The sequence below is a fragment of the Acinonyx jubatus genome, chromosome B4 (genome assembly GCF_027475565.1).
Source record: "Acinonyx jubatus isolate Ajub_Pintada_27869175 chromosome B4, VMU_Ajub_asm_v1.0, whole genome shotgun sequence".
Classification (NCBI taxonomy): domain Eukaryota; kingdom Metazoa; phylum Chordata; class Mammalia; order Carnivora; family Felidae; genus Acinonyx; species Acinonyx jubatus.
This window is the reverse complement of record NC_069387.1, coordinates 43,647,087-43,791,265: the sequence shown is the minus strand read 5'-3', so window position 1 is coordinate 43,791,265 and position 144,179 is coordinate 43,647,087. Positions and strand designations below refer to the sequence as shown.

At 36.5% G+C, this 144,179-nt stretch overlaps 5 protein-coding genes across 10 annotated transcripts; all 5 read left to right on the top strand.

Annotated features, from left to right (window-relative positions):
- Positions 1 to 2,559: 2,559 nt before the first annotated feature.
- Positions 2,560 to 20,904, top strand: LOC106965693 (NKG2-A/NKG2-B type II integral membrane protein-like). The gene is made up of 6 exons (XM_027055029.2): positions 2,560 to 2,836; positions 3,160 to 3,237; positions 3,700 to 3,753; positions 4,302 to 4,453; positions 19,226 to 19,329; positions 19,564 to 20,904. Exons 1-6 carry the CDS (start codon positions 2,650 to 2,652, stop codon positions 19,682 to 19,684), a joined length of 696 nt encoding a protein of 231 aa, XP_026910830.2. The 5' UTR covers positions 2,560 to 2,649; the 3' UTR covers positions 19,685 to 20,904.
- Positions 20,905 to 31,487: 10,583 nt separating this feature from the next.
- LOC106965692 (NKG2-A/NKG2-B type II integral membrane protein-like) lies at positions 31,488 to 49,174 on the top strand. Of its 2 annotated transcripts, none has more exons than XM_053225819.1 (6): positions 31,488 to 31,723; positions 32,052 to 32,129; positions 32,583 to 32,636; positions 33,141 to 33,265; positions 48,235 to 48,338; positions 48,595 to 49,174. In XM_053225819.1, exons 1-6 carry the CDS (start codon positions 31,537 to 31,539, stop codon positions 48,713 to 48,715), a joined length of 669 nt encoding a protein of 222 aa, XP_053081794.1. In that variant the 5' UTR covers positions 31,488 to 31,536; the 3' UTR covers positions 48,716 to 49,174. The 2 variants fall into 2 exon arrangements, with proteins under 2 accessions (XP_053081794.1, XP_053081793.1); XM_053225818.1 differs by having other exon boundaries at positions 33,114 to 33,265.
- Positions 49,175 to 59,674: 10,500 nt separating this feature from the next.
- LOC106965690 (NKG2-A/NKG2-B type II integral membrane protein-like) lies at positions 59,675 to 68,819 on the top strand. 2 transcript variants are annotated; one of them, XM_027055047.2, is made up of 6 exons: positions 59,675 to 59,933; positions 60,262 to 60,339; positions 60,803 to 60,856; positions 61,332 to 61,456; positions 67,944 to 68,047; positions 68,304 to 68,819. In XM_027055047.2, exons 1-6 carry the CDS (start codon positions 59,747 to 59,749, stop codon positions 68,422 to 68,424), a joined length of 669 nt encoding a protein of 222 aa, XP_026910848.2. In that variant the 5' UTR covers positions 59,675 to 59,746; the 3' UTR covers positions 68,425 to 68,819. The 2 variants fall into 2 exon arrangements, with proteins under 2 accessions (XP_026910848.2, XP_053081792.1); XM_053225817.1 differs by having other exon boundaries at positions 59,677 to 59,933; positions 61,305 to 61,456.
- An 8,674-nt stretch (positions 68,820 to 77,493) lies between these two features.
- LOC113597883 (NKG2-A/NKG2-B type II integral membrane protein-like) lies at positions 77,494 to 109,885 on the top strand. 4 transcript variants are annotated; one of them, XM_053225813.1, is made up of 6 exons: positions 77,494 to 78,096; positions 78,423 to 78,500; positions 78,952 to 79,005; positions 79,495 to 79,646; positions 86,433 to 86,536; positions 86,787 to 89,866. In XM_053225813.1, the coding sequence occupies exons 1-6, from the start codon at positions 77,910 to 77,912 to the stop codon at positions 86,905 to 86,907; spliced, it is 696 nt and encodes a 231-aa protein (XP_053081788.1). In that variant the 5' UTR covers positions 77,494 to 77,909; the 3' UTR covers positions 86,908 to 89,866. The 4 variants fall into 4 exon arrangements, with proteins under 4 accessions (XP_053081788.1, XP_053081790.1, XP_053081789.1 ...); XM_053225815.1 differs by lacking the exons at positions 78,952 to 79,005; positions 79,495 to 79,646; positions 86,433 to 86,536; positions 86,787 to 89,866 and adding exons at positions 97,540 to 97,593; positions 98,163 to 98,287; positions 107,863 to 107,966; positions 108,221 to 109,884 and having other exon boundaries at positions 77,504 to 78,096; XM_053225814.1 differs by lacking the exons at positions 78,952 to 79,005; positions 79,495 to 79,646; positions 86,433 to 86,536; positions 86,787 to 89,866 and adding exons at positions 97,540 to 97,593; positions 98,136 to 98,287; positions 107,863 to 107,966; positions 108,221 to 109,884 and having other exon boundaries at positions 77,505 to 78,096.
- A 24,447-nt stretch (positions 109,886 to 134,332) lies between these two features.
- Positions 134,333 to 143,262, top strand: LOC106965688 (uncharacterized). The gene is made up of 5 exons (XM_053199617.1): positions 134,333 to 134,716; positions 134,934 to 135,169; positions 136,220 to 136,459; positions 142,989 to 143,045; positions 143,126 to 143,262. Exons 1-5 carry the CDS (start codon positions 134,499 to 134,501, stop codon positions 143,260 to 143,262), a joined length of 888 nt encoding a protein of 295 aa, XP_053055592.1. The 5' UTR covers positions 134,333 to 134,498.
- Positions 143,263 to 144,179: the final 917 nt, after the last annotated feature.

Sequence of the window (144,179 nt, the reverse complement as noted above, 5' to 3'; positions counted from 1 at the left end):
AAGGTAGAAAATTGATGAGATAAATTCAGAAATTGATGTCTTTATGACAGTTACAATAAAATGGAAAATGTAGTCAATCTTCTCTATTAGTGTCAAATATAATTAAATATCTGTCGATAGGATGATGATTTTAGAATATTTTTGGTATAGTGGAAATGACACAATAAGGACAGAAGAAAAAGTACATAATATCAAGATGTAGCAAAATTGTCTAAAAGTAAAACTTAAACATCTAAGATATTTTACACAAGGCCTAAATCCTCAGTGTTTGTCATTCAGAGGGAAGCAAGTGAACAGCCTGGGTGGTTAAGTCTCTGACCCCAGTAGCTCGTGGAACATAAAATTTGTCAGAGGTATTTGCTGAGGGACAAACTAAATGACACACTGCCAGCTCAAAGCGTCTACATTCTGGAGGTGTGTGAGGAGATAAAGTGTCTTCAAAATAGCCCAAGAGTAAGAATTTCCTGTTCAAATTTGAAGTGACTCATTGATAAGAAATCTACTTTTTCCATTATTGCCTCACTCTGAGCTCTCACAGGGCTGGTAGGCTGTGAAGACCACAGATATTTTCTGTTTACAAGAGGAATCTGGTTCCCTCTGGATGATGCGTGACTGGCCAACAGAAGGTATGTATCACCACGGTCCTGCCTTTCTAGTAGTCACCTCAGTGAGTGGGAGATTATAAATGCTGGTGGGATGCATCTGAGACACAGCTAATATACAATGAAATCACAGAGAACATTGGTATCTGCATTCCAACAAGTCAGGGTAACAAACAAGAATGAGCATGAAATATGTTGGAGATCTTACAATATTCAAATTCTTGCCTGTGGAGAAGTCATTAAGAGCATATTCATATGCATAATTGGGTTTGTAAATCAATATAATTTCGGGTGAGATCAAATAAGCATCATGACGAAGGACACTTAATTTGGATTTGTCATCAATTGTCATCAATGATATATTACATATTATTTGATATTTACCCAGCCTTTAAAAATAGATTCTTAAAATGAATCCATTATATCATATAGGTCAAATGTAATTCCTCATACATTTACTTTAATAATAGAAAGCAGTTTGATTTTTTTATAAAATGTAAAATGAGGTACCTTCTGTAAAAATGCTAACTTACACTTAACTATAAACAATCCAAAGACTTTTTATAAAATTGAACAAAACTTGGCCAAGAAAGATATTCAATACTGAAAGACACTCCTGTCTAATGAATTATGTTACATGGTCTAAATGATATGAATCACTAATGATAAACAATTATTGTGTTAAAAATAATTAATATAACTAATATGTTTTGAGATCTTAGAACAGTCAGATTGAGTTTAAGTGCTTTATATGCATCACATTCTACATATTTTAATTCCTATTTTAGATTAGTAAATGAGATAGCTAGACACGAAATAATTAAAAATTTTTTTAACAATTTTTTATATTTGAAAGACAAAGAGAGAGCGCGAGTGGGGGAAGAGCAGAGAGACGGGGAGACACAGAATCCTAAGCAGGCTCCAGGCTCTGAGCTGTCAGCACAGAGCCCAGTGCATGGCTCCAACCCATGAACCATTAGTTCATGACCTCAGCCGAAGTTGGACGCTTAACCGACCAAGCCACCCAGGCGCCTCATCATGAAAGAATTTTTAAAGGTGATACTTTGCACTTTGAGAGCCAGGAGTAATTCCAGAGTTCACTGACTGCAGAGCTCATTGACTGAAGTGTGAAATTACATTTACGTGATTTATTAGTATAACTGTACAACTAGAGTCTACCCTCACTGCCTTTGAAATAAGATCTTTCTAGAAGTTTGTAACAATTGTGTTCCTCCATAAATGATCTACCCTTTTATTTATCATAAAGGTTTCATATCTTTGACATTAAATCAGTTGTCACTGTTTGATGTTCATTAAGTCTTCTTTTAAAAATGGTTTTTTGTTTTTTGTTTTTTGTTTTCTGTTTCCACTGTTGTTCCTGCTTTGGATAACTTATTGTGCCATGTAACATTTTGCAACATATGAAATATTTCTTCTAAAATTTAACAATTCTCAGAACTAACCAGATGTTCAAAATAAAATATCATTTTGATAGTACTGCATTACTTTTTAGAAACAATTTAAAACCACAAATAAAAGTCATTTGCAACAGGAAATTCCTACAAGCGCTAAAAATAATATTCTCCCATCTTAGAGCACTTAATTTTTAACCAATAATGGCTTTAACATTGTCAAAAAATGGTGCAACACTTTTGTTTCTAATACAGCATTTTAATTTTAACCTGGTTATTCTCATAGTGTTGAAATATGTCTGTGGAAACTGTCCTTACATTCATGAGGACATTATTATTCATGAATTCCTTTCTTTTTCACTAATTTAGTGCCTTACATGTTTTCCAATCAGTATTATTGTGCTATTATTGTAAATAAAAAAACATTTATTCTATCATGAAACACTTATTTCAAGCTCTGTGGAGGTTAGTACCAGATTTTACATTATTCCACTGCAAATGAGGAGTATCCCTCACCCTGCACCCCACCCGGTGTCACTGTACTAGCAATGTCGTCAGCACATGACACACACTCTTGATCAAGACCTTCAGGGCAGTTTCATCCACATTGTAGCTGACACTACTCAGCTGCAGACATGAGCACCCAAGGCGTGACTTATGCGGAACTCCATCATGCTAAGGGCTCAAAAAGACAGCAAGTGCAACCTAAGGGCACGAAAAGTTCCATTCCAGTAACTGAGGAGGAGATAACCTATGCAGAATTGAATCTTCAAAATGCTTCTCGGGACCTTCAAGGGAATGGCAAGAACTCTCCCTGCAAAGGTAAAAAACATTTAATACAAGCAGGTATATCTGTTTTAGGATGTGAAGGTAGGGTGCAGGTGTGTGGGGAAAGAATAGGATTTCACATAGTTTTCATTTGTGAGGACCAGAGCTGGAGGTTGGAATATGGTATTGTAATTGAACGCATTGGTATATTCTGAGAGAAGATTCCAATGATAGTGATGGGTTTGAGGTGCAGGTTATTGTATGTGATTCCATGTGCATTGTGGGTTCTCTTGTTTGTAAATCTCCTAAATGATTGTTTGCGGGCATCCTTTCTCAGTGTTTGCCTTTCTCTTCCTACTACTCACCTTCATGTCCAGAGAAGCTCATTGCCGGTATCTTGGGAATCCTCTGCCTCGTCTTGATGTCCACTGTGGTAACAATAGCTGTTATTCCCTGTAAGTACGTGTTTGAATGACTAAAAGGGAATATTTCACCTTACTGATCATTAGTTCCTCGACATAGTGTGTAAATACTTTGAATTTATTATCTCATTTTAACGCATTTTTAATGCATGATCTAAGTGTGGAATGATTATTTAGAGGTTATCTAAAGTAGAAATAACAGAATACATTTAGGGAGAATTAAACATATATTTGGATTTAATAACTCAAAGGCAAGTCATAGAAGAGACTTTATGGTGAAATACTCATTAATTCTTGAGATTGCTTAAACCAAATATTGTAAGAGATGGTGAGGTTTGGTTCTTTAATCTTTTGAAATATTTCCTCCCTCATGTTCATTACTTCATTAAATTTGTCTGGTAAAATAGCACACCCAATTTTAAAATAGGAAACTCAAATTATTATGATTTATTTCATTGAATATTATGTTTTTTGAGAATTGCTTTAATGTTCTAGCTACTGAAGGACCAGAACAGAACAAAACATCCCTGGAAACAAGGATCCACAAAGGTACAACATCCCTTGCAAAGTTCTGATATTAGTTTCGTGTCTATTTTAGTTCTATCTTCAACTAGGCAAAGAGGATAATAGATTCTTTTGGGAAAAGTGAATTAGGAAATCGCCTAATGAACTTTGAGAAATAATGATTATAGGAGAGTATTACTTCTCAGGCAACAACACTAAGAAATACTCATTTAAAATTACTATACCTGTTGTTAACAATTGCCTCACGTTCCCTCCTCCTATAACATGATAAAAGATAAATCATTCCATAAAGGTGGTTTTGTTCACTGACTCTCAGGACATGTAGAGATGGACATTTTTGTGTTTGCTTTATATGGGCACATAAATTAGGGGATGAAAGCCTGACTCTTCTCTGAGTGTGTGTGTGTGTGTGTGTGTGTGTGTGTGTGTGTGTTTGTTTTGCTTTAATTTTACCAGCTTGTGAGGGTCTATGAATATGTTATGTACACGTATGTGTATCCATATACAGTATGTAAATTTTCATTTTGTAATAGTCAAAGCTTTTTGGATAATATCTCATAATCTCTCTCCAGCGTGTCTCTGTTGTCATTGTCTGAAAGAGTGGGTTACGTATTCCAACAACTGCTATTACATTAGCACTGAGGAAAAATCATGGAACGAGAGTTTGATGTCTTGTGCTTCTAAGAATTCTAACCTGCTCTACTATGATGATGAAGAGGATGAGGTAAGTTTTCAAGATGTTTCCAGATTCTGTTAAAAGCTTGTGAGTTAATATTATGCTTGTAGAGTTCATCCATAGTTACATATGTATTTATAGTTTACATATTTTAAAGTCTAATATTCCATGGTTTGACTCTATGACACATTATTTACATTTTTATACTTTTAATGTACATTTGATAATTTCTAGGTCTTACTTTTCATAGAAACCTGTGTTTCTAGAAATGCTCTTTTTCCTGAAATAGACTTTACATTTAATTTTACAACACATCAAGGAAACTAGGCATATGATTGTGCAAATTGATTACAAAATAGAATCACACAGTTACAAATTACATCATGAGACAGAAGTTTAGAGCCTTTATCAGGCCTGCCCATTTTCATTTTATGAAATATCTCTGTTTATTTGGAGCTTTATATCAATGGAATCATTCAATGTGCATTTTTCTGTGTGTCTCCCTTCTCTCCCAGATACTATCTGTAATATGTCTATAGTTTGTGAAATATCACTGCTGTCTTATATGAATATGACATTTTAAAAACCATTCTCAGAAATTTAGTTTTTTTAATATGTGGATATTATGAATAAAATTTTATGAAAATTCTTTTCTATGTCTTCCTCAACATATCATAATCACTTATTATATATACCTACATATATATATAACTACATAACATATATAACTACATAATATATATAATATACTAAATTATCCCTATATTTTTCTATTTTATGGTGTAAAATACGTTGTACCAAATAGGCCTTTGATCCAAAGCTCAGCAGTCTCAGAAAAATGAATTAAAAGTTCTGATGGTTAGAAACAGTACCATTTTCCTGGGTTGTAAATCTCAAGGCTATTCTCTTTTGTGAGAATGAGAAGTGTTGGGTTGTGTCTCTTGCCCACTTCTCCAGGATGGTGTCTTCTTTTCACTTCTTAGAAGTCTTTGTCATATTTCAGATATGATCTCTTTTTTGAGCTTTTAAGATGCAAATACCTGCATCTGCATTTTCACTCTCATACTGGAGTCTTTAATGATCAGAATTTTTATTTATTTATTTATTCATTTATTTATTTATTTATTTTAAATATAATTTATTGACAAATTAGCTTACATCCAACACCCAATGCTCATCCCAGCAAGTGCCCTCCTCAATGCCCACCACCCATTTTCCTCTATCCCCCACCCCACTATCCACCCTTAGTTTCTTCTCTGTATTTAAGAGTGTCTTGTGGGTTGCCTCCTTCCCTCTCTGTTTGTAACTATTTTTCCCCTTCCCTTACACCACAGTCTATTCTTAAGTTTCTCAACATCCACATATGAGTGAAAACATGATATCTGTCCTTCTCTGACTGACTTATTTCACTCAGCATTGTACCTTAAGCCGTATAGTTTCTTTGGTCAATTTTCTTTTCTTTTCTTTTTCCCCACCTCCTTCTTCATTTTCCTTTCTCTCTCTCTGGAATGAATAGAATTTTAATGTTACCATGGTCCTACTTAGCATTTTGTGTGTTACAATGATTATTACGGACCTATTTGAGGAGTTAGCGAAAGTTCATGAATATAATTTCCTCTATTATATTCCTGCATTTACCTTTTTCTTTATTTACTTATGTTTTAACTTTTAATTATGGTTTATTATCCAAATAGAATTTATTTTTTGTGATGCTATATTTCTGATGCTGAGATAAAAGTGAAGGTTTTATTTTTCTACATCATTACCTCTGTGATGGAGCATCATTTATAGCAAAGTAGGTCTTTTCTTCATCAATAATTTTATATACATAAAGTTATATATGTATACATATTCTCTAATCTACTTTATATAAATAATATAGATATTATATATCTTTATATAGAGAAGTATATATTCATAGATCACGGTCTATACAGTCCATCACAACCCACAGCAGTTTGAGTACAAGGTAGAGATTTGCTTGCCTTTATGACCCCTTACCATGTCCCAATTATATTCTAAGTGTTCTATTTCTCCACTTACTTTGAGAATCACATGGAATTTATAATTTTGCTTCAACTGATAATTTTGCTTCAAATATCAAACAATTTCGAAAACACAGGAGGTGAAGGAAAGTCCATTAACCTAGTAAGAATTTTATTCTTAGTTTTCTTCTCTCTTTCTTCCTTATGATCCAAAATGCCTTCTTTTATCATTTATTCCCTTTAGGAGTTCTTTCAGAGTGGGTCTGGTGGTGATACATTTTCTTAGTTTTCCTTTATCAGACAAAGTCTTGATTAGGATGCCTATTGATATTTTTGGTGGATAGTCAATGGTTTTTTATTAGAATCACCCAGTTAGTGTCTAAAACTTTTCTGCCTTTCTAGAATGCCTTTTACCTGTCATTTTGACCAGAGAGAAAAAATATTTTGGAGACTTGGGTGTGTACCTGTTGGTGTCTGTGGTTTGCTAGGCTCTCTGACACCAGTCTATGTGAGGTAGAGGGAAATTCCGGGGAGCTCACCACCATGTCATTCCTTGGGTCTCCAGGGCTGGGATCTGTCATCTTTCTCGTTATCTTTCTGACTCTATGTTGTCTTAGGAATAATACCCAGGGATTGTAGCTGTATTGGTGGGAGGAATAGGGAAAAGTCTATCCAGTCTATCTTTCCAGAACAGAAAGTCTGGTCTGGGGTGGTTTTCATTTGAATGCTCCTAAGACTAATGGTGTTGAGCATCTTTTCCTGTACTCATTGGCCATGTCCACATGGTGTTTGGTGAAGTATCTATAGAAATATTTTGGTAATATTTTTACTTTGTTTCATTGTATTTTGAGAACTCTTTATGTACCCTGGCGGCAAGCCTTTTATTAGATGTATGATTTGTACATGTTTCTTCACAAGTTTATGACTTTCTTTTCTCTTCAAAGAGCAGACATTATCTTGATGAACTACACTTCATCAAGTTCTTCTTTTATGGATTGTGTTCTTGGTATTTTGTGTAAAATATCTCTGCCCAACTGTAGGTCATGGACTTTTTATAATACGTCTTGAAAGATTTTGTTTTCGGGGCGCCTGGGTGGCTCAGTCAGTTAAGCGTCCGACTTCAGTTCAGGTCACGATCTCGCGGTCCGGGAGTTTGAGCCCCGCGTCGGGCTCTGGGCTGATGGCTCAGAGCCCGGGGCCTGCTTCCGATTCTGTGACTCCTTCTCTCTCTGCCCCTCCCCCGTTCATGCTCCCCCGTTCAAAAATAAATAAACATTAAAAAATTTTTTTTTTCGAAAGATTTTGTTTTCAATTATGTGTGATCAATTTTGAGCATTTTAATATAGTATAAAGTATATAATTATTAATAGTATTTAATACTCCATTGTTGCCACAGCCTTTATTGAAAAGACTATACTATTCCAATGAATGTGCATTTTTTGGAAATCTGAATTTCGTATTGTGTGGGTACAAATTTTGCACTTTCTCATGTGTTTAATTAGTTTTTTTTAATGTTAGTTTCATAATTTAAATACTTTCTTGGGGGTGACTGGGTGGCTCAGTCATTTGGGCGTCCAACATTGGCTCAGGTCATGATCTCGCGGTTCATGGGTTTGAGCCCCGCATCAGGCTCTGTGCTGACTGCTAGAGCCTGGAGGTTGCATTGGATTCTGTGTCTCCCTCTCTCTGCTCCTCCTCCACTAACTCTCTCTCTCTCTCTATTTCTCTCTGTCTCTCACACTCACACACAAATAAATAAAGCTTAATTTTTTTAAAAAAAGACCTTCCTTTTTATTTTAAATGTTTATGTATTTATTTTGAGACAGTGAGAATGCAAACGGTGGGAGGGGCACAGAGCCTGCCTTGGGGCTCCATCTCAGGAACAATCCGATCATGACCTAGGCAGGAGCACAACTGACTGATCTACCCAGTTGCCCCCTAAATTGTCCTTTGGTAAACGGTGAGTTTATACAAGTTCATTTTCAGAGTTATTTTATCTATTCAGGATCTTCCTGGATGTTTCCTATTCATTTGTATCTTTCTAAAGTTTTTTTAAAATGTTTACATTTATTTATTTATTTTGTGTGAGAGGGAAGTGGACAGGAGAGGGACAGAGAGAGGGAAAGGAAGAGAGAGAAAATTCCAAGCAGGTTCCCGCTGTCAACACAGAGCCCAATGCAGGGCTGCAACTCACAAATTGAGATCATGACCTGAGCCAAAATCAAGAGTTGGATGCTCAACCAATGGAACCACCCAGGTGCCCCTTTCTAAAGGCTTTTTAAAAATGGGAATAAATATTAGTTTTTTCAGGTGCCTTCTTCATCAGAGGAATCACATTTAAATATATTTGCATTTCTTCATAATATTCTCCTCTGATAGTTTTTATTGTGGTATAATGTACATACAGATGGATCACAGCTATACATGCCAATAGACGGGCTGAGTTTTCAGTGTGACCATTGCATGGAATGAGAAAATGAATATTACCAGCATTGCAAAATGCCACTAACAAGTTCTTTTCTGCATTTTAAAAACAGTTTATATACATGGAATCATACGGTATGCATATTGTATTTTTGGCATTTTCAGGTGAAGGTAAACTTGTGTGATTCATCCCTATAGCTGCACCGGTTGTAAATTGTCCACATCTCTTTGTTGTTCTGTTGTCGGATTCTACTACAATGTATTCACTGATTCTATTGCTGACGTTCTTGGATATTTGGGTATTGATCCATTTGGGGCTTCTTTGATTTATTCTACTACACATCTTTTACAGTCAGGTTTTAGCTAAACGTATGTGTATCATTTCTTCCTTCTATAACCTTAAGTGGCCCTTCTCTTCTTGCTTCTTGAGAGGGAAGCAACTTAGACCATGCATTTATAATGTTCTTCCTTTGTAGCGTAATTGACGAAGGTCAAAATTGTCTCTACCCGACTTTAGTTTCATCCTAACAGTTATGATGTATTCTCAGTTTATTATCAACCAGTACAAGGTAATTTCTGTCATCTGGCACAAGATATTTTCAAAGATTTCATCTTTGAAAGGTAAGTTTTTCAGAAGTCTATCACTTTCCACGTGTTCCTGGATTTCTTTCCATTGTTTCTTCTCTTTGATTTCTTTGTCTTCAGAGAAAATACTTTGAATATTTCCATCCTCAAAATTTTTGATCCTTATCGATGACCTGGAACTCTTCCTATGTATGTCAGTTACGTCAAGCTAGTTCCTAGTATTTTGACAGTCTTCCTTAGTCTTCCTGATTTTGTGAATAGCTGGTCTTACTGAAGGAAAAGATTTCAGTCTTCAACTAAACTCATTGAATTGTCTATTTATCCTTCTAATTCTGTCATTTCTATTCCATGTGTTTAAGGATTCTGTTGTTAGGTGAATAATGTTATGTTTATAATTGTTTTATCTTCCTCATATTGACAGCCTTAACATTTTGAAATGTTTCTTTTAATTTCTACCAATATTTCTTGTTTTAACACTTACTTTGTCATTAGAATATTGGCTTTGTTATTGGCCATTTCTGATTACTCCTTGTAGGGTCTATTTTTTTGGTATCCTTTTATTTTCTCCAATTTTGCCTTTGAATCTACCATGTGTCCATTACAGGGAGCATATAGATGGATGCTACTCTTTTATTCAGGATGACACTTTCTATTTTATAATTGGAATATTTATTTAATTCACATGAATGCAATTACTGGGATAGTTGGATTTAAGTATACCATTCGCTATTTACTCTATATTTATGTCTTGTTTTCTTTTTCCATTTGCATGATATCGTTTGTATTAAACATATATTAGAGTTCCATTTTAATTCCTCTATTGACGTCTTAGCTATATTCTTAAGCTTTTTCCTTAGTAGGAGTGGTAGGTATTACAAATCTTTTGCTTGTTTTTATGGAGATGAAATTGATGTCTAACCTTGTATACATTTAAGGTCTACAATGTGTTCCTTTGATAAGTTTATGTATTGCCATATGACTACTGTGGCCATGTTAGGTAACACCTTTGTCATATCACATGTTTATCATTCTTTGTGTGTGTTGAGGATAGCTAAGAATTAGTCTCAGCAACTTCAAAGTTTATAAAACAGTAATGTTGTCTGTAATCACTACATTGTATATTAGACTTCCAGCAATTGTTATCTGCTAGTTATAATTTTGTATTCTTTAAGAAATTTTTTTAATGTTTATTTTTTGAGAGAGAGAGACAGACAGACAGACATGAGTGCGTGAGGGTCAGAGAGAGAGAGACACACACACAGAATGTGAAGAAAGCTCCAGGCTCTGAGTGGTCAGCACAGAACCCGACATAAGACTCAAACTCAGAAACTGTGAGATCATGACCTGAGCCAAAGTTGGGTGCTTAATTGACTAAGCCACCCAGGAGCCCCGTTAATTTGTATTCTTAAATATCTTCCGAAACCCCCCAACCCCCAACTCCTGATAAACACATTCTACTCTTTGTTTTTACCAGTTCAGTTTTTTAGATTTCCTATGTAAGGGAATACAATATTTGTCTCTCTCTGTCTTATTTTTGTCACTCAACATAATGCCTTCAAGGCCCTTCCATTTGCCCACAAATGGCAAGATTTTCTTCTGTTACCTGCTTAAATAATATTTCAGTGTTTGTGTGTGTATGTGTGTGTATATGGGTATGTACATGTATATATATCACACTTTCTTTAATTATATGTCAGTTGGCAGATACTTAGGTTCCTTTCATTTCTCGGCTATTGGGAATAATGTTGCAGCGAGCATGGGTGTGCAGATAGACCTTTGAGGAGCTGATCAGTGCCTTTATTTATTTTGAAAAATGTTTAATGTTTATTTATTTTTGAGAGGAGTGGGAGGGTCAGAGAGACAGGGAGACACAGAATCCAAAGCACATTCCAGGCTTGGAGCTTCAGCACAGAGCCCAATAGGGGACTTGAACCGACAAACAAGATTATGACCAAAGCCAAAGTCGAACACTCAACCTTAGGAGCCACCCAGGTGCCCCACTGATCAGTTCCTTTAAATACGTATGTAAAAGTGACATTGCTGAAAAACTGCCATACTATTTTCCTTTGTGGCAGCACCAGTTTACATTTCCCCCAAAGGATTTCATTTTCTTCACATCCACACCACATTAATTCTCTCTTATCTTTTGGGAAGAGCCTCTTACAGCTGTGAGGTTATATCTCATTGTGGTTTCGATTTGTATTACCCTGATCAGTGATTTTGAGCACCTTTCATGTACCTATTGGCCATTTGCATGTCTTCAGAAAAATGTATACTGAGGCCCTTGGCCCATTTTTATATTAGATTTCTTTCTTTGCTTTTATTTCATTGTTTGTGTTCTTTATATACATGTGATATTAGCCCCTTCTCTGATATTGGATTCCAGATATTTTCTTCTCTTCTGTCCATGATCTCTCAATTATTTGATTCTTTCCTTTGCTGGGCAGAAGGTCTTTCATTTAAAGCAGTCCTGCTTTTTTTATTTTAGTTTTTGTTGCCTGTGATTTTGAGGGCTTATCCCTGAGTTCATTACCTAACCATTACCTAAGTCAAGGATCTTTTCCCTTTTGTCTCTCCCAGTGATTTTATATTTTTTATATGTTTTATGTGACCAATTTTTGTCTCTTAGTTTCAGCTTAATGAATGCCCTTTAACATTTGCATAGGGCAGGTCTAATTTCTTCTGATACCTGACTTTAACCACCACAGGCCTCATTCTGCTGCTTTCTCCTGACTGCAATATGGGGCAAGTGTCGATACATTGACACACTGCCCTCTAGGATGCTGGGAAAGTCTTTATCTTTTCTTCATTTCTAAATGACAGATTTGCTGATTAAGGTATTTTTGGTTGACTGTTTTTTTCCCTTTGACCACTTTCAAAATGTCATCCCGCTTTCTTCTGTCATTCTATGGGAAGAAGATCTTGTGAGATGTTCCTTTTTGGTGTCTGGCATGGCATGCTGACCTCAGAGCCCTCAAAGCACTTTTGAAGCTGTTGCCCAAGACCAGGCACCACATGGAACTACCATAACAACTGGGTCTTGGTACATAAGTTCACTTGTTGTGGCTGTGGCACTAGGGAGGTGACATGTGTAGATATTCCATGGCAACTGTACCTGGGTCTCAGGGGCTCACTGTTGTAACGCTGACTGGCACAGGAATATAGCAGTCACACAGGCCCTGGTTGACAAGGTACAGTGGTGGCTTGGAGCCAGTGGTCAGCGTGTGGTAGCAACATATAGTGGGGAGGGTGAGTCAAAGGTTCAAGTCTGTCCCAAGTGGCAGTCATTAGAGAGCAGCAGAATGATCCATTCATGGTTTGTTAAAGCCATGTATCAGGACCCAGGGATCTGGACACAGACCTCTAGCCACATGGCCTCAAATGACAGCTTAAGTGGTCATGTGGAAACTGAAAGTGTCTTGGGATGCAGCAGTATAGTAGCAGCAATGAAGCGTCTGAGCCCTACAGTGGGACCGAAGAGATGGGGCTCAAGGCAGTGGTGACTTGGCCTACCAATGCTGGGTCAGAGCCTTGAGCTACCGTAGGCAGAGAAAAGTCTTCACGTGTTAGCTATGGCAGTTCAGAGTCAAGGCCTGGGAGGTTTTGGTGTTGGAGCATCCTTTACAATGAAGACACAGGGTCATAAAATGGAACATGGTGAGTGGGGCTCAGGGCAGCAACATATGCACCACTAGTGCAGCTAAGGCCCATATTAAGACGTTGGGGTCAGGAAACAGCCCCAGTAGTGTGAGACAAAGCCCCAACTAGGACAGGAGTGGGCAAAAATCAGAGGCAGCTCTAGTCTCCTACAGACGAGGAGCTATGGCAACCAATCCCTAAGAGAAGAGCCCCTCAAGGCAACCCTCACTGTTGCAACAGCTCCAGCCCCTGAGAATAGGTGTAGAGGGGGCATTCTGGGCTGGTGCATGAAGTGGGATCAGCATTGGTGAGGCACCTCTGCTGCAAAAGCTGAACACATGCACATAGTTGAAGCTTGCTGGGTTCTCCTGCTCCCCTTCTCTCCATGAGGTGACTTCCCCAGAGGGCATTCCTCCAGGAGCCAAGTGGCTCTCAGCTGGAGGGTTGGGTGATGCAGGCAAAATGATTCCTTTACTTTCCACGGGACCATCCTGGTTTTTTGATCAGCACCTGATTTTTGCGACTTCTTTGTTGTCTAGAGTTTTCCCTGAGCCGTGTTTAGCTTGAAGTTGTTGGTTTATTGTTCCGATTGATTTTGTGGGCAGATGAGCATTATGGCCTCCTCGGTCTCCTTCTTGCTGATGGCCCTCTTTATATGTGTATCATTAACTGATTGTCATCTACGTCACATTAATCCTGACTAATTTCCAACAAAATATATTAAATTAACACTAACATAGCTCCGTTCCCACCACGTGTTACGGGTATGCTTCAACTTTCCAAAAAGTTTCATGACATTACTTTGCTTTTGTGAAAAAACTACATTAGTACCTGTTTTTGCTGAAGAGGAGAAATCTGAAGGGGACTTTTGTTTTTAGGAGAAAAGGCGAAAAGTGGAAATTGTGCTCAGTACTGGTTTTACTGTTAGTGTCAGCTCACACCCCAAGCGGCAAGATTCGTCCTGTCAAGTTCATTTCTCAGAAACTATATACTCTGTATATCAGTATCAAGCAGAAGTTTGAACTGTATTTTTGAGTGTCTGTGCTTCATCTCAATTTATTTTGTGCATCCACTCACAAGATGTGTTTTGAGGTGTCAGAAAAGCCTAAGGGAGGGTATCTTTTGTGATTTGGGTTTTTGGGCGCTGGTTATTTTTTGCATCGGGGAAAGCTCAACAATCTTCCCATGTGAATTAATGATACTTGCTTTTTCAATTTATACCACCTCGGCTTAGGAAAGGTTTCATAAGGAACAACCTACTTTCAGAGAGAATGAGAAACATGTACTTCTAACAGTGCTGTCCTGAAGAAAGCTAGCCCTGGTTTCTGAACACAAATGGTTCACATCTTTACCTTCTCTGCTTTCATGATTTCATATTGGGTCCCTGAAATGAAGCATTTGTGGAGACTCCACCACAAAAAGGAACAAATGCTAAAAACTATAAGGTTTATGCTATAGATCCTACCATACAGTGACTGCTATAATTATGGCCTCAAATATCTTATCTTTTAAAGCTACTCAGAAAGGAAAATACACACAGAGATTGTAAATTTTACCGACATATGTATCATTCCTGCTGATCTCTATTCTTTCTTGTGGATATGCATTACCATCTAGAGTCATTTACTTGCAGCTTGAAGGACATTGTTGAAAAGCAGGTGTCCTAAGTAGAAACCCTGTTTGGTTTTGTGTTTGATGTGGGGTCTTTGTGTATCTTCTTCTGTGAAAGACTGTTTTGCTGAATTTATAATTCTTGTTTGACGGGTGCTGTTTTTTTTTTTTTTCCTGTGTGTGTGCAGGGAGTGGGTTTGCTTTGTTTTTTTGTGGTTTTTTTTTTTCAGTATTTTTCTGGTGAAAACTCCTCTTTTAATCACATTCCTATTTTCCTAAATATAATGAGTTGTTTTTCCCTTGCTTTTTGTCAAGATCACTTCTTTCTGTTTGTTTGCCTTTCATTTTATTTTTCAGCTGTTGCAAAATAAAAGCCCACATAACATAAAATCTACCGCATTATCCATGTTCAAAAAATCGACTACTTTCTTAGAGCGGTTTTAGGTTCGTAGCAAAACTCAGACATAGCACCGATATATGCTATATTCCCCTACTGTCTTTGTGTCAATGCACAAGCGGTTCATGGACTCTCTCATTTGCAAAAGCCCTCAGTGGGGTGGTCTAGGTTTACTCTTGATGTTGTGCATTTTAGGAGTTTGGAGACGTATAGAATGACATGTATCAACCATTATGGAGTTATACAGAAGAGTTTCACTTCCTTTAAAATCCTCTGTGCTCCCCCTATCCATCCTTCCTTCCCCCTAAACCCTGTCAACCACTGATGTATTTACTGTCTGTATAATTTTGCTTTTTCGAAATTGTCATATAGTGGGAATCTTACACTATCTCGCATCTTACACTTGCCTTAACTAGATGATGCACCTTACCAATTTAAGCACACAGGTTAGGAGTGCTATCACATTGTTGCCCAAAAGGTATCTAGAACTTTCTGCTTGTAAAACTGGAACTCAACTCACTGAACAATAATTCCCCTTTTCCTCTTTCCCCTCAACCCTGAGCAATCACTATTCTACTTGTTCTGTCTATCACTTTTACTACTTTGGATACTTCATAGAAGTGGAATCATACAGTTTTATTTTTACTTCGTATGTATGACTGGCTTATTCCACTTAGCATAATGTCCTGGAGTCTCATCCATATTGTAGTAGGTGGTAGGATTTCCTTCCTTTTTCTGGCTGAATAATATTACAGTGTTATGTGTATACTACGCTTTCTTTCTCCATTCATCCATCAGTGGACATTTGGGCTGCTTCTATCACGTGGCTGTTATGAATAATGCTGCACTGAGCATGGGTGTGCACCTATCATCAAGATCTTGCTTTCAATTCTTTTAGTTTCCTCCATGTGGGATTGCTGATCCATGTGGTAATTGCATTTTTAATTTCTTGAAGAAGCTCCATACACTTCTTCATAACAGTTGACCGATTTACATTCCCAACAACAGTGTGTGAGTCTCCTCCTTTTCAACCTCCACACTGAAACATTTTTTAAAAATATGTATTTATTTATTTGAGAGAGGGAGAGACAGAGAGAGAGAGAGAGAGAGAGAGAGAGAGTACAGGAGGTGTAGAGGGAGGGAGGGAGAGAGCAACTGAAGCCAGCTTTGTGCCATCAACACAGAGCCCAATGTGGGGCTCAAATCCAAAAACTATGAGACAATGACGTGAGCCAAAACCAAGAGTCAGATGGTAACCAGCTGAGACACCCAGTCGTCCCGACACATTTTTTTTTATAGCATCCATCCTAATGAGTATGAGGAGACAACTCATGGTGATTTGATTTGCATTTCTTTGATCATTAGTGATATTGAGCATCTTTCCATATGATTTTTCACCATTTGTATGTTTCCTTGGAAATATGCCTATTTAATTTCTTTTCCCATTTTTGCTTTGTGTTTTCAGTGTTTGTTGTCGTTAGTGACTTGTAGATTCCTTATATATTTTAATTGTGTTTTGGTGTTTGATGTTGTTGCTACTAAATTGTAGGCTATATATTTTAGATATGATTCCCTTCTTTGATATATGATTTGCAAGTGTTTTTTCCACTCTGTCTTTTCATTGTTGATCATTCCCTTTAATGCACAGTAATGTTTTAGGTTGATATCGCCCATTTGTCTACAATGGACTTTTCCTTTGTGCTCTGTGGTTTTGGTGGCATAGCCAAGAAATCGTTGCCAAATACAATGTTGTTTATATTCCCCCATTTTTTCTCTGAGGAAGTTTATAGGTTTACAACTTATATTTATGTCTTTAGTCCATTTTGAGTTAATTTTAGTGTGTGGTGTAAATGTAAACATCCAGCCTCATTCTTCTGCATGTGAGTAGTCAGTTTCCAAACACCCTTTTTGAATGATTCTGTCTTTCCCTACTGAATGGTCCTGGTACCTTTATCAAAACTGATTAGACTGATTATACATGGTTTGTGTCTGGATATTTTTAAGGGATTGTTTCCATGGGGGGTTTAGGGTCTGTCTCTTTCTGTTCCTTCATCTTGCTGCTTGTATCCCGTTCCAGTCGGAACTAGTGTGCCGGGCAGGGGTATGGATTCTGTGGTAGATAATGCGGCATAAGGCTGATGGAGATGGAAGACGTGTCACCCATCCCTGATTTTCACACTGACTTAAGTGACTTCACAATCCACTCTCTTCCCTCAAGTGTATTTCTTCGTCTGTATTTGCCAGTGTTCTTAGGTCATTTCATTATGATGTCATGAGACATGGATTTGTACGTGTTCATTCTGTTAGCAGTTTGCTAAGTTTCTGGTGTCTATAAATATTTTAAATGATATTAGTAAGTTGTTCATTCATTGCACTTTATGATCGTTGTCCTGTTTTTTTCTGCCTCTGCTGTTCTCATATACTACTTAGACCTATGCTGGCTTTCATGATACTGTTTTGAAAGTCTCTGAATTCTGTAAATTCTTCTCTTTTTTCTGTCTCATCCAAAGATATAAATAAATTTTGTTACTCCTCCAATTTCATCAGTTCTTTTCTATCGCATCCCAGATTTTCTGTAGAGGAAATTCAGTGAATTTTCCATTTCAAGTATATATTTGTTCACTCAGATTCTCTGTGGTTTCTTCATATACTTTTATTTCTCTGTTGATCTTTCCTACTTGCTATATTTCTGCCATCACATGTTCATGCAATTATTTCAACTAAGTTTTCTGTGTAGTTTACATATATTTATAAATATGACTTTTAAATACTTTTTTTTGTAGTATGTACAATATATATGACTTTTAAATACTTTTTTTTTGTAATATGTACAACTTATCCCAGTAGAAGTTTCTATTGACCTATGCTTTCCCTTTGTTGGAAGACATTTTCCAATTTCTCATCATATTTTTTAACTTTTAGATAGACACTTTTTAAAATATCATTTAAGAAACACGCATTATTTAATTTTTCTTAGATTTATTATTTTTAATTTTTTTCTTATGTTTTATTTATTTTTGAGACAGAGTGTGTGTGTGTGTGTGTGTGTGAGCAGGGGAAGGACAGAAAGAGAGGGAGACACAGAATCTGAATCAGGCTCCAGGCTCTGAGCTGTCAGCACAGAGCCCCACACGGGGCTTAAACTCACCAACTGGGAGATCATGACCCAAGCCGAAGCTGGACGCTTCACCAACAAGCCACCCAACACCCCTAGATTTACTATTTTTTTGTGTGCAAAAACTTTATGGCAGAATCTTCTCCACTAAAGTCCCCCTGCTGATAGTTTTGTTTAATTTTTCCCAATTCTTATTGCTTACTTTATGACCATGTGACTTTGTAGCTTTGATGTTAATTACTAGTTTTTTTTTTTTTTTAAAGGATGTGTTCAAACACTGCAGGTCAGTAGGCTTCCACCTTCCACAATGTGAGGTCTGCACACGTGTGCCTGAGTGTGGGAGGGGACTGTTCATAACTTTACTACCAATTCTCTGACCTCCTGTGCTCTTACATTCTCCTGGGTTCTTAGTCTCCTCTCCATCTGCGCATATTTTCTCCATCAGCTAAGAGTGTTAGAGAGCCAATGTCAACTCTTCCATTATATTCTCACATCCAGTATCTTTGCATTGTATTTATGGGGCTCACAGTGCTTGACACAAACACCGCAAGCTCTGACCAGGACAAGAATGGGTTTTCTTCATCATTACCGAGCAAAATCAGCACTTGGAGCTGAAACATCAATGGGTACCTGTCCCCATCCTCAGTGCTGATCAGGTCTCCCAGCACCCTTGCTCTTTGCAGCTTCTCCCAGTTGTAACAGCTTCAGTCTTCTTATCACTGAGCCAGGGGTGGGCAGGTGGGGAGGCACGGAAGCATCCTAGGCGAGAAGATGACAAATGTGCTTCTGACTTGAATCTCCAGGATTTTTTCCAATGTACATATTTCATAAGTTATTAACCTGTGATCCATTTTCTAAACTCTGAAATTGTTTTCACGGTCAGTTTGTCCTCTTCACTTAGTCCTACTAAGATAATTTTATACTTTAGTGTCCAGTGCATAACGTTATATTATAATTTGAAAGCTTCTATAAAGGAAGAAAAGATGAACTTTTATTTGCTTTTACAGAATTAATTGAGTATAAGAACTTGTATTTGACTTCTAATGAAATTTATTTTCTCATAGTTTTTGTCGAAATTACTCTCTTATACTATATGGATTAGAGGCTCCCAGAAAAGCCATCATAGTTCATCTGTGCAGCCAAAAGCCTTAACATTTTCTTCCAAAGTGTAAGTTTCTTGACAACTTTGTATTTTATGCCTTACAAGGATTAATCTTTGAAAGAAACAGAGCAATATGTGTAGAATCAGATAAACAGAGTTGTTGATGTTTTTCCATAGAAGAATAGTATGGGAAATATTCGGATTGAGGTATATAACTATTAGTCAAGTTAATGGTTTATTCAACAAAATACCCCGGTATATATTGTTAAGATTAATGAGGTATAATTCTTTCTATTTCAGGTTGTCAGTATCTTCAAAGAGTGACAAGAATTGTCCATATTTCTATTTTTATTTTAAAAAATTTGGTTTTGCACCCTGCTTTGGAATAAGACTGTATGTTTGTAAGCACCAGGCATTTTAGTTGCTTCATTTTGGCATAATGCTATTTCATCATTTATAAAGAATACATCTCTCATTACTTCAAAAACCACCCAATCCTTTTCTCTGCATATTTTTAAGAGATGGTTTTTAGTATAATTTTAGGTTCACAACAAGATTAAGAGGCAGGTACAGAGATTTCCTATATTGTCCCTGTCTGCACATATCCATGGACTCTCCCATTATCACCATCACTCACTAGAAGGTTTCATTTCTTACCAAGGATGAGTCTGCATTGGGACACCTGGGTGGCACAGTCAGTTAAGCGTCCGACTTCGTCTCAGGTCATGAACTCACAGTTTGTAGGTTTGAGCCCCGCATCAGGTTCTGTGCTGACAGCTCGGAACCTGGAGCCTGCTGCAGATTCTGTGTTTCCCTCTCTCTCTGCCCCCTCCTCCAATCAGGCTCTGTCTCTCTCTCTCTGTCTCCAAAATAAATAAAAATAAAAAAAAATGTTAAAGGATGAATCCACATCAATGCATATATATCACCCAAAGTCCAAAGTGTACCTGAGACTTCACCATTGGTGTCACAGAACTGTTTCTCCAATTTAATTATATTAATGTAAAAAAATATACTCAGGTATATATTACTCATTTCTTAAGCTTTTGCTGTTTAGTAAAACAAATTATATATAAGTTAGATATCATAATATTATTGTAAAATTCTGAATGAAGTGAGTAATTCCACTTACATTTCCTACTTAATTGATTTCTCCTAGCCCTTAAAAGTCCTCAAATGAGGATTGAGCAACCCAGGGTGACAAAGGTATGAGTCAGAATTAAGGCAGGAGACAGAAACAAGGGGAAGTTGAGGTAAACAATTACTATCTGCTTGGAAGGGAAAGTCTACGAAGAGGAAAGCCTACTAAAATAAAGAAAATTACAAAGAATATCATAGAATTAAAGGACGGATCACTGAAGCCAGGTCTACTCTCTGAAGATGGGATTCAGATGCCATTGAAGACGATGTGGCTACACACAGCTTCACGGCTGACATGCTCACTGAAATGGCCTGGGACAGAGGAGCTCCATACTCCACGGCCTGAACCTGGTGAGGAAGGATCTCAGGCTGTGACTGGCAAACAGGAACAACTCCCTGTTAGAGCATCAAGAGAAAAGACCAGAAGACAGGAAACTGACAGATTGGCTCTAAGAACCTGCTGGAGGACGAATACACAGGACTTCTTGCAAGCGTGCACCTGGCAACAAAGCCATAGTGGCCAAAGGAGAGAAAATATCATGAAACCAGGAAGAAGAGCCCTTTCTGCTGCACTGTCTCTCCATTGTCTCTTACCGACAAAAGTCAATTTTATGCGAGATGACCAGAGAGAAAATGGATAGGATCTTACACCGTTATCTGAGAAAAGGGCACTGAGGGTGGATTTGGAGCTGAGAGTACTAAATGAATGGCCCCTCGGGATTATCATAGAACAACCACAGAGTTGGTGTATAAGAGCCATTCAGATCGGCCCCACTTCCTCCGAGAATGGAACCAAAGTGTACTCTCCCAATCTGTCTTGGTGCCACACGATCAAAGGTTACACTCATTTCAAGGTAGAAATTGGTTTCTAATTGGATAATAACCAGTGTCTTATATGTTGTTTTCTTCACCTGGGTTCAGATATTTTGGAAGATATTTAGTTTTTTTAATGTTTTTATGCACACACTTCTCACAGTCTTTACAACAATGCAAAAAAAAAATAAAATGCTAAATAATGGAGAAAACAAAAAATTAAAATTGACAGATATTTGCATGGGTCCAACAGCTAGTTATTGCCAGAATTCAAGATAAACTTGAGTAAGTTGATAATGACTCAGAGATATTTCCAGCCCAAATCAATTACAAGAAGGAGAGAGTTTAAACTCGATAATTACTTGCAAAAGAAATTCATATTTCATATATACTTTTGTTTGTGGAGATAGACATATTCTTTATTTTCTCTGTACATAATCCTTATGCTCTTCTAGAAAAATTATATGAACATTCAATATGAATAATTGTTAATGGTAGCTGTAACTAATTACTAAAGTCGTGTTTCATACAACCCAAGATTACAATGACATTGAAAATTAAGCATTTATTTTTCTTTCACCTGTTTGTGGTTGGGCTATGATAGGGTTGATTGAGGCTGGGCGTGCATGCACTTGACTGCAGACTACATACAGATTCAGCTCAGATCTCTTTATAGATTTCATTCTTAGAGGACCAAGCTACATGGCATATGATCTTTTATACCAGAGGTAACAGCTAGCAGAAATGGATTTCTTATTGCCCGGTCTCTGAATTCATAAGATATCACATTCCCACTCACATTATATTGTGAAAACAAGTGATCACATCCTTACATTATATTTTGAAAACAAGTCACATGGGCCAACTTCTCATGGTTGTCTGTAGAGTATACTCTTTTCAAAGTGGTCAGAGGGAAAAAATGTAGATTCACTGAAAATAACCTAATCTAACATTGTAGCCATAGGGATTTTTTTTTATTACATTTCATGAGATAGATAAGCTTGTAAAAGAAAATTACTGGGAAATAGATTTAAAATTTAGTACTCTCTTCCCTTCCCATCTGGATTTTTTGCTTCTGTGCCCAAAATCCTTGTAAAGCAGTTTTGTACAGTGCCAAACATGGGGGTTTAGATGCTTTCACCATGGTCCTGGATCAAATAAGGTATAAGCAGAATGAAATAAAGTCTAAGGACATTGGCAGTGAAACTGGTCACTTTATGTAATTTCTAAGTGCACACTCTTAGCCCTGGGGCTCAGTTACAGAACTGCTCTGGCTCAGGTTCCTCTGAAGGAAAATATGATAAAAAGAGGATCTTATTCATAGTTACTTGAAGATTATTTGAACAGTACTTCTTGGCCCATAAGTATTCACTCTCTCTCAGGTATTTCGGCTTAAGATCTTGATGCTTTTGTGCCATCACCTGTGTTGTGATAATCTGAATTATAACACTTTCATAGGCTGTTCTGAGGAACAAATAATAATAAATAATATAATGCCTACAGATCCTTAAAATAAAGCCCAAGCACATGAAGGTCTTGCTGTCTGTGATCTCTTCATATTTTGCTTTTCCCAATGTTCAATAAAGGCCATTTTCCAATAAAACCAAAGCCATATAATTGTCTTCTTCTTTCCAGCCAGTGAAAGAGCCAGGCATCAGAAATGTAATTTGACAACGATTTTGATCATATACATTAAAGAAATTTGCACTTAAAAAAGGTGAGAAATTCAATACGCATCATGTATGTGCACTAGAGTAATTTTTTTTCCGTATATATGTTTCCTGTTCTGAAATCAAGTTGGAATTACTGTTGTTTCCCTTATTAGTCAAGAACCCCAGTCTCCTCACAAAGTGTGTTATCTGGGCATATGCAAAGACTGTCTCTTTTGGAATTGAAGAATTTGAAAGGGATTGTTAAACTGTGACATGATAACCTGTTTGATTCCTAGATTCAGGGATCCTTCAGGGTCCAAGGGGAAGAAGGGACCGAAATGTCCTTTCCCTTCCAATGTTGGAGTATCCCATCCACACATATGCATCTATTACCACTAAGAATGGAGAAATTTAAGAGATGCTGCTAAATACATTCTAATGTAGAACACCTCCCATTTTCTTCCAAAGCATGTTTTACATGTCTAAATACATACATAAAACAGTGCCTAAATTATTACCTGTACCCCTAAGAAACCATGGGAATTATTGTTGAGCTTGGGTTATGGGATCCACAAAAACTACTGGCGATATATAAATATGGAACATTATTAAGGAGCTGCTAATCAAGAATAGATTGAGAATAGAAAGAGTCACAGAGAAGTCAGGGATTTAGGATCAAATTGGTAATTTTCTCTGTGTCTACTTTTGTGAGAATAGCCATAGGTATCAAACATAATGGACTCGTTATTTTGGATTCCAGAATTAAATTACCCATTTAGTAATAAATTCAGAGGAAGATGTTGCCCTTTTATTTATTTTATTTTTTTTAATTTTTTTTTCAACGTTTTTATTTATTTTTGGGACAGAGAGAGACAGAGCATGAACGGGAGAGGGGCAGAGAGAGAGGGAGACACAGAATCGGAAACAGGCTCCAGGTTCTGAGCCATCAGCCCAGAGCCTGACGCGGGGCTCGAACTCACAGACCGCGAGATCGTGACCTGGCTGAAGTCAGATGCTTAACCGACTGCGCCACCCAGGCGCCCCAGATGGTGCCCTTTTAAAAGCGACTTTTGTTGGAAGAGAGCAGACAATGTATTCTTTGCAGGCAGCCATTGCCAAGGAGAATGCAGGAAGGACTGAGCTGTGTATCCGTAATCTCTTGTACCAAAGGTACTACTAATCTGAAAATTCTGTTTTCTGGTAATTAATGCATGTAGTTGGAGAGAAAACTCGAGGGACACCTGGGTGGCTCAGTCGGTTTAGTGTCTGACACTTGATTTTGGCTCAGTTCACTATCCCATGGATCATGATATCGAGTAGCTCGTCAGGCTCTGCGCTGACAGCACAGGGCCTGCTTGGGATTCTCTCTCTCTTCCTTTCTCTCTCTCCCTCGCCCTCTGCCTCTCCCCCCACCAGCATAAATATATTCATTTTAAAAAAATGATCCTTGAAAACAAATTCACTTTGCCATCATATTTCAAACATATTTTCACTTTTTTTGACTTCCAATTCATCCATCTCTCTTAGGTCACTTGGTTTGCCATTATTAGAAATAGTTAAACATATACCTTTATATCAAAAAGGACATTCTAACTACCCATATTATTTTGAGTAATTTTGAGTGTGTTGTCTTTTATACTGCTAGGCATAGACCCTCATTAGTGATAAATGCCAAAAATGGGTACCCACATTGCTACATGTAGCAAAGAACATTATCAATTATGTAATGAAAAGCATAAGTGTGTACAAATACAGGAATAATAGATATAAGACATTAACTTCAGAAGACATTAGTGAATTTTACATTCTTTGGCATCATTAATGAATGTTTTGTTCGAATCCTACCTATACATAGAAAGAAACAGTGAAGCAAAATGAGGAGATAGAAGACTATGTTCCAAATTCCAGAATAAGATAAAATCTCAGAAAAAGATTGAAATAACATGGAGATAAGCAACGTACCTGATAACCAGTTCAAAGGAAGAATCATAAACATGTTCACCAAACCCAAGAAAAGGGTAGATGAACACAGTGAGAACTTCAACAAAGAAATGGAAAATAGAAAAAAGAACCAATCAGACTTGAAGAGTACAATGATGGAAGTTTAAAAATACACTAGAATGAATCTATAACAGATTAGGTGATGCAGAAAAGATCATCTACCTGGAAGACAAGGTAGTAGAAATCATGCAAACAGAACAACAACAAAGAATTAATTATATTTTATTTTATTTTTATTTACTTTTATTGTTTAGAGAGAAAAAGAATGCATGAATAGGCAGAGGGACAGGTCAGAGAGAGAGAGAGAGAGAGAGAGAGAAAGAGAATCTGAAGCAGGTTCCATGCTCAGTGCAGAGCCAGATGTGGGGCTCGATCCCTTGACACTGGGATCATGACCTGAGCTCAAATCACGAGTTAGAGTCTCAACTGACTGAGCTACCCCAGTGCCTCAATTCTACAAAACTTTTAAAGTGAGTTAATACATCTTCATCTTAAATTAGTCAAAACTGATGACAGTGGAAAGTTTCCAAATCCATTCCATATGGACAGCATTACCCTGAAATCAAAACCTAACAAGGACAAAACACACACACACACACACACACACACACACACACACACCACATTATATGCCAATATCCCTGATCAACATGCAACAATCCTCACCTAAATATTAACAAACTGAATTCCACAATACAAGAAAAGGATCTTACACCATGATACATGGGCTTATTCCACTTATGCAAGGATGGTTCAAGACCTGCAAACCCATCAACTTGACACACCACATTAACTGACTGAAAATCAAACTCATATGATAATCTCAATAGATGGAGAGAAAGCACTTGACAAAAATCAACATTCATTTATAATAAATACTTCCCAGAATGTGTGTGGAGAAGGAATGTCCCACCATATAATAAAGTTCATATTTTACAAACCTACAACTAACATCATTTGCAACAGTGAAAAGCCAAAAGCTTTTCCTTTCACATCAGGATCAAGATGAGAAAGTCCACTCTTACAGCATTTATTCAACTTTTATTAGACACTGGAGGTCCTAGACACAGAAATCTGAGAAGAATAAATAAAAGACACCCATGCTGATATGGAAAGTACTAAGAAGTCACTATTTGCAGATGACATAATTCTCTAGAAAAAAAAATATACTGAGAGACTATGCCGAAGAAACATATTAAAACTAATAAATGAAATCAGTTAAATTGCAGGATACAAAATAAAGAGAAATCTGTTGCACTTCTATACAGTAGTAATAAACTATGAGAAAGTGAAATTAAAACAATCACATTTATAATTGCATTTATAAGAATCAATTACCAAAGAATATTTTAACCAAGGAGGTGAAATTCTTAAACGCTGAAAGTTTAAGCTATTGTTAGAAGAAATTTGAGGATGACACAAAGAAATAAATAAGATGATATATACTGTGCTTATGGAATGGAAGATATGATATTGTGAAAACACCCATATTATGCAAAATGATGTACAGATTCAATGTAATCATTATGAAAATACTAATAGCATTTTCATAGAACTAGAATAAATACCTCAAAGTTTGTACGGAACTACAAGAAACTCTGAATACCCAAAGCAATCATCAGAAAGAGGAACAAAACTGGAAGAAACATTCTCTTACATTTCAAAGACTACTACAAAGCTCTAGCAATCCAAGCAGTATGGGACAACATAGACACATAGATCAAAGGAATGGGGTAAAAAGCCCAGAAATAAATGTGTGTCTATGTAATCAATTAAATGTGACAAGAAGGCAAGAAGGGACACAAGGGAAAAGAGAGTCTTCAGTAAATAGTGTTTATAAAACTGGAAAAATATGTGTTAAAGAATCAAACTTGACTACTTGCTTATACCAAACCCAAAAGAAACCGAAAATGAATTAAAGATGTAGGGGTAAGACCAGAAACAATAACTCATAAAGAAAGCATAGGCAATAAACTCATGGAGATAGTTCTCATCATTATTCTTTTGGTTCTGTTTTCATAGAGAATGGCAGCAAAATAAAAAATAAACAATATGACAAACCACAAGGCATTTGCCCAGCCAAGGAAACTGTCAACAAAACAAAAAGGCAACCTACTGAATGGGAGATGATATTTGCAAATGATATATTGGACAAGGGGTTAATATCCAAAATATATGAAGAATTCCTACATCTTAACACAAAAGGAATATAAACACGTGATTAAAAAATGGACCAAGGACCTGAATAGATATTTCCTAAAAGAAGACATGCACATCACCAACAGACATGTGAAAAGATGCTCAGTATCACTTATCATCAGGAAAATTAAATCAAAACCATAATGAGATAGCACCTCACACATGTCTGAATCAAAAACACATGAAATAACAAATATTGGTGTGAATGTGGAGAAAGGGAATCGTACAGACTGTTGGTGGGATTTTAAATTGATATAGTCACAATGGGTAACAATATGGAGGTTCCTCAAAAACTTTTCTCATTTTTTGACACCATTGATGGACCAAAAGGGTTTTCTGCTAAATGAAATGAAGCAGACAGAGAAAAGCAAATACCATATGATTTACCTAATGATGTCTAATCGAAAACAAAGAAACAGACAAATAAACAGACAAAATAAATAGACTCATATACAGAGAGACCAAAGCTGTTGATTTCTGTAGGGGGGTGGGGACAAGGGATGGTTGAAAGAAAGTAAGTGGCACAAACTTTCAGCTGTAAAATAAATAATTCACAGGGATGTAAATTGTTGTAGACTCTGGGTCTAAAGTTCTCTCTTTTCTAACAAGAGAGGGGGACACAGGATGGAAAATGAGAGATGGCTAATGTCCAGGAAAACACAAGAGCTCCGAATAAGGGTCCTTGCCCCATTTTTATTACAGTCAGAAGGCTTACAAACATGGTGACGGATGTGCACAAAGAGACAATGAATCTGAGAACATTAACTTGTGGACGTGAGGGAAAGGGGTGCTTGAAGATATTTGGGGTTAGGGGTTTGGGTTAAAACAAAACAAAATCTGGGCGCCTGGCAGTCGGGAGGAAGGTTGTTTACAGCGGACATGAGGCATCACCTCTGTATATCTTAGCTAGTCTAGGGGATGAGGCAGGAGGGGAAATACCCTCAGAGTTAACAAGGCACCTTTTTTTTTTTGTTAATCATCTCTGCTCTGGGCTGCTTCACCTGGAGCACTGCGATCTATAGCCCAACTTACCTGTTTACCTAACTTGGCCCTTTCTTCTTGTGAAAGCATCTTTCTGCTCTAGTACTAAATTGGGGGTGTTTCCACCCTGAATATCTAATCTTGTTTATTTCATATACCTACGTTCTATATTGGTGCCTTTGCCCCTCCCTCTCTATTCCGGGGGCTCTGCACCCCCTCTCTATTCTGGGTTGCCTTTGCACCTCCCTATTCATGGTTGTCTTGTCTTGTTTACCCAAACTCACGTGAGAGCCTCCTTTGGCTTTGTATTTCTTTATGCCTTGTTAACCCATTGGTGTAAGCCCAGGGGATTCCTAAGCTTATTTCCCACAGTAAATCACAACATAGAGAATATAGTCAATACTCTTATATTAATTTTGTATGGTGATGGGTGATCATGCTGATTTATCACGATGATGATAGCATAATGTGTATAAATGATGAATGATTATGTCTACACCTGAACTTAATGTAATATCCCATGCTAACTACACAGCATGAAAAATAAATACATGAAAATGAAAATAGTATTGTCAACCCATTTTACAAAGAACAAAACAAAACAGAACTACAGACCAAAAGAAACATACAGGTAAATATGCCCACAATTATTAGCATATCAAATCCAACAATGGCAAAAAGCAAAAGAATTCCATTGATGCAAAGTAGGTAATTTAGATATAAAGTTTTATTGCTTGGATGTTCATGTTATTTAATTGTCTTTTAAAAGTATTTTCTCTGCCCTGCCCCAGTATTTTGAGTTAAGTGAAATTGTTAAACATTCATTAATTTTTCCCCTACATAGTAAGACTTTTTTTATTTATAACAAATATTCCTATTTAAATACAGATACCTAGTTACCATTGGAGAATGAATAAGTAAATAGCATGAATAATTATTTAATATTCAAATCTCTGGCATGGTGCTGCTGCTCAATATTATTTTATGTTCTATCCTTCCCACAGGCATTTATTTTTTCCAGCAGAAGCTTCAATATCTTATTTACATATAATATAAATAGAATGTAGATATATTAAAAACAAAGGTAGAAAAATTGAGCAGATAAATCCAGAAATTGATGTCTTTATGGCAGTTAAAAAAAATTGAAAATGTAGTCATTCTTCACTATTAGTGTCAAATATAATTAAATGCCTGTGGATAGGTTGATGATTTTAGAATATTTTCAATATAATAGAAATGACACATCAAGGGCATAAGAAAAAGAAGCACATAATATATAGATGTAGCAACCTTGCCTAAAAATAACACTTAAACATCAAAGATATTTTACACAAGGCCTACCTAAATGCTCAGTGTTTGTCATGCAGGTGGAAACAAGGGAACAACCTGGGGGTCAAGTCTCTGACCCCAATGTCTTGTGGAACATAAAATTTGTCAGAGGCCTTTGCTGAGGCACAAACTAAATGACACACTGCAAGCTCAAAGCTTCTGGAGGTGTGTGAGGAGATAAAGTGTCTTCAAAATAGCCCAAGGGTAAGAATTTCCTGTTCAAATTTGAAGTGACACATTGATGTGAAATCTACTTTTTCCACTATTGCCTCACTCGGAGGTCCCACAGGGCCAGCAGTCTGTGAAGGCCACAGATGTTTCTGTTTACAAGAGGAACCTGGTTCCCTCTGGACGATGCGTGACTGGCCAGCAGAAGGTATGTGTCACCACGGTCCTGCCTTTCTAGTAGTCACCTCACTGAGTGGGAGATTATAAATGCTGGTGGGATGCACCTGAGGCACAGCTAATATACAATGAAATCACAGAGAACATTGGTATCTGTATTCCAACAATTCAGGGTAACAAACAAGAATGAGCATGAAATATATCAGAGATCTGAAAATATTCAAATTCTTACCTGTAGAGAAGTCGTGAAGAGCATATGCATATGCAAAATTGGGTTTGCATGTCAAGAGAATTTCGGGTGCGGTCACATAAGCATCATGACAAAGGACACTTAATTTGGATTTGTCATCAATTGTCATCAAGGATGTGTTACACATTATTCAATGTTTACCCAGCCTTCAAAAATAGATTCTTAAAATGAATCCGTTATATCTTTATGATATATCTTTATGACCTTTATGGTCAAATGTAATGCCTCACACATTCACTTCGATAAAAGAAAGCAGTTTGATTTTTCATAAAATGCAAGTGAGGTACTCTCTGTAAATGTTAATTTAAACTTAACTGTAAAGAATCCAAAGAATTTTTATAAAATTGAACAAAACTTGGCCAAGAAAGTTACTCAATACTGAAAGATACTCCTGTGTGATGAATTATCTTCCATGGTCTAACGATGTGAATCAGTAATGATGAATGGTTATGGTGTTAAAAAAATAAAATAACTAATATATTATTGAGACCCTACAACAGAGAGATTGAGTTTAACTGCTTTATATGCATTATATTTTACATATTTTATTTCCTATTTTAGATTAGTAAACCAGATAGCTAGACAGGAAATAATTTTTAAAGGTGGTACTTTGTACTTGGAGAGACAGGAGTAATTCCAGAGTTCACTGACTGCACAGCTCCTTGACTGAAGTCTGAAAACACATTTCTGTGATTTATTAGCATAACTATACACCTAGAGCTGCCATCACTGCCTTTGAAAACATGAAACTTTCTAGAAGCTTGTGACAAATGTGTGCTTTCATAAATGATCTACCCTTTTATTTATCATTTTATGATTTCATATCTTTGCCACTAAATCAGTTGTCACTTTCTGATGTTAAGTCCGCTTTTAAAAAATGCTTTGTTTCTTTCTGTTTTCACCATTGTTCCTGCTTTGGGTAATTTTAGTGTGTCATGTAACATTTTGCAACATATAAAGTATTTCTTCTAAAATTTAACGATTCTCACGACTCCATAGATGTTCAAAATAAAATATTGCTTTGATAGCAATATTTTAGTAAAGATATCTAAATCAAAGGCATTTGCAACAGGAAATTCCAATATATGCTAAAAATAATATTCTCCCGTCTAGAGCATTTAATTTTTAACCAATAATGGCTTTAACATTGTCAAAAAATTAGTGCAACACTTTTGTTTCTCATACAACATTTTAATTTTAACCTGAATATTCTAATACTGTTGAAATATGTCTGTGGAAACTCCTTACATTCACGAGGACAGTATTATTCATGAATTCCTTTCTTCACTAATTTAGTGCCTTACATGTTTTCCAATCAGTATTATTACGCTATTATTGGAAAAAAAAAACATTTATGCTATCATGAAACACTTATTTCAAGCTCTGTGGAAGTTAGTACCAGATTTTACATTATTCAACTGCAAATGAGGAGTATCCCTCACCCTGCACCCCACACGGTGTCACTGTACTAGCAATGTCGTCAGCACGTGACACACACACTCTTGATCAAGACCTTTAGGGCAGTTTCATCCACATTGTAGCTGACACTACTCAGCTGCAGACATGAACAACCAAGGCGTGACTTATGCGGAACTCCATCATGCTAAGGGCTCAAAAAGACAGCAAGTGCAACCTAAGGGCACGAAAAGTTCCATTCCAGTAACTGAGGAGGAGATAACCTATGCAGAATTGAATCTTCAAAATGCTTCTCAGGACCTTCAAGGGAATGGCAAGAACTCTCCCCGCAAAGGTAAAAAACATTTAATGCAGACAAGTATGTCTGTTTTAGGATTTGAAGTTGGGGTGTAGGGGTGTAGGGAAAGAGTAGGAAGTGATCTCACATAGTTTTCATTTGTGAGGACCAGAGCTGGAGGTTGGAATATGGTATTGTAATTGAACGCATTGGTATATTCTGAGAGAAGATTCCAATGATAGTGATGGGTTTGAGGTGCAGGTTATTGTATGTGATTCCCTGTGCATTGTCAGTTCTCTTGCTTATATATCTCGTAAATGATTGTTTGCGGGCATCCTTTCTCACTGTTTGCATTTCTCTTCCAACTATTCACCTTCATGTCCAGAGAAGCTCATTGCCGGTATCTTGGGAATCCTCTGCCTCGTCTTGATGTCCACTGTGGTAATAATAGCTGTTATTCCCTGTAAGTACGTGTTTGAATGACTAAAAGGGAATTTTTCACTTTACTGATTATTAGTGTTTCGACATATTGTATAGCACTTTGAATTTATTATCTCATTTTAATGCATGTGTGCTCTAAGTGTGGAATGATCATTTAGAGGTTATCTAAAGTAGAAATAAGAGAATAAATACAGGGAGAATTAAACATATATTTGTATTTAATAACTCAAAGGCAACTCATACAAGAGACTTTATGGTGAAATATGCATTAATTCTTGAGATTGCTTACACCAAATATTGTAAGAGATGGTGAGGTTTCGTTCTTTAAGCTTTTGAATTGTTTCCCCCCCATGTTCATTAATTTATTAAATTTGTCTGGTAAAATAGCACACCCAATTTTAAACTAAGAAACTCAACTTATTATGATTTATTTTATTTAGTATTATGTTTTTTGAGAATTGCTTTAATGTTCTAGCTACTGAAGGACCAGAGCAGAACAAAACATCCCTGGAAACAATGATCCAGAAAGGTACAATATCCCTTGCAAAATTCTACTAGTAGTTTAGTGTCTTTCTATCTCTGTCTTAAGGTAGGTAATAATGATTATAGGAGAGTATTACTTCTTAGACAACAATATGAAGAAATACTCATTTAAAATCACCATAGCCATTGTTACCAATTGCTTCACATTTCCTCCTCCTATAACATGATAAAAGATAAATCATTCCATAAAGCTGATTTTGTTCAGTGACTCTCAGGACATGTATTGATGGACATTTTTCTGGTTGCTTTATATGGGCACATAAATTAGGGGATGAAAGCCTGACTCTTCTGAGTGTGTGTGTGTGTGTGTGTGTGTGTGTGTGTGTGTGTGTTGTTTTAATTTTACCAGCTTGTGAGGGTCTATGAATGTTATGTACACATATGTGTATCCATATACACTATGTAAAGTTTCATTTTGTAATATTCAAAGCTTTTTGGATAATATCTCACAATCTCTCTCCAGCGTGTCTCTGTTGTCATTATCCGAAAGAGTGGTTTACATATTCCAACAATTGCTATTACATTAGCACTGAGGGAAAATCGTGGAATGAGAGTTTGACGACCTGTGCTTCTAAGAACTCTAACCTGCTCTACTATGATGATGAAGAGGACAAGGTAAGTTTTCAGATGTTTCCAGATTCTATTAAAAGCTTGTCAGTTAATGGGGCACCTGGGTGGCTCAGTCTATTAAACATCTGACTTCTACTCAGGTCATGATCTCAAGGTTGGTGAGTTTGAGTCCCAGATCAAGCTCTGTCAGGCTGACAGCTCAGAGCCTGAAGCCTGTTTCAGATTCTGAGTTCCCTGTTCCCTCTGCTTCTCCTCTGCTCATGCTCTCTCTTTGTCTCTCAGAAATAAATAAACATTAAAAAAAATTTTTAAAAGCTTGTCAGTTAATATTATGCTTCCAGAATTCATCAATAGTTTTATATGTATTTGTAGTTTATTTCTTTTAAAGTCTTTAATATCCCATGGTTTGACTTTCTGACACATTATTTATACTTTTATACCTTGAATGTACATTTGATAATTTCCAGTTCTTGCTTTTCATAGAAACCTGTTCTTCTGGAAATGCTCTTTTGTCTGAAATTAACTTTACTATCTCATTTTACAACACATCAAGGAAACTAGGCATATGATTGTGCACATTGATTACAATAGACTTAGAATCACACAATTCTAAATTACATCATGAGACAGAAGTTTAGAGCCTTTATGAGGCCTGCCCATTTTCATTTTATGAAATATCTCTGCTTCTTTTGGGGCTGTATATCAATGGAATCATTCAGGGTGCATTTTTATGTGTGTCTCCCTTCTCTCCCAGGTGCTACTTATAATCCATCTATATTAACACATTTGTCTATAGTTTGAGAATTTTCACTGCTCTCCTATGAATATGACATGTTAAAAACCATTCTCAGAAATTTAGTTCCTTTTCCGCATGTGGGTATTATGAATTATTATGTTAGGAAAAGTCTTTTCTTTGTCTTCCTCCACCTATCATATTTATAATCATTTATTACACATAGCGACATATTACATAGTATATTTATGTTATATAAATGTTATGGGTTTCATAATAAAATAAAAGTGTATAAATATACCATAATTGTATTTACATATGTTCATACTACACTACCCTGTAACCATTAGCATGAACTTGTACAGTCATGGATATGTGTATATTTCAATATATTGAATTATCTCTACATTTTTCTATTTTATTGTGTAAATGTACATTATAGCAAATCAGCCTTTGATCCCAAACTCCATAAAATTAATTAGTAAGTTCTGATGGTTATAAACAATACCATTTACCGGGGTTGTAAAGCTTAAGGCGATTCTGTTTTGTGGGATAAGAAATGCTGGGTTGTGTCTCTTGCCCATTTCTCCAGGGCAGTGTCTTCTTTTCTCTTCTTAAAAGTCGCTGTCATATTTTAGATACGAGCTCTTTTTTGAGATTTTAAGATGCAAATACTTGTGACATGCATTTTTGCTCTCATATTGGAGTCTTTTAATGATCAGAATTTTAATGTTCCCATGGTCCTACTTAGCGTTTTGTGTCTTACAATGATTATTAGGGATCTATTTCAGAAGTTAGCCAAAGTTCATGAATATGATTTCCTATATTACTTTCCTTGATTTACCTTTTTCTGTATTTCTTTATGGTTTTAAGGATGCTTTATGGTTTTAATTATGGTTTATGATCCAATTAGAAATTATTTTTAGTGATGCTATATTTCTGATGCTGTGAGATAAAAGTGAAGGTTATATTTTTCTAAATTATGATCTTATTGACAGAGCATCATATAGCAAAGTAGGTCTTTTCTTCATAAACAACTTCATATACCTAAAGTTGTATATAGGTACACATATGATCTAATCTCCTTTATATAAAGAATATAGATATTATATATCTTTATACAGATAATTGTATATGCATAGATCACAGTCTATACAGCCCATCACAACTCACGGCATTTTGAGTAAAACACAGAGACTTATTTGCCTCTATGGACCCTTACCGTGTCCTATTTATACTGTAAGTGCCCTAAGTATTTCTCTACTTACGTTGAGAATCACATGGATGTTACAATTTTGCTTCACTGATAATTTTGCTTCAAATATCAAACAAGTTAGAAAACCCAGTGAAGGAAAGTCCATTAGACCTAATGAGAGTTTTATTCTTTCTTTTGTTCTCATTTTCTTCCTGATGATTCAAGAGGCCTTCTTTTACCAATTTTTCTCTTTAGGAGTTCTGTCAGAGCAGGTCTGGTGGTGATACATTTTCTCAGTTTTCCTTTATCAGAGAATGTCTTGATTTCCCCCTGCATGCCTGTTGATTTTTTTGGTGGATAGTCAATGCCTTTTATTTTTTTATTTTTTAATAAAAAAAAACAGTGTTTTTTTTTTATTAGAATCACGCAGTTCATGTCTAAAATTTTCTGTCTTCCTAGCACACCTTTTTTTCTGTTATTTTGACCAGAGAGAAAAAATATTTTGGAGACTTCGGTGTGTACCTGTTGATGTCTGTGGTTTGCTAGGCTCTCTGACACCAGTCTATGTGAGGTAGAGGGAAATTCCAGGGAGCTCACCACCACGTCATTCCTCGGGTCTCCAGGGCTGGGATCTGTCAGCTTTCTCATTAGCTTTCTGAATCTTATGTCATCTTATGTGTAATGCTCAGGGATTGTAGCTGTATTGGCGGCAGGAGTAGGGAAAAGTCTATCCATTCCATCTTTCCAAAATAGAAAGTCTGGTCTGCAGTGGCTTTCATTTGAATGCTCCTAAGATTAACAGTGTTGGACCTATTTTTCTGTACTCACTTGCCATCTATACATGGTGTTTGGTGACATATCTATTGAAATATTTTGCTAATAGTTTTACTTTTTTTTCATTGTATTTTGAGAATTCTTTATGTACCCTGGCGGCAAGTCTTTTATTAGATGTATGGTTTCTAAATGTTTCTTCACAAGTTTATGACTGTCTTTTCTCTTCCAAGAACAGATATTATCTTGACGAACTACGCTTCAGCAATATCTTCTTCTACGGATCATAGTTTTGGTGCTCTATCAAATCTCTGGCCAACTGTAGGTCATGCGTTTTTAATAAAACATTTGAACTTTTTTATGTGTGATGAATTTTGAGCACTTTAGTGTAGTATAAAGTATATAATCATTAATCATATTTGATACTCCATTGTTTCCAGAACATTTGTTGGAAAGACTACACTTTCTCCACTGAATGACTTTGCATTTTTGTGCAATTGTACATTTCGTATTGTGTGGGTACAAATGTTGCCCTTTCTCATCTGTTTAATTAATGTTCTTATGTATTTTTATGTCTGTTTTGTATTTTAAAAATCGTCCTTTTTATTTTAAATGTTTCTTAATTTATTCTGAGAGAGTGAGAATGCCAGCAGAGGGAGCGGCACGGAGAGAGGGAGAGGCAGAGAATCCCAAGCAGGGACCATGGTGTCAGCACAGAGCCTGACTTAGGGTTCCATCTCAGGAACCATGAGCAGTAATCAAGACTCAGAGGCACAAATGACTGATCTACCCTGGTGCCCACAAAATTGTCCTTTCTTAAACTGTGAATTTATTCAAGTTCATTTTCAGAGTTATGCTACCTATTCAGGATCGCTGCATGGATGTTTCCTATTCATTTATATCTTTCTAAAGGTTTTATTTAATGTTTATTTTTTATTTATTTATTTTGTGTGACAGAGAACGTGCATGGGAGAGGGACAGAGAGAGAGAGACAGAGACAGAGAGAGAGAGAGAGAGAGAGAGAGAGAGAGAGATGGAGACAGAATAACTTCCCAGCAGGTTCTGCTCTGTCAGTGCAGAACCCAATGCGGAGCTAAAACTCACAAACCCTGATATCATGACCTGAGCCCAAATCAAGAGTTGGACACTCAACCAATGAACCGCCCAGGCACCCCTTTAGAAAGGCTTTTTTAAAAATAAAAATAAATATTAGTTTCATCATTTACCTTCTGTATCACGGAAATCACATCAATTGATCTTCATGCTAATGTGATAAATTCAGATTATTTATGGCATTTCAAATGTAATACAACATGGCACTACTTCAATAAATCTACTTATGATTGTCCTGATATGTAATTTCCTTCTTTTTTGAGTATTCCCATCAAAATGTATATGACACATATTTTATTAGCCTCCTTTTCTGACCCTACAATGATTTCTTTTTGCTTTTTAAACTGGCATTACATTTTTCTTTATTCATAAACATCTAAATACTTTCTGAGTGTGAAAAATTTTCTGAATTACAGAAAAAATTGTTAGAAATTTTATATTTTTTAAAATATTTTAACGTTTATTTATTTTTGAGACAGAGAGAGACAGAGCATGAACGGGGGAGGGGCAGAGAGAGAGGGAGACACAGAATCCTAAACAGGCTCCAGGCTCTGAGCTGTCAGCACAGAGCCCGACGCAGGGCTCGAACTCACGCACCCGCGAGATCGCGACCTCAGCCGAAGTCGGACGCTTAACAGCCTGAGCCACCCAGGCGCCCCCTGTAGTAGAAATTTTAAGACACTTCTGATATTTTTATATCTATTTCTTTTGGTTCACACGTTGTATTTGGTAGGGTTTTTTCCAATGTTCCGTCTAGTTTTAAATATATTCGCATTTCTTCATAATATCGTCCTCTGATACTTTTACTGTGGTACAAGGCACATACAGATGGGTCACATGGTACACGTGCCAACAGGTGGCCGAGTTTTCAGTGTCACCACTGCGTGGAATGAGAAAATGAATATTACCAACACTGCGAAATGCCCCTACCAACTTCTTGTCTGCCTTTTAAAAACAGTTTATAGAAATAGAATCATAGAGTATGCATATTTTATGTTTAGCATTTTCAGGCGAAGCCAAACTTGTGTGGTTCATCCATATGTAGCTGCATGAAGTTGTCAATGGTCCACATCTCTTTGCTGTTCTGTTGTCGGATTGTCCTACGTTGCATTCGCCCATTCTATTGCGGATGCTCTTGGATATTTGGGTGTTGGTCATTTGGGGCTGCTTTGAGTTATTCTACTATACATCTTTCACGATCAGCTTTTAGCTAAATGTGTGTGTGTCATTTCTTCCTTCTGTAACCTTACCTGGCTCCTCTCTTATAGCTGCTTGAGAGGGAAGCAATTGAGATTGTGCATTGATAACATTCTTCCTTTGTGTGTGATTGACAAAAGTACCCATTGTCTGTAAACACTACTTTAGCTTCATCCTAAAAGCTTTGATGTATTTTCAGTTTATTATCATCCAGTACAAGGTGATTTCTCTCATCCAGTACAAGATACTTTCCAAGATTTCATCTTTGAACTGTACATGTTTCAGAAGTCTCTCACTTTCCACATGTTAGGAAATTTCCCAGATTTCTTTCCATTGTTTCTTCTCATTTGTTTCCTTGTCTTCAGAGGAAATACTTTGAATATTTCCATGCTTCCATCCTTAAACTTTTTGATCCCTATGGATGACCTAGAACACTTTCTATATATGTCAGTTAAGTCAAGCTGGTTCCACTATTTTGACAGTCTTCCCTAGTCCTCCTGCTTTTGTGACAAGCTGGTCTTACTTACTGAAGGAAGAGATTTCAGTCTTCAGCTATACTCATTGAATTGTTTACTTACCCTTCTAATTCTGTCAGTTTCTATTTCCTGTGTTTAAGGGTTCTGTTCTTAGGTAAATAATGTATGTTTTTAATTGTTTGATCTACCACTTATATTGACAGGCTTAACATTTGGAAATGTTTCTTGTACTTTCTATTATTATTTCTTGTTTTAACAGCTGCTTTGATATTAGAACAGCCATTTCTGCTCACATCTTCGCTCACTGGTAGTAGGGTCTACTTTTTGTTATCCCTTTATTTTCACCTCTTTGTGTCTGAATCTACAGTGTGTCTGTTACAGACAGTATATAGATGGATATTACTCTCTTATTCAGGATGACACTTTCTATCTTATAATTGGAATATTTATTTAATTCACATGAGTATAATTACTGGGATATTTGGATTTAGGAATCGCATTTGCTATTTATTCTATACTTATGTCTTGTTTTCCTCTTCCACTTTACCTCACATCTTTTGTATTGAACATATGCTACATTAGTGTTCCATTTTACTTCCTCTACTGTTGTCTTTAGTATATTCTTAAGTTATTTCCTTAGCAATAGTTGTAGGTATTACAAACCTATCTTTTGTTTGTTTTTCTGGAGATGATGTTGGCATCTCACATTGCATACATTTAATGCTGACAATCTGTTCATTTGATAAAGTTATGTATTGCCATATGATTACTATGGCTATGTTAGATAACACCGTTTCATGTCACATATGTATCATTTTTTGTATGTGTTGAGAGAAGCTAAGAATTAGTCTTAGCAACTTTGATGTTTATAATACAGCAATGTTGGGGCGCCTGGGTGGCACAGTCGGTTAAGCGTCCGACTTCAGCCAGGTCACGATCTCGCGGTCCGTGAGTTCGAGCCCCGCGTCGGGCTCTGGGCTGATGGTTCAGAGCCTGGAGCCTGTTTCCGATTCTGTGTCTCCCTCTCTCTCTGCCCCTCCCCCGTTCATGCTCTGTCTCTCTCTGTCCCAAAAATAAATAAACATTGAAAAAAAAAAGTACCTTTATAATACAGCAATGTTGTCTGTAATCATATGTTGTACATTACACCTCTAAAAATTATCTATTAGCTATAAATTTGTATTCTTTTTTAAAAAAAATTCAATGTTTATTTATTTTTTGAGAAAGAGTGAGAGAGATAGACATGAGCGGTGGAAGTTCAGAGAGAGAGGGAGGCACAGAATCTGAAGCAGGCTCTAGGCTCTAAGCTCTCAGCACAGAACCCCACGTGGGGCTCAAACTCAGAAACCATGAGATCGTGACCTGAACTGAAGTCGGATGCTTAACCAACTAAACCACCCAGGAATTCCGTAAATTTGTATTCTTAAACATCTTCACAAACCCCCAACCCACAGTCCCTGATAAACGCATTCTAATCTTTGTTTTTACCAGTTCAGTCCATTAGATTTCATGCGAAAGACAATGCGATATTTGTCTATTTCTGTGTGATTTTCGTCCCTTACCATAATGCCTTCAAGGTCCATCCATTTGTAACAAATGGCAAGATTTCCTTCTTTCACCTGGTTAGATAATATTTCACTGTGAGTGTCTGTGTGTGTCTGTGCGTTTGTACATGTATATATATCACACTCTTTGACTTTATGACGGTTGCCAGATACTCAGGCTCCTTCCATTTCTTGGCTATTGCGAATAATGTTGCAATGAGCAAGGGTGGGCAGCTATACCTTTGAGATGCTGATCAGTTACTTTGTTTATTTTGAAAAAAATTTTAATGTTTAATATTTTTGAGGGGAAGAGGGAAGAGAGATAGGGAGACACAGAATCTAAAGGAATTTATAGGCTCTGAGCTTTCAGCACAGAGCCCAATGTGGGGCTCATCCATATGAGCAAGGAGATCATGACCTGAGCTGACGTTGAACACTCTCCCGAGTGAGCCACCCAGGTGCCCCATTGATCACTTCCTGTAAACACATATGTAAGAGTGACGTACTATTTCCATTGGGGCAGAACCAATTTACATTTCCTCCAAAGGACTGGAGGAATTGCAATCCCAAAGGATTGCATTTCCATGATTCTTGATATTGAACAACTTTCATGTACTTATTGGCCATTTGTATGTCTTCAAAAACATGTATACTGAGGCACTTAGCCCATTTTTTACATTGGATTTCTCTCTTTGTTTTTATTCTGTTGTATGAGTTCTTTATATATATTGGATATTAGTCCTTTAACTGATATTGGTTTACAGATATTTTCTTCTCTTCTCTCCATGATCTCTCAACTATTTGATTCTTTCCTTTGCTGGGCAGAAGGTCTCTAGTTTAATGCAGTCCCTCTTTTCTTTTTTAGATTTGCTGTGATTTTTCTGACTTATCCCTGAAATCATTACCTACACCAAAGTCAAGGGTCTTTTTCCTTTTGCTTATACCAGTGATTTTCTATTTGTTATATATTTTAATGTTCACAATTTTTGTCTTTTTGTTTCCATTGAATGAATTCCTTTCAGCATTTCTGTAGGGCACGTCTAATTCCTTCTGCCACATGGCTTTAAAAACCACCACTGGAGTCATGCTGCTGCTTTCCCCTGACTGCCATCTGTGGCAAGAGTTGAATCTTTGATACACCATCCTCTAGGATGCCAGGAAAGTCTTTATCTCTTCTTCATTTCTGAATGACAATTTGCTGTAAGGCATTCTTGGTTGATATTTTTTTTTTCTCCTTTGACCACTTTCAGAATGTCATCCCATTGTCTCCTGCTTTCTACAGGAAGAAGATCTTGTGAGATGATCCTTTTTGGGGTCTGGTATGGCAAGCTGACCTCAGATCCTTCGTAGCAGTATTGGATCTGTTGCCCAAGATCAGACACAGATGGAACTACCAAAGCAACTGGCTTTTGGTGCATAGGTTCATTTGTTGTGGCTGTGGCGCTGGGGTCTCGTTTAGAGACATGTGTAGATATTCCACGCAAACTGTACCTGTGTCTCAGGGGCTCACCATTGCGACTCTGGCTAGCAGAGGATTGTAGCAAGTACAGAGGCCCTGGATGACAAGGTTCATTGGTGACTGCGGCCATGGGCAGTGTGTGGTAGTAGCATATGCTGGGGATGGGGAGTCCTAGTTTCTACTCTGTCCCAAGTGGCAGTTCCAAGATAGCAGCAGCATGATTCAGTGGTGGCTTGTGAAAGCCATGTGTCAGGACCCAAGGATCTGGACACAGACCTCTAGATTCTTGGTCTCCAATGACACCTAAGGCTTTAGTGTGGAAGTTGAAAGCGTGTCGGGGGATGTAGCAGTATAGTAGCAGCAATGAGGATTCAGAGCCCTATAGTTGGACCGGAGAGAAGAGACTGAAGGCAGTGGTGACTTGGCCTACCAATGAAGGGTCAGAGCCTTGAGCTACCATAGGTGGAGAAAAGCCTTCAGGTGTTAGCCATGGCAGTTCAGAGTCTAGGCCTGGGAGGTTTTGGGGTTCCAAATAGCAAGAGCATCCTTTGCAATGAAGACACAGGGTCATTAAATGGAACATGGTGAGTGGAGCTCGAGGCAGCAAATATCTGCACCCATAGTGGCAGTTAATGCCCACCTTAGGAACTGGGGTCAGGTCTCAGGAAACAGCCCCAGTAATGTGACACAATGCTCTAACCTGGGACCAAGAGTGGGCAAAAATCAGACGCAGTCCTAGTCTTGTATACACGACGTGCTATGGCCACCAATCCCTAAGAGCAGAATTGGAGCTCTTGAAGGCAAGTCTCATCATAGCAACACCTCCAGCCTCTGGGAGGAGGTGTAGAGGGCACACTCTGGGCTGCTCCAACAACTGGGATTAGAATGGATGGGCCCCTTCTGTTGCAAAAGCTGCAGACATCCCCATAGTTGAAGCTTAGTGGGTTCTCCTGCTCCCCTTCTTTCCATGAGGTGACTCTCCATGAGGGGATTCCTCCAGGTGCCAAGTGGCTCTCAGCTGCAGGGTTGGGTGATGCAGGCCAAATGCTTCCTTTGCTTTCCATGGGACCATCCTGGATTTTTAATCGGCCCCAGATTTTTGGTGTTTCTTTGTTGTCTAGAGCTTTCCCTGAGACGTTTTTAGTTTGAAGGTGTTTAGTTACTGTTCTGACTGATTTTGTGGGCAGATGAGCATTATGACCTACTAGATCACCACCTTGCTCATGGCACTCTTTACATATATACAATTAACTGATTGTCATCTCTGCCCCATGAATCCTGACTAATTTCCGATAAAATATAATAATTAGCACCAACAAGCTCCTTTCCACCACCTATTGTAGGTATGCCTCAACTTTCCAAAAATTTGGATTACCTCACTTTGCTTCTCTGAAAGCACTCTGAATACCAGTTTTTGCTGAACAACAGAAATCTGAAGGGGATTTTTGTGTTTAGAACAAAAGGCGAAAAGTGAAAATTGTGTTCAGGGCTAGTTTTACTGTTTAGTGTAAGCTCACACCCCAAGCAGCAAGATTCGTCCTGTCAAGTTCATTTCTCAGAAACTATATACTCTGTATATCAGTATCAAGCATAGGTTTGAACTGTATTTTTGAGTGTCTGTGCTTCATCTCAATTTATTTTTTGTATCCACTCACAAGGCGTGTCTTGAGGTGTCAAGAGCCTAAGGAGGTTATATGTGTTATGGGTTTTTTGGGGGTGGTTGTTTTTTATATCAGGAAATGCTCAATCATTTTTCCATGTAAATCAATGTTATTTGCTTTTTCACTTTACACCATTTCAGCTTCGGAAAGCTTTCATAGGAACAATCTGCTTTCAGAGAGAACGGGAAATCCGTCCTTCTACCCACGTTGTAATGAGGCCAGCTAGCACTGGTGACTGAACACCAGTTACTCGTCAACGTACCTTCTCTGCTTTCATGGTTTCACATTAGAGACCTGAAATGAAGCATTCGTGGTGACTTTGCAACACAAATATTAGTAACTGCTAATATATATAAGGCATATGGTATACATCCGACCATACGGTGTTATAAGAATGGCCTTGATAATCTTCTTTCTCAACATAATTCAGAGAGAAAAATACACCGGTTTTGAAATTTACTGACACATCTATCGTTTCTGCTGATCTCTATTCCTCCTTATGGGTATGCATTACCATCTACATCAGTTACTTTTAGCTTGAAGAACATTTCTGAAAGGCAGGTGTACTAAGAAAAATTGTTAAGTTTTGTGTTTGATGTGGGGTCTTTATGCATCTTTTCTTTCTGAAAGACAGCTTTGCTGAATTATAATTCTTGTTTGACAGGTCTTTTAGCTTTGTTTTCTTTTGTTTTGGGTTTTTGTGTGTGTGTGCGGGGAGTTGGTTTTTTTTTGTTGTTGTTGTTGTTTTGTATTTTTAAGTATTTTCTTGCTGAAACCTATCTATTATTCATGTTGTTATTTTCCTAAATATAATGAGTTGTTTTTCTCTATCTCTTGCTATAATCACCTATTTTTGTTGGCTTGCCTTTCATGTTATTCTTAAGCTGTTGCAAAAAAAACAAAACACAACAAAACAACATTTACCACATTACTCATGTTGAAAAAATAGACTACTTTGTTAGAGAAGTTTTAGTTTCATAGCAAAACTCAGACATAGCACAGAGGTTTTCTGCATTCCCCTACTGTCTGAGTGTCAAGGCACAAGCAGTTCGTAGACTCTCTCATTTTCAAAATCCCTCCGTGGGCGGTTCACTTGCTACAACTGATAAACCTGTACTGACACCTCTTTATCACCCAAAGTCCATTGTTTACTGTCAGGTTTACTCTTGATGTTGTGCATTTTAAAAGTTTGCAAAAATATATAAGGACACGTACGGAGTTATACAGAATAGTTTCCTGTCCTTGAAAATGCTCTGTGCTCCACTTATCCATCCTTCCTTCTCCCTAAACCCTGTCAACCACTGATGTCTTTACCGTCTTCATAATTTTGTTTTTTCCAGATGGTGATACAGTGGGAATCATACAGTCTCACATCTTACATTGCATTTCGCTAGATCATGCATCTTAACCAACGTAAGCACACGTTAGGAGTGTTAACTATCACATTGTTGCCCAAAAGATATCTAGAAATGTCACCTTGTAAAACGGGAACTCAACTCACTGAACAATAATTCCCCTTCTCCTCTTTCCCCTCAACCCTGAGCAATCACTCTTCTACTTGCTCTATCACTTTTATTACTTTGCATACTTCATATAAGTGGAATCATACAGTTTTATTTTTTACTTCGTATGTATGGCTGGCTTATTTCACTTAGTATAATGTCCTGGAGTTTCATCCATACTGTAGTAGGTACTAGGATCCTTCCTTTTTACAGCTGAATAATATTACAGTGTTATGTGTATACCACGCTTTCTTTCTCCATTCATCCCTTAGTGGACATTTGGGTGGCTTCTACCCCGTGGCTCTAAGGAATAGCAGTGAACATGGGTGTATGTATATCTTTGAGATCTTGCTTTCAATTCTTTTAGATACTTTCCTACATTTGGGATTGCTGATTCATGTGGTAATTGTATTTTTATTTTCTTGAAGAAGCTCCATACACGTCTTCATAGGGGCTGACCAATTTACATTCCCAACAACCGTGTGTGAGTCTCCTCCTTTTCGACCTCCTCACTGACACATTTTTAAGAAATGTTTATTTATTTATTTTGAGAGAGAGAGAGAGAGCAAGCAGGGGAGATGCCGAAGGAGGGAGAGAGAGAGCATCTGAAACCAGATCCACGCCATCAACAAAAGCCCGATGCAGGGCTAAACCCACAAACTGTGAGATCATGACCTCAACCAAACCCAAGATTCAGACTTTACCAACTGAGCCACCCAGGTGCCCCGACACATTTGTGTGTGTGTGTGTATGTGTGTGTGTGTGTGTGTGTGTGTGTGTGTGCATGTTGCATCCATCACAATGAGTGTAAGGTGATAACTCATCGTGAATTTGATTTGCATTTCTCTACCCATTAGCTATATTGAGCATCTTTTCATATGATTTTTACCATTTGTAGATATTCTTTGGAACTTTGTGTATTTCATTTCTTTACCCATTTTTTAATTGTGTTTCTGGTGTTTGCTGTAGTCATTTCTGACTTGTAGATTCATTATGTATTTTAGATATGATTCCCTTGTTTGATATATGATTTGCAAGTGTTTTTTTTCCACTCTGTATTTTCATTGCTGATCATGCCGTTCAATGCACAGAAATGTTTCAGGTTGATATTGCCCACTTATCTACAATGGACTTTTCCTCTTGGCTCTGTGGTTTTGGTTGCATAGCCAAGAAATCATTGCCAAACACAATGCTGCTTAATATCCCCCCTTCTTTCTTTGAGGAAGTTTATAGTTTTACATCTAAATTTATGTCTTTAGTTCATTTGGAGTTAATATTAATATACAGTGTAAATGTAAACATCCAACTTCATTCTTCTGCATGTGGGTAGTCAGTTTCCAAACACCCTTTGAAAAGGTCCATTGTTTCCCTATTGAATCGTTCTGGCATCCTTATCAAACCTGATTAGACCGATTATACGGGGGTTTGTATCTGGATATTTTTAAGGGATTGTTTCCATGGGGGATTTAAGATCTGTGTCCTTCTTTTCCTTCATCTTACTGTTTGTATCCTGTTGCAGTTGGAACTATTGTGCAGGGCAGGGGTATGGATTCTGTGGTAGATAATGTGGCATAAGGCTGATGGAGGTGGAAGACGTGTCCCCCATTCCTGATTTTCACACTGACTTAAGTCACTTCACAATCCACTCTCTTCCCTCAAGAGTATTTCTTTGTCTGTATTTGCCAGTGTTCTTTGGTCATTTCATTATGATGTCATGAGACGTGGATTTGTACGTGCTCATTCTGTTAGCAGTTGCTACGTCTCTGGTGTCTATAAATATTTTAAATGATATTAGTAAGCTGTTCATTCGTCGTACCTTAAGATTGTTGTCCTGTTTTTTTTTTCTGCCTCTTTTCTTCTCACGTTCTACTTAGACCAAAACTGGCTTTCCTGACAGTTTTGAAAGTCTCTGAATTCTGTAATTCTTCTCTTTTTTCTGTCTCAACCCAAGATATAAATAAATTTTGTTACCCCTCCAATTTCATCAGTTCTTTTCTATCGCCTCCCATATTTTCTGTAGAGAATATTTAGTGAATTTTCCATTTCAGGTATGTATTTGTTCACTCAGATTCTCTGTGGTTTCTTCATATACTTTTATTTGTCTATTGATATTTCCTACTTGCTAAATTACTGCCATCACATGCTCCTGTAATTATTTCAACTAAGTTTTCTGTATAGTTTACATATCTTTATAAGTAGGACTTTTCAATGCTTTTTTCTAATATGTGCAATAATTACCTCATTAGAAGTTTCGATGACATTTGCTTTCCCTTTGTTGGAAGATATTTTCCAATTTCTCTTCACATTTTTTAACTTTTAATGTAGACACTTTTTAAAATACAGCTTAGTATGTATGCATTCTGTTTCATTTCTCCTAGATTTACTATGTTTTTTTGTTGTAAAAACTTTATGGCAGCATCTTCTCCACTGAAGTCTGTTTGCTGATAGTTTTCTTCAATTTTTCAGTGTTCTTATTGCTTACCTTTACGACCTTGTGACTTTGAAGCCTTGATGTTAATTACTAGTTGTTTGTTTGTTTGTTTGTTTGTTTAAGAAAGGATGTGTTCAAACACTGCAGGTCAGTACAGCTTCCACGTTCTGCAGTGTGACCTCAGTGCCTGTGTGTGAATGCGGGAGGGGACTGTTCAGACCTTTACTTTCAGTTCCCAAGTCTCCTTGTGCTCTTACTTTCTCCTGGGTTCCTCTTGGTCTCCTCTCCATGTGTATCTATTTTTTTCCATAAGCTAAGAGTGTTAGAGAGCGCCAATGTCAACTCTTCCATTATATTCTCACATCCAGTATCTTTCCATTATATTTATGGGGGTCACAGTGCTTGACACAAACATTGCAACTTCCGACCAGGACAGGTATGGGTTTTCTTCATCATTCCCGAGCGAAATCAGCACATGGAGCTGAAATTCAATGGGTACCCGTCCCCATCCCCAGTGCTGATCAGGTGTCCCCCTGTGGCACCAGCACCCTTGCTCTTTGCAGTTTCTCCCAGTTGTAACAGCTTCAGTCTTCATATCACTGAGCCAGGAATGGGCAGGTGGGGAGACACGGGAGCATCCTAGGCGAGAAGATGACAAATGTGCATCTGACTTGAATCTCCACTGTCCATATTTCATAAGTTACTAACCTTTGATCCATTTTCTAAACTCTGAAATTGTTTTCCCGGTCAGGTTGTCCTCTTCACTTAGTCCGACTAAGATAATTTTATACTTTCGTGTCCACGGTGTAACATTATATTATAATTTGAAAGTGTCTACAAAGGAAGAAAGGACGAACTTTTTGTGTTATTACAGAATTCAAATGAGTATAAGAGCTTGTGTTTGACTCCCAATAAATTTTATTTTCTCATAGTTTTTGTTGAATTTACTCTCTATTACTACGTGGATTAGAGGCTCCCAGAGAAGCCATCATAGTTCATCTGTGCAGCCAAAAGCCTTAACATTTTCTTCCGAAGTGTAAGTCCCATGACAACTTTTTATTTTATGCCTCACAAGAATTGTTCTTAGAAACAAAAACAGCAATGTGTGAACAATCGGATAAACACAGTAGTTGAAGTGTTTCCAGAGAAAAATGGTATGGGAAATCTTGAGATGGAGATATATAAGTATGAGTCAAAATGGATGGTTTATTCCTCAAAATACTGTGGTACATAGTAAGAGATATAAGTATTCTTATGGTAAGATTAATGAGATTTAATTCTCTGTATTTCAGGTTGTCAGTATCTTCAGAGATTGACAAGAATTGTCCATATATCGATTTTGCTACAAACAAATTTTATTTTGAACCGTGCTCAGTAAGAAGACGATATGTTTGTAAGCACCAGGCATTTTAGTTACCTCATTTTGGTATGATGCTGTTTCACCATTGATAAGGAATCCATCACTCATTACTTCAACAGCCATACAATAGTTTTTGTTGCACTTTTTGAAGGTAATGTTTTTTAGTGTAATTTTAGATTCACAACAAAACTAAGAGGAAGTTGCAGAGAACCCTCTATTGCCCCTGTCTGCACACGTGCATGGGGTCTTCCATTATCACCATCATTCACTAGAACGTTTCATTTTTTATCAACGATGAATCCGTATCAATGGATATATATCACCCAAAGTCCAACGTGTACCTGAGGCTTCATTCTTTGTGGTATAGAACTGTTTCTCAAATTTAATTATATTAATGTAAAAAATAGATACTGAGGTATATATTATTTGTTTCTTACGCTTTTGCTATTTAGTAACATTAATTATATGTATATGTCTGTGTATATATATATATATATATATATATATATATATATTACAAATCATGATATTATTGTAAAAATTCTCAACAAAGTGAATAATTCCATTTGTATTTCCAAGTAATTAGTTTGTCCTAACCCTTAAAGGACCTCAAATGAGGATTGAACCACCCAGGGTGACGAGGTTATTAGTCAGAAATGAGTCAGGAGACAGAAACAAGGGGACACTTGAAGTAAACATTTATCTACTTATAAGAGAAAGCTTACTAAGAGGAAAAGATAGTAGCTAAAGAAAATTACAAAGAATATCTTAGAATTAAAGGACAGATCACTGACGCCAGATCTATTCTCTGATGATGGGATTCAGATGTCATTGAAGACGATGTGGCTACACACAGCTTCACGGCTGACAGGCTCTCTGGATTGGCCTAGGACAGATCAGCTCCACACTCCACGGGCTGAACTTGGTGAGGAAGAATCTCAGGCTGTGACTGGCAAACAGGAAGAGCTCCCTGTCACAGCGTCAGGAGGAAAGACCAGAAGACAGGAAACTGACAGATTGCCTACAAGAACTTGCTGTGGGACGAATACACGTGACTTCCTGCAAGACTGCAACTGGCAACCAAGCCATGGCGGCCAAAGGAGAGAAAACACCATGAAGCCAGGAAGAAGAGCTGCACTGGCTCTCCATTGTCTTTTACTGACAAAAGTCAACTTCATGTGAGATGACCAGAGAGAAAATGGATAGGATCTTCCACTGTTATCTGAGAACAGGGCACTGAGGGTGGATTTGGAGCTGAGAGTACTAAACGAACGACCCCTTTAGGTTATCATAGAAGAACCACAGGGTTGCTGTATAAGAACCATTCAGATCGGCCCACTTCCTCTGATGATGGAACCAAAGTGTACTCTCCAAATCTCTCTTGGTACCACACTATCAAAGGTTAAACTCATCTTGAGGTAGAGATTGCTTTCTAGTTGGATAATAACTGGTGTCTTATTTGTTGTTTTCCTTACATGGGTTCAAATATTTTGGAAAAGATTTATTTTTTTAATGTTTTCATGCACACACCTCTGTCAGTCTTTACAACAGTGCTAAAAAATACTTTGAGGCAAAAAACTAAAATGTTCAATAATAGAGAAAACAAAAAATTAAAATGTACAGAAATCGGTGTCGGTCAAATGTTTAGTTGTTGCCAGAATTCAAGACAGACTTGAGTTTTGACGATGATTCAGAGATATTTCTACTCTAATTCAATTATAAGAGGGAAAGAGATTAACCTTGATTATTATTTCCAAACCAAACTCATATTTCACATATATTTATTTATATCTGTGAAGTGAGACATATTCTTTATATTCTCTGTACATAATCCTTATAGTCTTCTAGAAAATTTATATGAATAGTCAAAATGAATTGAATATAGTTGTTAATGGGAACTGTAACTAATTACTAAAGTTGTGTTTCATAGTACCCAAGTTTGTAATGACATTGAAAATTACACATTAATTTTTCATTTACCTGTTTGTGGTTTGGCTATGTTCTAACTGATCAAGGCTGCACTTGACTCCAGACTACTTGTTATAGCTGATCAAGGCTGTACCTTACTCCGGACTGCATACACGTTCAGCTCAGATCCCTGTATAGATTTCATTTTGAGAAGACCAGGCTGCCTGGTCTATGATTTTATAGCAGAGATAACAGCTAGCAGAAATGTGTCTCTTAGTGCCTGGTCTCTGAAGTCATGAGCTATCACATTCCCACTCACGTTACATTGTGAAAACAAGTGATCACATCCTTACATTATATTGTGAAAGCAAGTCACATGGGCCAACTTCTCGTGGTTGTCTGTAGAGTATACTCTTTTCAAAGTTGTCAGAGGGAAGAAATGTAGATTCACTGAAAATAATCTAATCTACCATTATAGCCATAGGAATGTTTCTTTTATTATATTGCTTGATTTAGATAAGTTTGTAAAAGAAAATAGGGATAGTTTCTAAAAGATATGTTTGCAAAAGTAAATGATTGGGAAATGGATTAAAAATTTAGTACTTTCTTAACTTCCCAACTGGGTCTTTTTCTTCTGTGCTGAAAATCCTCATAAAGCAGTTTTCTACAGTGACAGACAAAATGGTATAGGTGCTTTCACCATGGTCCTTGATCAACTTACAAATAAGGTATAAGCATAAAGGTGTAAAGTAAGGACATTGGCAGTGAACGCGGTCACTTCATGAAATTTCTAAGTGCACACTTGTAGTCCTGGGGCTCAGTTATGTAACTCCTCTGGCTCAGTTTCCTCTGCTAGAAATTATGGAAGAAATAGTATCTTATTTAGAGTTACTTGAAGAGTATTTGAACAGTACTTCTTGGCCCATGAGTGTTCACTAGATCTGAGTCGTTTTTGCTTAAGAGCTTGATGCTTTTGTGCCATCACCTGTGACATGATGACCTTAATTGTAACAACTTATGTAGGAATAAATAAAAATAAACAATATGATGCCTATAGATCCTTGAAATAAAGCCTAAGTCCATTAAGTTCTTCCTGTCTGTGATCTCTTTGTACTGTGCTTTTCCCAATATTCAATAAAGGCCATTTTCCAATAAAACTGATGCTCTGTCTTCTTCCTTCCACCCAGTGAAATAGCAGGACATCAGAAATGTAATCTGACAGCCATTTTGACCATATACACCAAAGAAATCTGCATCAAAAAATGTGAGAAATTCAAGACACATCATGTATGGACACTAGAGTAATTTCTTCCACATATGTGTTTCATAGTTTGAAATCAAGTCGCAATTACTGTTCTTCCCCTTATCGGCCAAGAACCCCAGTCTCCTCACAAAGTCTGTTATTTGGACATATGTAAAGACTGTCTCTTTTGGATTTGAAGAATTTGAAGGGGATTTTCAAGCTGTGACACGATAGCCTGTTTGATTAGTAGATTTGGGGGTCCTACAGGGTCCAAGGTAAAGAAGGGATTGAAATGTCCTTTCCCTTCCAATGTTGGAGTATCCCATCCACACATATGCATCTGTTACCATAAAGAATGGAGAAAAATAAGAGATGCTGCTAAATACATTCCAATGTAGAACCCCTCCCAGTTTTCTCCCAAAGCATTTTTTACATTTCTACATACATGCATAAAACAGTGCAAAAATTATTACCTATACCCATAAGAAGCCATGGAAATTATTTATGAGCTTGGGTTAGGGGATCCACCAACACCACTGGAGATATATAAATATGGAACATTATTAGGGAGATGATCATCAAGAATACATTGAGAATAGAAAGAATCACACAGAAGTCAGGGATATCAAGATCAAATTGGTAATTTTCTCTGTGTCTACCTTGTGAGATTATGCATAGGTATTGTACATATTGGGCTCATTACTTTGGCTCCCATAATGCAGAAAGGACTGAGATGTGTATCGAGAATCTCTTGTCCCAAATTTACTAATATTAAAATTTTGTGTTCTCATAATTAATGGGTGTAAAGTTGGAGATAAATCTCTAGGGGCACCTGGGTGGCTCCGTCGGTTTAGTGTCTGACTCCTGATTTTGGCTCAGTTCATTATCTCCTGGTTCATGACACTGAGCCTCACATCACATCGGGCTCTGCACTGACAGCATGGAGCCTGCTTGGGATTCTGTCTCTCCCTCTCTCTGCCTCTCCCTCTTTTCTCTCTCTCCCTCTCTCGCCCTCAAAATAAATGAAGTTATTTAAAAAGAGTCCTTGAAAACGAATTCACCTTGCCAGCATATTCCAAAGATATTTTCATATCTAGTTCATCCGTCGTACCTAGGTCACTTGGTTTGCCATTATTAGAAATAGTTAGACACTTGATATCATAAAAAGTAAACTCCAATTACCCATATTATTTTGAGTAATTTTGCATGTGGTGTTTTTTATACTGCTAGGCATAGATTTCATTAAAGTTAAAAACCCAAAAGGGGAACTCATGTTTAAACATGTAACAAAGGACAATATAAATTGTTTAATTTAAAACTTAAATGTGTATAAGTACAGGAATAATAGATGTAAGTACCCCCAACTTCAGAAGACATTAGTGAATTTTACATGATTTGGCATCATTGGTGAATGCTTTGGATTAATCCTACCTATATATAGAAAGAAGCAGTCAAACAAAACGAGGAGATAGAGAAATACGTTCCAAATGAAAGAAAAGATAAAATCTCAGAAAAAATGGACATAACACGGAGATAAGCCATCTACCTGATAACCAGTTCAAAGTAATGATCATCCACATGCTCACCAAACCCAAGAGAAGGGTAGATGAACACAGTGAGAACTTCAACAAAAAATGGAAAATTTAACCAAAGAAACAACAATCAGACCTGAAGAGTACAATGATGGAAATTAAGACTACATTAGAATGAATCAATAACAGATTAGGTGATGCAGAAGGATCATCTACCTGGAAGAAAATGTAGTAGAAATCAAACCAGCAGAACAACAGCAAGAAAACATTAGTTTTATTTTATTTTATTGTTATTTATTTCTATCTTGGGGAGAGAGAGAGAGCATTTGAAAAGGGAGAGGGACAGGAGAGATTGAGAAAGAGGATCTCAAGCAGGTTCCACACTCAGTGCAGAGCCGGACGTGGGGCTCCTACCCTTGATCCTGGGATCATGACCTGAGCTGAAATCATGAGTTAGAGTCTCAACTGACTGAGCTACCCAGGAGTCTGAATTCTACAAAATTTTTCAAGGGAGTTGACACCTCTGCATCTTAAATTAGTCTCAAAACTGAAGACAATGGAAAGTTTCCAAATTCATTCCATATGGACAGCGTTACCCTGAAACCAAAACCAAACAAGGAAATCAAACACACCCAGACACACACACACACACACACACACACACACACCCCACAGTATACGCCAATATCCCTGATCACATGCAACAATCCTCACTCAAGTATTAGCAAACTGAATTCCACAATACAAGAAAGGGTTCAAACACCATGATTGCATGGGTTTATTCCACTTATGCAAGGATGCTTCAAGACCTGCAAATCCATCAACCTGTCACACCACATTAACTGACTGAAACATCAAAATCATGTGGTCGTCTCAAGAGATGCAGAGAAAGCAGTTGACAGAATTAAACATCCATTTATAGAAAAAACTTCCCAGTGTAGAGAAGGAATTACCCTCCATAAATAAAGTTCATATATTACAAGCCCGCAACTAACGTCATTCTCAACAGGGAAAAGCCAAAAGCTTTTCCTTTCAGATCAGGACCAAGACCAGGAAATTCACACTTACCACTTTATTCAACACAGTCCTGGAGGTCCTAGACACAGAAATATGAAAAGAAAAATCAGTCAAAGACATCCATGCTAATAAAGAAAATGCAAAACACTCACTATTGGCAGATGACTAAATTTCTAGAAAATAAATGAGACACTACACCACAGTAACATATTAGAACGAATTCGTGAAATCAGTCATGTTTCATGAAACAAAATTAATATATAGAAATCTTTTGGACTTTATGCAGTAGTAATAGTCTGTGAGAAAGAGAATCCCATTTATAATCGCATTTATAAGAATCAATTACAAAGAATATTTTAACCAAGGAGGTGAAATTCTTACACACCGAAAATTCAAGCTATTGTTAGAAGAAATTTGAGGATGACACAAATAAATAAATAGGAAGATATATACTGTGCCTATGGAATGGAAGATATAATATTGTGAAAATATCCCAATTATGCAAAATGACCTATAGATTCAATGCACTCGTTATAAAAATACTAATAGCATTTTCACAGAACTAGAATACATTACCTGAAAGTTTGTATGGAACTACAAGCAACTCTGAATACCCAAAGCAATCATTAGAAAGAGGAACAAAACTGGAAGAAACATTCTCTTACATTTCAAAGACTACTACAAAGCTCTAGCAATCCAAGCAGTATGGGACAACATAGACACATAGATCAAAGGAATGGGGTAAAAAGCCCAGAAATAAATGTGTGTCTATGTAATCAATTAAATGTGACAAGAAGGCAAGAAGGGACACAAGGGAAAAGAGAGTCTTCAGTAAATAGTGTTTATAAAACTGCAAAACTATGTGCTGAAGAATAATACTGGACTACATGTTTACGCCAAACCCAAAAGAAACCTAAAATGAATTAAAGAGGTAGGGGTAAGGCCAGAAACAATAACTCCTACAGAAAGCATAGTCAATAAACTCATGGAGATAGTTCTCATCATTATTCTTTTGGATCTATTTTCATAGAGAATGGCAGCAAAATGAAAAATAAACAATATGACAAACCACAAGGCATTTCCCCAGCCAAGGAAACGGTCAATAAAAGAAAAAGGCTACCTACTGAATGGGAGATGAATTTGCAAATGATATATCTGGCAAGGGGTTAATATCCAAAATATATGAAGAATTCCTCCATCTTAACACAAAAAGAATGCAAACACATGATTAAAAATTGGACCTAAGACCTGAATAGGTATTTCCTGACACAAGATATGCAGATTGCCAACAGACATGTGAAAAGATGCTCGGTATCACTAGTCATCAGGAGAACAGAAATCAAAATCACAATGAGATAGCACCTCCCAATGTCTGAATCCAAAAAACATGAAATAACAAATATTGGTGTGCATGTGGAGAAAAGGAAATCTTAGGCACCGTTGGTGAGAATTTAAACTGGTGTTGTCACAATGGGCAACAGGATGGAGGTTTCTCCAAACATTTTTCTCATTTTTGACACAGTTGATGGATCTAGAGGGTTTTATGCTAAATGAAATGAGTCAGACAGAGAAAGGCAAATATCATATGATTTACCTAATGATGTCAAAACAAAAACAAACCAACAAGTGAAAAAAACAATAGGCTCACATGCAGAGAGACCAACTTTGTGATTTCTGTAGGGGAGTGGGGACGAGGGATGGCTGAAAGAAGCGAAAGAAAGTAGGTGGTACAAACTTTCTGTTATAAAATAAATAATTCACAGGGATGTAAATTACAGCATGGAGAATAGAGTCCATACCATTGTATTAATTTTGTATGGTGATGGGTGATCGCGATGATTTATCATGGTGATCATAGCATAACGTGTATAAATGATGAATCATTATGTCTACACCTGAACTTAATGTAATATCACATGTCAACTATACATCTGGGAAAATAAATACATGAAAATGAAAATAGTATTGTCAACCCATTTTGCCAAATACAAAACAAAACAGAACTACAGACCAAAGGAAACATGCACGTGAATATGCCCAAAATTATTACCAATTCAAATCCAACAATGAAAACAAAGGAAAAGAATTCCAGTGATGCAATGCAGGTAACTTAGAAAGTTTTATTGCTTGGATGTTCATGTTATTTAATTGTCTTTTAAAAGTACTTTTAAAAGTAGTTTCTCTGCCCTACACCAATATTTTGAGTTAAGTGAAATTGTTAAACACTCATTAATTTTCCCCTACAGAGTTAGACTTAGGCTTTTGGTTTGTTTGTTTGTTGATCACAAATATTCCTATTTAAATACAGACACCTAGTTACCATTGGAGAATGAATAAGTAAATAGCATGAATAATTATTTAACATTCAAATCTGAAATGGTGCTATTGCTCAATATTATTCAATGTTTTATCCTTCCCACAGGCATTTATTTTTTCCAGCAGAAACTTTAATAACATATTTACAAATAATACAAATGGAATGTAGGTATGTTAAAAATGAAGGTAGAATTTGAGAAGATCCATTCAGAAATTGATGTCTTTATGGCAGTCGCAAAAAAATTGAAAATGTAGTCATTTTTCACTCTTAGTGTCAAAGATAATTAAACCCCCGTCTACGGGTTGATGATTTTAGAATATTTTCAGTGAAATAGAAATGACATATCAAGGGCATAAGAAAAAGAAATACGTAATATGTAGATGTAGCAAATTTGCCTAAAAGTAAAACAAAAACTTCTAAGATATTTTACACAAGGCCTAAGTCCTCAGTGTTTGTCATTCAGATGGAAGTAAGTGAACAGCCTGGGTGGTTAAGTCTCTGACCCCAGTATCTCGTGGAACATAAAATTTGTCAGAGGCATTTGCTGAGGCACAAATGAAATGCCACACTGCAAGCTCAAAGCCTCTACATTCTGGAGGTGTGTGAGGAGATAAAGTGTCTTCAAAATAGCCCAAGGGCAAGAATTTCCTGTTCAAATTTGAAGTGACACATTGATGAGAAATCTACTTTTTCCACTATTGCTTCACTCTCAGCGCTCACAGGGCCGGCAGGCTGTGAAGACCACAGACACTGTCTGGTTACGAGAGGAACCTGGTTCCCTCTGGACGATGCATGACTGTCTGGCCAACAGAAGGTATGTGTCACCACAGTCCTGCCTTTCTAGTAGTCACCTCAGTGAGTGGGAGATTATAAATGCTGGTGGGATGCACCTGAGGCACAGCTACTATACAATGAAATGACAGAGAACATTGGAATCTGCATTCCAACAATTCAGGGTAACAAACAAGAATGACTATGAGATACATTAGAGATCTTACAATATTCAAATTCTTGCCTGTGGAGAAGTCATTAAGAATATGCATATACCTATGCATAGGTTTGCAAATCAATATAATTTAAGGTGAGATCACAGAAGCATCAGGACAAAGAACACATGATTTGGATTTGTCATCAGTTGTCATCAAGAATATATTATATATATTCGACATTGGTCCAGTCTTTAAAAAAATCCCGAAAATGAGTCCATTATAGCATAAAGGTCAAATGGAATTCCTCATATATTCATTTCAATAAATTAAAGCAGTTTGATTCTTCATAAAACGCGAGGTACCTTGTGTAAACATGCTAATTTAAACTTAACTATAAACAATCCAAAGACTTTTTATAAAATTGAACAAAACTTGGCCAAGAAAGATATTCAATACTGAAAGATGCTCTTGTGCAATGAATTGTTACATGGTCTAAATGATATGAATCAGTAATGATAAATGGGTACTGTGTTACAAATAATTAAAATTGGGGCTCCTGGGTGGCTCCGTCGGTTGGGCGTGCAAATTCGGCAGGGGTCATGATCTCACTGTGAGTTCGAGTCCTACATCAGACACTGTTCTGAAGCACGGAGCCTGGAGCCTGCTTCAGTTTCCATGTCTTACTCTCTCTAACCCTCCCCACTCACGGTCTGTCTTACTCTCTGTCTCTCTCTCTCAGAAGGAAACAAAACAATTTTTTAATAAAAATAATTAATCACTAACACATTATTGAGAACTTAGACCACTCAGATTGAGTTTAAGTGCTTTGTATGCGTTATAGTGTACGTCTTTTAATTCGTATTTTAGATTACTAAACTAGATAGCTAGACATGAAATATATCTTTTTCATTTTAATTTTCAAAAAATTTTTCATGTTTATTTATTTTGAAGAGACAGAGAGAGACACAGAATTAGCAGGAGAGGGACAGAGAGAGGGAGACACAGAATCTGAAGCATGCTCCAGACTATGAGCTGTCAGCACAGAGCCCCGCGTGGGGTTCGAACCCACGAACCATGAGATCATGACCTGAGCAAAAGTTGGTCGCTCGGCCAACCGCTCAACTGACTGAGCCACCCAGGTGCCCCACGAAATAATTTCTGAAGGTGATACTTTGTACTTGGAGAGACAGGAGTAATTCCAGAGTTCACTGACTGCATAGCTCCTTGACTGAAGTCTGAAATGACATTTATGTGAGTTTTAGTATGACTATACAACTAGAGTTACCCTAATTGCCTTTGAAATCATAGATCTTTCTAGAAGTTTGTAACAACTGTGTTCTTCCATAAATGATCTACTCTATTATGTATCGTTTTATGGTTTCATATCTTTGCCATTACATCAGTTGTCACTCTGATGTTAAGTCCTCTTGTAAAAAATGCTTTGTTTCTTCTTGTTTTCACTATTGTTCCTGCTCTGGGCAATTTTAGTGTGTCATGTAACATTTTGCAACATATGAAACATTTCTTCTTAAATTTAACAATTCTCAGGACTCCGCAGATGTTCAAAATAAAATATCACTTTGATAGCACTGCAGTCCTTTTTTAGAAACACAATTTCAAACCACAAATAAAAGTCATTTGCAACAGGAAATTCCTATATGTGCTAAAACTTATATTCTCCCATCTTAGGGGACTTAATTTTTAACCAGTAATGGGTTTTAACATTGTCAAAATTGATACAACACTTTTTTCCTAATCCAGTATTTTAATTACTCTGGTTATTCTAATAGTGTTGAAATATGTCTGTGGAATCTGACCTTACGTTAATGAGGACACTATTATTCATGAATTCCTTTCTTCTTCACTAATTTAGTGCTTTACATGTTTTGCAACCATTACTATTCTGCTATTATTGTAAATAAAAAACATTTATTCTATCATGAAACACTTATTTCAATCTCTACACAAGTTAGTACCAGACTTTCTATTGTTCAACTGCAAATGAGGAGTCTCCCTCACCCTGCACCCCACTCGGTGTTACTGGACTAGCAATGTCGTCAGCACATGACACACACTCTTGATCAAGACCTTCAGGGCAGTTTCATCCACATTGTAGCTGACACTACTCAGCTGCAGACATGAGCAACCAAGGCGTGACTTATGCGGAACTCCATCATGCTAAGGGCTCAAAAAGACAGCAAGTGCAACCTAAGGGCACAAAAAGTTCCATTTCAGTAACTGAGGAGGAGATAGCCTATGCAGAATTGAATCTGCAAAATGCTTCTCGGGACCTTCAAGGGAATGGCAAGAACTCTCCCCGCAAAGGTAAAAAACATTTAATGCAGACAAGTATGTCTGTTTTAGGATTTGAAGTTGGGGTGTAAGGGTGTAGGGAAAGAGTAGGAAGTGATCTCACATAGTTTTCATTTATGAGGACCAGAGCTGGAGGTTGGAATATGGTATTGTAATTGAACGCATTGGTATATTCTGAGAGAAGATTCCAATGATAGTGATGGGTTTGAGGTGCAGGTTATTGTATGTGATTCTGTGTGCATTGTGGGTTCTCTTGTTTGTAAATCTCCTAAATGATTGTTTGCGGGCATCCTTTCTCAGTGTTTGCCTTTCTCTTCCTACTACTCACCTTCATGTCCAGAGAAGCTCATTGCCGGTATCTTGGGAATGCTCTGCCTCGTCTTGATGTCCACTGTGGTAACAATAGCTGTTATTCCCTGTAAGTACGTGTTTGAATGACTAAAAGGGAATATTTCACCTTACTGATCATCAGTTCCTCGACATAGTGTGTAACACTTTGAATTTATTATCTCATTTTAATGCATTTTTAATTCATGCTCTAAGTGTGGAATGATTATTTAGAGGTTATCTAAAGTAGAAATAACAGAATACATTTAGGGAGAATTAACATATATTTGGATTTAATAACTCAAAGGCAAGTCACACAAGAGACTTTATGGTGAAATATGCATTAATTCTTGAGATTGCTTAAACCAAATATTGTGAGAGATGGTGAGGTTTGGTTTTTTAAGCTTTTGAATTATTTTCTCTCTCATGTTCATTACTGTATTAAATTTTTCTGGTAAAATAGCACACCCAATTTTAAACTAAGAAACTCAACTTATTATGATTCATTCATTTAATATTATGGGTTTTTTTTGAGAATTGCTTTAATGTTCTAGCTACTCAAGGACCAGCGCAGAACAAAACATCCCTGGAAACGACAATCCAGAAAGGTACAACATCCCTTGCAAAATTCTGTTATTAGTTTAGTGTCTATTTTAGCTCTATCTTCAAGTAGGCAAAGATGATAACAGATTCTTTTGGAAAAGTGAATTCAAAAATTGCTTAATGATCACCATACCTGTTGTTAACAATTGCCCCACATTTCCTCCTTCTATAACATGATAAAACATAAATCATTCCATAAAGATGGTTTTGTTCACTGACTCTCATGACATGTAGAGATGGACATTTTTGTGGTCGCTTTATTTGGGCACTTAAATTAGGAGATGAAAGCCTAACTCTTCTCTGAGTGTGTGTGTGTTTTGTTTTATCTTTATCAGCTTGTGAGGGTATATGAATATGGTAGGTACACATATGTGTATCCATATACAGTATGTCAATTTTCATTTTGTAATATTCAAAGCTTTTTGGATAATATCTCATATTATCTCTCTCCAGCATGTCTCTGTTGTCATTGTCTGAAAGAGTGGTTTACGTATTCCAACAATTGCTATTACATTAGCACTGAGGGAAAATTATGGAAGGAGAGTTTGACGTCCTGTGCTTCTAAGAATTCTAACCTGCTCTACTATGATGATGAAGAGGACAAGGTAAGTTTTCAAATGTTTCCAGATTCTATTAAAAGCTTGTCATTAAATGGGGCTCCTGAGTGGTTCAGTGGATTAAGCCTCCGACTTTGGCTCAGGTCATGATCTCAAGTTTCGTGAGTTTGAGCCCCACAGCGGGCTCTGTGCTGACAGCTCAGAGCCTGGAGTCTGCTTCAGATTCTGTGTCTCTGTCTCTCTCCGCTTCTCCCCTGCTCGTGCTCTCTGTGTCTCAAAAATAAATAAATGTTAAAAAAAGAACAAGAAAAAGTTTGCAATTAATATTATGCTTCTAGAATTCACCCATAGTTTTATATGTATTTGTAGTTTATTTCTTTTAAAGTGTTTAATATTCCATAGTTTGACTCTCTGACACATTATTTATAGTTTTATACCTTGAATGTACATTTGATAATTTCCAGTTCTTGCTTTTCATAGGAACTTGTGCTTCTAGAAATGCTCTTTTGTCTGAAATTAACTTTACTATCTCATTTTACAACACATCAAGGAAACTAGACATACGATCGTGCACATTGATTACAATAGACTTAGAATTACACAATTCTAAATTACATCATGAGACAGAAGTTTAGAGCCTTTATGAGGCCTGCCCATTTTCCTTTTATGAAATATCTCTGCTTCTTTTGGGGCTGTATACCAATGGAATCATTCAGGGTGTATTTTTATGTGTGTCTCCCTTCTCTCCCAGGTGCTACTTGTAATCCATCTATATTAACACACTTGTCTACAGTTTGTGAATATTCACTGCTCTCATATGAATATGAGATTTTAAAAACCATTCTCAGAAATTTTGTTCCTTTTTCGTAAGTGGGTATTATGAATAATATGTTAGGAAGAGTCTTTTCTATGTCTTCCTCCACATATCATATTGACAATCATTTATTGCACATAGCGACATATTATATATTTATGTAAAATAAATGTATGGTTTTCATAATAAACTAATAATGTATAAATGTAACATTATTGTATTCATGTATAATTATACTAAACTTCTCTGTAAGCATTAGTAGGAAATTGCACAGTCATAGATATGTGCATATTTCACTATACTAACTTATCCCTACATTTTTCTATTTTATGGTGTAAAATACATTGTACCAAATAGGCCTTTGATCCGAAACTCAGCAGTCTCAGGAAAATTAATTAAAGGTTCTGATGGTAGAAACACTACCATTTTCCTGGGTTGTAAATCTCAATGCTATTCTCTTTGGTGAGAATGAGAAGTGCTGGGTTGTGTCTCTTGCCCATTTCTCCAGGACGGTGTCTTCTTTTCACTTCTCAGAAGTCTTTGTCATATTTTAGACCTGAACTCTTTTTTGAACTTTTAAGATGCAAATACCTGCATCTGCATTTTCACTCTCCTATTGGAGTCTTTTAATGATCAGAATTTTAATGTTACCATGGTCCTACTTAGCGTTTTGTACATTACAATGAGTATTATGGACCTATTTCAGAAGTTAGCCAAAATCATGAATAGAATTTCCTGTATTATTTTCCTGCATTTACCTTTTTCTTTATTTCTTTATGTTTTAACTTTCCATGATGATTTATGATCCAACTAGAATTCATTTTTCGTGATGCTTTATGTCTGAGGCTGTGAGATAAGAGTGAAAGTTGTATATTTCTACATCATTACCTCATTGACGGAGCATCATTTATAGCAAAGTAGGTCTTTTCTTCATCAGTAACTTTATATACATAAAGTTTTATATATATATATGTATATATATATGTGTATATATATATATATATACATGTGCTCTAATCTCCTTGATATAAGTAATATAGATATTATATATCTTTATATAGATGATTGTATATTCATAGATCACAGTCTACACAGTCTATCACAACCCACAGCAGTTCGAGTAAAATGTAGAGACTTACTTGCCTTTATGGTCCATTACCGTGTCCCATTTATACTACAAGTGGCCTAAATATTTCTCTGCTTACATGGAGTATCACATGCATGTTATAACTTTGCTTCAACTGACACTTTTGCTTCAAATATCAACAATTTCAAAAACACAGGAGGTGAAGGAAAGTCCATTAGACCTGGTAAGAATTTTATTCTTACGTTTGTCCTCTCTTTCTTCCTTATGATCCAAAATGCCTTCTTTTACCATGTATTCTCTCTAGCAGTTCTTTCAGAATGGGTCTGGTGGTCATACATTTTCTTAGTGTTCCTTGATCGGAGAATGTCTTGATTTCTCTTGCATGCCTGTTGATTCTTTTGTGGGTAGTCCATGGTTTTTTAATAGAATCACCCAGTTAGTGTCTAAAACTTTTCTGTTTATCAAGCATGCCTTTTTTTTCTGTTATTTTGACCAGAGAGAAAAAATATTTTGGAGACTTGGGTGTGTACCTGTTGATGTCTGTGGTTTGCTAGGCTCTCTGACACCAGTGTATGTGAGGTAGAGGGAAATTCCAGGGAGCTCACCACCATGCATTCCTCGGGTCTCCAGGGCTGGGATCTGTCAGCTTTCTCATTAGCTTTCTGAATCTTATGTCATCTCATGTATAATGTTCAGGGATTGTAGCTGTATTGGTGGGAGGACTAAGGAAAAGACTATCCACTCTATCTTACCAGAACAGAAAGTCTGGTCTGGGGTGGCTTTCATTTGAATGCTCCTAAGATTAATAGTGTTGGTCCTATTTTTCTGTACTCACTTGGCATCTATACATGGTGTTTGGTGACATATCTATTGAAATATTTTGCTAATAGTTTTACCTTTTTTTCATTGTATTTTGAACATTCTTTATGTACACTGGCGGCAAGTCTTTTATTAGACGTATGGTTTGTAAATGTTTGTTCACAAGTTTATGACTGTCTTTTCTCTTCCAAGAGCAGATATTATCTGGATGAACTATACTTCATCAATTTCTTCTTCTATGGATTGTGTTTTTGGTACTCTATCAAATCTCTGGCCAACTGTAGGTCATGCGTTTTGTAGAAAATATTTGAACGTTTTTATGTGCGATCAATTTTGAGCACTTTAGTGTAGTATAAAGCATATAATCATTAATCATATTTGATAGTCCATTGTTTCCAGAACATTTGTTGGAAAGACTCTACTTTCTCCACTGAATGACTTTGCATTTTTGTGCAATTGTGCATTTCATATTGTGCGGGTACAAATGTTGCACTTTCTCATCTGTTTAATTAATGGCCTTATGTATTTTTATGTCTGTTTTGTACTTGAAAGATCATCTTTTTTATTTTAAATGTTTATTAATTTATTTTGAGAGAGTGAAAATGCCAGCAGAGGGAGGGGCAGAGAGAGAGAGAGAGAGAGAGGCAGAGAATCCCAAGCAGGGTCCATGGTGTCAGCACAGAGCCTGACCTGGGGCTCCATCTCAGGAACCATGAGCAGTAATCAAGAGTCAGAAGCACAAATGACGGATCTACCCAGGTGCCCACAAAATTGTCCTTCTTTAAACTGTGAATTTATTCAAGTTCATTTTCAGAGTTATGCTACCTACTCAGGATCTTTGCATGGATGTTTCCTATTCATTTCTACCTTTCTAAAGGTTTCATTCAATGTTTATTATTTATTTATTTATTTTGTGTGAGAGAGAAAGTGCATGGGAGAGGGATAGAGAGAGAGAGACAGAGAGAGAGAGAGAGAGAGAGAGAGAGCAAGCAGGGGAGGTATCGAAGGAGGGAGAGAGTGAGCATCTGAAACCAGATCTACGCCATCAACACAGAGCCCCAGGCGGGGCTAAACCTACAAACTGTGACATCATGACCTGAACCAAAACCAAGATTCGGATGTTAACCAACTGAGCCACCCAGGCGCCCAGACACATTTGTGTGTGTGTGAGTGTGTGTGCGTGTGTTTGTGTGTGTGTGTGTGTGTGTTGCATCCATCGTAATGAGTATAAGGTGATAACTCATCGTGAATTTGATTTGCATTTCTCTGCTCATTAGCGATATTGAGCATCTTTTCATACGATTTTTTACCATCTGTATATATTCTTTGCAAATTTGTGTATTTCATTTCTTTGCCCATTTTTTCATTGTCTCTTTTGGTGTTTGCTGTAGTCGTCACTGACTTGTAGATTCCTTGTATATTTTAGATATGATTCCCTTGTTTGATATATGATTTGCAAGTGTTTTTCCCACTCTGTATTGTCTTTGCTGATCATGCCTTTTAATGCACAGAATTGTTTCAGGTTGACATTGCCCAGTTGTCTACAATGGACTTTTCCTTTGTGCTCTGTGGTTTTAGTGGCATAGCCAAGAAATCATTGCCAAGTACAATGCTGTTTTATATCCCCCCTTCTTTCTTTGAGGAACTTTATAGTTTTACATCTTACACTTATATCTTTACTTCATTTGGAGTTAATTTTAGTATACAGTGTAAATGTAAACATCCAACTTCATTCTTCTGCATGTGGGTAGTCAGTTTCCAAACACCCTTTGTAAAAGATCCATTGTTTCCCTATTGAATCGTTCTGGCATCCTTATCAAACCTGATTAGACTGATTATACCTGCGTTTGTGTCTGGATATTTTTAAGGGATTGTTTCCATGGGGGATTTAGGGTCTGTGTCTTTCTGTTCCTTCATCTTGCTGCTTGTATCCCATTCCAATCGGAACTAGTGTGCAGGGCAGGGTAATGGATTATGTCCTAGATAATGTGGCGTAAGGCTGATGGAGGTGGAAGACGTGTCAGCCATCCCTGATTTTCACACTGACTTGAGTCACTTCACAATCCACTCTCTTCCCTCAAGAGTATTTCTTTGTATTTGGCACTGTTCTTTGGTCTTTTCATTATGATGTCATGAGACGTGGATTTGTACGTGCTCCTTCTGTTAGCAGTTTGCTGTGTCTCCGGTCTCTATAATATTTTAAATGATGTTAGTAAGCTGTTCATTCATCGTGCCTTCAGATTGTTGTCCTATTTTATTTTCTACCTCTGTTGTACTTCTCATATTCTACTTAGACCTAAGTTGGCTTTCTGGATACTGTTTTGAAAGTCTCTGAATTCTGTAAATTCGTATATAAAATTCTCTTTTTTCTGTCTCATCCTAAGATATGAATAGATTTTGTTACTCCTCCAATTTCATCAGTTCTTTTCTACCGCATCCCAAATTTTCTGCAGAGAAAATTTAGTGAATTTTCCATTTCAGGTATGTATTTGTTCACTCAGATTCTCTGGGATTTCTTCATATACTTTTATTTCTTGTTGATATTGCCTACTTGCTAAATTACTGCCATCACATGCTCCTGTAATTATTTCAACTAAGTTTTCTGTATAGTTTACATATCTTTATAAGTAGGATTTTTCAATGTTTTTTTCTAATATGTGCAACAATTACCCCATTAGAAGGTCTATTGACATATGCTTTCCTTTCATTGGAAGATATTTTCCAATTTCCCTTCACATTTTTTAACACTTTATGGAGACATTTTTAAAAATACAGTTTATTAAATATGCATTCTCTTTCATTTCTCCTAGATTTATTCTGTTTTTTTGTTGTAAAAACTTTATGGCAGCATCTTCTCCACTGAAGTCTGTTTGCTGATAGTTTTCTTTAATTTTTCCATGTTCTTATTGCTTACGTTTATGACCTTGTGACTTTGAATCCTTGATGTTAATTACTAGTTTTTTTTTGTTTTTGTTGTTTTTTTTGTTTGTTTTTTTAAGAAAGGATGTGTTCAAACACTGCAGGTCACTACAGCTTCCACGTTCTGCAGTGTGACCTCAGTGCCTGTGTGTGAATGCGGGAGGGGACTGTTCAGACCTTTACTCTCAGTTCCCAAGTCTCCTTGTGCTCTTACTTTCTCCTGGGTTCCTCTTGGTCTCCTCTCCATGTGTGTCTATTTTTTCCATATCTAAGAGTGTTACAGAGCCAATGTCAACTCTTCTGTTTCTTTCTCACATCCAGTATCTTTCCATTATATTTATGGGGGTCACAGTGCTTGACACAAACACCTCAACCTCTGACCAGCACAAGTATGGGTTTTCTTCATCATTACCGAGCAAAATCAGCACTTGGAGCTGAAATTCAATGGGTACCCATCCCCATCCCCAGCGCTGATCAGGTCTCCCCCTGTGGTGCCAGCACCCTTGCTCTTTGCAGTTTCTCCCAGTTGTAACATTTCAGTCTTCTTATCACTGAGCCAGGGGTGGGCAGGTGGGGAGACACGGGACCATCCTAGGCAAGAAGATGACAAATGTGCTTCTGACTTGAATCTCCAGGATTTTTTCCAATGTACGTATTTCATAAGTTATTACCTGTGATCCATTTTCTAAACTCTGAAACTGTTTTCACGGTCAGTTTGTCCTCTTCACTTAGTCCTACTAAGTTAATTTTATACTTTTGTGTCCACTGTGTGACATTATATTATAATTTCAAAGTGTCTACAAAGGAAGAAAGGATGAACTTTTATGTGTTATTACAAAATTCAAATGAGTATAAGAGCTTGTATTTGACTCCCAATAAATTTTATTTTCTCATAGTTTTTGTTGAATTTACTCCGTGCTAGTACATGGATTAGAGGCTCCCAGAGAAGCCATCATAATTCATCTGTGCAGCCAAAAGCCTTAACATTTTCTTCCGAAGTGTAAGTCCCATGACAAATTTTTATTTTACGCCTCACAATAATTGTACTTAGAAACAAAAAGAGCAATGTGTGAACAATCGGATAAACACAGTAGTTGAAGGTTTTCCAGAGAAAAATGGTATGGGATCTCTTGAGATGGAGATACATAAGTAATAGTCAAGATGGATGGTTTATTCATCAAAATACTACGGTACATAGTAAGAGACGTAAGTAATCTTACGGTAAGATTAATGGCATATAATTCTCTGTATTTCAGGTTGTCAGTATCTTCAGAGATTGACAAGAATTGCCAATATATCGATTTTCGTACAAAAAAAATTTATTTTGAACCGTGCTCAGTAAGAAGACGATATGTTTGTAAGCACCAGGCATTTTAGTTACCTCATTTTGTTACAATGCTGTTTCACCATTGATAAGGAATCCATCACTCATTACTTCAACAGCCATACAATTGTTTTCAATGCATATTAGAAGATAATGTTTTTAGTGTAAGTTTAGATTCACAACAAAACTAAAAGGAAGTTCCAGAGAACCCTCTATTGCCCCTGTCTGCACACATGCATGGGGTCTTCCATTATCACCATCATTCACTAGAACGTTTCATTTTTTATCAACGATGAATCCGTATCAATGCATATATATCACCCAAAGTCCAACGTGTACCTGAGGCTTCATTCTTTGTGGTATAGAACTGTTTCTCAAATTTAATTATATTAATGTAAAAAATATACACTGAGGTATATATTATTTGTTTCTTACGCTTTTGCTATTTAGTAACATTAATTATATATATAAGTATATATATATATTACATATATATATTACAAATCATGATATAATTGTAAAAATTCTCAACAAAGTGAATAATTCCATTTGTATTTCCAAGTAATTAATTTGTCCTAACCCTTAAAGGACCTCAAATGAGGATTGAACCACCCAGGGTGACGAGGTTATTAGTCAGAAATGAGTCAGGAGACAGAAACAAGGGGACACTTGAAGTAAACATTTATCTACTTATAAGAGAAAGCTTACTAAGAGGAAAAGATAGTAGCTAAAGAAAATTACAAAGAATATCCTAGAATTAAAGGACAGATCACTGAAGCCAGATCTACTCTCTGAAGATGGGATTCAGATGTCATTGAAGACGATGTGGCTACACATAGCTTCATGGCTGACAGGCTCACTGGATTGGCCTGGGACAGATCAGCTCCACACTCCACGGGCTGAACTTGGTGAGGAAGAATCTCAGGCGGTGACTGGCAAACAGGAAGAGCTCCCTGTCACAGCGTCAGGAGGAAAGACCAGAAGACAGGAAACTGACAGATTGCCTACAAGAACTTGCTGGAGGACGAATACACGTGACTTCCTGCAAGACTGCAACTGGCAACCAAGCCATGGCGGCCAAAGGAGAGAAAACACCATGAAGCCAGGAAGAAGTGCCCTTTCTGCTGCACTGGCTCTCCATTGTCTTTTACTGACAAAAGTCAATTTCATGTGAGATGACCAGAGAGAAAATGGATAGGATCTTCCACTGTTATCTGAGAACAGGGCACTGAGGGTGGATTTGGAGCTGAGAGTACTAAACGAACGGCCCCTTGAGGTTATCATAGAAGAACCACAGGGTTGCTGTATAAGAACCATTCAGATCGGCCCACTTCCTCCAATGATGGAACCAAAGTGTACTCTCCAAATCTCTCTTGGTACCACACTATCCAGGGTTAAACTCATTTTGAGGTAGAGATTGCTTTCTAGTTGGATAATAACCGGTGTCTTATTTGTTGTTTTCCTTACATGGGTTCAAATGTTTTGGAAAAGATTTATTTTTTTAATGTTTTCATGCACACACCTCTCTCAGTCTTTACAACCGTGCTAAAAAATACTTTGAGGCAAAAAACTAAAATGTTCAATAATAGAGAAAACAAAAAATTAAAATGTACAAAAATCAGTGTCGGTCAAATATTTAGTTGTTGCCAGAATTCAAGACAAACTTGAGTAATTTGACGATGATTCAGAGATATTTCTACCCTTTTTCAATTATAAGAGGGAAAGAGATTAACCTTGATTATTATTTCCAAACCAAACTCATATTTCACATATATTTATATCTGTGAAGTGAGACATATTCTTTATATTCTCTGTACATAATCCTTATAGTCTTCTAGATGAATAGTCAAAATGAATTGAATATAGTTGTTAATGGGAACTGTAACTAATTACTAAAGTTGTGTTTCATAGTACCCAAGTTTGCAATGACATTGAAAATTACACATTAATTTTTCATTTACTTGTTTGTGGTTTGGCTATGTTCTAACTGATCAAGGCTGCACTTGACTCCAGACTACTTGTTATAGCTGATCAAGGCTGTACCTTACTCTGGACTGCATACACGTTCAGCTCAGATCCCTGTATAGATTTCATTTTGAGAAGACCGGGCTGCCTGGTTATGATTTTATAGCAGAGATAACAGCTAGCAGAAATGTGTCTCTTAGTGCCTGGTCTCTGAAGTCATGAGCTATCACATTCCCACTCACATTACATTGTGAAAACAAGTGATCACATCCTTACATTATATTGTGAAAACAAGTCACATGGGCCAACTTCTTGTGGTTGTCTGTAGAGTATGCTCTTTTCAAAGTATGCTCTTTTCAAAGTTCAAAGGGAAGAAATGTAGATTCACTGAAAATAATCTAATCTACCATTATAGCCATAGGAATGTTTCTTTTATTATATTGCTTGATTCAGATAAGTTTGTAAAAGAAAATAGGGATAGTTTCTAAAAGATATGTTTGCAAAAGTAAATTTTTGGGAAATGGATTAAAAATTTAGTCTTAACTTCCCAACTGGGTCTTTTTTTTCTGTGCTGAAATTCCTCCTAAAGTAGTTTTCTACAGTGACAGACAAAATGGTATAGGTGCTTTCACCACGGTCCTTGATCAACTTACAAATAAGGTATAAGCATAAAGGTGTAAAGTAAGGACATTGGCAGTGAACGCGGTCACTTCATGAAATTTCTAAGTGCACACTTGTAGTCCTGGGGCTCAGTTATGTAACTGCTCTGGCTCAGTTTCCTCTGCTAGAAATTATGGGAGAAATAGTATCTTATTCATAGTTACTTGAAGAGTATTTGAACAGTACCTCTTGGCCCATGAGTGTTCACTAGATCTGAGTCGTTTTGGCTTAAGAGCTTGATGCTTTTGTGCCATCACCTGTGACATGATGATCTTAATTGTAACAACTTATGTAGGAATAAATAAAAATAAACAATATGATGCCTATAGATCCTTGAAATAAAGCCTAAGTCCATTAAGTTCTTCCTGTCTGTGATCTCTTTGTACTGTGCATTTCCCAATATTCAATAAAGGCCATTTTCCAGCAAAACTGATGTTCTGTCTTCTTCCTTCCACCCAGTGAAATAGCAGGACATCAGAAATGAAATCTGACAGCCATTTTGACCATATACACCAAGAAATCTGCATCAAAAAATGTGAGAAATTCAATACACATCATGTATGGACACTAGAGTAATTTCTTCCACATATGTGTTTCATAGTTTGAAATCAAGTCGCAATTACTGTTCTTCCCCTTATAGGCCAAGAACCCCAGTCTCCTCACAAAGTCTGTTATTTGGACATATGTAAAGACTGTCTCTTTTGGATTTGAAGAATTTGAAGGGGATTTTCAAGCTGAGACACGATAGCCTGTTTGATTAGTAGATTTGGGGGTCCTACAGGGTCCAAGGTAAAGAAGGGATTGAAATGTCCTTTCCCTTCCAATGTTGGAGTATCCCATCCACACATATGCATCTGTTACCATAAAGAATGGAGAAAAATAAGAGATGCTGCTAAATACATTCCAATGTAGAACCCCTCCCAGTTTTCTCCCAAAGCATTTTTTACATTTCTACATACATGCATAAAACAGTGCAAAAATTATTACCTATACCCATAAGAATCCATGGAAATTATTTATGAGCTTGGGTTAGGGGATCCACCAACACCACTGGAGATATATAAATATGGAACATTATTAGGGAGATGATCATTAAGAATACATTGAGAATAGAAAGAATCACACAGAAGTCAGGGATATCAAGATCAAATTGGTAATTTTTTCTGTGTCTACCTTGTGAGATTATGCATAGGTATTGTACATATTGGGCTCATTACTTTGGCTCCCATAATGCAGAAAGGACTGAGCTGTGTATCCAGAATCTCTTGTCTCAAATTTACTAATATGAAAATTTTGTGTTCTCATAATTAATGGGTGTAAAGTTGGAGATAAATCTCTAGGGGCACCTGGGTGGCTCAGTCGGTTTAGTGTCAATAGATGCACAGAAAGCACTTAACAGAATTAAAAATCCATTTATAGTAAAAACTTCCCAGAGTGTGTAGAGAAGGAATTTCCCTCCATATAATAAAGTTCATATATTGCAAGCCCACAACTAACGTCATTCACAACAGGGAAAAGCCAAAAGCTTTTCCTTTCAGATGAGGATCAAGACCAGGAAGTCCACACATACCACTTTATTCAACACAGTACTGGGGGTCCTGGACACAGAGATCTGAAAAGAAAAATCAATCAAAGACATCCATGCTGATAAAGAAAATGCAAAACAGTCACTATTGGCAGATGACTTAATTTTCTAGAAAAAAAAAAATGAGACACTACACCAAAGTAACCTATTAGAATTAATAGGTGAAATCAGTCAAGTTGCAGGAAACAAAATTAATATATAGAAATCTTTTGGACTTTATACAGTAGTAATAATCTGTGAGAAAGAGAAATCACAACAATCCCATTTGTAATTGAAATTATAAGAATCAATTATTAAAGAATATTTTAACCAAGGAGGGGAAATTCTTACACACTGAAAATTTAAGCTAATGTTAGAAGAAATGTGAGGATGACACAAATAAATAAATAGGAAGATATATACTGTGCCTATGGAATGGAAGATATAATATTGTGAAAATATCCCAGTTATGCAAAATGACCTATAGATTCAATGCACTCGTTATAAAAATACTAATAGCATTTTCACAGAACTAGAATACATTACCTGAAAGTTTGTATGGAACTACAAGCAACTCTGAATACCCAAAGCAATCATTAGAAAGAGGAACAAAACTGGAAGAAACATTCTCTTACATTTCAAAGACTACTACAAAGCTCTAGCAATCCAAGCAGTATGGGACAACATAGACACATAGATCAAAGGAATGGGGTAAAAAGCCCAGAAATAAATGTGTGTCTATGTAATCAATTAAATGTGACAAGAAGGCAAGAAGGGACACAAGGGAAAAGAGAGTCTTCAGTAAATAGTGTTTATAAAACTGCAAAACTATGTGCTGAAGAATAATACTGGACTACATGTTTACGCCAAACCCAAAAGAAACCTAAAATGAATTAAAGAGGTAGGGGTAAGGCCAGAAACAATAACTCCTACAGAAAGCATAGTCAATAAACTCATGGAGATAGTTCTCATCATTATTCTTTTGGATCTATTTTCATAGAGAATGGCAGCAAAATGAAAAATAAACAATATGACAAACCACAAGGCATTTCCCCAGCCAAGGAAACGGTCAATAAAAGAAAAAGGCTACCTACTGAATGGGAGATGATATTTGCAAATGATGTATCTGACAAGGGGTTAATATCCAAAATATATGAAGAATTCCTCCATCTTAACACAAAAGGAATGCAAACACGTGATTCAAAAATGTAGCAAGGACCTGAATAGGTATTTCCTGAAAGAAGATATGCAGATCACCAACAGACATGTGAAAGGATGCTCAGTATCACTAATCATCAGGAAAACATAAATCAAAACCACAATGAGATATCACCTCCCACATGTCTGAATCCAAAAAAAAACATGAAATAACAAATATTGGTGTCCATGTGTAGAAAAGGAAATCTTATGCACTATTGGTGACAATTTAAATTGGTGTCGTCACAATGGGCAACAGGATGGAGGTTTCTCCAAACACTTTCCTCAGTTTTGACACAGTTGATGGATCTAGAGGGTTTTATGCTAAATGAAATGAGTCAGACAGAGAAAGGCAAATACCATATGTTTACCTTATGATGTCAAAACAAAAAGAAACAAACAAATAAACAATAAACTCACATGCAGAGAGACCAACTTTGTGATTTCTGTAGGGGAGTGGGGACGAGGGATGGCTGAAAGAAGCGAAAGAAAGTAGGTGGTTGGTACAAACTTTCTGTTATAAAATAAATAATTCACAGGGATGTAAATTACAGCATGGAGAATAGAGTCCATACCATTGTATTAATTCTGTATGGTGATGGGTCATCACGATGAGTTATCAGGATGATCATAGCATAATGTGTATAAATGATGAATCATTATGTCTACACCTGAACTTAATGTGATGTCATATGGCAGCTATACATCTGGGAAAATAAATACATGAAAATGAAAATAGTATTGTCAACCCATTTTGCCAAACACAAAACAAAACAGAACTACAGACTAAAGGAAACATGCACGTGAATATGCCCAAAATTATTACCAAATCAAATCCAACAATGAAAACAAAGGAAAAGAATTCCAGTGATGCAAAGTAGGTAATTTAGATATAAAGTTTTATTGCTTGGATGTTCATCTTATTTAATTGTCTTTTAAAAGTACTTTTGAAAGTAGTTTCTCTGCCCTACACCAATATTTTTAGTGAAATTGTTAAACACTCATTAATTTTCCCCTACAAGTTAGACTTAGGCTTTGTTTGTTTGTTTATTTGTTTGTTGATAACAAATATTCCTATTTAAATACAGACACCTAGTTACCATTGGAGAATGAATAAGTAAATAGCATGAATAATTATTTAACATTCAAATCTCTGAAATGGTGCTATTGCTCAATATTATTCAATGTTTTATCCTTCCCACAGGCATTTATTTTTTCCAGCAGAAACTTTAATAACATATTTACAAATAATACAAATGGAATGTAGGTATGTTAAAAATGAAGGTAGAATTTGAGAAGATCCATTCAGAAATTGATGTCTTTATGGCAGTCGCAAAAAAATTGAAAACGTAGTCATTTTTCACTCTTAGTGTCAAAGATAATTAAACAACCGTCTACGGGTTGATGATTTTAGAATATTTTCAGTGAAATAGAAATGACATATCAAGGGCATAAGAAAAAGAAATACGTAATATGTAGATGTAGCAAATTTGCCTAAAAGTAAAACATAAACTTCTAAGATATTTTACACAAGGCCTAAGTCCTCAGTGTTTGTCATTCAGATGGAAGTAAGTGAACAGCCTGGGTGGTTAAGTCTCTGACCCCAGCATCTTGTGGAACATAAAATTTGTCAGAAGCATTTGCTGAAGGACAAAGGAAATGCCACACTGCAAGCTCAAAGCCTCTACATTCTGGAGGTGTGTGAGGAGATAAAGTGTCTTCAAAATAGCCCAAGATCCGCATGATGACAATGAGAATCTACTTTTTCCACTATTGCTTCACTCTCAGCGCTCACAGGGCCGGCAGGCTGTGAAGACCACAGATACTGTCTGGTTATGAGAGGAACCTGGTTCCCTCTGGACGATGCATGACTATCTGGCCAACAGAAGGTATGTGTCACCACAGTCCTGCCTTTCTAGTAGTCACCTCAGTGAGTGGGAGATTATAAATGCTGGTGGGATGCACCTGAGGCACAGCTAATATACAATGAAATCACAGAGAACATTGGTATCTGCATTCCAACAATTCAGGGTAACAAACAAGAATGACTATGAGATACATTAGAGGTCTTACAATATTCAAATTCTTGCCTGTGGAGAAGTCATTAAGAATATGCATATACCTATGCATAGGTTTGCAAATCAATATAATTTAAGGTGAGATCACAGAGGCATCAGGACAAAGAACACATGATTTGGATTTGTCATCAGTTGTCATCAAGAATATATTATATATATTCAACATTGGTCCAGTCTTTAAAAATAAATCCCTAAAATGAATCCATTATACCATAAAGGTGAAATGGAATTCCTGATACAGTTATTTCAATAAATGAAAGCAGTTTGATTCTTCCTAAAATTCAAGATGAGGTACCTTGTGTAAAAATGTTAATTTAAACTTAACTATATACAGTCCAAAGACTTTTTATAAAATTGAACAAAACTTGGCCAAGAAAGATATTCAATACTGAAAGACGCTCTTGTGTAATGAATTGTTACATGGTGTAAATGCTATGAATCAGTAATGATAAATGGTTACTGTGTTACAAATAATTAAAATTGGGGCACTTGGGTGGCTCAGTCGGTTGGGCGTCCAAATTCGGCGGGGGTCACAATCTCACCGTCTGTGTTCGAGCCCTACCTCAGACTCCGTGCTACAGCATGGAGCCTGGAGTCTGCTTCAGATTGTGTGTCTTACTCTCTCTAAACCTCGCCCACTGACACTCTGTATTACTCTCTGTCTCTCTCTCTCTCAAAAGGAAACAACAAAATTGTTTTAATAAAAATTATTAAAATCACTAACACATTATTGAGAATTTAGACCACTCAGATTGAGTTTAAGTGCTTTATATGCGTTATAGTGTACGTCTTTTAATTCCTAATTTAGATTACTAAACTACATAGCTAGACATGAAATAAATATTTTTAATTTTTATTTTTTTAAATTTTTAATGTTTATTTATTTTGGAGAGACAGAGAGAGACACAGAATGAGCAGGAGAGGGACATAGAGAGGGAGACACAGATCTGAAGCATGCTCCAGATTATGAGCTGTCAGCACAGAGCCCCGCGTGGGTTTTGAACCCACGAACCATGAGATCATGACGTGAGCGGAAGTTGGTAGCTCAACCAAACGCTCAGTTGACTGAGCCACCCAGGTGCCCCACGAAATAATTTTTGAAGCTGATACTTTGTACTTGGAGAGACAGGAGTAATTCCAGAGTTCACTGACTGCACAGTTCCTTGACTGAGGTCTGAAATTACATTTATGTGAGTTTTAGTATAACTAAACAACTGGAGTTACCCTAACTGCCTTTGAAATCGTAGATCTTTCTAGACGTTTGTAACAACTGTGTTCTTCCATAAATGAACTGTCCTTTTATTTATCATTTTATGCTTTCATATCTTTGCCATTAAGTCAGTTGTCACTTTCTGATGGTAAATCCTCTTTTAAAAAATGCTTTGTTTCCTTTTGTTTTCACTATTGTTCCTGCTTTGGGCAATTTTAGTGTGTCATGTAACATTTTGCAACATATGAAATATTTCTTCTAAAATTTAACAATTCTCAGAACTCCCCAGATGTTCAAAATAAAATATCACTTTGATAGCACTGCATTACTTTTTAGAAACAGAATTTCAAACCACAAATAAAAGTCGTTTGCAACAGGAAATTCCTATATGTGCTAAAAACAATATTCTCCAATCTTAGAGCACCTAATTTTCAACCAGTAATGGGCTTTATCATTGTCAAAATTGATACAACACTTTTTTGTAATACAGCACTTTAATTAACCTGGTTATTCTAATAGTGTTGAAATATGTCTGTGGAATCTGACCTTACATTAATGAGGACACTATTATTCATGAGTTCCTTTCTTCTTCACTAATTTCGTGCTTTACATGTTTTGCAACCAATACTATTCTGCTATTATTGTAAAAATCCACTTATTCTAGCATGAAACACTTATTTCAATCTCTACACAAGGTAGTACCAGACTTTCTATTGTTCAACTGCAAATGAGGAGTCTCCCTCACCCTGCACCCCACCCGGTGTCACTGTACCAGCAATGTCGTCAGCACATGACACACACTCTTGATCAAGACCTTCAGGGCAGTTTCATCCACATTGTAGCTGACACTACTCAGCTGCAGACATGAGCAACCAAGGCGTGACTTATGCAGAACTCCATCATGCTAAGGGCTCAAAAAGACAGCAAGTGCAACCTAAGGGCACGAAAAGTTCCATTTCAGTAACTGAGGAGGATATAGCCTATGCAGAATTAAATCTTCAAAATGCTTCTCGGGACCTTCAAGGGAATGGCAAGAACTCTCCCTGCAAAGGTAAGACATTTAATACAGACAAGTATGTCTCTTTTAGAATTTGAAGTTGGGGTGTAGGGGTGTAGGGAAAGAGTAGGAAGTGATCTCACATAGTTTTCATTTATGAGGACCAGAGCTGGAGGTTGGAATATGGTATTGTAATTGAACGCATTGGTATATTCTGAGAGAAGATTCCAATGATAGTGATGGGTTTGAGGTGCAGGTTATTGTATGTGATTCCGTGTGCATCGTGGGTTCTCTTGCTTGTAAATCTCCTAAATGATTGTTTGCAGGCATCCTTTCTCAGTGTTTGCCTTTCTCTTCCTACTACTCACCTTCATGTCCAGAGAAGCTCATTGCCGGTATCTTGGGAATGCTCTGCCTCGTCTTGATGTCCACTGTGGTAATAATAGCTGTTATTCCCTGTAAGTACGTGTTTGAATGACTAAAAGGGAATTTTTCAATTTATTGATCATTAATTCCTCCACATATTGTGTAACACTTTGTATTTATTATCTCATTTTAAAGCGTGTATGTTCTAAGTGTGGAATTATTATTTAAAGGTTATCGAAAGTAGAAATAACAGAATAAATTTAGGGAGAATTAAACACATATTTGGATTTAATAATTCAAAGGCAAGTCATACAAGAGACTTTATGGTAAAATACACATTAATTCTTGAGATTGCTTAAAGGAAATATTGTAAGAGATGGTGAGGTTTGGTTTGTTAAGCTTTTGAATTATTTTCCCCCTCACATTCATTACTTTATTCAATTTTTCTGGTAAAATAGCACACCCAATTTTAAACTAGGAAACTCAAATTATTGATTTATTTCATTGAATATTATGGTTTTGAGAATTGCTTTAATGTTCTAGCTACTGAAGGACCAGCGTGGAACAAAACGTCCCTGGAAACAAGGATCCAGAAAGGTACAACATCCCTTGTAAATTCTGTTATTACTTCCGTGTCTCTTTGAGCTCTATCTTCAAGAAGGCAAAGATGATAACAGATTCTTTGGGAAAAAGTGAATTCAGAAATCGCTTAATGAACTTTCAGCAATGATGGAGAAATACTCATTCAAAATCACCGCACCTGTTGTTAACAATTGCCTCACATTTCCTCCTTCTACAACACGATAAAAGGTAAATCATTCCATAAAGATGGTTGTGTTCAGTGATTCTCAGGATATGTAGAGTTGCACATTTTTGTGGCTGCTTATATGGGCACATAAATTAGGGGATGAAAGCCTGACTCTTCTCTGAGTGTGTGTGTGTGTGTGTTTTGTTTTAATTTTACAAATGGGGTCTTGTGAGGGTCTATGAATGTTATGTACACATACTGTATCCATATACACTATGTAAAGTTTCATTTTGTAATATTCAAAGCTTTTTGGATAATATCTCATAATCTCTCTCCAGCGTGTCTCTGTTGTCATTGTCTGAAAGAGTGGTTTACGTATTCCAACAATTGCTATTACACTAGCACTGAGGGAAAATCATGGAAGGAGAGTTTGACCTCCTGTGCTTCTAACAACTCTTACCTGTTCTACTATGATGATGAAGAGGACAAGGTAAGTTTTCGGATGTTTCCAGATTCTATTAAAGCTTGTCATTAAATGGGGCTTCTGAGTGACTCAGTGGATTAAGCCTCTGACTCGGCTCAGGTCATGATCTCTAGTTTCGTGAGTTTGAGCCCCACAGCGGGCTCCGTGCTGACAGCTCAGAGCCTGGAGTCTGCTTCAGATTCTGTGTTTCCCTCTCTCTCTAATTCTCCCCTGCTCATGTTCTCTCTCTGCGTCTCAAAAATAAATAAATGTTAAAAAATAAAAAGAAAAATCTTGCAATTAATATTATGCTTGTAGAATTCATCCATAGTTTTATATGTATTTGTAGTTTATTTTTTAAAGTGTTTAATATTCCATGGTTTGACTTTATGACACATTATTTATAGTTTTATACCTTGAATGTACATTTCATAATTTCCAGTTCTTGCTATTCATAGGATCCTGTGCTTCTAGAAATGCTCTTTTGTCTGAAATTAACTTTACTATTGAATTTTACAACACATCAAGGAAACTAGGCATATGACTGTGCACATTGATTACAATGTAGTTAGAATCACACAATTCTAAATTACATCATGAGACTGAAGTTTTGAGCCTTTATCAGGCCTGCCCATTTTCTTTTTATGAAATATCTCTGCTTATTTTGGGGCTGCGTACCAATGGAATCATTCAGGGTGCACTTTTATGTGCGTCTGCTTTCTCTGTCAGATGCTATCTGTAATGCATCTATATTAACACATTTGTCTATAGTTTGTGAAATTTCACTGCTCTCATATGAATATGAGATTTTAAAAACCATTCTCAGAAATTTCCTTTTTCATATGTGGGTATTATGAATAATTATGTTAGGAAAAGTCTTTACTATGTCTTTCTCCACATATCATATTTTATAATCATTTATTACACATAGTGACATATTATATATTTATGTAATAAATGTATGGTTTTCATAATAAACTAATAATGTATAAATATAACATAATTGTATTCATGTATAATTATGCTACATTTCTCTGTAGGCATTAGTATGCAATTGCATAGTCATAGATATGTGTATATTTCAATATAAAAATTTATGCCTACATTTTTTTATTTTATTGTGTAAAATACATTGTACCAAATAGGCCTTTGATCTAAAAGTCCTTTGATCAGTAGTCTCAGAAAAATTAATTAATAAGTTCTGATGGTTATTCACAGTACCATTTTCCTGGGCTGTAAATCTCAAGGCTCTTCTCTTTTGTGAGAATGAGACATGCTGGGTTGTGTCTCTTGCCCATTTCTCCAGGACGGTGTCTTCTTTTCACTTCTCAGAAGTCTTTGTCATATTTTAGACATGAGCTCTTTTTTGAGCTTTTAAGATGCAAATACCTGCATCTGCATTTTCACTCTCCTATTGGAGTCTTTTAATGATCAGAAATGTAATGTTACCAGGGTCGTACTTAGCGTTTTGTACATTACAATGAGTATTATTGGACCTATTTCAGAAGTTAGCCAAAGTTCATGAATAGAATTTCCTGTATTATTTTCCTATATTTACTTTTTTTTATTTCTTTATATTTTAACTTTCCATTATGATTTATGATCCAGTTAGAATTTATTTTTTGTGATGCTTTATGTCTGAGGCTGTGAGATAAGAGTGAAAGTTGTATATTTCTACATCATTACCTCATTGACGGAGCATCATTTATAGCAAAGTAGGTCTTTTCTTCATCAGTAACTTTATATACATAAAGTTATATACATATATATATATATATATGTACAGATGTGCTCTAATCTCCTTGATATAAGTAATATAGATATTATATATCTTTATATAGATGATTGTGTATTCATAGATCACAGTCTACACAGTCTATCACAACCCACAGCAGTTCGAGTAAAATGTAGAGACTTACTTGCTTTTATGGTCCATTACCGTGTCCCATTTATACTATAAGTGTCCTAAATCATGCATGTTATAACTTTGCTTCAACTGACACTTTTGCTTCAAATACCAATTTCGAAAACACAGGAGGTGAAGGAAAGTCCATTATACCTGGTAAGAATTTTATTCTTACGTTTGTCCTCTGTTTCTTCCTTATGATCCAAAATGCCTTCTTTTACCATGTATTCTCCATAGCAATCCTTTCATTGTGTTCAGGGCTAGTTTAATGTTAGAGAAGCAGCTCACAGCCCGAGGAGCAAGACTGTTCCTGTCAAGTTCATTTCTCAAAAAACAGTACACTCTGTATATCAGTATCAGGCGTAGGTTTGAACTGTATTTTTGAGTGTCTGTGCTTCATCTCAATTGATTTTCTGTACCTCTCCATTCACAAGGCTTGTCTTTAGGTATCAGAAAAGCCTAAGGGAGGTTATTTTTTGTGTTTTGTGTTTTGAGGGTGGTGGTGAATGTTTGGAACAGGGATGCTCAGCAATTTTTCCGTGTAAATTAATGCTATTTGCTTCCTCAATTTACACTATTTCAGCTTAGGAAAGTTTTCATAGGAACAACCTACTGTCAGACAGAGGGGAAATCTGTACTTCTGACAGTGCTGTACTGAAGCCAGCTCGCACTGGTTTCTGAACACAAACTATGCATCTCTTTACCTTCTCTGCTTTCGTGCTTTCACATTGGAAACCGGAAGGGAAGCATTCGTGGAGACTTTGTACCACACACATTAACAAATGCTAAAAATATAAGGTTTGTAGTATAGATCCCACCATACAGTGTTATAATTATGGCTGCAAATATCTTATCTTTTCAAGAAATTCAGAGAGGAAAATTCATACGCAGATCTAAACATTTACCGACCTATTTATCATTTCTGGTGATCTCTAATCCTTCTTGCGGATATGCGTTACCATCTAGTGTCATTTTACTTGTAGCTTGAAGAACATTGTTGAAAGGCAGGTGTAGTAAGAAAAAATTCTGTTTGTTTTTGTGTCTGATGTGGGGTTTTTATGCATCTTGTTTTCTGAAAAACTATTTTCTGAATGTATAATTCCTGTTTGATGGTATTTTTGCTTTGTTTTGGTTGTTTGTTTATTTGTTGTGTGTGTGTGTGTGTGTGTGTGTGTGTGTGTGTGAGCGAGCGTGCACAGGTAGTGGGTTTCTTTCTTTCTTTTTTTTTCCCACTATTTTTCTGGTGAGAACTCATCTTTTAATCATATTGTTATTTACCTAAATATAATCAGTTGTTTTTCTCCGGCCCTTGTCAAGATCACCTCTTTTTGTGGGTTTGACTTTGATTTTATTTTTTAAGCTGTTGCAGAAAATACCATGACCCCATAACATAGAATTTAACACATTACCCATGTTAAAAAAATAGACTAGTGTCTTAGAGCAGTTTTAGGTTCATAGCAAAACTCAGACATAGCACCGGTATATGCTGTATTCCCCTACTGTCTATGTGTCAGTGCAGGAGCAGTTCATAGACTGTCTCATTTTCAAAAGCCCTCAGTGGGGTGGTTCACTTGCTACAACTGATACACCTGTATTGACACATCTTTATCAGCGAAAGACCATAGTTTGCTTCAAAGCTTACTCTTGAGGTTGGGCATTTTATGCGTTTGAAAAAGTATATAGTGACATGTATCAAACATTATGGAGTTCTACAGAACAGTTTCCCGTCCTTCAAAATTCTCTGTGCTCCCCCTATCCATCCTTCCTTCCCCCTAAACCCTGTCAACCACTGATCAGTTTACTGTTTCCAGAATTTTGTTTTTTCCAGAGTGTCATATAGCGGGAATCCTATACTCTCGCACATCTTACGTTGCGTTTAACTAGATCATCCATCGTAACCAGTTGAAGCACCCAGTTTAAGTTAGGAGTGCCAACTATCACATTGTTGCAAAAGATATCTAGAGCTCTCCCCTTGTAAAACTGGAACTCAACTCACTGCACAATAATTCTCCTTCAACACTTTCCCCTCAACCTGAGCAACCACTATTCTACTTGTTTCTATCACTTTTACCACTTTGGATACGTTCTGTAAGTGGAATCAAACAGGTGGTTTTTTTTTTTTTCATGTGTATGACTGGCTTATTTCACTTAGCATAATGTCCCGGAATTTCATGGATATTGTAGTAGGTAATAGGATTGAAATCTTCCTTTTTACAGCTGAATGATACTACAGTGTTATGTGTATACCACGCTTTCTTTCTCCATTCATCCATCAGAGGACATTTGGGTGGCTTCTGCCTTGTGGCTCTAATGAATAATGCTGCAGTGAGCATGGGTGTATATATATTTTTGAGACTTTCCTTTCAATTCTTTTAGATAGTTTCCTACTAATGCCTGTGGGATTGCTGATTCATGTGGTAATTGTATTTTCAACTTCTTGAAGAAGCTCCATTCCCTTCTTCATAACGGTGACCGATCTACATTCCCAACAACAGTGTGTAGTCTCCTCCTGGTCGACCTCCTCACTGACCCTTTTTTAAAAATGTTATTTATTTGTTTTGAGAGAGAGAGAAAGAGAGAGAGCAAGCAGGGGAGGTGGAGATGGAAGGAAAGGGAGAGCATCTGAAGCTGGCTCTGCATTGTCAACACAGAGCCTGGTGCAGGGCTCAAACCCACAAGTGTGCGATCATGACCTGAGTCAAAACAAAGAGTTGGAAACTTAACCAACTAAGGCACCCAGGCACCCCGAGTTTTTTTTATACCATCAATCCTAATGAGTATGAGGTAATAACTCATCGTGATTTTGATTTGCAGTTCTCTGATCATTAGCATCTTTCCATATGATTTTTCACAATATATATTGTCATTGGAAGTATGTCTTTTGAATTTCTCTGTCCATTTTTTAATTGTGTTTTGGTGTTTGATGTTGTTGCTACTAAATTGTAGGCTATATATTTTAGATATGATTCCCTGTTTGATATATGATTTGCAAGTGTTTTTTTTGTTTTCGCCACTATTCATTCTGTTGATCACGCCCTCTGACGCATAGAAATGTTTAGGTGGTATCCACACATTGTGCGCGCCACAAATGGAACTTTCCTTTGTGGTCTGGTTTTGGTGGCAGAGCCAAGAAATCATTGCCAAATACAGTGTTGTTTATTTTCCCCCCAATTTTTCTTTGAGGAACTTCTACACCTTACATTTATGTCTTTAGTCCACTTTGAGTTAATTTTAGTATATGGTGTAAATGGAAACATCCAACTTCATTCTTCTGCATGTGGGAGGGAAGTCAGTTTCCCAACACCCTTTGTGAAAGATGCTGTCTTTCCCTATTAAATGGTGCTGGCACCCTTATCAAAGCTGGTTAGACCGATTATACCTCGGTTTGTGTCTGGATATTTTTAAGGTATTGTTTCCTCATGGGGATTTAGAGTCTGTGTCCTTTCTGTTTCCTTCAACTTGCTGCTTGTATCCCGTTCCTTCGGAAGTAGTGTTGCAGGCAGGGATATGGAGACCTGTCCTAGATAATGTGGCGTAAGGCGATGGAGGTGGAAGACGTTCACCCACCCGGGAGTTTTCGGGGGGGGGGACACTGACTTAGGGTCACGTCAACAATCCCACTCTGCTCCCTCAAGAGTATTTCTTTGTCTGTATTTGCCAGTGTTCTTTAGTCATTTCATTCCATCTGAATGTCATGAGACGTGAATTTGTACGTGTTCATTCTGTTAGCAGTTTGCTAAGTTTCTGGTGTCTATAAATATTTTAAATGATATTAGTAAGTTGTTCATTCATTGCACTTTATGATCGTTGTCCTGTTTTTTTCTGCCTCTGCTGTTCTCATATACTACTTAGACCTATGCTGGCTTTTCTGAAACTTCTTTTGAAAGTCCTCTAATTCTGTAAATTGTTCTCATTCTTCTCTCTCCATTCTAAAGGTATAAATAAATTTGTACTCCTTCAAATCCATCAGTTTTTTTTTTTTCTACTTGATGGATTTTCCATTTCCGTTATGGATTTAGCACTTGAGATTCTCTGTGGTTTCTTCATATAGTTTTATTCTCTATTGATATTTCTCCTACTTGCTAAATGCTGCGGTCACATGTTCATGCAATAATTCAACTAAGTTTTATTTATAGTTTTCATATATTTATAAATATGACTTTAAATACTTTTGTTCTAATATGTGGAACAACTTATCCCAGCAGATGTTTCTATTGACCTATGCTTTCCTTTCATTGGAAGACATTTTTAAATTTATCTTCATATTTTTTTTTTTACTTTTTGGGTAGACACTTTTCAAAAATATACTTCAGTAAACATGCATTGTATGTCATTTTTCCTAGATTTACTATTTTTTGTTGCCAAACATTTATGGCAGAATCTTCTCCACTGAAGTCTGTCTACTGATAGTTTTGTTCAATTGTTTCCAAATTCTTATTGCTTATTTTTATGACCTTGTGACTTTTACCTTTGATGTTAATTACTGCTGATCAAGTCTCCACCTATGGCACCAGCACCCTTGCTCTTTGCAGCTTCTCCCAGTTGTAACATTTCAGTCTTCTTGATCGTTGAGCCGGGGTGGGCAGGTGGGGAGACACTGAGCATCCTAGGCGAGAAGATGACGGATGTGCTTCCTCCTTGAATCTCCAGGATTTTTTCCAATGTACCTATTTCATAAGTTATTAACCTGTGATCCATTTTCTAAACTCTGAAATTGTCTTCACGGTCAGTTTGTCCTCTTCACTTAGTCCTACTAAGATAATTTTATACTTTTGTGTCCACTGTTTAACATTATAATTTGAAAGTGTCTACAAAGGAAGGAAGGATGAACTTTTATGTGTTATTACAGAATTCAAATGAGTATAAGAGCTTCTATTTGACTCCCAATAAATTTTATTTTCTCATAGTTTTTGTTGAATTTACTCTCTGCTACTACATGGGTTAGAGGCTCCCAGAGAAGAAATCATAGTTCATCTGTGCAGCCAAAAGCCTTAACATTTTCTTCTGAAGTGTAAGTCTCCTGACAACTTTTTATTTTATGCCTCTCAAGAATTGTTCTTAGAAACAAAAACAGCAATGTGTGAACAATCAGATAAACACAGTAGTTGAAGTTTTTCCAGAGAAAAATGGTATGAGAAATATTGAGATTGAGATATATGAGTCAAAATGGATGGTTTATTCATCAAAATACTATGGTACCTAGTAAGAGATATAACCAACCTTATGGTAAGATTAATGAGATATAATTCTCTGTATTTCAGGTTGTCAGTATCTTCAGAGAGTGACAAGAATTGTCCATATTTCTCTTTTCTTGCAATAAAAACTTATTTTGCACCCTGCTCAGCAAGAAGACCATATGTTTGTAAGCACCAGGCATTTTAGTTACCTCATTTTGGTATAATGTATTTCACCATTTGTAAAGAATACATCTCTCATTATTTCAAAACCCATATGATTATTTTCTTTGCATATTTTTAAGATAATATTTTTAGTGTAATTTTAGGCTCACAACAAAATTAAGAAGAAGCTCCTGAGATTTCCTGGATTGTCCCTGTCTGCACATGTGCATGGCCTCTCCCATTATCAACATCACTCACTAGAATGTTTCATTTCTTACCAAGGATGAATCTGCATCAATGCATATATATATTGCCCAAAGACCAAAGAGTACTTGAGGCTTCATTCTTGGTGTTATGGAACTGTTTTCAAATGTAATTATATTAGTGTAAAAAATATATACTCGGTATATATTATTTATTTATTATGCTTTACTATTTAGTGGAATAAAATATATATTAATTACAAATCATAACATTAGTGTAAAATTCTCACTACAGTGAATAATTCCATTTATATTTCCAAATTATCTGATTCGTTCTAGCCATTTAAGGGCCCCAAATGAGGATTGAACACTCCAGGGTGACAAGGGTATCAGTCAGAATTGAGTCAGGAGACACAAACAAGGAAGGAAGTTGAGGTAAACAATTATTATCTACTTGTAAAGGAGAGCTTACTAAGAGGAAAGGCTATTAAGTTCAATAAAATTACAAAGAATATCTTAGAATTAAAGGAGGGATCACTGGGAAGCCAGGTCTGCTCTCTGAAGATGGGATTTAGATGTCATTGAGGATGATATGACTACACACAGCTTCGTGGCAGACATGCTCACTGGATTGTCCTGGGGCAGGCAGCTCCACACTCCATGGGCTGAACTTGGTGAAAATGGATCTCAGGCTGTGACTGGCAAACAGGAAGAACTCCCTGTCAGAACAGCAGGAGGAAAGACCGGAAGACAAGAAACTGACGGACTGGCTACAGAAAGTTGCTGGAGGACCAGTACACAGGACTTCTTGTAGGACTGCAACTGGCAACCAAGCCATGGTGGCCAAAGGAGAGACAACACCATGAAGCCAGGAAGAAGAGCCCTTTCTGCTGTACTGGCTCTCCATTGTCTCTTACCGACAAAAGTCAACTTCATGTGAGATGACAAGACAGAAAATGGATAGGATCTTACACCATTTTCTGAGAACAGGGCACTGAGGGTGGCCTTGGAGCTGAGAGTACTAAATGAACAGCCCCTTGGGGTTATCATGGAACAACCACAGGGTCGCTGTATAAGAGCCATTCAGATCGGCCCCACTTCCTCCAAGAATGGAACCAAAGTGTACTCTCCGAATCACTCTTGGTGCCACACAACCAAAGGTTACACTCATTTTGAGGTAGAGATTGGTTTCTAATTAGATAATAACGAGTGCCCTTTGATACTTTTTCTTATATGTTGTTTTCCTTACTGGGTTCATATATTTTGAATGACATTTAGTTTTTTTCAATTTTTTATGTACCCACTTCTGTCAGTCTTTACAGCCATGCTAAAAAACACTGTGTTGTCTTTCCCTGTGTGACTTATTTCACTTAGCTTCCAATTTTACAATAAATTTCACATTACAAAAATAAAAATATATTAAAAAATAAGAAACCACTTTGATGCAAAACATAAAGTGTTACATAAGAAAACCAAAAATTAAAATCTACAGATATTTGTGTAGGTCAAATGGCTAGTTATTGCAAGAATTCAAGACAAACGTGAGTAATTAGAAAATGATTCACAGATATCCCTACCCTAATTCAATTATAAGAGGGAAAGATATTAAACTCGGTTATTACTTGCAAAATAAATGCATATTTCATATGCATTTATATCTATGAAGATAGACATATTCTTTGCATTCTCTCTACATATTCCCTACACTCTTCTAGAAAAATTATGTGAATATTCAAAATGAATTGAATATAATTGTTTATGGTAGCTGTGGGTAATCGCTAAAGTTGTGTTTCATACAACCCAAGATTGCAATGACATTGAAAATTCAGCATCTAATTTTCATTCACCTGTTTGTGGTTTGGCTCTGTTAGGGCTGATCAAGTCTGGGCCTTTATGGACTTGACTCCAGACTACATACAGATGCAGCTCAGATCCTGGTATATGATCTTGCATAGCAGAGATAGCAACTAGCAGAAATGTGTTTCTTAGTGCCTGGTCTCTGAACTCATAACCTATCACATTCCCACACACGTTATATTGTGAAACAAGTCACGTGGGCAAACTTATCATTTGTTGTCTGTAGACTACACTCTTTTCATAGTGGTCACAGGGAAAAAACGTAGATTCACTGAAAATAACCTAATCTGCCATTAGAGCCATAGGAATATTTTTTAAATAAACTTTATGAGATAGATAAGTTTGTAAAGGAAATTGTTTGGAAATAGATTAAAAATTTAGTACTCTCTTAACTTACCATTTGGGTTTTTTTTTTTGTCTTCTGTGCCAAATATCCTTGTAAATCAGTTTTATACAGTGACAGACATGATAGTATAGATGTTTTCAACATGGTCTTTGAGGAAATAAGTTATAAGCAGAAAAGTATAAAGTGAAAGGACATTGTCATTGAAACCGGTCACTTCACGTAATTTCCAAGTGCCCACTCGTAGCCCTGGGACTCAGTTACATAACTGCTCTGGCTGTTTTCTCTGCTGGAATATACGATGGAAGTAGTATCTTATTCATATTTACTTGAAGAGTATTGGAACAGTACCTCTGGACACAAGTAGTCACTAGATTTCAGTGGTTTTGGCTTAAGAAATTGATGCCTTTGTGTCATTACCTGTGACATGATGGTCTTAAATGTAGCAACTTCATAGGGCTGTTCTGAGGAATAAATAATAATAAATGATATAAAGCCTACAGATCCTTAAAATAAAGCCCAAGCACATGAAGCTCTTGCTGTCTGGAATCTCTTCATATTTTGCTTTTCCCAATGTCCAATAAAGGCCATTTTTCATAAAACAAAACCTCTATAACTGTCTTCTTCCTTTCACCCAGTGAAATAGCCTGGCATCAGAAATGCTATCTGGCAACCATTCTGATCATATACATTAAAGAAATTTGCTTTTAAAAAAGGAGAGAAATTCAATACGCATCATGTGTGGACACTAGAGTAATTTTTTCTGTGTCTGTGTTTCGTGTTTTTTTGAAAGCAAGTTGCAATTACTGTTCTTTCCCTTATTGCTCAAGAACCCCAGTCTCCTCACAAAGTGTGTTATTTGGGCATCTGTATAGGCTGTGTCTTTTGGAATTGAAGAATGCAAAGGGGTTTGTCAATCTGTGACAAGATAGCCTCTTTGAATCCTAGATTTGGGGATCCTACAGTGTGCAGGCTGAAGAAGGGACTGAAATGCCCTATCTCTTCCAATGTTGGAATATCCCATCTACACATATGCATCTGTTACCATAAAGAACGGAGAAAAGTGAGAAATGCTTCTAAATGCATTCTGATGTAGAACACCTACCATTTTGTCCCCAAGTATATTTCACATTTCTAAATACATACAAAAAACACTGCAAAAATTATTACTTATACCCATAAGAAGGCATGTGTCACCACTGTCCTGTCTCTCTAGTGAGTGGGAGATCACAAATGCTGGTGGGATGCACCTGAGGCACAACTAATCAGCAATCACATCACAGAGACATTGGTATCTTTATTCCAACAACTCAGGGTAACAAAGCAGAATGAATATGCAATATATTAGAGATCTATTGATTTTATATCCTGCCACTTTGCTGAATTCATGTATCAGTTCTAGCAGTTTTTGGGTGGGATTTTTTGGATTTCTCACAGAAAGTATCATGTCAGCTGAGAAGAGTGAAAGTCTAACTTCCTCTTTGCCTATTTGGATGATTTTACTTCTTTTTGCTGTCTGATTGCTGAAGCTAGGACTTCCAACACTATAGTGAATGACAGTGGTGACCATGGACATCATTGTCATCTCCCTGACCTTAGGGGAAAAGCTCTCAGTTTTTCCCACATTGACAACAATATTAGCTTGGGTCTTTCAAATATGGCCTTTACAATTTTCAGGTATGTTCCTTCTATCCCTATATTTTTGAGGGCTTATATCAAGAATGGGAGCTGCGTTTTGTGAAAGGTTTTTTTTTCTGCATCTATGGGAGGATCTTGCAGTCCTTATCCTTTCTTTTATTAATGTGATGTAAAATATTGATTGACTTGCAGTATTGATCTAGACCTGCATCCAGGAATCAATCCCAGATGATCAGGGTGAATAATTCTTTTAATGTATTGCTGGATCCAATTTGCTAGTATTTCGTTGAGAGTTTTTGCATCCATGTTCACAAAGGAAATTGGTTGGGATTTCTTCATTTTAGAGGGGTCTTTGGTTTTGGAATCAAAGTAATGTTGGCCTTGTAGAGTGAGTTTGGAAGTTTCCCTTCCATTTCTACTTTTTGGAACAGATTCAAAAGAATAAGGCTTAACCCTTCTTTAATGTTTTGCAGAATTCCCCGGGACAAGCAGCCAGTCCTGGGAATCTTGTTTGTGGGAGATTTTTGATTACTGAATCAATTTCTTTCCTGCTTCTGGGTCTGTTCAAAATTTTCATTTCTTCCTCTTTCAGTTTTGGTAGCTTAAATATTTCTAGGTGTTTGTCCATTTCGTCTAGATTGTCCAATTTATTTGCATATAATTGCTCATAATATTCTCTTATTATTGTTTGTATTTCTGTGGTGTTGGTGGAAATATCTCCTCTTCCATTTGTGATTTTATTTGGGTTCTTTCCGTGCTTCTTTTTGACCAGTCTGGCTATGGGGTTATCAATTTTGTTAATCCTTCAAAGAACAATTTCCTGCTTTCCTTGATCTGTTCTTTTTTTTTTTTATGTCAATATCATAGATTTCTGCTCTAATCTTTTTTATTTCCCTTCTTCTGCTACCTTTGGTCTTCATTTGCTGTTCTTTATCCAGCTTTTTTAGGTGTAACTTTAGGTTGTGTATTTAAGACCTTTCTTCCTCCTTCAGGAAGGCCTGGATTGTTATGTACTTCCTTCTTATAACCATTGCTGCATCGCAGAGGTTTTGGAATATCTTGTTTTCATTTTCATTGTCTTCCATGTACTTTTTAGTTTTCTCTTTAATTTCGTGGATAGCCCATCCATATTTTAGTAGGATGTTCTTTAATCTCCAAGTATTTATGGTCCTTTCAAAAGTTTTGTTGTGATTAATTTCAAGTTTCATAGAGTTGTGGTCAGAAAATATGCACAGTATGGTATCAATCGTTTTGTACTTGTTGAGGGCTGACTTGTAAACCAGTATGTGATCTATTCTGGAGAATGTTCCATATGTACTCAAGAAGAATGTGTATTCTGCTACTTTAGGATGATGTGTTCTGGATGTATCTGTTAAGTCCATCTGGTCCAGCATGTCATTCAAAGCCAGTGTTTCCTTGTTGATTTTCTGCTCACGTGATTTGTTTATTACTGTAAGATATTAGTGTTCAAGTCCTCTACTCTTATGGTATTATCATCAATGAAATTTATGTTTGTAATTAATTGATATATATATTTGGGTGCTCGCACATTGTGGGAATATGCATTTCCAATTGTTAGATCTTCTTGGTGGATAGACCCCTTTAATAATGGTTTAATGCCCTTCAACTCTTGTTACAGTCTTTATTTTTAAATTCAGTTTGTCTGATATAAGTCAGCTACTCCAGGCTTCTTTTGATGACCTTTAGCATGATAGATGGTTCTCCATCCCCTTATTTTAATCTGTAGATGACTTTAAGTCTAAAATGAGTCTCTTGTAAGAAGCATATTCCTTGTTTTCTTATCCATTCTGATACCCTATGTCTTTTGATTGGAGCATTTAGTCCTTTTCCACTTAGAGTGAGTACTGAAAGATATGAATTTAGTACCATTGTGTTACTTCTAGAGTTGATGTTGCTGGTGGTGTTCTCTGGTCCTTTCTAGTCTTTGTTGCTTTTGGTCTTTTTTGTTTTGTTTTGTCTTTTCTCCACTAAAAGAGTCCTGCATAAAATTTCGTGCAGGGCTGGTTTAGTCGTCATGAACTCTTTTATTTTTTGTGTCTCTGGGAAACTATTTATCACTCCTTCTATTCTGAATGACATTCTTGCTGGATAAAGAATTTTTGACTGCATATTTTTCTGATTCAGCACATTGAATATATCCTTCCAGGTCTGCAAAGTTTATGTGGATACGTCAGCTGCAAACTTGATGTGTCTTCCCTTATAGGGTAAGGACTTTTTTCCCTTGCTGCTTTCACAATTCTTTCCTTGTCAGTGTATTACGTGAATTTTACTAAGATATGCCTTGGTGATGGTCAGTTTTTGTGCAATCTAATGGGAGGTCTCCGTGCTTCCTGGATTTTGACATCTGTGTCCTTCCCAGATTAGGAAAGTGTTTTGGTATTTTGCTCATCTAAACTTTCTGCCCCTTTCTCTCTGTCTTCATCTTTTGAAACTCCGTTTTGGATGTGTTTCCTTTCTACTAAGTCAATGAGCTCTCCAAGTCTCGTATCCTGCTCTTTGCCTTTGTTCTCTCTTTTTTCTGCTTCATTATTCTCCACAATTTTATCTTCTATGTCACTGACTCGCTTCACTGCCATATGCAGCCTTGCCGTCTGGCATGCATTCATTTTGAATCTTGGTTGTAGCATTTTTACTATCAGCCTGACGAGATTTTATTTCTATCTCTGCAGAAAGGGATTCTCAGGTGTCTTCTATGCTTTTTCAACCCCAGCTAGTATTCACATTATCGTGGTTCTTAATTCTAGTTTAGCCATCTTACTTTTGTGTGTGCTGACTAAGTCTGTGGCTGTGATATCTTCCTGTTCTCTCTTTTGGGGTTAAGTCCTTTGTTTTGTCGTTTTGAAGGAAGAAAAAAATTAAGAAAATAAAAAATTAAAATTTGAAAAGAAAACAAAAAATCAAATAAAGGAAGCTAGATCCTAGGAGTGTTTGATCTGCATATTGAAAAAAATCTCGGTAGAATAGAGAGGAAAAGGAAAGGAAAGGAGAAAAAGTAAGAAAAAAATTTAGAAATTAAAAATATATATAATAAAGTAGAATAAAATAAAATACAAAAACGATATAAAATAGGAACTTAAAAAATAAAAAAAACAAGTTAAAAATAAAACTATTTTTTTCTGTATCCAAGAAAATAAAGAAAATTAAGAGGGGGAATAATTTAAGCTATAACAAAAGCAACGTAAATGAGCAAATAAGTGAACCAGTAAACAGAATGAAACCCGAATGAAGTGACATCCAGTTTCCCCTAGAACTGAAACTATGAAGCCTCCTCTATTTCATGCACTAAGCAGGTGGAGTGACTTGTGCTGGTCTGAGGGGTGTGCTTGGAGGGCACAGTTGGGCAGGGCTTGGTGTAATGGCTCCATTCCCCACTAGGTTGCAGTGCTTAGGTTATGGTGATGGATCAGTGTGGCACCCATGTGCTTGCGTGGGAGAGGTGGAAATGGCTTCACCCAGTGTCCTAGTCTTTGGCACAGGGACTTGCGCTCTTACTGCCCCCTAGCAAGCACCCCTCCTTGGCTGCAGACCTCTGCCCACTCTACACTTCTAGCCTGTCCATGTCTAAGCTGTCCACCTTCCAGGTGAAACCTCTCTCCAGAGTTTTATCTCAGATAGGGTTGTGTTTCAGAACCCCACATTTCAGAGACCCCTTGCTTCGATATGCACTGACTCTCTGGGGGAGGATATTGCTGAGCAATGGCCAGGTGCCGTCTTGCCTCAGAAAATGTTCATGTGATTGCACAGTGGAAGAGGTTCAGAGATTATAGGAAATCGCAACACACAGCTAGATCCAGTTTTGTTGCACTCTGGCATCTTTGTCCCATTACTAACAAATGTAGTTGCTCTCTGGGTACTGCTCAGATCTTTGCCCACTGTGAAGCTATATGGCCACTACCAACCACACACCAAGCAGGGAACAGCTTCTCTCTGTACAGCACATAGACCGTTCAGACAGCACTGCCTGCTCCTGGGGATTCGCCCCACTTCCTCACCAGAGCACCACCAGGCTCTGAGCTCTGAATCAACAGACTCTGCTCTACTGTTTATAGAAACCTGGCAGTACTGATACCTCTCCTTTCCCCCTGTCAATGGTTTTGGGGGACAGATTTCTTGTTCAGTCCCCTACGAGTATTTTCACTCTTTCTGTCTCTTTTTTCCAGCTACTTTCAGGGGGGAGTGCTTTTCTTGCAGGATCCCCATGCACCACATTCTCCCCCTTTCTTTCTCTCTGTCTTCTCTGCATGAAAATGGCTCCCTACTCTCTTCATCTTTTCTCCCCTCAGTTCACCTCTCGCCCTGCATAAGCGCCGATTCTGTGTCTCAGGTTATGCAGGTTGTTGCTACACTCATCAGATCAATTTCCTAGGTGTTCCAAATGGTCTGGTGCTTCTCTAGCTGCATTACAGGGAGGAGACAAAATTAGCGTCTCCATACCATTCCAACACCTTAATTCCTCCCACCCATGAAGTAACTTTTAGAAGGTGATGCTTGTCGGTTTGAGAGCCAGGAGTAATTACAGAGTTGATGGACTGCAGACCTCATTGACTGAAGTATGAAATTTCATTTCTGTGTTTCGGTACCATTCCTCTAGAACTAAAGCTACTCTCACTGCCTTTGAAATCATAGATCTTTCTAGAAATTTGCACCAAGTGTGTTCTTCCATAAATGATTTACACTTTTATTTATCATTCTATACTTTCATATTTTTGCCATGAAATCAATTGCCATTTTTAGATGTTAAATAAGTGTTTTTTAAAAATATGGGTTTTGTTGTTGTTGTTTGTTTTCACCATTGTTCATGCTTTGGATAAGTTTAGTGTGTCACATAATGTTTTGCAACATTTAAAAATAGTCCTTTTACAATTGAACAAATCTCAGAACTCCACAGGTTTCAACATGAAATATCACTTGATAGCATTGTATTACCTTTTAGTAAAGAAATCTAAATCCCCAAAGAAAAGTCACTTATTATAGGAAATTCCTATATATGCTAAAACTAGTATTCCCTAGTCTCACAGTAGTTTATTTTTAAGCAATAATGGATTTTCAATCGTCACAAAAATTGGTGCAACAGTATGTCTCTAATACAGCCTTTAATTTTAATCTGGCTATTCTAATAGTGTTGCAAGGTGTCCCTGGAATCTGACCTTACAGTAATGAGGTCAGTATTATTCTTGAATTCTTTTCTTCTTCACTAATGTATTGTTTACCCTTTCCCAACCATCACTACAGTGTCAAACATTGTGTCACTGTAAAACCCTGTTATTCTGTCATGAAATACTTATTTAAGCTCTAAGGGAAGTGGAGAGAGATTTTACATTGTTCCACTTCAAATGAGGAGTATCCCTCACCCTGCACCCCACCCGGTGTCACTGTACTAGCAATGTCATCAGCACGTGACACACACTCTTGATCAAGACCTTCAGGGCAGTTCCATTCAGCACTGTGCCTGACACTACTCAGCTGCAGAGACGAACAACCCAAGACTAACCTGGGCAGCACTCAGTCAGGTTAAGGAGTCACAAAGACGGTGAGTGAAACCTGAGAGCATTAATAGATCCATTTCAGCAACTGAGCAGGAAATGGCCCATGCGGAATTCAATCTTCAAGTTGCTTCTCAGGAGCTTCAAGGGACTGACAAGAACTATCTCTGCAAAGGTAAAATATTTAATACAGGCATGTATATCTGTTCTGGGATGTGATGTTGGGGTGCAGAGGTGTAGGGAAACAGGAGGAAATGATCTCACATAGTTTTCATTTGGGAGGATCAGAACTGGAAGTTGGAATATGGTAGTGTCGTTGAAGTCTGGGGACTCACTTTGTTCCAGTGTTACAATCCATAGTGTTTGCCAACCTGTCATGGAGTAGTATGTTGACTGCAAATGCAATGGTATAATCTAAGAGAAGATTACAATGGTAGATATGGGTTTGGGATCCAAGGGTTTACATTTGATTCCCTGCAGGTTGTTGCTTCTCTTGTTTGTAAATTTCCTAAGTGATTATTTCCATGCATCTTTTGTCAGTGTTTTCATTTCTCTTGTGTCCAGGGAGGTACATTGCTGAGGTTCTGGGAATCATCTGCCTTGTCTTGATGTCCACTGTGGTAAAAATAAACGTTATTCCCTGTGAGTCAGTGTTTGAATGACTAATAGGGAGTTTTTCACTTTAATATCATCAGTTCCTTGAAATATTATATAACATATGGAATTTTATTATCCCATTTTAATGCATGCATGCTCTAAATGTGGAATAGTTATTCTGAATTTATCTAAAGTAGAAATAACACATAATTGTAGGAAGTATTAAACATTTTTCAGAATTTTTATAACTCACAGTCAAGTTATATGAGAGACTTTATTGATATATACAAATGAATTCTTGAGATTGGTTAAACCAAATACTGTAAGAGATGGTGAAATTTGGTTCATTAAGCTTTTGAATTATTTTCCCCCTCTCATGTTCATTACATTATTAAATTTTTACTGGTAAAATCAATTTTATTGCAGCGTTTTCTAATTCTAAATAATATACCAAATTTCAAACTCAGAAACTCAAATTATTGTGATCACTTAATTTAATGTTATGTTTCTTGAAGATTACTTTAATGTTCAAGCTACTGAAGGACCAGAGCAGAACAAAACATCCCTGGAAACAAAGATCCAGAAAGGTACAACATCCCTCGCAAAATTCTGTTATTAGTCTACTGTCTATTTTAGCTCTATCTCCAAGTAGGCAAAGATGATAACAGATTCTTTTGGAAAAAGTGAATTAGAAAAACGCTTAATGAACTTTCAGATATAATGATTCTAGGAGACTATTACTTCTTAGGCAACAATATGAAGAAATACTCATTTAAAATCACCGTACCCGTTGTAAACAATTGCCTCACATTTTCTCCTCCTATAACATGATAAAAGATAAATCATTCCATAAAGATGGTTGTGTTCAGTGATTCTCAGGACATGTAGAGGTGGACATTTTTGTGGTTGCTTTATATGGGCACATAAATTAGGGGATGAAAGTCTGACTCTTCTCTGAGTGTCTGTGTGTGTGTGTGTGTGTGTGTGTGTGTGCTTTGCTTTAATTTTACCAGCTTGTGAGGGTCTATGAATACGTTATGTACATATATGTGTAGGCATATACAGTATGTAAAGTTTCATTTTGTAATAGTCAAAGCTTTTTGGATAATATCTCGTAATCTCTTTCCAGCATGTCTCTGTTGTCATTGTCTGAAAGAGTGGTTTACGTATTCCAACAATTGCTATTACATTAGCACTGAGAGAAAATCATGGAAGGAGAGTTTGACGTCCTGTGCTTCTAAGAACTCTAACCTGCTCTACTATGATGATGAAGAGGACAAGGTAAGATTTTAGATGTTTCCAGATTCTATTAAAAGCTTGTGAGTGACTATTATGCTTGTAGAGTTCATCCGTAGTTACATATGTATTTGTAGTTTATTTATTTTAAAGTCTTTAATACTGCACATGTTGACTCTATGACACATAATTTATATGCTTATACCTTGAATGTACATTTGATAATTTCCAGTTCTTACTTTTCATAGAAACCTGTGTCTCTAGAAATGTTCTTTTTCCTGAAATAAACTTCACATTTAATTTTACAACACATCAAGGAAACTATGCATTTGTGCACATTGATTATAAAATATATAGTATCACACAAATACCAATCACATTATAGGACAGAAGTTTAGAGCCTTTATCAGGCCTGCCCATTTTCATGTTATGAAATATTTCTGCTTATTTGGGGGCTTTATATCAATGGAATCATTCAGTGTGCATTTTTCCATGTGTCTCCTTTCTCTGTCAGATGGTATTTGTAATCCATCTATATCAACACATTTGTCTATAGTTTGTGAAATATCACTACTCTCTTATATGAATATGACAGTTTCAAACCATTCTCAGTAAAATAGTTCTTTTTTATTATGTGGGTATTATGAATAATTGTGTTATGAAAATTCTTTCCTATATCTTCCTCCACATATCATATTTATAATCTTTTATTATATATAACTACATCTTACAGAGCATATTTATGTAATATAAATGTTATGGTTTTTCTAATAAAATAATAATCTATAAATACAACATAATTATATTTATGTATAATTGTAATACACTTCCCTGTAAGCGTTAGTCTGAAATTGCACAGTCATTGATATGTGGAAATTTCAATATATTAAATTTTCCCTACATCTTTTATTGTATTGTGCAAATATCCATTGTACCAACTAGTCTTTTGATCCAAATCTCAGTAGCTTCAGTAAAATTAATTAGTAAGTTCTGATGGTTATACACAGTACCATTTTTCTGGGTTGTAAATCTTAAGGCTATTCTCTTTTGTGAGAAAGAGAAGTACTGGGCTGTGTCTCTTGCCCATTTCTCCAGGAAGGTGCCTTTTTTCACCTCTTAGAAGCCTTTGTCATATTTTAGATACGAGCTCTTTCTCAAGTTGTTAAGACGAAAATATTTGTGACATGCATTTTCACTCTCATAATGGAGTCTTTTAATGATCAGGATTGTATTTATGTTTTTTTGATATAATTTATTGTCAGGTTGGCTAACATACATTGTGTAGAGTGTGCCCTTGGTTTTGGGGGTAGATTCCTGTGATTGATTGCTTACATACAACCCCGCAGTGCTCATCCCAGCAAGTGCCTTCCTCAATGCCCATCACCCATTTTCCTCTCTCCCCCACCCCGCTACCCACCCCTAGTTTGTTCTCTGGATTTAAGAGTCTCTTGTGGGTTGCCTCCCTCCCTCTCTGTTTGTAACTATTTTTCCCCCTTCCCTTCCACCTTGGTCTTCTGTTAAGTTTCTCAACATCCAAGTATGAGTGGAAACATATGGTATCTGTCCTTCTCTGACTATTTCACTCAGCATAATACCTTAAGCCATATGCTTACTTTGTCTGGTCTATCTTCTTTTCTTTTCTTTTTCCCCAACTCCTTCTTTATTTCCCTTTCTCTCCCTCTGGAATGATCAGAATTTTAATGTTACCATAGTCCTACTTAGCACTTGGTGTGTTACAATCATTACTATGGACCTATTTCAGAAGTTAGTGATAGTTCATGAGTATTATTTCCTATATTATTTTCCTGGACTCACCTTTTTCTTTATTTCTTTATTTTTTAACTTTTAATTATGTTTATGATCCAGTTAGAATTTATTTTTTGTGATGCTCTATTTCTGATGCTGTGAGATAAAAGTGAAGGCTATATTTTTCTACATCATTACCTCTGTGATGGAGCATCATTTAGAGCAAAGTAGGTCTTGTCTTCATAAATAACTTTATATACATGAAGTTATATAGGTACACATATGCTCTAATCTCCTTTATATAAATAATATGAATATTATATATCTTTATATAGATAATTATATATTCACAGATCACTGTCTATACAGTCTGTCACAACCCACAGCAGTTGGAGTAAAATGTAGAGACTTACTTGCCTTTATGGCCCCTTACTGTGTCCCAATTATACTGTGTCCTAATATTTCTCTACTTACTTTGAGAATCACATGGAATTTATAATTTTGCTGCAACTGATAATTTTCCTTCAAATATCAAACAATTTAGAGAACACAGTGAAGGAAAGTCCATTATACCTATGAGAGTTTTATTCATTCTTTTGTTCTCTCTTTCTTCCTGATGATTCAAGATGCCTTCTTTTGCCATTTCTTCTCTTTAGGAGTTCTTTCAGAATGGGTCTGGTGGTGATACATTTTCTTAGTTTTCCTTTATCAGACAAAGTCTTAATTTCCCTTGCATGCCTGTTGATATTTTTGGTGGATAGTCAATGGTTTTTTATTAGAATCACACAATTAGTGTCTAAAACATTTCTGTCTTTCTAGCATGGCTTTTATCTGTTATTTTGACCAGAGAGAAAAAAACATTTTGCAGACTTGGGTATGTACCTGTTGGTGTCTGTGGTTTGCTAGGCTCTCTGACACCAGTCTATGTGAGGTAGAGGGAAATTCCAGGGAGCTCACCACCATGTCATTCCTCGGGTCTCCAGGGCTGGGATCTGTCAGCTTTCTCATTACCTTTCTGAATGTTGTGTCATCTTATGTATAATGCCCAGGGATTGTAGCTGGATTGGTGGGAGGAACAGGGAAAAGTCTATCCACTCTTTCTTTCCAGAACAGGAAGTCTGGTCTGGGGGTGGTTTTATTTTGAATGCTCCTAAGGTTAATAGTGTTCAGCATCTTTTCCTGTACTCATTGGCCATCTATACATGGTGTTTGGTGAAGTATCTCCTGAAATATTTTGCTAACATTTTTACTTTTTTTCATTGTATTTTGACAAATATTTATGTACCCAGGCGGCAAGTTGTTTTTATTAGATGTATGATTTGTAAATGTTTCTTCACAAGTTTATGACTTTCTTTTCCCTTCAAAGAGCAGATATTATCTTGATGAACTACATTTCATCAATTTCTTCTTTTATGGATTGTGCTTTTGATATTCTGTCTAAAAATATCTCTGCCAAACTGTAGGTCTCGTGCATTTTATAATACAATTCAATTTTCTTTTCACGTATGTGCACTTAATTTTGAGCATTTTAATATAGTCAAAGTATATAATTATTAATAATATTTGATACCCCATTGTTTCCACAACATTTATTCAAAAGCCTATACTTTTCCAATGAATGACTGCATTTTTTGGAAATATGCATTTCATATTCTGTGGGTACAAATTTTGCACTTTCCCATGTGTTTAATTAATGTCCTTATGTTTTTTTTAATGTCAGCTTTCTACTTTAAAGACCTTCCTTTTGTTTTAAATATGTATGTATTTATTTTGATACAGTGGGAATGCAAACAGTGGCAGGGGCAGAAAGAGAGGGAGAGAGTATCCCAGGAGGGGTCCATGGTGTCAGCACAGAGCCTGCCTTGGGGCTCCATTTCAGGAGCAATCCTTTCATGACCTGAGCAGAAGCACAACTGCCTGATCTACCCAGGTGTCCCCCACATTGTCCTTTGTTAAACAGGGAGTTTATACAAGTGCATTTTCAGAGTTATTGTATGTGTTCAGGATCTTTACATGTATATTCTTATTCATTTCTATCTTCCAAAGGTTTTTATAAAGTTTATTTTTATTTATTTATTTTGTGTGAGAGAGAAAGTGAATGGGAGGGGGACAGAGACAGAGAGAGGGACAGAGAGAAAATTCCAAACTCTTTGCCCACTGTCAACGCAGAGCCAAATGTGGGGCTCAAACTCAAAAACCCTGAGATCATGACCTGATCCAAAATCAAGTCGGGTGCTTAACCAATGGAATCACCCAGGTGCCCCTTTCAAAAGGCTTTTTAAAAATAAGAATAAATATTAGTTTGTTCAGGTGTCTTCTGCATCAGAGAAATCACATTTGAATATATTTTCATTTCTTCATAATATTCTCTTCTGATAGTTTTTATTGTGGTATAATGTATATACACATGGATCATATGCTATAAATGCCAACAGACAGCTGAGTTTTCAGTGTCACCATTGTATGGAATGAGAAAATCAATATATCCCAGCTGCAAAATGCCACTATCAAGTTCTTTTCTGCATTTTAAAAAGTTTGTGTACATGGAATCATACAGTATGCATATTGTATTTTTGGCATTTTCAGGTGAAGCTAAACTTGTGTGATTCAGCCCTATAGCTGCACCAGTTGCAAATTGTCCACATCTCTTTGTTGTTCTGTTGTCGGATTCTACTACAATGTATTCACCGATTCTGTTGCTGATGCTCTTGGGTATTTGGGTATTGGTCCATTTGGGGCTACTTTGAGTTACTCTACTATACATACTCCACAATCAACTTTTAGCTAAACGTATGTGTTTCATATTTTAACTACTGGCTCCTCTCTTCTTGCTTCTTGAGGGGGTAGCAACTTAAATCATGCATTGATAACATTCTTCCCTTTAAGTGTAACTGACAAAGGTACAGATTGTCTCCAACACTACTTTAGCTTCATCCTAAAAGCTTTGATGTATTCTCAGTTTATTGTCGACCAGAACAAGGTAATTTCTATCATCCAGTACAAGATATTTTCAAAGATTTCATCTTTGAACTGTAAATTTTTCAGAAGTGTATCACTTGCCACATGTTGGAAATTTCCCGGATTTCTTTCCATTGTTTCTTCTCATTTCTTTGTCTTCAGAGAAATTACTTTGAATATTTCCATCCTTAAAATTTTTGATCCCATGGGGCGCCTGGGTGGCTTAGTCGGTTAAGCGGCCGCCTTCGGCTCAGGTCATGATCTCACAGTCCGTGGGTTCGAGCCCCCCATCGGGCTCTGTGCTGACAGCTCGTAGCCTGGAGCCTGTTTCGGATTCTGTGTCTCCCTCTCTCTGACCCTCCCCCGTTCATGCTCTGTCTCTCTCTGTCTCAAAAAAATAATTAATGTTAAAGAAAATTTTTGATCCCTATTTATAATCTAGAACGTCAGTTTTATCAAGCTGATTCCTAGTGTTTTGACAGTCTTCCATAGTCCTTCTGATTTTGTGACTATGTGTTCTTACTTACTGAAGTAAGAGATTTCAATCTTCAAGTACACTCATTGAATTGTTTATTTATCCTTCTAATTCTGTCAGTTTCTATTTCATGGCTTTAAGTGTTCTATTATTAGGTGATTAATATATGTTTATAATTGTTTTATCTTCCTCTTATTTTGACAACCTTAACATTTTGAAATGTTTCTTTTAATTTCGGCTAACATTTCTTGTTTTAACAGCTACTTTGTTATTGGAACAGTCATTTCTACTCACTTCTTTAGGTTACTGTCTGTAGGGTCTATTGTTTTGCTATCCTTTTATTTTCATCAATGTATGCCTTTGAATCTACAATGTGTCAGTTACAGGGAGCATATAGATGGATACTACTCTTTTATTCAGGATGACACTCTCTATCTTATCATTGGAATACTTATTTAATTCCCATGAATATTCATTCGTTGTAGAGAACATATAGATGGATCTTGTTTTTTATTCAGAATGTCAATTTCTAACTTTGATTATAATATTTATTTCATTCAAATTAAGGCAATTATTTGTGTCCTTGGATTTAGGCCTGTCATTTGCTGAATGTTCTCGATGTATGTGTTATTTTCTTCTTCCACCTTACCTGACATCTTTTGGATTAAACACATATTTTAGTATTCCCTTTTAAATCCTCTGCTGATGTCTTAGCTATATTTTTAAATTATGTACTTAGTAGTTGCTGTATGTATAACAAATATATCTTTTGTTTGTGTTTAGTGAGATATAATTAACATACAACACTGCCTAATACATTACAGTATGGTTACTATGGTAATATGCATTAGCTAAACACCTTTGTCGTGTCATATATGTATTTAGTTTTAATTTATTTAGATTTACTTTTTCAGCAACTTCAAAATTCATAATGCAGTAATGCTGACCATTTCATTATATGGTACATTAGATTTTTAGAACTTCTTTATCTGTTTGTTGCAAGTTTGTAAACTTAAACAACACCTCCCCAGTTCCCCCACCCCTCAGGCTCAGGTAAACAACATTTGGCTATATGTTTTCTTTACAAGTTCAGTTTTTTGAGATTCCATATGTAAGTACGATCATACAGTATTTGTGTATCTCTCTCTGACTTAAGTCACTTAATAAAATGCCTTGAAGGGACATCTATTTGTCACAAATGGCAAGACTTCCTTTTTTCTCTTGGCTGAATAGCATTTGTATATATGCATAGTCATTATACATATACATTATATACACATTTAGAGTCATTATACATATCTTCGTAACCACTTATCGGGTGGCAGATACTTAGGTTGCTTTCATATATTGGCTATTGTAAGTAAAGTTGTAGTGAGCATGGCTGTGCAGATATCCTTTTGAGATACTGATTTCAGTTCCTTCTAATACATACCCAAGATATATCCTACAAACTAACCATAAGTGACAAGAAATGGCTATTCTAATAGGATTTCCTTCCTTTTTCCGGCTGAATAATATTACACTGGTAGGTGTATACCACGCTTCTTTCTCCATTCATCCATCAGTGGACATGTGGGCTGCTTCTACCCCGTGGCTCTTAGGAGTATTGCTGCACTGAGCATGGGTGTGCACGTATCCTCGAGATCTTGCTTTCAATTCTTGTAGATAGTTTCTCACATGTGGGATTGCTGACTCCTGTGGTAACTGTAGTTTTAATCTCTGGAGGAAGCTCCATCCACGTCTTCATAACGGCTGACCGATGTGCATTCCCAACCACCATGTGTAAGTCTCCTTCTATTTGACCTCCTCACTGAAACATTTTTAAAGAGTGTTTATTTATTTATTTATTTTGAGAGAGAGAAAGAAAGAGAGCAAGCAGGGAAGGTGCAGAGGGAGGGAGATAGACAGCATCCAAAGCCGGCTTTGCACCATCAACACAGAGCCCAACGCAGGGCTCCCCCTAATTCTGTGAGATCATTACCTGAGCCAAAACTGAAAGTCAGACACTTAACTGACTGAGCCACCAGATGACTCAACAATTTTCTGCTGTGTGCCATCCATCTTAATGAGTATGAAGTTATAAGTAATCATGATTTTGATTTGCCTTTCTCTGATCATTAGCGATATTGAGCATCTTTCCATATGATTTTCACAATTTATATCGTCTTTGGAAATATGTCTGTTTAATTTCTTTGCCCATTTTTTCATTGTGTTCTTGGTGTTTATTGTTGTTGATACTAAGTTGTAGGCTAATTATATATTTTAGACGTGATTCCCTGTTTGATATATGATTTGCAAGTGTTTTTTTCACTCCGTCTTTTCATTGTTGATCATTCCCTTTAATGCACAGAAATGTTTAGGTTGATATAGCCCATTTGTCTACAATGGGCTTTTCCTTTGTGGTCTGGTTTTGGTGGCAGAGCCAAGAAATCATTGCCAAATACAGTGTTGTTTATTTTCCCCCCAATTTTTCTTTGAGGAACTTCTACACCTTACATTTATGTCTTTAGTCCACTTTGAGTTAATTTTAGTATATGGTGTAAATGGAAACATCCAACTTCATTCTTCTGCATGTGGGAGGGAAGTCAGTTTCCCAACACCCTTTGTGAAAGATGCTGTCTTTCCCTATTAAATGGTGCTGGCACCCTTATCAAAGCTGGTTAGACCGATTATACCTCGGTTTGTGTCTGGATATTTTTAAGGTATTGTTTCCATGGGGGATTTAGGGTCTGTGTCTTTCTGTTCCTTCATCTTGCTGCTTGTATCCCATTCCACTCGGAACTAGTGTGCAGGGCAGGGATATGGATTCTGTCCTAGGTAATGTGGTGTAAGGCTGATGGAGGTGGAAGACGTGTCACCCATCCCTGATTTTCACACTGACTTAAGTCACTTCACAATCCACTCTCTTCCCTCAAGACTATTTCTTTGTATTTGCCAGTGTTCTTTGGTCATTTCATTATGATGTCATGAGACGTGGATTTGTACGTGCTCATTGTGTTAGCAGTTTGCTAAGTCTCTGGTGTCTATAAATATTTTACATGATATTAGTGCTCAGTTCATTCGTCGTGCCTTAACATTGTCGTCCTGTTTTTTTCTGCCTCTGTTGTTCTTCTCATATTCTCCTTAGACCTATGCTGGCTTTCCTGATACTGTTTTGAAAGTGTCTGAATTCTGTAAGTGGTTCTCTTTTTTCCCTCTCATCCTAAGGTATAAATAAATTTTGTTACTCTTTCACATTCGTTAGTTTTTTGTTTTTTTTTTTCTACTTGAGTGGATTTTCCATTTCCAGTATGGAATGATGCATTCAGATTCTCTGTGGTTTCTTCATATAGTTTTGTTTCTCTATTGATATTTCCTACTTGCTAAATTGCTACCATCACATATTCATGCAAATTTTTCAACTAAGTTTTCTTTATAGTTTTCATATGTGTATAAATATGACTTTTATTTTTATTATGTAAAAAAAATTTAATGCTTTTATTTATTTTTGAGAGAGAGAGAGACAGAGTACGAACAGGTGAGGAGCAGAGAGAGAGGGAGACACAGACTGGGAAGCAGGCTCCAGGCTCTGAGCTGTCAGCACAGAGCCAGATGCGGGGCTCGAACTCACGGCCTCTGAGATCATGACCTGAGCCGAAGTCAGACGCCCAACCGACTGAGCCACCCAGGTGCTCTTAAATATGACTTTTAACTACTTTTGGTCTAATATGTGCAACAACTTATCCCAGCAGATGTTTCTATTGACCTATGCTTTCCTTTCATTGGAAGATTTTTTAAATTTCTCTTCATATTTTTTTTTTTTACTTTTTAGGGAGACACTTTTTAAAAATATACTTCAGTAAACATGCATTGTATGTCATTTTTCCTAGATTTACTATTTTTTGTTGCCAAACATTTATGGCAGAATCTTCTCTACTATAATCTGTTTGCTGATAGTTTTGTTCATTTTTTCCAAATTCTTATTGCTTATTTTTATGACCTTGTGACTTTTACCTTTGATGTTAATTACTGCTGATCAAGTCTCCACCTATGGCACCAGCACCCTTGCTCTTTGCAGCTTCTCCCAGTTGTAACATTTCAGTCTTCTTGATCGCTTGATCTTGATCACTGGGCAGGTGGGGAGACACTGAGCATCCTAGGCGAGAAGATGACGGATGTGCTTCCTCCTTGAATCTCCAGGATTTTTTCCAATGTACCTATTTCATAAGTTATTAACCTGTGATCCATTTTCTAAACTCTGAAATTGTCTTCACGGTCAGTTTGTCCTCTTCACTTAGTCGTACTAAGATAATTTTATACTTTTGTGTCCACCGTGTAACATTATATTATAATTTGAAAGTGTCTACAAAGGAAGGAAGGATGAACTTTTATGTGTTATTACAGAATTCAAATGAGTATAAGAGCTTGTATTTGATTCCCAATAAATTTTATTTTCTCATAGTTTTTGTTGAATTTACTCTCTGCTACTACATGGGTTAGAGGCTCCCAGAGAAGAAATCATAGTTCATCTGTGCAGCCAAAAGCCTTAACATTTTCTTCTGAAGTGTAAGTGTCCTGACAACTTTTTATTTTATGCCTCACAAGAATTGTTCCTAGAATCAAAAACAGCAAGTGTGAACAATCGGATAAAACAGTAGTTGAAGTTTTTCCAGAGAAAAATGGTATGGGAAATCTTGAGATTGAGATAGTTAAGTATGAGTCAAAATGGATGGTTCATTCCTCAAAATACTATGGTCCCTAGTAAGAGATATAAGCAATCTTATGGCAACATTAATGAGGTATAATTCTCTGTATTTCAGGTTGTCAGCATGTTCAGAGAGTGACAAGAAGTGTCCATATTTCGATTTTCAAATAAGAAAAACTTATTTTGCACCCTGCTCAGTAATAAGATCATATGTTTGTAAGCACCAGGTGTTTTAGTTACCTCATTTTGGTATAATGCTATTTCACCATTTATAAAGAATACATCTCTCATTATTTCAAAAGCGATATGATTATTTTCTTTGCATATTTTTAAGATAATATTTTTTAGTGTAATTTTAGTCTCACAACAAAATTAAGAAGAAGCTCCTGAGATTTCCTGGATTGTCCCTGTCTGCACATGTGCATGGCCTCTCCCATTATCAACATCACTCACCAGAATGTTTCATTTCTTACCAAGGATAAATCCGCATCAATGCATATATATCGCCCAAAGTCCAAAGAGTACTTGAGGCTTCATTCTTGGTGTTATGGAACTGTTCTCAAATTTAATTATATTAGTGTAAAAAAATATATACTCGGTATATATTATTTATTCTTTATGCTTTGCTATTTAGTAGAATAAAATATATATTAATTACAAATCATAACATTAGTGTAAAATTCTCAATACAATGAATAATTCCATTTATATTTCCAAATTATCTGATTCGTTCTAGCCATTTAAGGGCCTCAAATGAGCATTGAACACTCCAGGGTGTCAAGGGTATCAGTCAGAATTGAGTCAGGAGACAGAAACAAGGAAGGAAGTTGAGGTAAACAATTATTATCTACTTGTAAGGGAAAGCTTACTAAGGGAAAAGGCTACTAAGTAAATAAAATTACAGAGAATATCTTAGAATTAAAGGAGGGATCACTGGGAAGCTAGGTCTACTCTTGAAAGATGGGATTCAGATGTCGTTGAAGGTGATGTGGGTACACACAGCTCAGGGCTGACATGCTCACTTAAATGGCCTGGGACAGAGCAGCTCCATATTCCACGGGCTGAACGTGGTGAGGAAGGATCTCAGGCTGTGACTGGCAAACAGGAAGAGCTCCCTGTCAGAGCATCAGGAGGAAAGACCAGAAGACAGGACACTGACAGACTGGCTACAGAAAGTTGCTGGAGGACAAATACACAGGACTTCCAGCAAGACTGCAACTGGCAAACAAGCCATGGCGGCCAAAGGAGAGAAAACACCATGAAGCCAGGAAGAAGAGCCCTTTCTGCTCACTCTCTCTCCACTGTCTTTTACAGGCAAAAGTCAACTTCATGTGAGATGACAAGAGAGAAAATGGATAGGATCTTGCACCGTTATCTGAGAACAGGGCACTGAGGGTGTATTTGGAGATGAGAGTACTAAATGAACGGCCCCTCGGGGTTAACATGGAACAACCACAGGTTTTCTGTGTAAGAGCCACTCATATCAGCCCCACTTCCTCCAAGAATGGAACTCTAGTGTATTCTCTGAATCTGTCTTAATGCAGCACTATCAAAGATTAGATTTATTTCGAGGTAGAGATTGGTTTCTAATTGGATAATAACCAGTGTCCTTTGATACCTTTTCTTATATGTTGTTTTCCTCAACTGGGTTCATATATTTTGGATGACATTTAGTTTTTTTCAATTTTTTATGTGCCCACTTCTGTCAGTCTTTACAGCCAGGCTAAAAAACACTTTGATGCAAAAAATAAAATGTTAAATAATGAAGAAAACCAAAAATTAAAATAAAAATTAAAATGAAGAAAACCACACAGATATTTGTGTGGGTCAAACAGCTAGTTATTGACAGAATTCAAGACAAACTTGAGTAATTAGATGAATCAGAAATATTCCTACCCTAATTCAATTATAAGAGGGAAGTAGTTTAAACTCGATTATTATTTGCAAAATACATTCATATCTCATATACATTTTTCTGTGAAGATAGACATATTCTTTATATTCTCTCTACATATTCCTTATTATCTTATAGAAAAATTACATGAATATTGAAAATTAATTGAATATAACTGTTTATGGTAGCTGTAAGTAATCGCTAAAGTTGTGTTTCATACAACCCAAGATTGCAATGACATTAAAAATTAAGCATTTAATTTTCATTCACCTGTTTGTGGTTTGGCTCTGTTAGGGTTGATCAAGTCTGGGCATTTATGGACTTGACTCCAGACTACATATAGATGCAGCTCAGATCCTGGTATATGATCTTGCATAGCAGAGATAGCAACTTGCAGAAATGTGTTTCCTAGTGCCTGAACTTAGTGCCTCTGAACTCATAACCTATCACATTACCCACACGTTATATTGTGAAAACAAGTCACAATGGCAAACTCATCATTGGTTGTCTGTAGATTATACTTTTCTCAAAGTGGTCAGAGGGAAGAAATGTAGATTCACTGAAAATAACCTAATCTACCATTGTAGCCATAGGAATATTTTTTATAATATTTCATGAGATAGATAAGTTTGTAAAGGAAAATTATTTGGAAGTAGATTAAAAATTTAATACTCTCTTAACTTCCCATCTGTTTTTTTTTTCCTTGTGTGCCTAAAACCCTTGTAAAGCAGTTTTGTATAGAGACAAACATGATGGTTTCACCATGGTTCTTGATCAAATAAGGCATAAGCAGAAGGTATAATGTTAAAGGACGTTGGCATTGAAACTGGTTACTTCATGTAATTTCAAATGTTTATTTTTGAGAGGGTGAGAGAGAGAGAGACAGAGAGACAGCAAGCAGGGGAGGAGCAGAGAGAAAGGGAGACACAGAATCCGAAGCAGGCTCCAGGCTCTGAGCTGTCAGCACAGAGCCTGACGCAGGGCTAGAACCCACAAACAGTGAGATCATGACCTGAGCCAAAGTCAGATGCTCAACCGACTGAGCCACCCAGGATCCCCTGAAACTGGTCACTTCATATAATTTCTAAGTGCACACTCTTAGCCCTGGGGCTTAGTTACATAACTGCTCTGGCTGTTTCCTTTGCTGGAATATATGGTAGAAATAGTATCTTATTCATAGTTACTTGAAGAGTATTTGAACAGTACCTCTTGGCACAAGTAGTCACTAGATTTCAGTGGTTTGGGCTTAAGAAACTGATGCTTTTGTGCCATCACCTGTGACATTATGATCTTAATTGTAGCAACTTCACAGGGCTTTTCTGAGCAATAAATAACAATAAATAATATAATGCGTAAAGATCCTTATAATGAAGCCCAACCGCATGAACTTCTTGCTGTCTGTGATCTCTTCATATTTTGCTTTTGCCAATATTCAATAAAGGCCATTTTCCAGCTAAACCAAAGCCCTATAACTGTCATCTTCCTTTCACACAGTGAAATAGCCAGGCATCAGAAATGCTATCAGAAATGCATCAGAAATGCTATCTGGCAACCATTTTGATCATATACATCAAAGCAATTTGCATTTTAAAAAGGGGAGAAATTCAATACACGTCATGTGTGGACACTAGAGTATTTTTTTCTGTATATGTGTTTGCTGTCTCAAAATCAAGTTGCAAGTACTGTTCTTTCCCTTATTCTAAAGATCAAATTGGTAATTTATCTGTGTCTTCCTTTGTGAGAATATCCACAGGTATCTAACATAATGGACTTGTTATTTTGGATCCCAGAAGTAAATAGTACCCATTTAGTGCTAAATTCAGAGAAAGATGGTGCCTTTTTAAAACCAACTATTGTTGAAACAGAGCAGAAAATGTATTCTTTGCAGGCAGCCATTGCCAAGGAGAATGCAGGAAGGACTAGGCTGTGTACCCTTAATCCCTTGTACCAAATTTACTAATCTGAAAATTTTGTTTTCTGGTAATTAATGGGTGTAAGGTTGGAGATAAAACTACAAGGGCACTTAGGTGGCTCAGTCACTTTAGTGTCTGACTTTTGATTTTGGCTCAGTTCATTATCTCATGGTTCATGATATTGAGTCTGCACTGACAGCACAGGGACTGCTTGGGTTACTCTCTTTCTCTTCCTTTATCTCTCTCCCAGTATCTCTGCCTCTTCCCTCACCAAAATAAATATGTTTATTTAAAAAAAATAATCCTTTCCAGCATCTATGGTTTCCTGATTTGTTCATTTCAGCCACTCTGACTGGCGTGAGGTGGTATCTCAGTGTGGTTTTGATTTGTATTTCCCTGATAAGGAGTGACATTGAGCATCTTTTCATGTGCCTGTTGGTCATCTGGATGTCTTCTTTAGAGAAGTGTCTATTCATGTTTTCTGCCCAGTTCTTCACTGGATTATTGTTTTTCGGGTGTGGAGAAATGAGAACCCTCTTGCACTGTTGGTGGGAATGCAAACTGGTGCAGCCACTCTGGAAAACAGTGTGGAGGTTCTTCAAAAAATTAAAACTAGACCTACCCTATGACCCAGCAATAGCACTGCTAGCAATTTACCCAAGGGATACAGGAGTGCCGATGCATAGGGGCACTTGTACCCCAATGTTTAGAGCAGCACTCCCAACAATAGCCAAATTATGGAAAGAGCCTAAATGTCCATCAGCTGACAAATGGATAAAGAAGATGTGGTTTATATACACAATGGAGTACTACGTGGCAATGAGAAAGAATGAAATCTGGCCTTTTGTAGCAACGTGGACGGAACTGGAGAGTGTTATGCTAAGTGAAATAAGTCATAGAGAGAAAGACAGATACCATACATTTTCACTCTTATGTGGATCCTGAGAAATGTAACAGAAGACCATGGGGGAGGGGAAGGAAAAAAAAAAGAGAGGGAGGGAGCCAAACCATAAGAGACTCTTAAAAACTGAGAATAAACTGAGGGTTGATGGGGGGGGGGTGGGTGGGAGGGTGAGGAGGGTGGGTGATGGGCATTGAAGAAGGCACCTGTTGGGATAAGCACTGGGTGTTGTATGGAAACCTATTTGACAGTAAATTTCATATTAATAAATAAATAAATAAATAATCAATCAATCCTTGGAAACAAATTCACTTTACCATCATATTTCAAATATATTTTCACTATTTTTGACTTCCAACTTATCCATCTCTCTTAGGTCACTTGGTTTGCCATTATTAGAAATAGGCAGTTAAATATATACCTTTATATCATAAAATGTAAATTCAACTATCCATATTATTTTGAGTAATTTCGGGTGTGTTTTTTATACTGATAGGCATAGATATCATTAGAGTTAAAAGCCAAAAATGGGTACCCATATTTCTCCATGTAACAAAGGACATTATAAATTATGTAATTAAAAGCATAAATGTTTATAAATACAGGAATAATAGATATAAGTGCATCTAACTTCAGAAGACATTAGTAAATTTTACATTATTTGGCATCATTAATGAATGCTTTGTTCTAATCCTACCTATAGATAGAAAGAAACAGTCAAGGAAAATGAGGAGATAGGGGAATATGTTCCAAATGGAAGAATAAGATAAAATCTCCAAAAAAGATTGAAATAACATGGAGATAAGCAATCTATCTGATAACCAGTTCAAAGTAATGATCATAAACATGTTCACCCAAGAGAAGGATAAGATGAATACAGTGAGAATGTCAACAAAGAAATGGAAAATATAAAATAGAACCAATCAGACCTGGAGAGAAGAATGATGGAAATTTAAAAATACACTAGAATGAATCAATAACAGATTAGGTGATGCAGAAAGGATCAACTACCTGGGAAACAAGGTAGTAGAAATCGTGCAAGCAGAACAACAACAACAAAGAATTAGTTTTATTTTATTTTATTTTTATTTATTTTTACTTGAGAGAGAGAGAGAGAGAGAGAGCATGAATAGGGAGAGGGGCAGGAGATAGAGAATCTCAAGCAGGTTCCATGCTCAGTGCAGAGCTGAACGTGGGGCTCTATCCCTTGACACTGGAATGACCTGAGCTAAAATCATAAATTAGAGTCTCAACTGACTGAGCTACCCAGGCACCCCAATTCTACAAAATACCTCTGCATCTTAAATTAGTCTCAAAACTGAAGACAATAGAAAATTACCAAATTCATTCCATATGGATAGCATTACCCTGAAATCAAAACCAAACAAAGACACAAAACATACACACACACCCACACACACACACACGCACACACAAAAGCACACACACACACACACACACACACAATTATAGACCAATATCCCTGATCAAAATCCGAAAATCATCATTCAAATATTAGCAAACTGAATTTCACAATACAAGAAAAGGATCATACACCATGGTTACGTGGCTTTATTCCACTTACGCAAAGATGGATCAACACCCGCAAATTAACCAACTTGACACATCACATTAACTGACTCAATGATCAAACTCACATGGTAATCTCAACAGATGCAGAGAAAGCATTTGAGAAAATTCAACATTCAGTTATAATAATAACTGCCCAGAAAGTGTGTAGAGAGGGAATGTCCCTCCATACAATAAAGTTCATATATTACCAGCCCACAACCAACAACTTCTGAACAGTGAAAAGCCAAAAGCTTTTCCTTTCAGATCAGGATCAAGACAAGGAATTCCAGTCTCACCACTTTTATTCAACACAGTGCTGGAGGTCCTAGCCACAGAAATCTGAAAAGAAAAAGAAAAAAAAGGCATCCAAACTGATAAGGAAAATGCAAAACTGTCACTATTTTCCAATGACATTATTCTCTAGATAGAAAAACCTATACTCCACTAAAAATACCATTAGAACTAATAAGTGTAATTAGTTAGGTTGCAGGATACCAAATTAATATGCAGAAATCTGCTGCATTCTTATACACTAGTAAATAACTATGAGAAAGAGAAATTAAGAAACAATCTCATTTATAATTGAATTTATAAGAATAAATCATTTAAGAAGGAATTAACCAGAGAAGTAACTCATATCCTCTAAATTATAAGGCACTGGTAAAAGAAATTCAAAGATGACACAAATCAAAAATAAGATGATATGCCATGCTTATAGACTGGTAGAATTAATATTATGCAAATATTCATATTACACAAAAAGACCAATGGATTCAATGTAATCCCTATGAAAACACCAATAGCATTTTTTCATAGGACTAGAATAAATTATCTTAAAGTTGGTATGGAACTACAAAAGACCCTAAATATTGAAAGCAACCTTTATTTTATTTTTTTAAGTTTTTCTGTTGATTGCAGTCAGTTAACATATAATGTAATATTAGTTACAAGTAGTTAATATAGTGATTCAACACATCCATACCACACTCAGTGCTCATCACAGCAAGTGTACTCCTTAAGCACCATCACCTATTACACTCATTCTGCCACCCACCTGCCCTCTAGTAGCCATCAGTTTGTTCTATACAGTTAAGATTCTGTGTCTTGCTTTGCCTCTCTCTCTCTCACTTTTCACCCTTGGTTTTGTTTCTTAAATTCCAGATATGAGTGAAATCATAGGGTATTTCTCTTTCTCTGACTGACTTATTTCTCTTAGCATAATAGACGTTAGTTCTATCCACATCATTGCTGATGGCAAGATGACATCTTTTTTTAAAAAAAGTTTATTTATTTATTTGAGAGAGAGAGAGAGCGTGAGTGGGGAAGGGGCAGACAGAGAGAGAGAGAGAGGGAATTCCAAGAAGCTTCCATACTATCAGCACAAGCCCAATGTGGGGATGAACTCATGAGCCATGAGATCATGACCCGAGCAGAAACCAAGAGCCAGACCTTCAACCGACTGAGCCATCCAAGCACCCCAAGATTACATCTTTTGATGGCTAAGCAATATATGTATACACACACACACACACACACACACACCCCACATCTTCTTTATCCATTCATCAGTTGATGGACATTTGGGTTCTTTCCATAATTTGGCTATCGTTGATAATCCTGCTATAAACACAGGGTGCACGTGCCCCTTTGAATCAGTATGTTTGTATCCTTTGAGTAAATACATAGTAGTACAATTACTAGGTCATCATGCAGTTTTATTTTTAACTTTTTGAGGAGTCTCCATACTGTTTCCCACAGTGGCTGCACCAGTTTGTATTCCCACCAACAGTGTAAGAGAATTCCCCTTTTTTCGCATACTTGACAACATCTGTTGTTTCTTCTGTTGTTCATTTTTGCCACCCTGACAGGGGTGAGGTCATATCTCATCATGGTTTTGATTTGTATTTCCCTGATGGTGAGTGATGCTGAGCATCTGTTTATGCATCTGTGGGCCATCTATATATCTTTTCTAGAAAAATGTCTATTCATATCTTCTGCCCATTTCTTAACTGGATCATTTATTTTGAGTGTCGAGTTTGATAAATTCTTTATAAATTTTGGATACTAACCCTTTACCAGAAATATCACTTGTAAGTATCTTCTTCCACTATGTAGGTTACCTTTTAATTGTTTTACACTTTCCCTCACTGTGAAGGAGGTTTTTATGTTGATGAGGTCCCAATAGTTTAGTTTTGCTTTTGTTTCCCTTGCCTCTGGAGACATATTTAGAAAGAAGATGTGCAGGCCAAGGACAAAGACTTTGCTACCTGTGTTCTCCTCTAGGATTTTAACGGTTCCCTGTCTCAACTTTAGGTCTTTCATCCATTTTGAACTTATTTGTGTGTATGGTGTAAGACAGTGGTCCGGTTTCATTCTTCTTTCTGTACATTGTTGTCCTATTTTCTTAACAACATTTGTTGAAAAGACTGTTTTTTTTTTCTACTGGATATTCTTACTGCTTTGTCAAAGATTAGTTGACCAAACAACAGTGTGTTTACTTTTGGGTTATCTATTTTGTTCTATTGATCTTTGTGTCTTTTATTTTTTCTATTACCATAGAGCTTTGTCATATAGCTTGAATTCTGGAATTGTGGTGCCACTAGTGCCCAGAAAAATATAAACTATAAAAAATAAAACAGGAAGAAATAGAAAATTTGAACACACCCACAAGCACCAAAAAAGTTGAATTAGTAATCAAAAATCTCCCAATGAACAAAAGCCCAGGGCAGGATCGCTTCCCAGGGGAATTCTACCAGATATTTAAAGAAGACTTAATACCCAATCTTCTCAAACTGCTCCAAAAAATAGAACTGGAAGGAAAAATTCCAAACTCACTCTATGAGGCCAGCATTACCCTGATGCCAAAACCAGAAAAAAAACCACTAAAAAGGAGAATTCCAGACTAATAATCCTGATGAACATAGATTCAAAAATTCTTAACAAGACACCAGCATATTGAATCCAACAGTACATTAAAATAATTATTCACCACGATCACATGGGACTACAAGGGTGGTTCAATATCTGCAAATCAACCAAAGTGATACACTGTATTAATAAAGGAAAGTATAAGAACCGTATCATCTACTTAATAGACGCAAAATAAGCATTTGACAAAATACAGCATCCATTCTTGATAAAAACCCTCAATAAAGTAGGGATAGATAGAACACACCTCAACACCATAAAGGCTACATACAAAAGACCCACAGTTAAATCATCCTTAATGGAGAAAAACTAAGAGAAAAACTATTCCTCTAGGGTCAGGAACAAGACAGGGAGCTCAACTCTCACCATTACTACTTAACATCATACTGGAAATCTTAGCCTCAGTAATCAGACAACAAAAAGAAATAAAAGGCATCCAAACCTTCAAGTAAGTAGTCAAACTTTCACTATTTGCAGATGACATGATACTCTATGGGGAAAACCCAAAAGATTCCACCAAAAATTGCTAGAACTAATACATGAATTCAGCGAAGTCGCACAATACAAACTCAATGTACAGAAATCTGTTGCAATTCTATCCACCAGTAACGAAGCAGCAGAAAGGCATCAGAAACATAATCTGACTTATATACTTCTATCATACGTACCAAAGATATTTGCATTTTAAAACATTTGATGATAACGTATATATATATACGTTTTATATATATATATACACACGTTATATATATATACGTTATATATATATACGTTATATATATATATATATATACATATATATATAGTATTTGTATTTAAGCAAGCAAAAACAGCATTTTTAGGAAATAGAAGTGAGGGTGGTTAGGTCTTTTCACTGCTTGAAAATGAGTAAAGGTACTAATTTGTTAGACTTTAATGAGCAAAGAATACATGCTATAAAATGTAGGGCACAGTAAAAGGATGTTTAAAACATATTACATTCATATCTTCTTACAGAGGAAAGTTAAATAAAATATATATTGTGAAAAATAAGTAAACCAGGAAAAAGTAGAGTTCTAAGAAATGATAGTGTTTATCAAAATGAATTGATAAATATGGTATACTTAACAATTAATTATGTGTGTGTGTGTGTGTATACTTACCACAGAGATAAAATGTATCAGTAAAACTTATATAAGAAGTTAAAAATTATATTAACATAAATAGGATAATGTTCGTCTCCATTCCAAGAATATTTATACTTAAGTAACTGTTTTTTAAATTGTTAATGAGATATTCCTTCAACAGAAGCAAACATAACAATAAAAGTATAAAAAATGTAAAAAAAAATCATCCAACACAAGCCAGAAAACTGCTCTGTCAAAATACAAGGCAAAAACCTTTGTTGGAAATGATGAAGCACAATTCACGGTGACAGACTGAGTATCCAAACCATTAGCAATGTTTCATAAAACTTGAACGTACTTAATAATACAAGTTGAACACAGACTGGAAACAAAAGGGAAGAAAATAATCATAAATGGAGATTCAAACAATTCTATCATCCTGCTTATCAAACAAGCATATTTACCAGGAATACTATAGAAAGACTTAATCTACACAATTAACAAATACATATATGCACATACATAATACATGATCTATATATTAGTATAGACTACCCATATTTCTAACGTCATATGAAAATTTTCCAAAGTTTCACAAAATACACTATATACATATATACACATATATACACTCACATTTTCATGTATAGTAATATAAAATATATAGAGCAGTGATGTCACTGCAATAACCACTAGCCAACCTTTATAATTGGGCACATGTACATGAATATTTAAATTTAATTTTAAGTAATTAAACATAAACAAAAGCTTAATATTGGGTCAGCAGTCATACTAGCCATATTAAACACAAATGTAGACCACATCCACCATTATAGAACATTCTCCAACTACAGTTCACCAACAATTTGCAAACCCTTGAATGGTTTTATCTCCCTAGCATATTTCTAATTAACATATGAGCCAGATATATAATCACACTGGATGTTTACAATTTTTAAGGAGTTACAATAAAACTATAACAGCAATATTTTGTCTTGTGAAATATTAATTGCCTTAAGTGCATATATTACAAAAGAGAGAGAGCAGAAATATGAGCATACACCACAAGAAGCTAAAAACAGGAAAGCTTTGGATTTTCTTTTTTTTCCACACCATGTACAAAAATAAATTCAAAATGAATGAAAGACCTAAGTGTGACACAGGAAACCATCAAAATCCTAGGGGAAAACACAGGCAGTAAACTCTTTGATCTTGGCCATAGCAATTTCTTACCAAACATGTCTCTAGAGGCAAGGGAAACAAAAGCAAAAACGAACTATTGGGACCCCATCAAGATATAAAGCTCCTGCACAACAAAGGAAACAATCAACAAACCTTAAAGGCAGCCTACAGAATGGGAGACGATATTGTCAAAGTGACATATCTGATAAAGGGTTAATATCCAAAAATATAAAGAACTTATCAAACTCAACACCCAAAAAACCAAAAAATCCAGTTAAGTCATGGGCAGAAGACATGCATAGACACTTCGCCAAAGAAGACATACAGATGGCCAACAGACATGAAAAAATGCTCAACATCACTCATGATCAAGGAAATACAAATTAAAACCACAATGAGATAGTACCTCATGCCTGTCTGAATGGCTAAAATTAACAACACAGGAAACAACAGAGGTTTGCAAAAATGCAGAGAAAAGGGAACCCTCTTACACTGTAGACAGCAATGCAAACTGGTGCACCCAATCTGGAAAATAGTATCAATGTTCTTAAAAAAAAAGAAAGAAAGAAAAGAAATAGAACTACATTACAACCCAGCAATTTTACTACTAGGTATTTAACCCAAAGGACACAAAAATGCTGATTGGAAGGGGCACATGCGCCCTGATGTTTCTACAGCATCATCAGTAACAGCCAAATTATGGAAAGAGTGCAAATTCCTATCAACTGATGAATGCATAAAGGATATACACACACACACACACACACACTCAGGCATGCATATATATATATATATATATATATATATGCATATATATATATATATATATATATATATATATATATATATTATTCAGGCATCAAAAAGAATGAAAACTTGCCCTTTGCAAGGATGTGGACAGAGCTAGAGAATATTATGCTAAGCAAATAAGCAAAATTATAGTCAGAGAACTACAAATACCATATGACTTCACTCATATGTGGAATTAAAAAAAAAACAAAATGGATGAACACGGAGGAAGGGAAAAAAAAACAAAGAGAGGGAAGCAAACCATAAAAGACCAAACTGAGGGTTGATGGAGGGGAAATAGGCAGGGGGATGGGCTAAATGGGTAACAGGTGTCAAGGAGGGCACTGTTGTGTAGAACACTGGGTGCTATATATAAGTAATGAATCAGAAAATTTGACTTCTGAAGCCAATCTCACACCATATGTTAACTAACTAGAATATAAATAAATATTTGAAGAAAAGAAAATGCTACAATGTAAAGATTCTCTCAAAATTTTACATACTACCATACCGTATAGAAAATAAAATTGTTGGACAATAAAAAAAAATAAAAACATAAAAGCAAATATTAGGTGACATTATATACAAAGTAAATAAGAGAAAATAATAAATAGTACAAAATCATGACAGAGAACAAATCTGCAGTAGAAAGGATCAAAAAAGGACAGGAGTATTTTCATTGAAAGGACATAAAAAAATGGATAAGGCTGTCAAAGGAAAAAATAAAGACAAGGACCTTTTAGGTCTGAATTAAACTCGGGAATACATTATTCTTTGCACAGATATTAAATGTTAATAAAGCCATATTATAAATAGAATGTAAAACCTATATATAAAAAAACTTCCTAAAAAAGGCTAAATACTAAATTGGAGTTCAACAAAAAGAAACCTAAGCAAACCAACCATGTATGAAAGAAATTGAGTTCATTATATAAACCTTCCTACAAAAAAATTCTACTCACAAGCTCAGATGGCATCAGTAGTGAATAAATGACACTTTAAAAATATGATTACCCTCTTGTCCCATTACGGCATAGTTTCATATGTTACATCCTACATACACTGTATACGCTGGAAAACACTTTTGCAAACTTTGCTCTGAATACTTATGCAGACTGCATAGAAATTAACAGAAGATTGTCTTTCATATTTACCCAGAGATTTATAACTTTCCATGCTCTTCTTTTTAGAAGGATGAAATAGTAAAGATGAGAATGGAAATAATTGGAAATGAGGCTATAAAAAAATAGAAAAGATCAATGAAACCAAAAGAGCTGCTTCATGGAAAAAGTATAGAGAATTGATAAAATATTAACCAGAATTATCAGGAAAAAAAGGATGAGGACCCAGGTAAATACCTTCAGAAACTAGGAGCAGAAGGGACAACCCACACTTCTGAAATACAGATGATCATAAGAGACATATGTGAAGAGTTATATGCCAACAAACTGGACAATCTAGAAGAATTGGACCAATACCTAGAAATATTCAAATTTTCAAGATTGCATCAGGAATAAAGTCTAAAGAGACTAATTAATAGTAGAGAAATTGAATCAGTAGGCAAAAAACTCCCAATAAAAATACATATCCAGGACCAGATGTCCACTCTTATAACTTTTATTCATCACAGTACTTCTAGCCAGAGTAATCTGAAAGAAAAAGAAATAAAAGACACCGAAATTGATAAGGGCAATGCAAAATGGTCCCTATTTTCAAATGACAGGATTCTCTAGATAGAAACACCTAAAAGCTCTGCCAAAAATATACAAAACACTGACAATAACAAAAAAAAAACCCAAAAAACAAAAAACCAAAACCAAAATGATTAGAATAAATAAAATCAGTTAGGTTTCAGAATACAAAATTAATATGCAGAAAACTGTGGGGTTTTTTCTGCACACTAGTAAAAAACTATGAGACAGAGAAATGAAGAAAACAATCCCATTTATGTTTATAAGAATAAATTACTGAAGAATAAATATAACCAAGGAAGTAAGTCCTACATTATGAAAACTATCAGACATTGATAAAAGAAATTCAAAGATGACATAAATCAGTAAATGGGAAGATATACCTTGCTCATGGACTGGAAGAATTAATATTGTGAAAATATCCATATTACACAAAACGACCTACGGATTCAATGTAATCCCTATGAAAATACCAATGGCATTTTTCACAGAACTAGATTAAACTACCTCAAAGATGGTATGAAATCACAAAAGACTCTGAATATCCAAACGATACTTTTTATTTAAGTTTTTGTTTAAATTCCTGTTAACTGACATACAGTGTAATGTTTCGTTACAGGTGTGCAACGTAGTGATCCAACACTTCCATACATAAACTAGTGCTCATCGGAGCAAGTGCACTCCGTAATCCCCATCACGTATTTCACTCATTCCCCCACCTACATTTCCTATGGTCACCATCAGGTTGTTATATATAGTTAAGTGTCTGTTTCTTGCCTTGCCTCTCTCTCTCTCTCTTTATTCCCTTTGTTTGCTTTGTTTCTTAAAATCCACATATGAGTGAAAACATACTGCATTTGTCTTTCTCCACCTGACTATTTCACTTAGCATAATTGTCTCTACCTCCATCTAGGTTGTTGCAAATGGAAAGATTTCTTTTTGTTGTCTCCTAAAAACATTCCATTGAATATATATATATTCATATATGTATACACATATATAATCTCTTTTTTATTTTTTAATGTTTCATGTTTATTTTTTTGTGAGACAGAGACAGAGCATGAGCAGGGGAGGGGCAGAGAGAGAGAGAGGGAGGCACACAATCCAAAGCAGGCTCCAGGCTCTGAGCTATCAGCACAGAGCCCGACACGAGGCTCAAACCCATGAACTGCGAGACCATGACCTGAGCTATAAAGTCAGACGCTGAACCAACTGAGCCACCCAGGTGCCCCTATAAAACCTCTTTTTTATCCAGTCATCATTTCGTGGTTGTTTTTTTGAGATTTTTCTTGCTTATTGAAGTAGACCCACATTGCTGTATACTTCCCCCTTATGACCACTTTTTCTGCATCCCAAAGGTTTTGCACAGTTTTGTTTTAATTTTCATTTCTTTTGATGTATTTTTTAAAATTTCTTCTTAGATTTCCTGGTTGACTCATTGTTCATTAGCATGTTGTTTAGTCCCCCATGTATTTGTGTTTTTTCTAATATGTTTTTTTGGTTGATTTCTAATATCAAAGTGTTGTGGTCAGAAAAGGTGCATGTTACAATTTCAAACTTTTTGTATGATTTGGGGCCTGTTTTGTGAACTAATACGTGATCTATTCTGGACAATGTTCAATATGCACTTGAAAAAGATGTGAATTCTGCCATGTTAGGATGGATTCTGAATATATTTGTTAAGTCCATCTGATACAGAATGTCTTTCAAAGTCGTCGTTTACTTGTTTATTTTCTGTTTGGTAATCTGTCCATTGTTGTAAGTGGCTGTTAAAGTCCCCTACCATTATTGTGTTACTATCAAACAGTTCCTTTTGTGTGTTATTAGTTGTTTTATATATTTGGGCGCTTCCACTTTGGGTGCATAAATATATACAATTGTTAGATCTTCTTGTTGGCTTGTCCCCTTTATGATTATATAATGCCCTTCTCTGTCTCTTTTTTACTGTCCAGATCCAGAAGACACAGAGAACTCCTGTCAAAATCAACAAAAGCTAGTCAACACCACCAAGACATATTGTAATTAGACGTGCAAAATATGTTGATGAAGAAAAAAATCTTAAACACAGAAAGACAAAAGAAATCCTTAACTTATAATGGAAAACCCATAGGGGTCACTGCACTTTTCTCAACAGAAACTTGGGGAGTCAGAAGGGAGTGGGCTGGTATATTCAAATGCTGAATGAGAAAAATCTGCAGCCATGAAAACTCCATCCAGTAAGGCTATCTTCAGAATAGAAGGCGAGGTAAAGACTCATTCAGACAAATGAAACTAAAGGAGTTCATGACCAATAACCAGTCCTGAAAGTAATGAAAATGGATCTGGAGGATTTTATCCTAAATGAAATTAGTCAGGCAGAGAAACACATGCACCATATGATTTAGCTGATAGTGTGGAATCTAAAAACAAACAAACAAAACAGAAGCAGACATATACAGAGAGGCTAAAGTTGTGATTGACATAAGGAAGGAGGGAAAAGGGAATGTCTGAAATAGGCAAAAGAAAGTAAGTGGTACAAACTTTCAGTTATACAATAAATAAATCACAGGGATGTAAATTATAACATAGGGAATATAGGCAACAATATTGTATTAATTTTATATGGTGATCGATATAAAGAGCTTTATTGTGATGATTGTATTATAATGTGGATAAATGTGGAATCACCATGTCTGCACCTGAAACTAATATAATATTCTATGCCAACTCTCAATAAATCATTAAAAATAAATACATAAAAATAAAATAGCCACCCACCTTTGCAAAAACAAAAAACAAAAACCCAGAAACACAGACCAATCAAAATATACTGGCAAATATCCTCAAAAATTATTCACAAATAAAGTCCAATAATGTACAACAAAGGAAAAGAATTCCATTGAGGCAAATTAGGTAATTTACATTTAATGTGTTTTTTTTCTTTTGATGTTCATGTATCATTTAATTGTGTTTTAAAAGTACTTTTCTCTGCGCTCTCCCAATGTTGTCAGTTAAGTTAAATTTTTAAAAAATCACATTCATTTTCCCACCTACCTAGACTTAGGCTCTTCTCATGTACAACAAATATTCCTAATTAAATAGAGACAATTAGCTATCACTGGAGGATGAAGCAATGAATAATATGAGTAATTATTTAACATTCACATTTCTCACATGGTGCTGTTGTTCACTATTGTTCAATGTTTTATCCTTCCCACAGGCATTTACTTATCAGCAGCAACCTAAATAACTCATTTGTAAATAACACTGAGTACAGGTATATTAAAACTAAGGCAGAAAAATTGAGAAGAAAGGTTCTGAAATTGTTATCTTTGTGCCAGTGACAATAAAATTGAAAATGTAGTAAGTCTTCAGAATTACTGCCAAATACCATTAAATACCTGTTACGGGGATGATGATTTTAGAATATTCTCCGTATAATAGAAATGACAAACCAAGGGCATAAAAAAAGAAGTTGGTAATGTGAAGATGTAGCAAAATTGCCTAAAAGTAAAACTTAAACATCGAAGATATTTTACACGAGGCATAAGTTCTCAGTGTTTGTGTCAGATGCAAACAAATTAACACCCTAAGTGGTCAAGTCTCTGACCTCAGTGTCTTGTGGAACACAAAAAGTTCTCAGAGGCACTTGCCAATGGACAAACTACATGACTACAAGCTCAAAGTTCCCTACATTCTTGAGGTGTGTGAGGAGATAAAGTGTCTTCAAAATAGCCCAAGGGTAAGAATTTCCTGTCCAAATTTGAAGTGACACACTGATGAGAAATCTACTTTTTCCATGATTGCCTCCTTCTGAGGTCTCACAGGTCCGGCAGGCTGTGAAGACCACAGATACTGTCTGGTTACAAGAGGAACCTGGTTCCTTCTGGACGATGCATGACTGTCTGGCCAACAGAAGGTATGTGTCACTACTGCCACTATTAGTCACCTCATTTAGTGGGAGATACAAATGCTGGATGGGATGCACCTGAGGCACAACTAATACACAATCACATCGCAGAAAACATTGGTATCTGTACTCCAACAACTCAGGGTGAAAAACAAGGATGAGTAGGAAACATATTGGAGAATTTCTTAAAATATTTAAATTCTCGCCTATGGAAAAGTAATTAAGTGCATATACACATGTGCAATTGTGTTTGCAAATCAACATCATTTCACGTGAAACCCATGAGCATCGTGTCAAAATCCTTAATTTGCATTTTCCATTAATTATAGATACAGTTACGTTATTTGATATTTAGCTCAGCCTTAAGAAAGAGATCTTAAGATGAATCCATCAAATCATAATGGTCAAACATAATTCCTCATACATTTGCTTAGATGAATGAAAGCGGTTTGATTTTTCATAAAAAGCAAGATGAGGCACTTTCTGTAAAATGCTAATTTAAACTGAACTATAAACAATCAAAACACTTCCTAAAAAATTGAACAAAACTTGGCAAAAAAGATATTCAATATTGAAAGACATTCCTGTCTAATGAATTATGTTACATGGTCCAAAGAATATGAATCAGTAAAGTTAATGTGGCTATTGTGTTAAAAATAATTAAAATAACTGCTATATTATTGAGAGCTTTAAAAAGCCAGATTGACTATTAAAGGCTTTATATGCATTCTATTTAACTTATTTTCATCCCCATTTTATATTAGTAAAAACTAGGTAGCTGGACACGAAGTAACTTTTTAAAGGTCATTCTTTGTACGTTTGAGAGCCAAAAGGAATTCCAGATTTCGTTGCCTGCAGAGCTCATTGACTGAATTATTACATTACAATTATTTGATTTATTAGAATTCCTTATACAACTAAAGCTACCCTCACTGCCTTGAGATTCATAGATCTTTCTGGAATTTTGTACCAACAGCATTCTTCCATAAAAGTTCTACACTTTTATTTATTACTTTATGGTGTAATATATTTGCCATTATATCAATTGACTATTTCTGGTGTTGTATAAATCCTTAAAAAATATTTTTTGCGGGCAGAACAGCATGGAAATTTTTGTGTGTGTCTCACTTCCATGAAATACAACCAGACTAACACTAAACCATCCTGCACACCTAGAAAACTGGTCTGAGGAGTAACACAGCAATCTGCACAACCTGAACCACAGAATTCAGCAGGTACGCGGTACAGAGAGATGAACTGGGGGAGAGAGAAACTGCAGAGGGCAGGGAGCTGTTTTTGGGTGCAGAGAGAGGATGGAGATGGGGGTGGGGGGGAAGTGGGGGACAGAATATGGGAAAAGCAACCCCCCCAAAAGCAGCTGGAGAGAAAGTGGAAAAGTGGAAACAGCCGCAGGGACTGAACTAAAAAGGGAGAAGGGAGAAAGGAGAGGGTTTAAATTCCATTAAGACTATAAACAGGGAGAGCACAGAGGCTGCAACTCTGCAGCTCGGTACCTGGTGGGAAGGACGAGTCCCCAGGAGCAGAGTGGAGTCCGGATGTCTTCGGGCCACATGGGAAGAGCCGGTTCCCCTCCTGAGAGGACACCTGGTAGAGAGTGCGTGAGTCCCGCAAAGGCAAGGCTCCAGCGGACCCGGGAGAAAAACCACATTCGCTGGTGCTGGAACAAGGTTGCTGGGGGTGAAGCCTAGCTGCCGATGCATGTTGTGATTTGCCTTAATCCCTGAAATGCTGCTGCTACGTGATCGCGTGAACTTTTTCTGAGGCAGGCTGGCACCCGGCTGCAGGCTCTGGGCATTGGCAGCAGCACGGTCCCGCGAACGTTCCTGGGTGCAGCCGGCACCCGGCCATTGCTCAGTGAGTCCTTCCCGCAGAGAGGTGGAGCGGGTCAAAGCCGCAATTCTTCAGAAGTAAGGGGCCGGTAAGAACAGGCACATCTGAGATAAAACTCAGTACGGAGATTCTGCCTGGGGCTTGGTCACAGGCAGTGTAAAAACGGGGAGTGGACGGAGCCAAAGACAAAGGACAGGTGCACGATTGCTATTCGGGAAGAACACAGTTCTAATACTGGAGATTGGGTGGCTGAGGGACGCCATTTCCACTGCTTCCACGCATGCCCATGCACATGCGCATGCGCACTGATGAGCACGCAGCAATCCACCCCAGTAGGCTAGCAGCGCCATCTAGTGGACAGCGGAGTTGTTACACTAAGCCCTGCCCAACTGGGCCAAGCTCGCTGTTCAATAACACAAATCTCTCTGCCTGTTTAGTTTATGGACTATAAAGTGCTTCATAGTTTGACTTTTAGGGCCAAACGAAGTAATTTCAGTCGTATTTCAGTCTGTTTGCCGGTCCATCTATTCAATTTTTTCTTTTTTTTTCTTTTTTCTCTTTTTTGTTTTTCTTTTTCTTGAATACAGGAAGAGAAAAATTCACTTTTATTTTCAATTTTTATTAAAAATATTTTTCTTTCATTTTTCTTCCACTATATTTTTTACTTTTGTGTAAATTTTTTCAAATTCTATTTTACTTCCATCATTTTATTTTATTCTACTAAAGTGTATTCAGTTTTTCAAATTTTCTGATTTCCTTTTTTTTCTTTTTCTTTTTTTTTCTCTAATCTATTAACCCCTTTCAACACCCAGACTAAAACACGCTTAGGATCTAGCATCATTTATTCAATTTTTTTGTGTGTATCTCCTTTTAATTTTTCAATTTTAATATTTTTTTAATTTTAATTTTTTAATTTTAATTTTTATCTCATTAATTCCTTTTCTCCCTTAAAACTAACAAAACAAAGGAATTTACTCCAAAAGAAAGAGAGGAATCTACCCCAAATAGAAAGAGAAACGACAGCCAGGGACTTAACCAACACAGATACAGGCAAGATGTCTGAACCAAAAGTTAGAATCACGATAACAAGAATACTAGCTGGTGTCAAAAATAGATTAGAATCCCTTTCTGCGGAGATAAAAGAAGTAAAAGCTAGTCAGGATGAAATAAAAAATGCTATAACTGAGCTGCAATCTCAAATGTATGCCACGGTGGCAAAGATGGATGAGGTTGAACAATCAGCGATATAAAGGACAAACTTATGGAAAATAATGAAGAGGAAAAATAGAGGGATATTAAGGCAAAAGAGCATTATTTAGGAATTAGAGAAATCAGTGACTCATTAAAAAGGAACAACATCAGAATCATAGGGGTCACAGAAGAGGAAGAGAGAGAAATAGGGGTAGAAGGGTTATGGGAGCAAATCATAGTGGAAAACTTTCCTAACCTGGGGAAAGACACAGGCATCAAAATCCAAGAAGCACAGAGGATTCCCATTAGATTCAACAAAAACCAACCGCCAACAAGGCATATCATAGTCAAATTCACAAAATACTCAGGTAAGGAAAGAATCATGAAAGCAGAAAGGAAAAAAAGTCCCTAACCTACAAGGGAAGACAGATCAGATTTGCAGCAGACCTATCCACAGAAACTTGGCAGGCCAGAAAGGAGTGGCGGGATATATTCAGTGTGCTATATCAGAAAAATATACAGCCAAGAATTCTTTATCCAGCAAGGCTGTCATTCAAAATAGAAGGAAAGATAAAAAGTTTCCCAAACAAAAATTAAAGCAGTTTGTGACCACTAAACCAGCCCTGCAAGAAATTTTAAGGGGGACTCTCTGAGAGAAGAAAACATGAGAGAAAGAAAGAAAGAAAGAAAGAAAGAAAGAAAGAAAGAAAGACCAAAAGCAACAGAGATTACAAAGGACAAGAGAACACCACCAGAAACTCCAACTCTACAAGCAACATAATGTCAATAAATTCATATCTTTCAGTACTCACGCTAAACATCAATGGACTCAATGCTCCAATCAAAAGACATAGGGTAACAGAATGGCTAAGAAAACAAGATCCATCTATATGCTGTTTACAAGAGACCCACTTTAGACCTGAAGACACTTTCATATTGAAAGTAAGGGGATGGAGAACCATCTATCATGCTAATGGTCAACAAAAGAAAGCTGGAGTAGCCATATTTATATAAGACAATGTAGAGCTTAAAATAAAGACTGTATCAAGACATGAAGAAGGGAAGTATGTCATAATTAAGGGGTCTATCCACCAAGAAGACCTAACAATTATAAACATTTATGTACCAAATGTGAGAACACCAAATACGTAAATCAATTAATCACAAACATAAAGAAACTCATTGATAATAATACCATAATAGTAGGGGACTTCAACATCCCACTTACAACAATGGACAGATCATCTAATAAAAAACTCAACACAGAAATAACGGCTTTGAATGACACACTGGACCAGATGGACTTAACAGATATATTCAGAACATTTCATCCTAAAGCAGCAGAATATATATTCTTCTCCAGTGCACATGGAACGTTCTCCAGAATAGACCACATACTGGGACACAAATCAGCCCTCAAACAAGTACAAAAAGACTGAGATCATACTGTGCATACTTTCAGACCACAACACTATGAAACTTGAAATCAACCACAAGAAAAAAATTTGGAAAGGTAACAAATACTTGGAGACTGAAGAACATCCTACTAAAGAATGAATGGGCTAACCAAGAAGTTAAAGAGAAAATTAAAAAGTTCATGTAATCCAATGAAAATGATAACACCACAACCCAAAACCTCTGGGATGCAGGAAAGGCAGTCATAAGAAGAAAGTATATAACAATTCAGGCCTTCCTAAAGAAGGAAGAAAGATCTCACATACACAACTTAACTTTGCACCTTAAAGAGCTGGAAAAAGAACAGCAAATAAAACCCAAACCAGCAGAAGACAGGAAATAATAAAGATGAAAGCAGAAATTAATGCTATGGAAACCAAAAAACAAAACAAACAAACAAAAACAAACAAACAAACCAAAAACAGTAGAACAGATCAATGAAACCAAAAGCTGGTTCTTTGAAAGAATTAACAAAATTGATAAACCACTAGCCAGTTTGATCAAAAAGGAAAAAGGAACGGACCCAAATAAAGAAAATCAAGAATGAAAGAGGAGAGATCACCACCAAAACAGCAGAAATAAAAACAATAATAAGAGAATATCATGAGCAATTATACACCAATAAAATGAACAATCTGGAAGAAATGGACAAATTCCTCAAAACATATACACTACCAAAACTGAAACAGGAAGAAATCAAAAATTTGAACAGACCCATAACCAGTAAAGAAATCGAACTAGTAATCAAAAATCTCCTCAAAAATAAGAGTCCAGGGTCAGATGGCTTTCCAGGGAAATTCTAACAAACATTTAAGGAAGAGTAACACCTATACCCTTGAAGCTGTTCCAAAAAATAGAAATGGAAGGAAAACTTCCAAACTCTTCCTATGAAGCCAACATTACCTTGATTCCAAAACCAGACAGAGACCACACTAAAAAGGAGAACTATAGACCAATTTCCCTGGTGAACATGGATGCAAAAATCCTCAATAAGATATTAGCCAACCGGATCCAACAATACATTAAAAAAAATTATCCACCACTACCAAGTGGGATTTATACCTGGGATGCAGGACTGGTTCAATATGCACAAAACAATCAATGTGATTCAGCACACCAATAAAAGAATGGACAAAAACCACATGATCCTCTCAATAGATGCAGAGAAAGCATTTGACAAAATAATTTCTTGATAAAAACCCTCAAGAAAGTAGGGATACGAGGATCAAACCACAAGATCATAAAAGCCATATATGAAAGACCCAACGCTAATATTATCCTCAAGGGGAAAAAACTGAGAGCTTTCCCCTAAGGTCAGAAACAAGACAGGGATGTCCACTCTCACCACTGTTATTCACCATAGTACTGGAAGGCTTAGCCTCTGCAATCAGACAACACAAAGAAATAAAAGGCATCCAAATTGGCCAGGAGGAGGTCAGACTTTCACTCTTCGCAGATGACATGATACTCTATACGGAAAACCCAAAAGATTCCACCAAAAAAACTTCTAGAACTGATTCATGAATTCAGCAAAGTTGCAGGATATAAAATCAATGCACACAAATCGGTTGCATTCCTATACACCAACAATGAAGCAACAGAAAGAGAAATCAAGGAATCTATCCCATTTCCAATTGGAACAAAAACGATAAAACACCTAGGAATAAATCTAACCAAAGAGGTGAAAAATCTCTACACTGGTAACTATAGAAAGCTTATAAAAGAAATAGAAGAAGACACAAAAAAATGGAAAAATATTCCATGCACCTGGATAGGAAGAACAAATATTGTTAAAATGTCAATACTACCCAAAGTTATCTATATATTCAATGCAATTTCTATCAAAATAACACCGGAATTCTTCACAGAGCTGGAACAAATAATCCTAAAATTTGTAGGGAACCAGAAAAGACCCCGAATAGCCAAAGCAATCTTGAAAAAGAAAACCAAAGCAGGAGGGATCACAATCCCAGACTTCAAGCTGTACTACCAAGCTGTAATCATCAAGACAGTATGGTACTGGCACAAGAACAGACACTCAGATCAATGGAACAGAATAGAGAACCCAGAAAGGGGCCCACAAACATATGGCCAACTAATCTTTGACAAAGCAGGAAAGAATATCCAAGGGAACAAAGACAGTCTCTTCAGCAAGTGTTGCTGGGAAAACTGGACAGCGACATGCAGAAGAATGAACCTAGACCACTTTATTACACCCTACACAAAAAGAAACTCAAAATGGATGAAATACCTAAATGTAAGACAAGAAGCCATCAAAATCCTTGAGGAGAAAGCAGACAAAAACCTCTTTGATCTTGGCTGCTGCAACTTCTTACTCAGCACATCTCCAGAGGCAGGGAAACAAAAGCAAAATGAACTATTGGGACCTCATCAAAATAAAAACTTCTGCACAGCGAAAGAAGTAATCAGCAAAACTAAAAGGCAACCCACGGAATGGGAGAAGATATTTGCAAATAACATATCAGATAAAGGGTTAGTATCCAAAATCTACAAAGAACTGATCAAACTCAACACCCAGAAAATAAATAATCCAGTGAAGAAATGGGCAAAAGACATGAATAGACACCTCTCCAAAGAAGACATCCAGATGGGCAACCGACCAATGAAAAAATGCTCCACATCACTCATCATCAGGGAAATACAAATCAAAACCACAATGAGATACCACCTCACCCCTGTCAGAATGGCTAATATTAACAATTCAGGCAACAACAGATGTTGGCAAAGATGTGGAGAAAGAGGATCTCTTTTGCATTGTTGGTGGCAATGCAAGCTGGTGCAGCCACTCTGGAAAACAGTATGGAGGGTCCTCAAAAAATTAAAAATAGAACTGCCCTATGACCCAGCAATTGCACCACTAGGTATTTATTCAAGGGATACAGGTATGCTATTTCAAAGGGACACATGCACCCCAATGTTTATAGCAGCACTATCAACAATAGCCAAAGTCTGGAAAGAGCCCACATGTCCATCAATGGATGAATGGATAAGGAAGTTGTGTTCGTTGGAACCAGAGGGTATTATGCTAAGCAAAATTAGTCAGAGAAAGACAAATATCATATGACTTCATTCATCTGAGGACGTTAAGACACAGAACAGATGAACACAAGGGAAAGGAAACAAAAGTAATATAAAAACAGGGAGGGGGACAAAACAGAAGAGACTCATAAATATGGAGAACAAACTGAGGGTTACTGGAGGGGTTGTGTGAGGGGGGGATGCGCTATGTGGGTAAGGGGCATTAAAGAATCTACCCCTGAAATCATTGTTGCACTATATGTTAATTAATTTGGATGTAAATTAAAAAAATAAAAATATATATATATATTTTTTGCTCTTTTGTTTTCAGTGTTGTTCAGGTTTCAGATACATTTAGTGGGTCATGTAGTATTTTGCAACATATAAAATCTTTCTTTTAAAATTTAACGATGTCACAGAATTCCAAATTTATTTAAAATAAAAGATCATTTGATAGCACATGACCTTGTGGAAAATAAATCTAAGTCCCCAAATAGAAGTAATTTACTTCAGGGAATTTCTATTTGTGCTAAAACTAGTATTCTCCAATCAGAACACTCAATTTTTAACCAATAGTGGTTTTAAATTGTCCAAAAAATCATGCAGCATTCTTTTCCTAATACTGCGTTTTAATTTTAGCCCAGTTAATAGTGTTGAAATGTTTCTGCGGAATCATAAGGACAGTATTGCTCATGAATTCCTTTATTCCTCTCTCACTTATTTCTTTACATTTTTCCAGCAAATACTATTGTGTCAAACATAGAATAGCATAGTAAAAACCACTTATTCTATCATGAAACACTTATTTGTATCTCTACGGAAGTTAGTACCAGACTTTATATTGTTCAACTGCAAATGAGTAGCATCCCTCACCCTGCACCCCACCCGGTGTCACTGTGCTAGCAATGTTGTCAGCACATGACACACACTCTTGATCAAGACCTTCAGGGCAGTTTCATCCACATTGTAGCTGACACTACTCAGCTGCAGACATGAACAACCAAGGTGTGACTTATGCGGAACTCCATCATGTTAAGGGCTCAAAAAGACAGCAAGTGCAACCTAAGGGCACGAAAAGTTCCATTTCAGTAACTGAGGAGGAGATAGCCTATGCAGAATTAAATCTTCAAAATGCCTCTCGGGCCCTTCAAGGGAATGGCAAGAAGTCTCCCTGCAAAGGTAAAACATTTAATACACACACAGTATACCTGTTCTAGAATGTGCAGTTGGGGTACAGGGGTGTAGGGAGTGAATAGGGAATGATCTCGCATATTTTTCATTTGTGAGAATCCGAACTTAAATTTGGAATACGGTACTGTAATTAAAATCTGAGAACTAACTTTGTTCAGGCATTGTTGTAATTTGTAGTCTTTACCAACATGTCATGGAGTAGTATATTTACTGTAAATGCAAGGGTATATTCTGAGAGAAGATTACAATAGCAGATACAGGTTTGGAGTCCACGTTTTTATGTGGGATTCCATGTGCATCCTTGGTTCTGTTTGTAAATTTTCTAAATTATTATTTCTGTACATCCTTTCTCAGTGTTTTCATTTCTCTTTCTACTATTTATCATCATGTCCAGAGAAGCTCATTGCTGGGATCCTGGGAATCATCTGTCTTGTCTTGATGTCCACTGTGGTAATACTAGCTGTTAATTCTGGTCAGTAAGTGTTTAAATGACGAAAGGGAATATTTCACTTTAGTGGTCCTCAGTCGCTCGAAATATTTCATAATATTATGGAATTTTATTCTCTTAATGCATATAAGCTCTAACTTGAAATGATTATTCTGAAACTGTCAAAGGTAGAAATAACAACAATTGTCGATAGTATTACATATTTATTCTCATAACTCGGATTTCATAACCCAAAGACAAGGTATAGGAAAGAGACCTTATGGAGAAACACAAATTAATTCTTGAGATTGGTTACCAAATACTGTAAGAGGTGGTGCGGTTTGATTCTTTTAGGCTTTTGAAATGTCTTCCCCCGTTATTCACTTTTTACTGGTAAAAGTAATTTTATTACAGTTTTCGAATTCTAAACCATACACCAAATTTCAAACTAAGAGACTCAGTCATTATGATTTGTTTAGTTTAACATGAAGTTTTTATGAGGATTACTTTAATTGTTCTAGGTACTGACACACCGGAGCAGAATAATTCTTCCCTGGAAACAAGGATCCAGAAAGGTACAACATCATTTTCAAAATTCTGTTATTAGTATAGTTTCTATTTTGTCTCCATCTGAGGCTAGGCAAAGAAGTTAATCGAGTCTATTTGGGTGAAAATCAATTAGAAGTTCACATATAAACTTTCTAAAATAATGATTGTCAGAGAATATTACTTCTTCTGTAACAATGTGAAGAAATGCTCATTTAAAATCACCATACCCATTGTTACCAATCACCTCAAACTTCCTCTTGCTATAACATGATAAGAGTCAAATCATTTTACTCTCCATAAAACTGATTTTGTTCAGTGACTCTCAGGACATGTAGAGATGGATATTTTTGTGTGTTTGCTTTATATGGGCACATAAATTAGGATGAGAACCTGACCATTCTCTGTGAGTGTGTGTGAGCCTATTTTATTTATACCATCCTGGGAGGATGCGTACATATGTTATGTATACGTATGTACATACCCATGCAAAAATTTGAATTTTGTAATATTCAAAATTTCTGATAATATCTCATAATCTTCTTCTAGCACATCACTGTGGTCGTTGTCCAGAAGAGTGGGTTACGTATTGCAACAATTGCTATTACATCAGCACTGAAAAAAAACCGTGGAATGAGAGTTTGATGTCCTGTGCTTCTAAAAACTCTAACCTGCTCTCCGTAGATAATGAAGAGGATGTGGTAAGATTTCAAATGCTTCCAGAGTTTATTAAAAGCTTATCAGTTAATATTATATTTGTAGAGCTCATCCATATTTTTGTAAATATTTGTAGTTTATTTGTTTTGAAGTCTGTTTATAGTTTGGGTATGATATTTTATGTATATTTTTATATCGTTACTGCACATTTAATAATTTCCAGTTCTTGCTTTTCATAGAAAATCATGTTTCTATAAATGCCCTTTAGCATGAAATAAACTTTACTATTTAATTTTGACGCATCAAGGAAAGTAAGTACATGATTGCACAAATTGAACACAAATTAGTTAGAACCACGCAATTACAAGTCAGATCATGATGTAGAAGTTTAGGGCCTTTATTAGCCCTACCCATTTACATTATGAAGTATCTTTGCTTAATTTTGGACTTTTTCTCAATGGAATCATGCAGTATGCATTTTTATGTGTGTCTCCCTTCGCTCTCATATGACATTTGTAAGGCACTTATATTATTGCATTTGCCTATATTTTGTGAATTTTCACTGCTGTCTTCTATGAATATGACATTTTATTTTTTATTTTTTTTAAACGTTTATTTATTTTTGAGACAGAGAGAGACAGAGCGTGAACGGGGGAGAGGCAGAGAGAGAGGGAGACACAGAATCGGAAGCAGGCTCCAGGCTCTGAGCCATCAGCCCAGAGCCCGACGCGGGGCTCCAACCCACAGACCGTGAGATCGTGACCTGGCTGAAGTCGGACGCTTAACCGACTGAGCCACCCAGGCGCCCCAGAATATGACATTTTAAAATTTATTTTCACAAATTTAGTTCCCTTTTAGTATGTGGATATTATGAATAACTTTTTATGGAAAGCTTTTTCCATGGCTTTTTTTCACATATTGTGCTGTATTTATAATAACATATATGATGCATAACTATATAGTATATGATATATTGCATTTGCTTATAAATATTACACTTATCATAAGAAAATACAAATCTAGAAGTATAAGATAATTGTCCTTATGGGTATTTATAATACATTTTCTTCTAAGCATTAGAATGAAATTACACAGTTACGTGTATATTTCAATTTATCACCTTATTCCAACATTTTTCTAATGTATTGCGTAAACACACCGTGTACAAAATAACCCCTTAATCTCACATTCACTAGTGAAAAATTAATGTAATAATTTCTGATGATTATATAACAGGACCATTTCCTGTGAGAATGCTTGAGTGTATCTCTTGCCCATTTCTCCCGGACGGTGTCGCTTTTCACTTCTTAGAAGTCCTCGTCCAATTTTAGACATGAACTCTTTTTTGAGTTTGTAAGACGCGAATAGATTTTGGATGCTGTGACTATCATTTTTACCCTCACATTGGAGGTTTTAATGATGCAAATGCATTAATGATACTATAGTCCAATTTATCATTTTGAATGGTGGTGATTATTTTGGACCTACTTCAGAAGTTAGTCAATGTTCAGGACTATCCTGTCCTATGTTACTTTCTAAGATTTAACTTTTCTCTTCATGTCTTTATTTTTTTACTCTTAATTAAGGTTTATGACCTACTGGAAATTTCTTTTTGGTGGTGCTGTGTTTGTCATGCTGTAAGAAAAAGGTTATACTTTTCTACATCATGACCTACTTGATGGAGCATAATTTGTAGCAGAGTGGATCTTTTCTTCATAACTTTACATATGCACTTATATGCTTTAATCTGCTTTATATAAATAATGTTGATATCATACATCTTTATATAGATGATTACATTTTCAGAGATCAGTCTACGCGGTCTATCACAACCCACAGCAGTTTGAGTAAAATGTAGAGCCTTACTTTCCTTTATGGCCCCTAATGTTGTCCCATTCATAATATAATTGTCTTAAATATTTCTCTACTAAAATTGAGAATCAAACTGATTTTATAATTTTGCTTCAACTGGTAATTTTCCCTCAAATATGAAACAATTTAGAAAGCACAAGAGGTGAAGGAAGTCCATTAGAACCAGTATTCTTTTTATTTTCTTTTGTTCTTTCTTCCTGAGATTCCCTGATTCCTTTTGTTATCAGAAAACTGCTAAAGGGAATTATTTTCAGAGTGGGTCTGGTGGTGACACATTTTTTTTAAGCTTACTTATTTCGAGAGAGACAGAGACAGCACGATTTGGGGGAGAGGGTGGAGAGAGAGAGACAGACAGACAGACAGAGAGAAAGAGAGAGAATCCCAAGCAGGCTCCACACTACCAGCACAGAACCAAGTGCAGGGTTTGAACTCACAAAACTGTGAGGTCAGAACCTGAGCAGAAACCAAGAGTGGTACACTTAACTGACTTGAGCCACCCAGATGCCCCTGGTGACAAATGTTCTTAGTTTTCCTTCACCAGACAATGTGTTGATTTCCCCTGCATGCCTGGGTGATATTTTTGTGGGTTAGTCAATTGTTTTTGATTGGAATATGCAGTTAGTGTCGAAAACTTTTGCCATTCTGGCATGCCCTTTTTCTGTTATTTTGACTGGAGAGAAAAAAACATTTTGGGGACTTCCTTTATTTTTTAAAAATGTTTATTTATTTTGGAGAGAGAGGGAGAGACAGCAAAAGCAGGGGAGGGGCAGAGAGAGAGGGAGACACAGAATCCAAAGCAGGCTCCAGGCTCTGAGCTGTCAGCCCAGAGCCCGACTCGGGGCTTGAACCTATGAACTGTGAGATCATGACTGGAGCTGAAGTCAGATGCTCATCTGACTGAGCCACCCAGGTACCCTGCATCTTGGGGACTTTTGTGTGTACCTATAGGCGTCTGTGGTTTTCCAGCCTCTCTGGCACTTATATAGGTATATACTTATATAGGTATATACCTATATCTATAAGTATATCTATATCTATATCTATATCTATATACCTATATATCTATATATAGATATATATATACCTATATATCTATATCTATATATAGATATATAGGTATATACTTATATACTTATATATATACTTACATATATACTTATATATATATATAGGTATATATAGATATATATACTTATATACTTACATATATACTTATATATATATAGGTATATATAGATATATAGGTATATACTTATATCTATATAGATATATAGGTATATACTTATATACTTATATATATACTTATATATATACTTATATATATATAGGTTCAAGCCCTTACCTATAGGTAAGGTGGAAGAAGAAACTAATACATAGACGTAAAGCGAAGGGCAAAATGGCACTATATATATATATACCTATATCTATATATCTATATTAAGTATATTTATTTATTTTGAGAGACAGAGTATGAGAGGGAGAGGGAGAGAGAGATTCCAAGCAGCCTCCTTGCTGTTCAATGCAGAGCTTAATGCAGGGCTCAAATCTCATGAACTGTGAGATCATGACCTGAGTCAAAATCAAGAGTTAGACACTTAACCAGCTGAGCCACCCAGGTGCCCCCTAACGATATTTTTAAAATGAAGAATGAATATTAGTTTTATCATTTATCAGAGAAATCACATCATTTGACCTTTTTTATCCTGCTAATGTGACAGATAAAATCTATGGAACTTCAAACGTAAATCCGACATGGCATTACTTCAATAAATCTGCTTATGTCATTGTCCATTATTTTTATATATTGTCAGAATCTATTTATGATTGCCACTGACATGTAATTTAGGGGTTTTTTTAGTATTCCCATCAAAATGTACTTAATACATATTTCTGTAACCCCTTTCTTTCTACCCTACAAGGTTATCTTTTTGTTTTTTAATTGGCATTACATTTTTTTTACTCATAAACTTCTAAATACTCTGTAACCGAGTGTGAAAAGCTTTCTGAATTACAGGTAACATTGTATTAGAAGATATAAGGCAATTCTGATATTTTTCTTTCTTTTTGTTTTGATTTTCACATGTGTTTGGTAGGATTTTTTTTTTCAATTTTGTGTCTGGTTTTAAGTATATTTGCCTCTTTTCATAATATTCTTTTATGGATGCACATGGTATACATGCCAACAGATGGCTGGATTTTCAAGTGTCACCGTTGCATGGAATCAGATAATGAACTTCACCAACAGCGCAAAACGTCCCTTTCATGTTCTTATCTGCACTTAAAAAACACTTTATAGAAATGGAACCATACACTATTCATACTTTAGTACTGGATCTTTCAGGTTAAACTAAACTTGTATGATTCATCCAAAAGTTGCATGAAGTTGCAAATTGTTCATAGTCCTTGCTATCCCATTGTCTGATTTTGCTATAATGTATTCATCCATTCTATTGCCAATGCTCTTGGATATTTGGGTATTGATTCATTTAGACCTACCTTAGTTATGCTAATACACATAAATTCAGAATCAACTTTCAGCTAAATATGTTTATCATTTCTTCCTTCTATAACTTTAGTTGGCTCTTGTCTTTATAGCTTCTTGAGAGGGAAACTACTCAGATCATGCATTTTATAGAATTCTTCTTTTTGGATATAGGTGACAAAGGTACAGAAAGTCTCTAAACACTACTTTCGTTCTACCCCCCCCCCAAATTTTTATATATTATCATCCAGACAAGGTAATTTCCATCATCCGGCACAAGATATTTTCAAAGACTGCATCTATGAACTATAAATTTTTCAGAAGTGAATCGCTTTCCACATGTTTGGAAATTCTCCAAATTTCTTTCTGTCGTTGCTTCTCATTGATTCCTTTGTCTTCAGAGAATATACCTTGATTTTTCCAGCCCTTAAAATTAGGTTCCCTATTTATGACCTAGAACGCTTTCTATATATGTCAGTCGTCAAGACGGTTCCTAGTGTTTTGACAGTCTTCCATAGTCCTCCTGCTTTTGTGACTAGCTGTTCTGTCACTTACTGAGGGAAGAGATTTAAATCTTCAACTATACTTATAATTCTGTTAGTTTCCATTACATGTGTTTGAGGGTTCTGTTATCAGGTGACTAATATACGTTTATAATTGTTTTATTTTTCTCTTATATTGACACCCTTAACATTTTGAAATGTTTCTTTTAATTTCTACTAATACTTTGTGTTTAAACAGCTACTTTGTCTGATACTAGAATAGCCATCCCTGCTCACTTATGGGATTCCTGTTTGTAAGGTCTATCTTTTGCAATCCTTTTACTTTCACCTATTGGTGCCTTTGAATGTAAAGTGTGTCTGTTACAGAGAGCATGTAGATGGATCTTACTTTTTTAGCCAGGATGGCAATTTCTGTCTTTTGATTGGAATATTTATCTAATTCACAGAATGTCGTTATTGGGATAGTTGGATTCAGGCCTGCCATTTTGCCCTTCGCTCTACGTCTATGTATTAGTTTCTTCTTCCACCTGACCTGGCATCTTTTGTATTAAACATATGTTATTTCATTGCTCCATTTTAATTCCTCTATTGATGTCTTAACTATATTCTTAACTAATTTCTTTAGTACCTGTAAGAAACAAATGCATCCTTTGTTTGTTTTTATTAGGTAAAATTGACATATAACATTGCATAAATTTAAGGCATACAATGTGTTCATTTGATACATTTATGTATTGCAGTATAATTGCTAAGGTAATGTTAGATAACACCTTTCTCATGTCACATATTTACCATCTTGGGGTTTTTTTTTTGTGGCTGTTCAGAACAGCTAAGATTTAGTCTTAGCAACTCTGAAGGTTATAATACAGTAATGCTGACTACAATCACTATGCTGTACATTAGATCTCCAGAACTTATTTATCTATAGTTGTACTCTGTACTCTTAAATATCTCCAGAATTCCCCACCCCTTCCCCTTGTAAACAACATTCTACCCTTAAATTTTACAGGTTCAATTTTTTCAATTCCACATGTGAGACCATACAGTTTTTGTATTCCTTGTCTGATTTTTATCTCTTACAATAATGCCTTCAAGTTTTATCCATTTGCCACAAATGGCAAGATTTCTTTCTTTCTCACAGCTGAATAATTTATATTCAGTGTGTATGGATTTGTATATTGTATATATGTGATACCTTCTTTAACTATAATCTGTTGGCAGATACTTAAACCATTCTAACAGGCATGAGGTGACATCAGCTGGTGGTTTTAAATTTTTTTTAAATTTTTTTAACGTTTATTTATTTTTGAGACAGAGAGAGACAGAGCATGAGCAGGGGAGGGGCAGAGAGAGAGGGAGACACAGAATCCGAAGCAGGCTCCAGGCTCTGAGCCATCAGCCCAGAGCCCGACGCGGGGCTCAAACTCGCAGACCGCGAGATCGTGACCTGAGCCGAAGTCGGATGCTTAACCGACTGAGCCACCCAGGCGCCCCCAGCTGGTGGTTTTGATTTTCATTTCCCTGATGATTAGTGACCTTACGCACCTTACCTCTATCTGCTTGCCATTTGTATGTCTTTCAAAAAATATCTACTCAAGTCCTTTGCCCATTTTTTGAATTGGATTGTGTTCTTTGCTTTTATTACATTGTAAGAGTTCTTTATATAAATGGATATTATTCCCTTATCTGATATTTGTTTGCAGATATTTTCTTCTGCTCTCTACATTGTTCTTTCACTTGCTTGGTTCTTTCCTTGCTGAAAAGATGCTCTTTGGCTTAATGCAGTCCCCTTTTCTTATTTTAGTTTTTGTTGCCTGTGGTTTTGGTATCCAAGAAACCATCGTCTACACCAATGTCAAGGGTACTGTTCCTTTTGCCTCTACCAGTGATTCTATATGTTTATGTGTTTCAATGTTTCTAATTTTCCTCTCTCTGTTTCAGCTTCAAGAATTCTCTTTAGCATTTCAGTTAGGCAGGTCAAATACTTAAAACTGGTTCTGACACATGGTGGTCTAGAGACCACCACGAGAGTCATGGTGCTGCTGTCCTCTGCCATCCGGGGCAAGCTGAACCATTGACACACCATCCTGTGACAGGCTGGGAAAGCTTTTATCTCTTCTTTGTTTTCGAATGACAGCTTTGCTGCGTAAGGCATTCTTGGTTGGCTGTTTTTTTTCCCCTTTGACCGCCTTAAAAATATCATCCCACTCCCTCCTGCCTTATGTTGGGGAAGAAGATATTGTCGAGATGATCTTTCTGGTATCAGGTACTGCATGCTGGCCTCAGAGCCCTCAGAGCAGTACTGGAACTGTCATCCAAGGTCAGGCACAGATAGAACTACCATCGCCACAAGGTCTCAGTGCACAGGTTCACTTACTGTGGCTGTGGCACTGGGGTCTAAGGTGGAGACACTTGCAGATATGCCACGGAAACTGTACCTGGGTCTCAGGGGCTCATCGCTCTGACTCTGGTTGACAGAAGCTATGTAGCAGTGACCATGGAACTTAGGATGACAAGCCCTAGCAAGGATGGGTCAGAGGCTGGAGTTGCCATGGGTGATGTCATGTTTTCAAACAATAGCAACCTCGTGTTAGCAATGGCAGTACAGAATCTAGGCATCGAGTGGGGATGGGGTTCAGAGCAGCAGGAGGACCCTTTACATGAAGATACAGAGTCATGACATGGAACACTATGGGTAGAATTCAGGACAGCAGCAACTTGCACCTAGAGTGGCAGCTAAAGCATTCTTAGGAGCTGTGGGCAGCGTTCAGGGCAGCAGAGTCTGCCCTGGTAATGTTGAGACAGATCCCCAACCTGGGACCAGGAGAGGGCAAAAATCAGACCAGCTCTAGTCTTGTATAATAAGGGAGGCGCTGTGGCACCCAGTCCCTAAAAGCAGCAATTGGCGTCCCCGAAGGTAAGTCTGACCATAGCAACAGCCCCAGGCTCTGGGAAGAGATACAGAGAGAGCACTCTGGGCTGCTCCAACTAGTGG

What these genes read in the sequence shown, in the direction of transcription:
- LOC106965693 (XM_027055029.2), top strand. Translation starts at nt 2,650, where the DNA reads ATGAGCACCCAAGGCGTGACTTATGCGGAACTCCATCATGCTAAGGGC. An exon ending in GGAAACAAGGATCCACAAAG is followed by an intron (nt 3,754 to 4,301) that starts GTACAACATCCC and finishes ATCTCTCTCCAG; the next exon opens with CGTGTCTCTGTTGTCATTGT. An exon ending in TTAACATTTTCTTCCAAAGT is followed by an intron (nt 19,330 to 19,563) that starts GTAAGTTTCTTG and finishes TTTCTATTTCAG; the next exon opens with GTTGTCAGTATCTTCAAAGA.
- LOC106965692 (XM_053225818.1), top strand. Translation starts at nt 31,537, where the DNA reads ATGAACAACCAAGGCGTGACTTATGCGGAACTCCATCATGCTAAGGGC. An exon ending in CAAGAACTCTCCCCGCAAAG is followed by an intron (nt 31,724 to 32,051) that starts GTAAAAAACATT and finishes CTTCATGTCCAG; the next exon opens with AGAAGCTCATTGCCGGTATC. An exon ending in GGAAACAATGATCCAGAAAG is followed by an intron (nt 32,637 to 33,113) that starts GTACAATATCCC and finishes ATCTCTCTCCAG; the next exon opens with CGTGTCTCTGTTGTCATTAT.
- LOC106965690 (XM_053225817.1), top strand. Translation starts at nt 59,747, where the DNA reads ATGAGCAACCAAGGCGTGACTTATGCGGAACTCCATCATGCTAAGGGC. An exon ending in AACAATAGCTGTTATTCCCT is followed by an intron (nt 60,340 to 60,802) that starts GTAAGTACGTGT and finishes TTAATGTTCTAG; the next exon opens with CTACTCAAGGACCAGCGCAG. An exon ending in ATGATGATGAAGAGGACAAG is followed by an intron (nt 61,457 to 67,943) that starts GTAAGTTTTCAA and finishes ATTTTCTCATAG; the next exon opens with TTTTTGTTGAATTTACTCCG.
- LOC113597883 (XM_053225814.1), top strand. Translation starts at nt 77,910, where the DNA reads ATGAGCAACCAAGGCGTGACTTATGCAGAACTCCATCATGCTAAGGGC. An exon ending in AATAATAGCTGTTATTCCCT is followed by an intron (nt 78,501 to 97,539) that starts GTAAGTACGTGT and finishes TTAATGTTCAAG; the next exon opens with CTACTGAAGGACCAGAGCAG. An exon ending in TTAACATTTTCTTCTGAAGT is followed by an intron (nt 107,967 to 108,220) that starts GTAAGTGTCCTG and finishes TCTGTATTTCAG; the next exon opens with GTTGTCAGCATGTTCAGAGA.
- LOC106965688 (XM_053199617.1), top strand. Translation starts at nt 134,499, where the DNA reads ATGAACAACCAAGGTGTGACTTATGCGGAACTCCATCATGTTAAGGGC. An exon ending in AATACACACACAGTATACCT is followed by an intron (nt 134,717 to 134,933) that starts GTTCTAGAATGT and finishes GTATATTCTGAG; the next exon opens with AGAAGATTACAATAGCAGAT. An exon ending in CCATATTTTTGTAAATATTT is followed by an intron (nt 136,460 to 142,988) that starts GTAGTTTATTTG and finishes TTCTTATTTTAG; the next exon opens with TTTTTGTTGCCTGTGGTTTT.